This window comes from Monodelphis domestica, chromosome 8 (assembly GCF_027887165.1).
Source record: "Monodelphis domestica isolate mMonDom1 chromosome 8, mMonDom1.pri, whole genome shotgun sequence".
Lineage (NCBI taxonomy): Eukaryota > Metazoa > Chordata > Mammalia > Didelphimorphia > Didelphidae > Monodelphis > Monodelphis domestica.
Window position 1 is genome coordinate 181,497,740 of NC_077234.1, and position 123,673 is coordinate 181,621,412.

At 37.1% G+C, this 123,673-nt stretch overlaps 1 long non-coding RNA gene across 2 annotated transcripts; it reads left to right on the forward strand.

Annotated features, from left to right (window-relative positions):
* The first annotated feature begins 10,327 nt into the window (after window positions 1-10,327).
* Window positions 10,328-106,964, forward strand: LOC107649827 (uncharacterized). 2 transcript variants are annotated; one of them, XR_008914126.1, is made up of 4 exons: window positions 10,328-10,927; window positions 17,918-17,981; window positions 82,649-82,772; window positions 99,747-106,964. It is a non-coding gene; the product is annotated as an uncharacterized LOC107649827 (long non-coding RNA). The 2 variants fall into 2 exon arrangements; XR_008914125.1 differs by lacking the exon at window positions 99,747-106,964 and having other exon boundaries at window positions 10,661-10,927; window positions 82,649-85,446.
* Window positions 106,965-123,673: the final 16,709 nt, after the last annotated feature.

Consider the following 123,673-nt stretch of genomic DNA (forward strand, 5'->3'; position numbering starts at 1 on the left):
GGGTCTGACTCTCAATCCACTGAGCCACCAAGCTGCCCCCTATGATCTTTTATATATAGGCCATATAACCAATTACAGTTGTGGGTGATGGTATAATTATTAACTACAATCTAATTTCTGCCTTCTAATTTCCTCAACTCTTTTCACTGGACAAGGATTTCTTAAATCAGCATTTTATTGTTCCTGGGTTGTGTGTATCTAATCTGTTCTATTAATCAACTTTTCTATTTTTTTAACCACTACCAAAAAGTTTGTGTTATTTGATTGATTTACTCAATATATGTTTAGTTGAGGCAAAAAGGATTAAGTGACTTGCCCAGGGTCACATAACTAGTGTCCAAGGCCAGATTTAAACTCAGGTCTTTATGACTTCACACCCAGGAGTGCTTCAGGTGGTGCAGTGGATAGAGAACATTGGACTTGAAATCAGAAAGATGCATCTTCATGAGTTCAAATCTGGCTTCAGAGACTTGCTAGCTGTATGACTTTGTTAAAGTCATTTAACCCTATTTGCCTCAGTTTCCTCATCCATAAAATGAGAAAGGAAATGGCAAATGAGTTGAAAGAAAGGGTAAATCACTCCAGTATCTCTGCCAAGAAAATTCCAAATGGGGTCCCAAAAAGTCAAACAGGATTGAAGGATGAGCTAAATGACCAAATAATTTGATAATTACTGCTCTGTATAGAGTTTGAGATCCAATATTGCCACAGCAACTTCCTTACTTAAAATTTTTTTTCTTTTAGATTCTTAACTCTGTTCCTCTATAAGAATTATGTTATGCTGTCTAGTTCTATAAAGTAACCCTTCCCTTCAGAAGTTTGGTCAATGTGGCACTGTATCGGTATCTCTTCTTCCTTCCCTACCCTCCCACTTGGAGTTTAGATTAGGAAACTAAGCCACATCAAGGTGAACAAGTTGGCTAATTTTGTCTAGCTGGTAAATTTGGGACTAGAGCTGAAACCCAGACCAGAGGATGATAGACAGGATCATAGTTGTAGAGCTGGAAGGCAACTTAGAGGCCATCTAGATCAAGCCCCTCATTACTGAAAAAATGATTCCCCAAAGGACTGAAGTAATTTGCCCAAGATTACACAGGTGGTGGCACGTGAGATTTAGCCCAGGAGATGTTGGCACTCAAAGTCCTGTTGCCTTTCTAGTTAGTTAGTCACACTGCCTTTTAAACATCATGGAAAAGATAGGACAAGAACAGATGCAGATAACATGTACACCCAGTTCTAGCTTCCTACCAGGCGCAAAGGGTACAAAATGGGCCCAAAGTTTTACACTTTATCATTCATGATTATTTCTATCTCTTGTTTAGTCGAGAATTCCCTCCCCCACTTTTTGACAGTTGGGAAAAATGATTTCCTTCCTCTGTTATATTATCTGCTTACATAGAGGTCATATAACCATTTAGAATTATTGTGGTACATGGTATGATTGTTGATCAAAATCTTATTTCTAAACGTTTCATAGAATTCCTCTTTAAGATTTGAATTTCCTTCTTCCTACTTCTCTTTCCACACTTTTAGATAGGATGACGCTGATGCCTTAAATGTGCTCCTTATTCAGCTCGGCCATAGTTTCATTAGCTTTCCTGACAGGTGCCATCTTCTGTAGGAAACTTTTTCTGATCCTCTCAGTTATTGGTCAGGAGAGCCCCTCTGGCTTTCCTCTAACTATCTTGTATCTGTGTAAAGGAGAAGGGATTGGGTTCAGATTTAGGAACTGTAGGGGAATTGTGTGAACTCCAGGTGGCACATACTCCTGAGAGACATCTGTGTAGCTTGGCCCCAGATCAGGATTGCGAATACAGTCCATAAACCCAGGCTGCTTCAGCTGAATAACCAGCACAAAGAATTCAGGGCAAGGGTGAACCTGCAGACCTGTTATCCTGAACCAGCAGAACCTTCCAGCTGGCTGGTAGCATAAGGGGCCAGCAGTCCTCTACTTCAGCTCCAACCAGGAATAAGTTTACAGTTACATCATCCAGATTCAAAGTGGAGTTGAGAGCTTATAAATATCAGATGCAAATGCAATAATCAGATTTCACCCAATATTAGACTACTTGAGGCACACTGAAATTTTCTAGGTCTTCACCTGAACTGCCTTTGATATCTTGAAGAATACAGTGCAGAAGAATACAGCAAAGAAACCATTGACAAAACTACAGAAAAAAATAGAAAAGGACCCAGAAAGGTCTCAATGTTCTTCTTAGAAATGTGTGGCTATAATATAAAGTTCCAATTTCAGGAGTTAAGGTTAAGAAAATGAGTAAATAGCAATTACAAAAAACAAACACACAGCCATGATTAGAGAGCCAGGATTACCTAAGACAAACCAAGAAGTAGAGAATAACTCCATAATATCTGTAAGCAAAGCCTCAAATACAATTTGGTCACAAGGTTAATTAGAATTCCAAGAGGAAATAAAGCAAGAGCAAAAAGGGGAAAAATCATACTGTACATGAAGTGAAATCTCTTAAGGAAGGAATTGGAAAAGAAATGAGAGACTGAGACAAAAAACTTGCAAAGGAAATTAATACTTTTGTACAGTAGATATATAGACTTCTTGAAATAACATACTCCTTGAAAATTAGGATGGATTATATAGGAGTTAAAGTCTTCATGAGAAAACAAATGTTGAAAAGCATATTCAAAAATGAAAAAAGAAAAAATTAAATACCTTATATTAAAAACAAGTGACCCAGAAAGAATGTGAAGGAGGAAAACCAACAAACAAAACAAAATATATTAGCATGATAGAGCAGAGTGAAAGTTGAAAGAATCTGTTGGTCACATCCTGAAAGAAACACTGAAATTAAAATTCCTGGTAATGTCATCACTAAAATCCAGATAATACTGGACAAAGAAAGACTGCACACAGACAGAAAGGAGGGGTTCAAGTACCAAGGAACCACGCATAGCTACTTCTATAAAGGAGGAGAGAGCTTGGAACACAATATTCCAGGAAGCAAAGATATAGGATTACAATAAAAAATAACTTACCCAGCAGGAGGAAAAGTTGACATTTAGAGGGATCTCAAGCATACCTGATGAAAATATCAGAGCTAAGAAGAAATTTTGAAATAAAAACACAAGAATCAGGAGAAATATTAAAGAGGCAAATATATTTGATCCAATGACATTGATCTCCTGGCTATTTGATGAATGCTTTCCTATTTCAACTCCACCTGCTGACTTTCCTTGCTTTCTTTAAGTCTCAACTAAAATCCCATATTTTACAGAAAGACTTCTTCAACCCTTCTTAAGTCTAGTGTCCCTCTGCAAATTATTTCCTTTTTGTCTTTTATAGAGCTTGCTTTGTATATATTTCTTTGAATATTATCTTCCTCATCAGATTTTAAGTTTCTTAAGGTCAGAGACTTTAACACTCAACTCAATAGCTGGCACATAGGAGACACTTAATAAATGTTTATTGACTGATTGATTGGAAGAGACTTTTTTCTTTAGCAACCTGAAGTGGGTTTTAGCATCAAACATTTTCCTCCTTGGAGTTTGAAGCCAGAAGTTCCTAAAACTACTGCAGAGCTTAAAAAGACTCAAGAGGCTCCAAAAGTTTGAAGAGACAGAAGCTTTTTTGTCTACCATTCTCACCAACTCCTCTTTACCCTTCACACAAACAGAAGACAAAAAACTCTGCCATTGAGGAGTTAGTCCTATGCCAATATTCTTTGGGACTTGGATTAAAGAGGTGAAACAGATGAACTCAGTCACAAAATATAAGAGAATAGTAGAATGGATTATAAAGCAGAATTCCTTCTATTTTCTCTACTATTAAGAGTAATTTTGAGAATAACAGAAATCCTCTTTCCATGTAGACATATAAACATTTTGACCTGTAAAGATAGTATTAACTCTCCCCTTGCCTATTTTTAGCTAAACAAATCAAGAACTTAAAGTACCCCTATTTGACACTAAGTAAGAGTTTGCAAGTCACTTACTAGAGTGGGTGACAACTCCAGAGGCCACTGCCCTGCCCCTGGGCAGTGTTAGGCAAATTGAAAGACTATGAGTGGTTCTCATAAAGTGGGGAAGGGACAGGAAGTGATATAGAAAAAGGATTACTAAAAAGTCCTGAAGTTTCTGTCCAAGGGGACTTCTCCGTTGAACTTCTCTTTTGGAGTTTGTCTCTGGATACTCGATGTTGGTGAGCTGGACTGAGGGAGGAGACTCTTTCCCTGGATCCTGCATTGGCTTGCTAGGTGGCCTTCCTTTCCTGACTTTTGGAGAGATTGGTTCCAGAGAGGCCTTCTATTCCTGGAGGAAGCTGCATTGGTGGAACGCTTGCTGAAGACATCACTGGGACTCCTGACTTAAGAGATTACAACTTCACATGAAGATCAGGACTTGAGAGCCTTTACCTGGTGGTGAACTGAACTTCTTTGGACAGAAATTATAGGATATCTAGCTAGGTAATACTTTCTACTTCCTTCCTACAGTTCTCTCCTTTAGTTAAGAGCTGCTAACAGACTCATGACATGAGAATTAATTTTTTAAATTAGCGACCACAATATTACTTTAAAACTTTCATATTAGCATAAAAACTTAAATTTAAGTTCTTACAGACCTTAATGGGTTCCTTAGATTTTCTCTTTCTTATTTACCTTTTTGGGCTTCTCTTGTGTCTTATGTCTGGACTTCAGTTTTTTGTTTTTGTTTTTGTTTTTTTGTTTAAGTCTGGCTTATTCCTCAGGAATGCTTGGAAATCTTCTATCTTATTGAATGACCATTTCCCCCCTAAAAGAATAAACTCAGTTTTTCTGGACATGTGACTCTGGGTTATAAACTGAAATCTTTTGCCTTCCCAAATATCATATTCTATGCCTTTCAATCCTTTAATGTAGAAGCTGCTAGGTCCTGTGTGATCCTGATTGTAGCTCCATGGTATTTGAATTGTTAGTTTCTGGCTTTTTGAAGAATTTTCTCCTTAGCTTGGTGACTCCTGAATTTAACTATTATATTCCTCAAAGTTGTCATTTGAAGATTTCTTTCTGGAGGTGATCTGTGAATTCTTTCAATTTCAATTTGATTTTCTTACTTAAGGTTGTCTGTGAAGTTATCTTTGGTAATTTCTTGTAATATGATGTCCAAGGTTTTTTTCTTGATCATGGCTTTAAGGTAGTCTGATAATTCTCAAATTGTCTCTCCTAGATCTATTTTCTAGATCAACTGTTTTTCCAATAAGATATTTCATGTTTTCCTCTGTTTTTTAATTCCTTTGATTCTGCTTCATTGTTTCTTGATTTCTCAAGAAACCATTAGTTTCTAGATGGTCAATTTTTATTTTTAAGACCTGATTTTCCTCTGTCAGTTTTTGTTTCTCCTTTTTCAATTGGCCCATTTCTCCTTGCATCATTTTAATTTCTCCTTGCATCTGTTAGGGGGAAAATAGAGGGCTTATTATAAAAAGGTTGGGCTGGATTATTTAAGATAAGGTTGTCAAGAATCTAATTAAGTTCAAAGAGATTTATTTACAATTGATTTACAAAATATAGAAAGAATGAAGTTAGAAAATCAGAGAGAGAATAGGGTAAGATATCTAGCCTAAGCACTAAGTATTTTGCTCTGATCCCTGGCTCAAAACCAGACAGGGGAGTGGAAGTTCTTAACCAGAGAGGCCTTGGCCCTTGTAGCCGAGGTCCTGGGGATTCAGAGAGGCTTTCTCAAGGAGAGGTCTCTCCTGAGGCTTAGTCTATTCAGAAAATCCAGGAAAGGAGTCAGCTCTTTTCACTCACTACATGCCAGTCAAAAGGGAGAGATTTAAGAACAGTCACACCAAATTCAAGGTCTTAGGTCTAGTAAGCAGATTCTTCACCAGCCTCCAACTAAAACTCAGGACTCCAGCAGAAGATATTTTAATCCTTCAGAGAGGATTCTTGTGGTGACGGGGAGCAGCTCTGGTTGACCTAGAAAGCAGAATTCCAACAATATATTGTTTACAGAACACATACTGGAAACATAAAGAGTCACATAGGGTTGAGGGATGGAGGCACAATCTATTATAATTCAATTGAATTTTAAAAATCAGGTGTAATAGCCATGGTGTCAGATAATTCAAAAGCAAAAATGGATTTAGTTAAAAAAGGTAAATAAGGAAACAACCTTATGCTTAAAGGAGCTATAGACAATGAATTGATATCAATACTTTATGTAAATATGAAACATTATAACATCTAAAACTTTAAAGGAAACGTGTTGTAAAAAATGTACTCAGGGAAATAGAGATTAATATTATAACAATGAGTGATTTCAACATACCCCTTTCAGATATAGAACAATCTAGCAAAAATATAAAAAGATATGTTATCAATTTTAATAGAAATTTTAGAAAAATTAGAAATTCATAGGTTTCTGGAGATTATTGATTAGAAATAGAAAATAGTTTCTGCATTGCTCAGCTGTATGAGTACCTTTACAAAAACTAATCATGTATTAGGGCAAAAAACACTGCAAAAAATGCAGAAATGTATACATAAATGTGTATATCTTTGACCTCAATGTGGTAAAAGTTTTATGAAATAAAGGGGTAATCAAGAAAAGATTAAAAATTAATGGGAGACTGAATAATTTGGTCCAAAAGAATTGGTGGATCAAAGAGCAAACAAGAGAAATAACAGATAATTTCATCAAAAGAAATTAAAACAAAGATGAGATAATAAAATTTATGGGGCACAGATAAACTAGTCCCTAGGAGAAAAGTTATATTTTTTTAATGCTTTCAATAACAAAAGATAAAAAGAACAGATGACTGAATTGGTCATAAAAATAAAAAAATCTAGAAAATCAACAAATTTAAATCCCCAATTAAAGACCAAAATAAAAATTTTAAAAAGAAAAGAAGGAAATAAAACTGATAGCAAAACATTATTAAGTTAATAAATAAAACTTAGAACTGTTTTTAAATAATAAAAATGGATAAACCATTAGTTAATTTTATTGTAGAATATAAAATAAATCCATATAAAATCTGCATATCTGTATTTTATCATCAAAATCTAGAAGGAAGAGATATAAAGATAAATTTCTGTTAAAATAACTGCAATACATAAAAAAGTGGGAGTTTACTTACTGAGAAAAATCACAGAAACTGTATTACAGCTACAAAATAATCCTTACAGAAATAAAGATAGAGCTAAATAATTGGAGAAATATCAATTCATGCTAGATAGGTTGAGCCAATATAATGACATTTATCATACTGTCTGGCAGGTTTAGACCAAGAGGTGGGGGTAACTAGGTGGCTCAGTAGAATGGGAGCCAAACCTCAGGACAGGAGTTGCTGGGTTCAAGTCCCAGATACTTCCTAGCTGTATGACCTTGGACATTGGTTAATTCCCATTGTCTGCCTTTTACAACTCTTCTGCTCTGGTACCAATATGCAGTATTGATTCTAACACAGAAGCTAGGGGTTCTTAAAAGAAGTTTTAGGCCAAAAGGGACCACTCTAATATCATATATTAAGAAAAACTTAAATAGCTATGATTTCAATATAAAAGATGTCATAGATTAAGAGGATCAAGGAAGATAATGCCTCTCAAATCTATCAATAGAAAAAGAGATCATAACCAAACCAGAGTTAAAGAGGATAACAGAAGATAAAATAGGTCATTTTGATTATATAAAATTAAAGTTTTTATACAAATCAAACCAATGCTAAAATTATAAGACAGTTAACTGCGGAAAAATCTTTGCAAGTTTCTTTGAAAAAGATCTCATTTCCAAGATATATAAAGAATTTATGAAAATAGACAAGATTCCTCAATTGAAATATGGCCAAATGATAAAATAGGTTGTTTTTACAGTAAGAAAAAACCTATCAATAAATACTTTAAAAAATGCTTAAATCTCTATATTCACTAGTGTGGTCAAGATGACAAAAAAAAAAGAAAGAAAGAAAAGAAAAAATGCTTGAAAACAGCTACACTAATGCTCTCTTGGTAAAACTGTGAACTGGTCTAGGTATTCTGCAAAGCAATGTATCCAAATCATCAAATCATTTATTCCCCCTTGACCCAGCAAACAAATCAAAAAAGGGGGGAAAGGACTTCTTTGTATAAAAATATTTATAGCAGGTCTCTGTGTGCAAAGAACTGGAAATTTAAATAGAGTATCCCTAATTAGGGAGTGACTGAACAAATTATGATGTATGAATAGAGTGGAATATTACCATGGCATAAGAAATTGTTTAAGAACAATGTTGAAAGACTTAAAAACTCTCACTAATGCAACATAATATCAGATGACTCATCTCTTAAAAGAGAAGTGATGGACTCAGTATTCAGGTTAAGGAAAATTTTTGGACATGGCCAATATGATAATTCCTTTTTTCTGATCATTTATATTTGTTATTAAAGTTTTATTTTTTTATGTCTTCCTTTCTTGGTTTCTTGATTTTTTCCTCCTTCTATCCCTGCTTTCTTTTTTCTGAAAGGAGAAAGAAAGAAAATTAATGTTTATCCATTTTAATTTTTTTTAAAGGAATCAACATTAGTTGTGGGAAATTCTTCCAGAGAAAGGACATTTTAATTGTGGCAGAATTCTTCTTAGAGTACTTATATTTCCATCTTTTAATTTCTGCTGCAAAAATACTTCTACACAAATTGTTTGTTTGGAGGTCATGAGAAGTATCAGTTGCAATTCTAAGGGCCTGGGGCTCTTCCTAGGTAAGGACCTGATTGCAGATCAAGAGAGCAGTGATCATACCTCTCTCCATCACATCATTTTAGAAGCACTGAAAATCCTTGGACTACCTCTGAAAACAGTAGTGCAAAAAAGCTTGGTGCTTGAGCATAGAGGCCCTACCCACCAGCATGCCAGGAACAGATTTCAACATTAACAAAGTTTCAAATCAAGAAATAGGGTGGGGAATGAGCAAACAAACAAAAAGAACCTGATAATAAAAAGCTTCTATGGTGACAGGGAAGATCAAGACACAAAATCAGAAAAAGACAATGAACTCAAAAAATCTACCAACAAAGCCTCAAAGGGAAAAAAATAAATTGGATATAAAATCCACAAGAATTCTGGAAGAGCTAAAAAATTCTTTTAAAAATCAAAGTAGTAGAGGAAAAATTAGGTAAAGAAATGAAAACAAAAGAAGAAAATTATGAAAATATAACTAACAGCTTATTAAAAGAAGCACAATAATACTGGTGAAAATAACACAATTTTGTTGAGAAAAAAAAACACAGAAAGAGGAACAAAAGTGAACTGATGAAAACAGTTCCTTAAAAAGTAGAATTGGCCAAATGGGAAAAGAGGTTAAAAAGTTCTCTGAAGAAAATCATTTTTAAAAGCTCGAATTGTGCAAGTAGAAGTGAATAACTATGTGAAACATTAAGAAAAAACAAAACAACATCAAAAGAATGAAAAAAAAATAGAGGATAAAGTGAAATATTTCATTTGAAAAAATAACTGACCTAGAAAATGGATCGAGGAGAGATAACTTAAGAAATATTGAATCACCTGAAAGTCATGATGAAACAAAGAATCTACACAGCATACTTAAAGAAATTTTCAAGTAAAACAGTCCTGATATCCTGGACTTTGAAAGAATCCACTAATCATCACCCAAAAGAGATCCCAAAATGAAAACTCCTAGGAATATTATAGCTAAATTCTAGGGCTCCCAGGTCAAAAAGAAAATACTCAAATCAGGGAGAAAGCAAATATTTAAATACTGTAGAGCCACAGTCAAGGATCATATAAGACATACCAGCTACTACTTAAAGGAGCAGATAACTTGGAAAATAATATTTTGGAAGGCAAAAGAACTGAGATTACTACCAAAAGTAGCCTATTCAGCAAAACAGAGTTTTCCCTTTAAGAGAAAATGAGTATTTAATGAAATAGAAGACTTTCAAGCTTTCTTGATAAAAAAAAAAAGAATCAGAGCTGAATAGAAAACTTAAATTTTAAGCACAAGACTCAAAAGAAACAGAAAAATAAAACTGGGAAACATTTAAAGTCATGTAAAGTGAAGTGTGCAGAACCAAGAAAATATTGTACACATTATTAGCAATATTGTAAGGATGATCAACTGTGAAATATTTAGCTACTTTGATCAAGACAATTTCAAAAGATTGATGATGAAAGATACTATCTACCTCTAGATGAATTCTGAAAACAGATTGAATGTACTTAAAAAAAAACTTTTATTGTTTTATTTTGTATTTAATTTAAAAAATTCTCTTACCTTCTGTTTTAGAATCAATACTAAGTATTGGTTGCAAGACAGAAAAACTGTAAGGGCTATGCAATGGGGGTTAAGTGATATTAGGGGTAAAATAGTTATTGGGTTTTGCTAAGTGTAAGAGTTAAAGTTGGGGGACACTGAGGCAGTATAAATTAGTTTCTCTCTGCAAGGAGTATTATATTTTTAGAGGTTTATTAAAGGATTAAAGAAAATACAGAATAAGAGAACACGTGTCTAGGCCTCTGGCCTAGACAACCTCACCTACATTATGAAAAGAGTCTGCGTGTAAGCTGAAACAGGAAAGAAAAGAGAGGCCCAGAAGCCTTTCCAATCAGGTTAAATACCCCATCTTGATCTCGGCCCAGGTGAGAATTCCGTGATATTACAAAGCATTCTGGGGAAGTGGAGCAAGGACTTCTGGGGATTGAAGTCCTGGACTCAAGTCTCCATTTTTACATAAGTTAGTGACAGGAGTATGAATCCTGTCAGACTGTCAGACTGCCTTGGGTGGAACCTTGTGCTAAGGTCTTGCTTAGGAATTCTGAGACACCCAAGGAATTGGAAGTTCTGTTAAGCCCAACTGTCTCTCTCTGCTGGTGTTCCCTGCCCAGAGAGAAGGCTAAAGCTTTGGCTCCTGGGAATTCCTTGAACTGGCCTGACAGTTTTGGAAAGAAGAGAAAGTTGGAAGTTTTGGGAAGAGCTGTGAAAGTAAGATCAACAGTTAGAAGAAGAAATCTGGTTTTTGTTCCTCCTTGTTTACAGAGTGGAGCAGCTGGGCTCGGCTTCCAGGCCAGGAGCCAGTAGGCCCCAAAACCCTGACTGACTGGGAGTTGGAGAACTGAACAACTACAAGGAGGCAGTAACTTTATACTATATAAGAATTATAATTATTAGAAATAGGTTTATAGAGCTAGAAATCGGGTTACGGTAGTGATAAGGAGAGAGAGCAGGTCTAGGCCTTGAGTTGGGTGTGGCTTGAGTTAGTCCCCTTTTTTAGACTTAGGGACCCCTATCCTTATATTCCTTCAACCTTTTAAATCCTTTTAAACCTTAATAAATAGAAGTTTTGTTTTTACCTACTGCCTCCACAGTGGTGCCAGACCCTATCCCTTGAAAAGACCTTATTGTTATACAGGCCTCACTGCTCTTCTCAGCCTAAAACAAATTCACAACAAAGTTTGGCCAGCTGGCCCTTCTTAGCAACAAACAGATACAATTTCAAAATTTATCCACAACAGTGAGTTGCCCAGGGTCACACAGCCAGGAAGTGTCTGAGGCCAGATTTAATCGCTCTGTTAGACTTCTACAGTGTGAAATCCTTCATAGAGATTGTAGAAGTGGATGCAAAATAACATTGGCTTGGTTTCAGTCTCTGGTGGCAGACTGAACCCTATTCTCATTTTCTTTCATGTGCTTGAGACTTCTTTTTGGAATTCCAGAACTATAGGGGACCTCTGACATCATTTAGCTCAGCAAATTTGTTTTAATTTGAATTTCTCTAATTAGTAGTGATCTAGAGCCATTTATTGAATATAATTTTTATTGCATTATGTATTTTGTACTTGTTTTTATATATTTTTATATGTCTATCTTCCTATACATAGTCAATTTTTTTGTTGTTTTTCATCTTTTATTGCTGATAATTCAAAGAAAGAAGATGGCATAAAATCTAATCTGTTCTGGAAATATAAGTGACCTTTCCAATACATAACACTTCAAATATCAAAGTATGTGGTAAACATATAAATAAAGAGAAAGTAACATACTTCCTATTTACAGTACAGTATTTCAAACATGGAAAAAGCTCCTATGTGGTCAATTTTTATAGATATCTTGTGTAAATCTTAGCAATAAGTAAATTCCTTTCTATTCCCATTCAGAAATCACCAGATAGCTGTCATCTTTGATTTTTCTTAAATTGTGTCCAAGAATTTGTAAACAGGAAACAAGACAATACAGTACAAAATAATATATCAAATTATCAGGTAAGTTCCTTCTATGTCATTCATAGGGGATTTCTAGGTCTCTTTTATGTATTATGTAATATAATCTGAGAAGAAGAGAGTGCTACAGGGATACATATAGACCTGAAGAGAGATTCGCACATCCTCACAGCCCCTAAAACCATGTGTACCAATGTGCAAACTGGACTGAATCTGTCACTTTTACTGTGACTCATGTGGACAATTTAGTTTAGGGAAAGAAAAATTAGGCTCTCTAGTGTTTAAGTTCTTTCTCTAAGGAAAAGATTAAAGTGTTGTTTTTTTTTTAATTTTCTTTGGGCTGTGGTATCAAAATGTCTTGTTAAGGAGCTCTGTGTGTGTGTGTGTGTGTGTGTGAGAGAGAGAGAGAGACAGAGACAGAGACAGAGACAGAGACAGACGGAGAGAGAGAGACAGAGAGAGAGAGAGAGAGAGAGAGAGAGAGAGAGAGAGAGAGATTAAAGTTTATAGTATTAAAGGGCACAAGATAGAGATTTTATGGGAGACATTATAGGAGATTCAATCTATATTGAGGTTTTCCAGGTTCTCATAGGACTTCTAGGATCCTCATGTCAGCAGAACACCTTAATAATAAAATTATGCCACTAGAAATTACTGGATATGAGTTGTTGGAGGTGACTTGAGAAGAATTTTCATGATTCTGATCACTCTGTGTGATGTAGAGTGAAATGTTCAATAATAATAAAAAATAATAATGAGGACCACTGCTTTACTAATGGGGGACTATCTCTAGATTTGTCTCTATCATTTTCCCCAGACTTGGAGAAGGGCTTAAAAAGCAAGCAAGAATGTACTCTGGAAACTACTCTTTACCCTTTTTTACTGCAGGCTTTGCTGTGAACTGTGGAGTTGGACCAAAGTGGGTTCTAGCCAGTAACTGAGATTATAGTCAGTGTCATCTAAGGTTCACAGTACAGATGGTATATTCATATCATCACCATCATCACCCCTCAAAAAAGATTCTTCTTAGATTAATTTGACAACAGCAGGATCATTAAAAGCATCCCCTATCCAGCCAACTGCCATTGATCTTTTTGGCTACACTTAAAGAATCACTGGAATCGTGAAGTGAATTGAGCAATAATTCTTCCCTAGCCATCACAGCTCTGGAAGTGGAGTGCCTGACTATTTTTTAAAGCACTGATTTAAAATAAAGACAGATCTAAAAAAAAAAGACACCAACCCCTTAGCTGGTTAAAAAAGTCATTAGCTAATGTCAAAGAGCTAAAATCCAGTGTCCTGGGGTACAATGTAGTCATTTGGGAGCATGTGAGTTACTTTGCATTCTGAACTGTTTTACGTTCCAATGTTTGTGTGCTGTTGAGAATTTTGGAGCAACTTCTAAAATAAAAAAAAATACAATTATGTTCAAGACCTTTTCACCCCTTAGCTATACCTGAAACCTAATACAACAGACCATTAAGTTTTCAAGTGGCTTCCTCAGGTCAATATTCATGTTCCACATGGTCAGACCAATAGTACTTACAGTTATAAAATTCTCTTCTATCCCACATGGCTAAAGTCACTTACATTGCTGCTTTATGTATAACTAAAATCAATTTCTTCAGTTGTATTTATTTAAATCCCCCCCCCCCCAATAAAAATGCACCTATTTGTATACTCTGGAAAGTTTATTTCTATTCATACTAAAGCAATGTTTAGTTTCTATTTTTGTGAACCTGATGAATGCTTAGGAATTATCCAACAAGCCATTACTAATTATTTACTATATATTTATTTGTTATTTACTTTATTTATATTTTACATTAATTTTGTGTATATAATATGTAGTAATTTATATTGATTAATTAATTATTATTAATTAGTTATTGTTAGTTAATTTTAGGCTTAGGATTGTCCCACTAGCCAAGGAATCATCATTGCTTTGTTGGGCTTCTTACCCAGCTTGGAATTCCTCCCCCAGGTATCTTCCAGGTTGTAGAGGTGGAGGCAATATAATACGGTCTGGATGTTGGGCTCTTTGGTGGAAGAATGAACCCTCGTCTCAATTTCTTTTGTGTGTAATGGAGCATCCTTTAGGAATCCTGGAACAGTAGGGGACTTCTAAGCACCAACAAAATTTTGATTTATATCTCTTGTTTTTCCAATGTGTCTTCTTCATGGTGAATAAAGCAGGGAGCGGGAAAGGGATATTTTAGGTTGAAGAAATCACATGACCACAAAGCCTTAGAGGAAGGAAGGCATGGTGGGTGGAGATACTGCTTTTTGACCCTTGGACAAATGACAATCTTCGGGGGACTTGGTTTCTTTAGTTATCAGACAAGGGGCTTTCTAGTAGATAGCCTCTAACTACTTCTAATACTTCCATGATCCTATGCATCTTAGTGTGGGAGGGAAAAATAAGGAATATCAAGGAGGGAGAAGAGATTGAGGGGGCTGAGTGGAAGCTTATCTTGGAGGTGGCAGGATAATGGAAGCAACAGAGGAGGCAATGTGATGTTCTCCACCTCAGGGGCCAATTCCTTCTTCTGTGTGCTGACAACAGTTCCATTAACACTAATGGAAGTTACAGCTACACATATCAAGGGGAGAATATAAACTGTTATGTCCTCCAATATGTCAGCATAAAGGACAAGTTAAGGAAAAGGTGTTAGGCTCAGATTTATAAGGCACCATGCCAGGGGTTTGCCTGTAAAAAGGGGGACCCAATATCTCAGCTTGACTTTGAAAAATCTTATTTGGTCTCCAAGCTCCAACAGATGCTGCTTCTTGTTTCAGAAATAAACTATAGATCTTCCTACATACACCAGCGAGACCTTCTAAATACACTTAGTCCTTTCCCCCTGCAGCATCAGATCTATAAGATGAAAGTAAATGAAAAGAAATCTAACTTCATCATATCCTCTGTAGCTTGTGGTGAGAGAGGCTGACAGAAAAGGTTTTTCTCCCAAAGTCTATTTTATTATTGTTTCCCTCTCTTTCACTATTAAAGCTGAAAATAAAACCACTGTGCTTTCCAATCTTTCTTTTGAAGAAATGTTCCAATCCAGGAATCCACAGATTGGATCATTTATTCATGAATTGATTTTCTCCCCTTTTACTCAGTAACACAGGAGAAATGTCCACAGATTAAAAATTTTGTCATCTTGGAAAAGTTGTCTTGTCCACCCATGTAGGCCAACAGCAATTCATGAGCATCAAATAGAAAAGAAAGTCGCAGTCCCTCAAAATCATATCATCTAGGTTCCTTGATACTCTTTGGACATCAAAGATTAATTAACACCAACTTTACAAATAACTACAGAGAACCACAATAGCATGAAATAGAGAATATAGACTGTAGTCTGAACATATGAATTAAATTCTAGATCTACCAGTCACTAAGTGAAAGACCTTTCCCTTCTCTGAAACTCAGTTTTCTCATCTGTAAAATGTGGAAGCTAGACGAAATCACAGGTATCAGCAGGGCTGGGGGAAAACAAAACCAAAAAAAAAAAAACTCCCCAGTGTAAGTCAGATTAAAATGTTCTTGGGAGACATATAACAAAATAAATGAAAATACAGCAGAGCACAGATAATATTACACCTTAAAATGTAGTCAATATGTGTCTCTCGGGGATCCTTGGGTATGGATCAGTGGTCCCCATTTCTAGTTGAGCTAGACACTAAGAGTCTTTTCAACTCTAAAAGAAGGATTTACTGGTATTTTATTTACAGTCTAGTTTATTCAAATACCAAGTTCAACTTCTTTATATTTGATCCCTTGAACAAGTCATTTCCTTTCTCTAAGCTCTTCTCAGGCCCTTCTCTGGGTCCTTCCTCCTTTGAAAAATGAAAGGCATGAATTGGCAGGTCTCCCTCCGTGTTGTCTTTTAGTCCAGCGTTTTTTGATTTCTCAAACTCAGTGAATATGTCTTGATTGATTGATGATGCCTTTACGATTTCATTTCAGGCTCCAAATCTGTACATGAAACATTCCATTGAACAGCGAGGGAAGGTTTCTCTTTTGTCAGTGTCACAGACACCTTGGAGTTTGGCCGCAATATTTTCCTCAGGCGTGAAACTAATTGGCTATGTTTCACTCCCAGAATAAAGGCAGGGACATTCCCCGCTAGTCCATGCTGAGAGTAGGAGCTGGTGTGTTTGTGTGTGTGGAGGAGATTGGGAATGGGGATAGGAAGAGCTGAAGAACTCAATTCAAGGATGGGACCTATTCTTGTTTTTTTTTTTTAAACCCTTACTCTCCATCTTAGAATCAATACTGTGCATGGGTTCCAAGGCAGAAGAGCTGTAGGGGCTGGACAATGGGGGTGAAGTGACTTACCCAGGGTCACACAATTAGGAAGTGTCTGAGATCAAATTTGAACCAAGGATTCTCCCCTCACTAGACTTGGTTCTCTATCCCCTGAGTCACATAGCTGCCCAAGGGTCCTAACCTTTTTATCCAAGCCTCTCATCTGGGTTTCTGCTTCTGTCCTTTCCCACCTATTCTCTTTCCTACTCTATCTGGTATCCACATTGCTTCAGGGCTATGAGACAGCGGGCTGATGGACTGACAACAAAGCCGGGGATGTTCCCTTTAAAATTGATGCTGGAGGATGATGGACAGCCTGAGAGCCAGCCACAGTGCCTGCTGTGTTTGCTAGAGATGAATCTTAAATTGGCTTCTGCCTTAGCAATGTACCAAATGATCAGTGCCTGCCTTCAGACCAATTCCCCAACTTAGGGCACAAAAAATACTAGAACTGGCTGCAAAACCAGTCAGAGCATTATAATTTTTTTTCCAAAGTTAATATGTGATCATTTATTAAGATGTCAGAGAAACACAATATAAAGTTTAATAATAAAAATAAATTAATAACCAGAGCATCTAGGTAGCATAGAATATAGAACATCAGTTCTAATGTCAGGAAGATCTAGGTTCAAATCTGGCCTCATATATTTCCTAGCTGTGGAACCCTGGGAAAGTCACTTAACCCCAATTGCTTAGCTCTTACAGCCTTTCTGTCTTAGAGTTCATAATAAGAAAGTAAGGGTTGTTTTTTTTTTTAAAGAACCAAACTGAAACAAAGATCTCAGAGACTTTGGCAGATGAATAGGATCCATAAATAATCAATAAATGGGTACATTTGAGAATTCCGATCTTTGTCTTGGCAGATAGATTCCCAAATTTTTTATATTGTCTAAAGTGACTTTACATGGAGTTTCTCTTTCTAACTCCTGCTGTTGAATTTTGTTGGAAATATATAGAAATACTGATGATTTCTGTGGGTTTATTTTGTACCCTGAAACTTTGCTCAAGTTGTTAATTATTTCCACTAGTCTTTTAGTTGATTTTCCTGAGGTTCTTTAAGTAGACCATCATATCCTCTGCAAAGAGTGATAGTTTCGTCTCCTCATTTAATCCTTTCAATTTCTTTTTCTTCTCTAATTGCTAAAGTGTTTCTAGTACAGTGTTAAATAATAGAGGTGATAATTGGCATCTTTGTTTCACTCCTGATCTTATTGGGAAGGCTTCTAGTTTATCCCCATGGCAGTTGATGCTTGCCCCCTTTTAGTGCCACTGGTCCCAAATGTCTTTGTCCTTATTTTATTTGTATTTTGTAGTTAACTTATCTGTATTCAGTTGCTTGGGATGCCTGTACCCAACAGGTTCCCTAGCAAAAGGTTAGCTCTATTTTTTTGTTTGTTTGTTTGTTTTTTGGAGCAAGTGAATTTGTCTTTGTTTCCACAGGGAACAAATAGAGCAACCTGGTTCTATGGCATCTGCAGAGTGCTACACCAACAGACAAAACAAGGTATCAATTAATAAACATTTATTATAGTCTTGCCTGTGCCAGGTCCTATGCTAAGTGCTGGGGATAAAAAAAAAAAAGCAAAAGACATTTCCTGCCCTCAAGGAACTGAGAATCTAATGGGGGGAGACAACAGGCAAACAAATACAAAGCAAGCTACATATAGGATATACATGTATGTATACATATATATGAAATAATTCACAGAGGAAAGGCACTAGAATTAAGAGAGTTTGGGGAAGGTTTCCTATGTTTGTTTGTTTTTTATGTTAAGCTTCAAACAGTTATTTATTTTTTAATTTAGATTTAGGTCAGAATCTACTTATTTCCCTAAGTAGAATCTGAGAGTAATGTGGCATAAGGAAAGAGACTTGAGCTATAGTCCTGGATCTACCACCCAATGCAAATCATTTCAACTAACTAGACCTTAGTTCCTTCATTTTTAAAAATGGGGATTGAAGAAGGGCTGTAATAGCAAGTTCAAAATCAGGAAGTAGACTGGAAGAATGAATAAACAACAACAAAATACCACCATAGGAAACTATTATCATGACAGGAAGCTTGAGAAACAAATACAGAAGTGAATAACTCTCAAAAATATCTATAAACAAAACCTCAAAGAAAAACATACTTTGGGCACAGATTTACCTCAAATTCCTAGAAGAGAAGAAGCAAAAATTAAAAAAAAATTTTTTTAATCAATGAAATGAGAATGCTAGAGAGAAGAAAATGGAAAAGAAATAAGAGCTATGGAAAAAATAATTGGAAAGGAAATTAGCAATTTAGAACAAGAAATATAAAACTTTATCCAAGTAACAAACTCCTTGAAAATTAGAATGGACCAAATAGAAGCCAATGACTCCATGAGGCAATAAAAAATATTGAAACAAAGTCAAAGGACTGGAAAAAGCATAAAATGTAAGGGGTCTCATAGTAAAAAACCAAACAATCAAACAAACTCAAACAAACAAAAAACAAGCTAGAAAACAGGCTGAGGAGGAAAAAAAATTTAAGGATCACCAGACCATCTGAATGCCATAGTCAAAAATAGAGCCTAGAAAACACATGACAAGAAATCATAAAAGTAAACTGCTCAGATCTCTTAGAATCAGAGGAAAAAGTAAAAATAGAAAAAAAATCCACCTCCTTTAAGAAAACCCTCTAAGGAAACTCCTAGGAACATAAAAGACCAAATACAGAGCTTTAGGGTTCAAGAAAAATTACTGCAAAGAACCAGAAAGAAAGAATGTGAGTATTAAAGAGTCACAATATCACACACAATTTAGTAGTTACTACTTTAAAGGAATAGAGAACTTGGAATGCAAATTCCAGAAGGCAAAGAATATAGATTTAACACCAGGAATAATTTATAAGCATAAACCTTTAATGAAACAGAAATCTGCCAAATATTCATGATAAAAAGACCAGAGCCATATCAAAACTTTGAAGTTCAAACACAAGAGTTAAGGGAAATAAAAAGTTAAACAAGAACAATCATAAGGGATTAAACTAAATAGGGATGTTTACATTCAAATATGGAAAGATGATATATATGTCCCCTCTGAACCCGATCATAATCAGAGGTCACAGAAGGGACCTAATTAAGCAAGGTCTGGTAGTGGTTCTATTATGTCTTGATGGTCTTAAGAAAGAACAAAATGAGTAATTGTTTAAAAAAAGATTTTAAAATATTAAAAGAAAGGATGGAATAGGAGAAGAGGAAAATGCTGAAGTAGGATAAAAGGGAAAGGAAATTTAGGGAAAATTATCTCACATAATCAGGGTTTGCTAATAGACATCTATACAAACAATGTGGAGGGAATAGGGTGGTCATAGCTAATACTTGAATCTCACTCCCAAATGAACTAAGCAAAAGAGAGAACACACACATACATACACAGAATTAGGTTCAGAAATACATTTGCTCTCAATGGAGAAATAGGAGGGAAAGGGGAGAAAGGGAGATTAGAGGGAAGGCAGAGTTAGAGAGAGAGCAGTCCTAAGCACAAACAAAATCTAAGTATGTGCAAAAATATTGACAGTCTTCTTTCAGGTGGTATAGAAGGGGAACTGGAGGGCTACCCATAAATTGAGTAACAGCTGAACAAATTATGGTATATAAATGTGATGGAAAATATTATTTTATAAGAAATAATAAAAGGGATGGTTTCAACAAAACTTGGGAAAACATGTATGAACTGATGCAGAGTGAAGTGAATAGAACCAGGAGAATGATTTTTACAATGAACATACTAGGATGAAGACAAACAACTCTGAAAGTCTTGGGAACTCTGATAGGTATAATAACCAAACACAGTCCCAGAGGATTGGTGATGAAATGTGCTACACGTCCTCTGATTGGGAAATGAAGGACTCAAAGGAGAGAATGAGATCTTTATTTTTTGATATGGCCAATGCAGAAATTTGCTTTAGTTGACTATGCAAGTTTACAACAGAGATTTTATTTTTCTTCCTTTCTCAACTGGGACAATGGGGTTGGAGAAGGAGTAGAAAGCAGATTTTTGCTAATTTGGAAAACACAATTTAAAAAAAATGCAATAAAAATGGGGATTGAGAGCAATATAGAAGAAAGTATTTCAGTTTTGGAGCTGGAGTACCTGGGTTGGGAGCCTGACTTTTCCCTTACCTGCTATGTGACTGGATAAGACATTTTTCTGGGCCTCGGTTTTTTCATCAATAAAATGAGGGAAATTCATTAGATGACTTTGAAGGCACCTTTCTCCTAAAAATATATGATTTTATGACTAAATTATCTTTCAGCTTCCTTTCATCTCTAATCACCTATGAGAAGTTGATTACCACTTCCATTTCCTAACCTTTTCAGTAACTCATCAGAGCCTACAGTTTTGAATATACCAAACTTATTCAAGTAATCATTTCCCATTTTCCTTTCCTCACATTGGATAGCAGCAGCACCCTTCTGCCCCCTTCCATATATTTCTCTCTCTCTCTCTCTCTCTCTCTTTAATAAACCCTCACCTTCCATCTTGGAATCAATACTGTGTATTGGTTCCAAGACACAAGAGTGGTAAGGGCTGGGCAATGGGGGTTAAGTGACTTGCCCAGGGCCACATAGCTAGGAAGTGGCTGAGGCTACATTTGAACCTAGGACCTCCTTTCTCTAGGTCTGACTCTCAATCTACTGAGTTATCCAGCTGCCCCTTATATATTTCTTTTTAACATATAGCTGACCTTAAAAAAAAAAAAGATTGTGGTAGGTAAAGGATTAAAAACTTTTAATTTTTCGGTCCCCTGTTTTTCCTCTCTAAAGCATATCTCTTTTGAATCTTTATGCTCTACTTTTCCCCCCTCTGTCTGCTCCATTTTTCATTTGGACTCATGTTTCATCTTGCTGACATGTTTTTTAATAGTGCCATTTCCCTCTATCTGTGTGTCTGTTGGTTTGTATGTTTGGGCAACTACTTGGAACCTGAATCACTTTCCCAACGCACTTACATGCAGGGAACAATGCTTCCTTAAGGGGCAGGATCTAGACTCAGAAGCAAAATGGGGCCAGAGGAAGAGCAAGGCAATGGTATCCAAGAGGAGACTTTCTGAAGAAGGCTCTCCATGATCATTGTGGGAATTTGTTTTCCTTGATATTGCATGTTTGTTACAAGGATTTTTCTTTATTCACTTGTTATGGGGAGAAGGGTGGGGGGACAATGATAGGATTACCCACACACAAAGGAAAAGAAAACAAAAAGCCCAAGGGAGTCCACAGACAAGCAGAATAGCTTTGACAGTTACATGTTGAATTTGTTATATATATATATGCATATATAGTTTTAATATATGTAGTTTTTATATATGCATATATATAAGACCTTCATTTTATGTCTTAGAAGCAGTACTGTATATTGATTTCAAGGCAGAAGAATTAGACAGTGGGGTTAAGTGACTTGCCCAGGGTCACACAGCTAGCCACAGAGATATTAAGAGACAGACACAAAGAGAGACTAAATGCAAAGACAGATATAGTTCATAAAACCCTCCTTTAGGGGGGAGCCTTACACTTCTTCCAATTCTTTTTTTTTAATATTTCAGTCATAGATTTTTAGAGATGGAGTGCACCTTATGGGTAAGAATAATAGCTCATGTATAGAGTTGTTTGTCCTTTGTTTTTGAAGAGGACCAGTGACATTAAGGGGTGATGTCTTAACCTGTACATAAATTGGATTTAAGTGAGGCAGAGTTGCACAAAGTCATCAGCATCACTCTCTCTTCCAGAGTCATCCAAGGCCTTTGGCAAGACAAAAGCTTGAATGACCAGGGATGGCTCAGGATGCTTTGGATGACTTTGACATCTTCCATGTCTGACCAAACTCTCCAAAATGCCTGCTTTGACCACCTTCATAGCCTTTGGAACACCCTGTTCTCATCTACCCATTTCAGCAGGGAAAAGTCTTCACATAATGTGGGATAAGCCCCCCACCCCATTCATTGTTGGTATATATATGTATATATTAACAACATAAATATATATTACATATATAACAACATGAATAAAACACGTTTCCTCATGTTTTATTCTCCTCAAAACAACCCTGTGAGGAAGGTATTGTTTAAAAATATTACTATAAAGTTTTACTAAACCCATTTTGCATCTGAGGAAAGTGAGGCTCGTACAGAGTAGCTCTCTTTCCTGGAATCACACCCGAGATGCTACAGCTGGATTTTGGAAGCCTCTCCTGATTCCAAGTCCTGAGAGATCTTTTTACTTCACCATACAGTCTGAGGTCATAGAACCTTTGTATTTTATAAATGAGGAAACTGAAGCCCAGAGAAGCAAATTGCCCAAAGTTACCCAATCAGTTTTTTTTTTAATTTAAATTAATTTATTTAGTCAATTTAGAACATTATTCCTTGGTCACAAGAATCACCCAATCAGTTAGTAGCAGAACCAGTTCTAGAATCTGCTGATTCTCAGCCTAATTCCACAGCACCAAAGTGCATCCCACACAGCTCTCCATGTTCCAATTCATCAAAAAGCTTGTAGGATCTCTTAAGCTTCCATCTTATCCCTTCCCTCAAAAGCCCAAGATGCTCTATTTCTGACTCGTTGGCTTCCCTCGCCCTTTAACTTTCTGCCTCCTCCTTTTTCTTCCTAACTACTTATCATCACACTGTTTCCTCCTCTCTAATCATTTTTCGAGGCTGCTACTGGAACACAGCACTCAGGGTACTCACACCGCCTGCACGCACGGCAAATCTTTCTTGGATTCCTTGGCATATTGCAATTCGTTTCCACTCCAGCACCATGAGAATGTTTGATGAATCATAGAAGGAAAAGACTCGGAGTGGGTAATAAAGGTAATTCTTTCACAAGGAGACGTATTTTTACAGCTCTCCACAACATCCCAGCTTCCTGCGAGGGACTTTCAATCAGCTCTCATTGAGAAGTCTTTAGGGTACATTACAGTCAAGTGCCCTTTCCGAAAACTTGCCAGGCAAAGAGGACCAGTAAATTCCATTGCTATGGGACACTCGTACGCCTTTCTTGCCACCCAAGACAGGAAAAATGAGCCTCATTTCAAGGAATCAGGCCCCTTTCCCTTGCTCCCACTAACGTAGGAACGTAGGGGTTTTGATTTACTTAAGGAGCAAGATTGCTTTAGGAAGTTACCACCTAACACCTCGGAAAACAATTCAGTAACTGCTTATGGAGCCTTCAGGCAAACGAGGTAATCTTTCAATTTCTTGAACAGAGCATTTGAAATGGCTCCCTCTAGGCACCCAGCAAGCTGAACATTTCCATAATGCAGTTACAAGAAAAAGAAGAGAGAGAGAGAGAGAGAATCCTTAGTACCACCACTCCCACTTGTCAACAGAAGATTCAGGAACATCCGGTGCATCGTAAGCTATTGGCTGACCTTAACCCATCTTGACCCTTCCCCACTCACTCCAAGCCACTTTCCATCCTCATCTCTTCTCTTTTTGAGCAAATAATTCATGAATGGTGCAAGAGATACATCATACAAAGAATGTGGCACAGTGCCTGGCACATAGGAGGTGCTTAATAAATGTTTATTGACTGACTGACTGGAGAGAAAAGAGAATCCTAAGTTTTAAAATGACATCAAGTCCCAGGAAAAATGATGAATTTCAGTCTTATGCCTTTGAATTGTCCTAGCATCATAAAGTCACTCTATACTACTGTCATTCAAATTAAACATACATTTGGTCAAAAATCCAAATCCAATATCATTATTAATGATTTCTTTTTTAAACTCTTATTTTGTTTTAGTAATACCTTTTTTCAATTTTTTATTATATACTTAGTAACCACCACTACAAAAATTTAAATAAAGAATACATTAAAATTATGTGCAATACTACAAACACATATTGTTTACAATTTGTTTAAAATGTGTAAATTATACACATAACCGTCCTCTTCTTTTGATTTTCCTTTGGCTTTGTTTTGATACTTTTTTCTTGATTTTGTGACTTTTTTTAACACAATCATGGTATATATTATTTTTCTCTTTTCTTCTCTTTTAATTTCTTCATCTATTTTCCTTATTTTCTTTATATTTTCAACATTTTGTCATTTCTAATAACAATACAATCCATTACCTTCAAACATCACAGTCTCTTCAGCCATTTCTCCCAATCATTGCTTTTGGGTTATTTCCAATTATTTTGTCATTACAAACAAAGCTTCTATGAATATTTTCATACATACATACCTTTTTACCTTCTCATTAATGCCCTTTGAGCCTAATCCTAGTAATGGGATCCCTAGGTCAATGAGCATGAAGAGCTTCACAGCTCTTAATGTATATTTCCATCTTGTTTTCTAAAAAAACAATTCATAGCTGCTCTAGCAATATAATATTAGGTTTGTTTCTCTATCTTCCTATCAGCATTTAATTTGATCATCTTAGCCCTTCTGGTATTCAGTTAACATACATGACTAGGGCCAGTTCAACTAGATTTGTCCATTGGCAGCAGACCCAATCTGCTGCCAGCATCATACTCTTTCTAAGACCAAATATTTCCAGCTTGACATATCCAGTAGAACTTTTGTTCCAGTGCCACAACTCCTCAGGAATGCAAAGGAACCTCAATAGTGTAATGAGTATTAAAGTAAGACCTTACCCTCCCCAACTCTTTATATATACTCCCCTCTAGGTATTCATTTATTCCCTGCCTTTACTTATCCCCATGTCTTCCTTTCTCTTAACCTACTCTTGCTTCCCTTATTCCTTCAGTTCTCCAGTCCATCCCTATCCCATCCCATTTCCCTCTTGTTTTTCTTTATGGTAAGAAGATTGTTATTCTTCTATTTGTGTAGGTTGTTCTTTCTTTATCCAAGATCTGATGAGATTAGGGTTCCAGTACTACTAGTCTTCCATCCCTTCCTCACCTTTTTCTGTGGCTGTTCTTCTACTCATTCCTCCTCCATATGAGATAGTCATTCTATCCTACCTCTTCCTGGTCTAATCCACTACCATTTTGGCTCATTCTATTCCATTCACCTCAATCTCAAGTCTTCTATCCATACATGTCTCTTTAAAGAACCCAGGCAATGATGTCATTCCTAGGGTCCATTGATGACATTTTCCCATATAAGAAGCAAATACTTTGGCCTTTTGGATTGTTTTCATTACCTTTGTATGTTTCTTATAGATCAAATTTTCTTCTGAGTTCTGGGGTTTTTTTAGGAATAGTTCAAGCTCTTTGGTTCATTGAAGGTTCATTTTAAAACCTTTTATAATTATGTTCATTTTTGCTGGATGTTATTCTTGGTTATAAGCCCAATTCTTTTGCTCTATGAAATGCTGTATTCCATGTCCTATATTATTTTAAAGTCATAGTTTCTAAGTCTCATATAATTTTGATTGTCGTTCCACTGTATTTAAATTGTTTTTTTTTTCTTGTTGGTATTTTCTCCTTAACCTGAAAGTTGTAGAACTTAGCAAATATGTTTCTGTGCATTTTTATTTTTGGGTCTTGTAAAGGTGGTGATTGGTAGAATCTTTCCATTTCAATTTTGCCCTCTGATTAAGAATTTCTGGGCAGTTTTCCTTGGTGATTTTTTTGGAGTATGGTGTCCAAACTCTTTTTTTTTTTTTGGCTTATAACTTTCTGGGAGGCAGTCTTCCTCCTCCTGTAGCAACAACACTCTAGGAATGACCACAGTTGATTGGGCCCCAGTCCTCAGCAAACACACTCACCAGTACACATTCCTTCCTTACTCCTCCTCTCCTATTGCTACAGCCCTGAACAGAGCTGGTGTCTAGTTTGAGTTCCTAGGGCTTTCCAAGTCCCTCACTTGATAGCAACAAGGTTGGAGTTCCTATCCTCAGGACTTGGTGCCCTCAGACTCTATGGTCTTCACTCCACCCCTGATGTGGGCCAATGAAGGTCTCTAGAGCTGAGGCCTCAGCAGATATAGCTCTTCCAAGGTCCCTCCATCTATGGATTCCAATGGTGTCCTTCTCTTGGATGAAAGCTCCTGGACCGAGCAAACAAAGTGAAGCTGCCAATGCTGCATCTCAAGGGCTACCTTGTTGATTATACTCTGTCTGCTCTGTTCCTGCCTCTAAGACCTACAGCTTGGGACTAAAGCCAGGGAAGTCAGAAACCTTCCTCACTAGTTATCCTTTGCTGGTTCAGCTTCATTTCTGACTCCTGTCTGGTTTTGCTGCTTTTAGCATTGGTTCTGGGGAGTTTTTTGTTTGTTTCTTTGTTTCTTTGTGTGGGAGTTATTAGGGTGAAGAAGCTTCAGGCCCTACTCCATCATCTTCCCACAATGCATCTCTACTCCTTCCTTATTCATTAATAATTCATAAGACAGATGGGCAAGGACTAAGCAAATGTGGTTAAGTGACTTGTCCAGGGTCACCCCGCTAGGAAGTGTATGAGGCCAGATTTAAACCCAGAATCTCCCAACTCCAGACCTAGTGCTCAATATACTATGTCACCTAGCTGCCCCTATGTCAGTTATTTTTAATGCAATGTTAAATCTTTTCTGATTTCTTCAACTATTACTAACATTATTCTATGCTTTTTTTCATTTTTCAAATCTACATTTTATAGCAATGATGTGGATTAAATAGGTTTTTATGGACTTACCTGGGAATTTGCTGACCATTTAAAATGTTTCTATGGGAATATACATTATGAGTTTCCAACAGTAGTATTCAAGTTAAAATAACCCCAGTATAAAATGAAATAAAATAAAATAACACCAGTATTAACTCTAGAGTTAAGCACTGTGAAATTAGAATCTGTTACTCTAAAAACTATGATTCCCAGCAAAACTACGATCCCCAGTAAAAACTACGATTCCCAGGACCCCACTCATTTCCTGTCGTTACATGCTGACGTACACAGGATATAAATTGAGTGGAGTTCTGTGTCTAGTGCTCTTTCCTGTCAGCAGCTTTGGTGGAGCAGGCATTTTGAGGTCTATTTTGTCAGATAATAAACTTTAAAAATATAATACTTGAAGTATTGGATATTAATTTAACTCCTACAGCACTGAGCAAAAAAGACCTAGACTCAAATATCACTTTCTTCATCTGTAAAAGATTTGATATTCTTTATGGGAGGCAGCTAGGTGATAGGGTGGGCTGTAAGCGTGGTACACTGTACTGTGTAAGATTTAAATTAAATGTGCAATACTTGAAGTATTATTTTTTATTAAGTGTATTATCTGACAAAATAGAACCATGTGACTAAGTTTTTCTACCTGCTCAAAAATCCCTACTCTACCAAAGCCACAACAGGAAGAAAAGAGAGATGGAACTACACCCAATTTATATCCTGTCTATGTCAGCATGTAATGACAAGAAGAGAGTAGGGTGCTGGGAATCATAGTTTTGCTGGGAATTGTAGGTTTTAGGGTAACATTCTAATTACACAACTGGGAATCAAGAAAACTTTTTTTCACATCTGGCTTCAGAGACTTACTAGTTCTGTGAATCTGGCAAATCACTTAATCTCTGTCTACCTAAGGTTTCTCATCTATAAAAAGAGAAAATAATAGTATTCATCTTACAGGGTTATTGTGAAGATAAAACACAATTTTTTAAAGCACTATGCAAACCTTATAGCTCTATATAAGTGCTAACTATATTTTTAGCTCTCACCTTCCATCTTAGAATCAATACTTATGATCAATCAAAGACAGAAGAGTGATAAGAGCTAGACAATGAGGGTTAAGTGACTTGCCCAGAGTCACATGGCTAGGAAGTGTCCAAGGCTAGATTTGAACCCAGGTCCTCCTCAATCCAATCCTGGAGCTCTATACTTGTGCTATGTAGCTGCCCCTGACTATTGGTCCTTAAGTAAATCTGTTTATGAGGATGAATAAATGAATGAACAAATATTTGTTTAGTGCTTATTATGTGTTAAATACTGGGAATACAGATAGAAAAGGAAGATGGTACCTGCTCTCAAGGAGCTCACATTATAATTAGGGGAAACAATATACAAAAGGGTTCAGTTACAGGGAAGATGGGAAGCCCAGAAATCTTTACAGTTCAGTTTCAGGGTGGATGGCAAAACCTAAGAAGCTCTGGGGCATTGGAAGTTTATATGACAGTGCCCATCAGGCCAAAGAAGACATTGTCAATATATATATATATATATATATGTCGTAAGGCCTGTTAGTCCTCCATCTTACTGGAAAAACAATAGCTGATGATTCCCTGCTTGTCCAAGCAGTGAGAGCAACCATGTCCACAAGGGGCAAAGGGGACCTTGTTGTTTTGTCATCTGACTCTTTGTGACCCCATTGACTATAGCACATCTCCATTGTCTCCTGAAATCTGTACAAGTTCATGTTCATTTCTTAATATTGTCCCTGGAGGTTTCTTAGCAATATATACTTATATATATATATATATATATATATATATATATATATATATATACTTAGTGATTTGCCATTTCTTTCCCTAGTGGATCCCGTTTTATCATAATTCTCCACAATGATTGGACTGTCTTGGGTAACTCTGCAAGCCTAGTTCATAGTTTTATTGAGCTATGCAAGTTCCTCTCTTATTACAAGGCAGAGAGATTCAGGTGGCTTAAATGTATTTGTTCTACCAAATTTAGTTCAAGTTTTGCAGATATTCTAACACTATGACCTCAAGTCCACTGGCTTCACATTGGGTATTCTAATTTATGATGTGAAGCTAAAAAGTTCTGCCTTTCTGTCAGGCATGACACCAGCAATCCTTAAAGAATCTTCTCATAGTTCTCAAGTACTTATTTGATTTACAATTTCTCAGTTATAACCTCCAAACTCTCAAAACTGCCACATCAATCAAATGAGCTGATGGACCAAAATGTCCTGCAGCTATTGTTGCCTCAGTCAGTGAGTGCCTAGCCTTGAAACAGGTCCATTTAGTACATTTCTCTTAGAGACTTTTCTCTTTGGTACACAGAACAGTTCTCTCCCCAACATTTTATCTGAGAGGTTGTATTTCTTCTAAAATTGCTGTTACCATTTTTTATGCAGATGTTCATTTTTTGCCATTTTCAGCAACCAAAATGTTCAATAAAAAGAGACAGTACCTTACAAGTCCAAATCAAGTCCCCTAAGAATCATTCAACCTCATTTTTTCCAACATCATTCTCAAGCCACAGCTGTGACACATAATTGGCATGTCCAATTAAGGACTAAATATTCAGTACTAAAAATGGTATCTTTCCAAAAGACATGGGTACTCTTATGAAATGTTTCTTAGTTCGAGTAGTAAGGGTTATGGACTAAGGAAAACAACAAACTTTTAACATCTTTAGTATTCTCCATCTTGCAGGTGTCTCTTTCTCCATGATCATCCATGACATTCCTTATTGGATATAAGATCTTTGAACAGGAGAGTTTTGACTTTACTTCAATATATTCTAATCTTCTCATTCAATATATTCATGTCTTCAGTGAGAGACTTAGTGATGAATTTCAATCTACTTTCCAAAACAATTCACCAAGGATTTTATTTTAATTTCTTAAAATTAATTTATTTTTCATTAACCAAAATTTACTTTCTGTCCCTCCTGCCTCCTCTCCCTCCATCAAAAAAGAAAGCAAAACAAAGCCCTTGTAGCAAATATCACCAAGAATTTTAAAACATTCTATTCATCAAGATAGTTTACTGAAGGTCAAAGAAATGAAAAAATGAATATCATACAGAAGTTAAGAAAAAGATGTCTGATTGGGGATGAATAGGCTACCACATATAATCAATGAGGAAATCTGAAGGATAGTGAAGACTGTCATCAGATATTTTGTATGCTAGGAAAAGAACATTAACTGGCTACATGGAGAGTCAGGGATGACAAGTGAATAGCTCAGAGACCTCCACATCCACCAATTTGTCAGGAGAAATCAAGGAAGGCCTCCAGTACATTGGTTGGACCACCTATGATCAACTTATGGGAAATCATGGAGATAGGTGGGAGAAATATGGATGGTTTGCAATCTCTTTTCTTGAAGGGGATTTCCAAAACAACGAGATCACAGATTCATTTAGTATTCATTCAAATAGTTTATGGAAAATAGACAGATTTTGACCTGTCTCCTTATTTCAATTAATATTTACTTCACATCTTGGGAAAGTATTTATAGCACCTTTTTAGACACTTTCAATGTCCTTTTCTTTTTATTTGTTATAGCGCTAACCTTGACTTGAATGCCACTTTGACTCTTAATAGGACAATAGTCATTATTTTATTTAGAAAAATATGCACTTTCAGAAAACCCTGCTGTCCAGTCATAACTTGAAGAAAGAAAAAAAAAACTATTTTCCCATTGGATCCCAGTAATACTTGAGCATCCAAAATGGAGACTCCAGTACAGTGTACACATAGTACTGAGTAATGGCAGAGATGCAAGAGCTTAGCCAGCTTTTGGAAAGCTACACCTTACTGTAAGGTGAGGATTTTGGTAAAGTTACAATAGAGTTAACCCCAAAGCACCCCAAACTGGCACTTCTATTGTACCTACCTATAGATTTCTGATCAATTTTTTAAAAGTCTTATTAACTGATAATATTGGTTGTATTAGGTCCTTATGGAGCAAAGTAGTTGAGTGACTTACTCAAAGCTACCTAACAAGTTAGCAGTAGAGTTTTAATGAGAACTTGAGCCCTCCAAATCCAAATCTTATCATTTCAGTGTTCCTTTGAACTCATATTTGGGGCAATTAGGTAGCATAGTGGATAAAGAACCAGGCCTGGAGTCAGGAGGACTTGGGTTCGAACCTAGCCTAAGATATTTCCTAGTTATGTGACCATGGGCAAGCCACTTAATTCCAATTACCTAAATCTTACTGCTCTTTGCCTTGGAATGAATACTTGGTATCAATTAGAAAACAAAAAGTAAGGTTTTAAAAAATTAACTCATTTGCAGAGCATGTTAAGTTTCCAAAGTTGTTTACTCATAAGGATCCTACCAGTCAATTGATCAACAAACATTTATTTTTATTTAATTAATTATATTTTGTTAATTAATACATTTATAATTAATTAATTAATTTAGTATACTTTTCCATGATTACATGAATCATGTTCTTCCCCTCCCCTCCTCCCATCCACCTCCCATAGCCAACAAGCAATTCCACTGGGTTTTACATGTATCATTGATCAAGTCCTATTTCCATATTATTAATATTTGTACTGTATATAATTCAACAAACATTTATTAAGCACCTAATACTTGCCAGGCACTGGGCCAGGACAAAGGGACAAACCAAAAGAATAAAACAGTCCCTATTCTCAAGGAATTTACATTGTAATGGAGGAGATAGCAAATACATCTATAAGTACAAACAGAATAAGTAGGAAAATAGCAAATATAGTATTATAATGATGATTTTATAGATAGGGAAAGTGAAGCTCAGAGAAATTGAGTGACTTGCCCATGGTAATGAAATGAGTAAATGTCAAAACCAATATTTGAGTATAATATTTGAGGTAGTTAGTAAGTGAATCCAGTTTCCTTCTGATTTGAAATGCAACATTATTCCCATAGCATGTTCTTGGAATTCTGTCACATACCTTGAAGATAGAACATATCATAGTAACAGATCAGTAGCTAAGGGGATCAGGAAAGGCTTTCTGAAGGAAATAGCACCTGAGATGGAGTTTTTAAAATTTTTTAAATTTATTATTATTATATTATTATAATTATTATTATTTTGAGCTCAGTCTTGAAGAAGACTCAAGTGAAGAGAGAGTGCATTCCAGGTCTGATACACAGACTGTGCAAAAGTGAAGGGGGAAAGAAATGGAATCCTGAGTCCTGGTAATCACAAGTAGCCAGTTTGGATTATTAAAGGGATTTTCTTAACCACTCCTTCTGTCTCCTTAAGAAGCTAGAGAGCAGGATTTCTAAGTAGATCAGAACTGACAGGAGTCAGTGAACCAGAGCTGGAGATTCCATTATCAGGGAGACTAGGACTGAAGAGAGGAAATAAGCAGTCACTGAAGGAAGAAGGTCTTTTGCCCCTGGGATCTCTAGAGAGTAGGAGGTTTGTCTCTGAGGTAAGGATCTGCTGGCGGTTGGCTACTGACAGTTGGGCTGCTATAGAAAACTGATTGAAGGACTGGTGTCTATTAATTTAGGGAATTAGGTAGTTAGTGAATAATTTATAGATAGAGTAGATTGGATTAGGCCTGGCATGCCAGGCAAAAGAAACTGTCTTCAGAAGAGAGTTAGAGGTAGTTGTAGGAAATTCTAGGTACTATTAGGAATTTTAGGTATATTTATAGAGTATAAGTTTAATCATCTCTCTTTCCTCTTTTCTATCTTTCTAGCTGTACTTCTTTCTTAAATTGAACAAAGTTTCTGTTAAACTACTCTTCCACTTTGTTGAACTCCTCAATTTAACCTTTACAATACTTGGCAAGCAGCTAGGAGTTTGATTAACCTGTTAATCTTCTGTTCCTCACTTTTTACTATACTATCCCTACTTTTCAAGAATACATAGGCAAAAAGTAGAAGTGAAGGAAATGTTTATAGGCAATTCAGTATGGTGCTAGAAATTATGGCATATGTAGTGAAGGAGGAGGTTCCAGCCAATCTCAAACAGCTCCTGTTCCCTGAGAGCATTGATGAGCTGGCACAGCTCCCAGTTTCTAATTTTTTCAGGCTGGTATCATTTTGGGAAGTATTTTTTCTGATAGGATTACTTCAAATATACCAAATTTACCAAATAATTTACTTCTTTCTAAGAAGAAGAAACAATGGAAAGATAGATTAATTAAGACACAAGATGCATACCTTGAAAATTGTATTGCTCAAATGGCCCAAATTATTTTTCAACTTCTGAAACCACCTCTCACTCTAATCAACATGTCTCTCCTACTATTCCTACTTGCCTTCACCAACTCCATGGCAGCTCAAGCAGAAACCCAAGAGAAAGAAATAACAAGGAATAATCAAGATATAAGCCTATTCTCCTTGAGAGTAGTACCAACCTTTAATCCTCAAGAAGAATTAGTTACCATAAAACATCAAAAACCATTTACCCCTCAGGATATTGAGGGATATAAGCAGAGAACCCCTTCTTTTGAAGATGATCCCATAGCTGTTATCAAAAGACTGGAAAGCATATGTCAACAATTTGATCCAATCTGAATTGATTTTGAACATTGGTTAGAGGAGTTGTTAACAAAAAGGGAGAATGATAAGGTTATCTCGCTTACTAATGAGGCTTGGGGAAGGGGAGTAGTTCACTGGTCACTAAAGACCCCAAATGGGATTTTAACAATGAAGCTGACTACATTAGATTGTGTCAGGCTAGGGTGTCAGTACTCAAAGCCATGAGGGCATATTTTGACAGATCAGGTAGCTGGACAAAGTTTGACAAACTCAGACAAGAGATCAGTGAAAATCCTTCCCAGTTCATGGACAGACTTATAGAACCTGGAGGAAGATATATAGACCTAGATTTGACCAGAGAAAAAGATGTTAGACAATTGAGAAGGCAGTTTGTGAAAAAATGTTGCAGGGTGGTTAAAAGCTATTTAAAACCAGCTGTCCTGACTGGCCAAATATGGACCTTGATGAATTAAGGATAGTGGCAGTATATGTGTATAATAGTCTTGAAAGGAAAGATGAAGATGATAGTGATTTCGTGGAGGCATTAAGAAAGGAGATTAAAAATATTAAAAGGGAAACTTTGAAAAAAGAGATACAAATTATAGAGTAGCTATGGCCCCTTTGTAAGAATCTATAAATCAAAGACCTTCATGTTATTCATGTGGACAAAGGGGACACTTAATGTTAAATTGCAGAAACTGGACTCAAGTATTCAATAATTTTAGGAATAATGGAAACTTTAGGAACAACTATTCTAGAAAAAACAACTATTCTAGAAATAACAACAACAGAAACAATTACAGAAATAACAATTATAGAAATTATGATAATGATAGAATCAATAATCAAAATGAGGCAAATTATATTTTATAATATATCTAAAATGGGGCTCATCCATGTGATGGCCAAAATGTAAATCCTCCTCAATGAGAGGAATCTCAGAGAGGTAACATGGACCTTTATAAAAGTCTGAGTGGGGAGAAAGGACTCTGGAATCAAAGATTAAAATATTTGATTTTCCAGACAGCAATATAATTACACCAGTCATCCCAGTCCACTCTCCCCCCAAATAGGAATGAACCACATGTGACACTGAAAGTAGGAAATATGTTATACAATTGTCTTCTAGATACTTCTAAATACACATCAAAGTATGTGCTGATGAGTACACCTGATTCTAATTGTAATTCTATTGGCTCTATCAATGTTTGGGGTGGGGGTGGGGTGTCAGGAACACCTCTGAAAGTCCCAAAGCTTTTACCATGAATGGTGTCTGTGGGACCTTTATCTGTGGAACACTGGTTCCTCTTAATGTCTAACTCCCCTATGAATTTACTGGGGAGAGATCTTTTGTGTAAATTAAGAGCCATAATAATATGCATTTAATATGGCAATATTACGTTAGAACTACCTGAGGAATCTCTAAATTTGTTCCCTGAACTCATTCTAGATATTGAGGAAGTGCATAAAACTCCTGCCTTTGAAATACCAATAGATATACCCAAATCACTCTGGGATGCATCTTCTTCTGATGTAGTCCTACTTAAATCAGCTGTTCCAGATCAAATTAGAATAAAAGGTGACCCACCTCCTTCAATTCCTCAGTATCTATTATCAAAAGAGGCAATCAAGGGAATTATCCCAGTGCTAAATTCTTTAATTAAACAGAAAATAATACTCCAATGCAAATCAGAATATAATACCCCTATTTTGCTTATTAAAAACTGTAGACAAAAATGGAAAACCTATTTATTGATTTGTTCAAGATTTAATCATGTCATCAAAAGACATTGTTGTTCCAAGTCCATCCACCATTATTTCCTCTATTCCTAGCACCACTAAATATTTCACAGTAGTAGATTTGTGTTCTGCCTTTTTTTCAATACCTGTCCATGAAGATTCCCAAAACATATTTGTATTCACCTGGAAAGGTTATAATTATATGTGGTTTCATCTGCCTCAAGGTTATGTAGAAAGTCCAACTTTATTTTTCCAAATTTTGACACAAGATTTGGCAAATATCAAGTTTAAGGAGAGCCATTTAATACACTTTGTGGATGATTTGCTCTTGGCCTCACCAAATGCTGCAGCATGCCAAGAAGATAGCAAGCATCTCCTGTTGGAATTATATGAGAGGACACAAGATTTCAAAGGCGAAGGTTCAGTGGTATCTCCCAAAGGTAGAGTATTTAGGATTTGTTTTAACAGATGGTATCTGCTTCATTTCCCCTAAGCATGTTGAAGATATCCAAAAATTGAGTGCCCCATCTACTAAGAGACAGTTGAGAGCAATTTTGGGAACAACAGGATTTTGCAGGCAATAGATTCCTTGCTATGGGGAAATAACAATTCCCTTTTAGAATTGACAAAAGATGCAGTTACTGAACCACTTGGGTTGGAGACAGAACACCTAGAAGTGCTTACAAAATTAAAACAGGCTATCCTGTCTGCCCCTGCTCTAGGCATCCCAGATTACAACAAACCATTCACTCTACATGTACATGAACAGAGAGGAGTAGCTTTAGATGTTTTAACCCAAGCTTTAGGACCTGTTCAATGTTCAGTTGCATATTATTCAGTTCAACTAAACTCAAAAGCTTCAGGAGCACCACCATGACTTAGAGGTGTAGCTGTAACAATTTTGCTAGTAACAAAATCTTCGGATTTAGTATTGGGATGCCTACTAACAATAATGTGTCCTCATGAAGTCAAAGCATTGTTGTTAAAGCATACAACACAGGCATTCTCTGACCAAAGACTTACAAGATATGAAATAACTTCATTAGGCAACGAAAACATCAGTTTAAAACACTGCACAACACTCAGCCCTGCCACCTTGCTTCCAAATTTACCAATCACAGGAGAACCATTGCTTAATTGTGAATCATTAGAGTCCATGACAGAAGAACCTTATGATAATCTCCTGGACACTCCTTTGGAAAATTCAGGTCTAGTTTTTTTTGTTTTTGTTTTTTTTGTTTTTAATGGATGGTTCTTCCTTTATAAGGGATGGCATACATTACACTGGAGTAGCTGTAGTCACAGAATTTACCACTCTGTGGGCAGCTCCATTGCCATCAAATACAAATGCTCAAGGTGCAGAACTGACAGTTGGGCTGCTAAAGAAAACTGATTGAAAGCATGTGAGCAGTGGCTATCTATTAATTTAGGGAATTGGGTAGTTAGTGAATAATTTATAGATAGAGTAGGTTAGATTAGGTCTGGTGTGCCAGGCTGAAGAAACTGTCCTCAGAAGAGAGTTAGAGGTAGTTTTAGGAAATTTAGGTACTATTGGGAATTTTAGGTATATTTATAGGATATAAGTTTAATCATCTCTCCTCTTTTTTTATCTTTCTAACTGTACTTCTTTCTTAAATTAAACAAAGTTTCTGTTAAACTGCTTTCCTCACTTTGTTGAACCCCTTAATTTAAACCTTACAATACAGAATATTAAATGTGTAAGTGGTAGTTAATTACAAAGAACTTCAAACAACAAGCTGGAGGAACAGTAATGGCCATTCAATATTCTTACACAGAGGTAGTTGTGATCATTGTAGTCAGGTCTTTGACTTGGGAAGGTTATTTTTGCAGCTGTGTGAAATAGGAGTAGAAAAGAATATAGGCTAGATACAAGAAGACCAATTAAGAAGTTATTGGTGGTGTTTGGGGGCAGCTAGGTGGCTAAGTGACCTGGTGGATCTGGGCTCAAATATGGCTTCAGAAACTTCTTAGCTATGTGTCCGCGGGAAGAGTAATTAACCCTAACTGCCTAGCCCTAACTGCTCTTCTGCTTTGTAACTGATACTTATTAAGAGAAGGTATAGATTTATTAAAAAGAAGAAAAAGAGGTTTTTATAATAATCTAGAAATTGAGGATCTAAATTTGACAAGACTTGATGACAGATGAGATATTGAGGAATGAGTGAGGGAGAAGAAGTAGTCCAGGATGACTCCAAGGAAATCCTTAGGAAACAGAATATCTGTGGTTGCTTCACCTGAAATAGAGAACTTTAGAAGAAGGATGAATTTAGAGGAAATGGCAATAAATTCCATTTGTCATGTTGAGTTTGAGATGTCTTTGGGATGACACCAGCAGGCAGTCAATACAAGCCAGGAGATCAAGAGAAGGATAAGGGAAGAAGATGTAGATTTCAGAATCATCTCATAGAGATGATTGAATCTATAGGAGACAGTAAGATAACTGAGAGAGGACATAGAGGTAGGGGGAAAAAACAGAGTATAGCATGGGAAAGGGGGGGACATCCAGGGTTAATGGGTGGAATGTGGGTCAAGATATAGCAAAGGAGATGAAAGTGCAGTTGGATGGTAGGAGGAGAACCAGGAAACAACAGGGTCATAAAATCTCAGGTAGGAGGAACTATCTGGCAGGAAGGGATGGAAAAGAATAAGGCCAGGAAGGAAGAGGACTTAAAAAGGCCATTGGATTAACAACTAATCCATTGATAACCTTCAAAACAGAAGTTTCAATTTAATGGTATAATTGGAAGCCAAATTTCAAGGGAATGAGAATGAATGGAAGATAAAATGGAAGCAAGGAATTTGAATTACTTTTAAGGATAATAATGTGATGGAATGAGAGGGTCAAGTGAATATTTTTTTTTAAATATATTTTATTTGATCATTTCCAAGCATTATTCGTTAAAGACATAGATCATTTTCTTTTCCTCCCCCCCACCCCCCATAGCCGACGCGTAAGTCCACTGGGCATTAGATGTTTTCTTGATTTGAACCCATTGCTTTGTTGATAGTATTTGCATTAGAGTGTTCATTCAGAGTCTATCCTCTGTCATGTCCCCTCAACCTCTGTATTCAGGCAGTTGCTTTTTCTCGGTGTTTCCACTCCCATAGTTTATCCTTTGCTTATGAATGGTGTTTTTTTCTCCTGGATCCCTGCAAGTTGTTCAGGGACATTCCACCGCCACTAATGGAGAAGTCCATTACGTTCGATTATACCACAGTGTATTAGTCTCTGTGTACAATGTTCTCCTGGTTCTGCTCCTCTCGCTCTGCATCACTTCCTGGAGATTGTTCCAGTCTCCATGGAACTCCTCCACTTTATTATTCCTTTTAGCACAATAGTATTCCATCACCAACATATACCACAGTTTGTTCAGCCATTCCCCAATTGATGGGCATCCCCTCATTTTCCAGTTTTTAGCCACCACAAAGAGCGCAGCTATGAATATTTTTGTACAAGTCTTTGTGTCCATTATCTCTTTGGGGTACAGGCCCAGCATTGCTATGGCTGGGTCAAAGGGTAGATATTCTTTTGTCGCCCTTTGGGCATAGTTCCAAATTGCCCTCCAGAATGGTTGGATCAGTTCACAACTCCACCAGCAATGAATTAATGTCCCAACTTTGCCACATCCCCTCCAGCATTCATTACTTTCCTTTGCTGTTATGTTAGCCAATCTGCTAGGTGTGAGGTGATACCTCAGAGTTGTTTTGATTTGCATCTCTCTGATTATAAGAGATGTAGAACACTTCTTCATGTGCTTGTTAATAGTTTTGATTTCTTTATCTGAGAACTGCCTATCCATTTCCCTTGCCCATTTATCAATTGGAGAATGGCTTGATTTTTTGTACAATTGATTTAGCTCATTATAAATATGAGTAATTAAACCTTTGTCAGAGGTTTCTATGAAGATTTTTTCCCAATTTGTTGTTTCCCTTCTGATTTTAGTTATATTGGTTTTGTTTGTACAAAAGCTTTTTAGTTTGATGTAGTCAAAATTATTTATTTTACATTTTGTGATTCTTTCTATATCTTGCTTGGTTTTAAAGCCTTTCCCCTCCCAAAGGTCTGACATGTATACTATTCTGTGTTTACCCAATTTACTTATGGTCCTTCTTTATGTTTAAGTCACTCACCCATTTTGAATTTATCTTGGTGTAGGGTGTGAGATGTTGATCTATTCCTAGTCTCTCCCACACTGTCTTCCAATTTTCCCAGCAGTTTTTATCGAATAGTGGATTTTTGTCCCAAAAGCTGGGATCTTTGGGTTTATCGTATACTGTTCAAGTGAATATTTTTAAGGATGCATGAATCCTTAAATTCTGAGGATATCTGTAGACAGCAAAGAAGGAACCAGTAGAAAGACAGAGCTCGAAGATCAAAGAGGCTAATTTAAGGAAAATTAACTTATAAATTAATTCCCTTTAAAGCAGAGATTCCCACAATTTCTCAGTTCATGGTGCATTCTTAAATAACCACAATTACTAATAGGAATGCATTTAGCTATTGAGTAGTACACAATTTCTCAAATCTTGGAATCAGTTTGTATATCTTATCCTCAATCCTGTTCTCCACTGATTTTCTTGAAGTTCTTGCCTTTTGCACAGATACCTTGGAAAATAGCTTTGCAAAGGTATGACATTGCAAAGAAAAAAGTTAGAGAAGTTACTGGTGTAGACAAAAATGCAAGTAAGCAAAAGCATATCTCAAACATTCAAGCATGTAACTGAAAGGAATATAGTTTGATCAGATATTGAAACTGTAGTTCATGTGATGTCTGACAGATGTCAAGGCTGTTTCCATTAAAAATTTTGAATATTTTTGTGAATTTACTACAGAGTCCCAATGTGCACAGTTTGGGAACCAGGGCACCAAGTCATGAATAACTCACAAGATCTAGTATATGTATTCTTCCTGGGATGTTTACATCTTAAAAGAAGATTATAAATCCAAAGGAATTAATATCTAACATGGAAATTTCAGATATTCTAGCAGGTTGGTAGAGTTGATTAGTAGGAATGAAAGGTCTCTAGGTCCATTCAAATCAAATACCTTGGTGATGGCCTACTTCACCAGTTGCCAAGTTCAGCATGTTTCTTATCATTTTCTTTCTTTATTCAGAGCATGTTTCTGACCATGCTGAGATTAAGTTCACTCACAGAATTATAATTGAGACTAGGAATGGAACCAAGATTCCTGTTTTCCACACAATTGCTTCCTCTAAATGAGCTTTTGCACCAGCTGGAGTTTTCTCAAGTTTCTCATTCATAGAATTTGCCAAACATTGGTCAAGTCCAAATTCAGTCTTTTGGGTCAGATGTTGGCAGGCAGGCTAGCTTTCAGCTATAGAAATAATGGTTCCTACCAATTTCTAAAGGCAGGTGCCATCAATTGCTTGCCAAAAAAAGTAACTATTTCCTTTTCATTTTAAAGATCCAGATAGCCTGGATAAGGCCCATCTGATTGATCTTGGATATGATGAGTTATAGATTTATTGACTAATTGATTATAAAAAGCTCAGCAGTATAAGAGGACATTGCAATATTGCTAACTTTCCCTGGTGAAAGAAAAGACCAATGGTAATAGAGAATGCCATACTAGGAGTGTCCTATACTCTCAGAAGAGCCCCAAGGCATGCCAATCACCTATAATGCTATAATAAACCCAATTATGTAAGGGGTAAATTTAGGGGTTTTGACTAATATATTATCCTTATGGTCTCCAGGGATTAGTTCAAATCCCAATAAAAATACTCAAGTCAGTTTGGGAATTTTATTTTGGTTTAATTAATATAGAGGGAAGGAATTAAGAAGAGAGAGGGAAAAGGGTATAAAATTTCTCCGGCCCAGCCTGAGCCAAGGGGAGTTCAGAGACCTTCCAGCCATGAGGCCTCTTCCGAGATGAGGGGCCTCCTAGGAGAATAGCATTTTTAGGAAAGGTAAAGTAAAAAAGGTAATCAGCCTAAACTCCAAAAGAGCTCAGGGAAGATGCTTCACCTGACCCACAATATTAAGCTTCTCCCAGGTACTGTATCAAGGACACTCACCGCCAAACTGGGACAATAACTGCAGTCACACCAAGATGCCAAGACGCCCAGCACACTGCCACAAGCCACCTCTCCTCCAAAAGAGCCTGAGTCACCTCTCCATGAAATAAAAGCCAAAAGAGGAAGTGATGCAAAATATATAGACTGTTTTTTACATCACTTCCTGTGTCTCAAATGTACCAATCATAGCTTAAGCTTGACTTAGGACAGCCCAGGGGGTCTGTCAGTTATTTTTGATTTGTCATTTGCTAGCACATGTCTGTCATAGGCCATCCTTCTCAACATTTAATCCTTAAGTAGGGGTGTAGACATACCTGTTTTGTTAGACTAAACTAAGCAGGGTAGAGTAAATCTAAAATTCACAATTAGCCAAAGATGAATATCTTTTTCCAAGGCCCTTCTTACCCTTCTTACCCTTCACCCCAACAAGAATTTTTGTTTTCATTCATCAAAGCTGGAAGTACAGCAGCTACTCACCTTCTACCCCACTGCCGCGGGCCCTAAAGATATGACCTCTTTTTATTTATAAAGAATGGGGGGAAAGAGTTTTTATAAAATCATGACTTTCTTTTTTTTTAATTTAATTGATTAATTTAGAATATATTTCCAGGATTACAAAACTCATGTTCTTTTCCTCCCCTCCCCCCAACCCCCTTTCATAGCTGACACACAATTCCACTGGGCTTTATATGTGTCATTGGTCAAGAACTGTTTCCATATTATTGACATTTGCACTAGGGTGATCATTTAGGGTCTATAACCCAATCATATCCCCATTGACCTGTGTGATCAAGCAGTTGTTTTTCTTCTGTGTGAAAGCATGAATTTCTAAAGGTTTGATTTTTTTTAATAGAAGTATATAATTTCTCTGACAAAGATCTCATTTCTAATATATATAGAGAACTGATTCAAATTTATAAGAATAACCACTTTTCAATTGATAAGCAAGGAAAAGGAACAGTTTTCAAAAGAAAAAATCTAAGCTATGAATAATTACATGAAAAAGTGTTCTAAATCATAAATTTTTATAGAAAAACAAATTTAAACTATTCTGAGGTTCCACCTCACTCTTCAGATTAGTAAAATTGCCCCATCCAAAAGAAGAGTTAAAAGTATTGGAAGGGATGCAAGATAATAGGTATATTAATGCACTGTCAATGGAGCTCTGAATAGGTTCAAGTGATTAAAAAGCAATTTGGAACTACATACCAAAAGTCATTAAGTTGTGCATACCCTTTGGCTCACTGATACTCGTACTAGGTATAAACTCAAAAGAGATCAAGGGAAGAGGGAAAGGAATCATCTATACCAAAAAAAAAAAACCATTTATACCAGCTCTTTTTGTGGGAGCAAAGATTGGAAACTGAGAGTGCTGATCAAATGAAGAATGGTTGAACAAATTATGACATATGTATGTAACAGAGTACTGTAGGAGATGAAGGGTATGATTTCAGAGAAACATGGGAAGACATGTATGAAGTGAAGCAGAGTGAAGTAAGCAGAACCAGGAGAATAATCTATGCAACAACAAAAATATTGTGAAGACGATCAACTTTGAAAGCACTCTGTTCAACACAATAATGAACCATGATTCTAGAGGACTCAGCGAAACAACCTATCCACCTCCTTATAAAGACATGATGGGCTCAGAGTACAGAATGAGACACAACTTTTTTTGGTAGTGGGGGGACATGACCAATTCAGAAATTTGTTTCATGTATTTTTCTTGCCTATTTAATGGGAACTGGGAAGTAAGAGGAACCCCCCCCCCCCAATATATTGGCTAAGAAGAAAAAAAACTATGTAAAAAAATCCCAAGGGTCTGTCTCACTAGACTTCCACATTAACTATAGAAACTCTTATTCTATTTCAAGAGCCAAGTATAATGTTAAGAAAACAACAATTTGGAATTACAATGGTAACTATCATTCTATGAGATTTTCTCTGAGGGTGTGAAGGAAGATATGTGAAACTTAACTTTGATCTATGAGAAATCTGTGGAGAAATTAAAGAGAGAAAGGAATGAAGAAATTCAGATGTCTTAACTGCCATTTTTTGTTTAAAATAATTTTTTAAAAATAATATTTTATTTGATCATTTCCAAGCATTATTCATTAAAGACAAAGATCATTTTCTTTTCCTCCCCCCCCCCCCAGCTGACGCGTGATTCCACTGGGTGTCACATGTGTTCTTGATTCGAACCCAGTTCCATGTTGTCAATATTTGCATTAGAGTTTCGTTTAGAGTCTCTCCTCTGTCATGTCCCCTCAACCTCTGTATTCAGGCAGTTGCTTTTCCTCGGTGTTTCTACTCCCATAGTTTATCCTTTGCTTATGCATAGTGTTTTTTTCTCCTAGATCCCTGCAGATTGTTCAGGGACTTTACACCACCACTAATGGAGAAGTCCATTACATTCGATTATACCACAGTGTATCAGTCTCTGTGTACAATGTTCTCCTGGTTCTGCTCCTCTCGCTCTGCATCAATTCCTGGAGATTGTTCCAGTCTCCATGGAATTCCTCCACTTTATTATTCCTTTTAGCACAATAGTATTCCATCACCAACATATACCACAATTTGCTCAGCCATTCCCCAATTGATGGGCATCCCCTCATTTTCCAGTTTTTAGCCACCACAAAGAGCGCAGCTATGAATATTTTTGTACAATACTTTTTGTCCATTATCTCTTTGGGGTACAGACCCAGCAGTGCTATGGCTGGATCAAAGGGTAGACATTCTTTTGTCGCCCTTTGGGCATAGTTCCAAATTGCCCTCCAGAATGGTTGGATCAGTTCACAACTCCACCAGCAATGAATTATTGTCCCTACTTTGCCACATCCCCTCCAGCATTCATTACTTTCCTTTGCTATCATGCTAGCCAATCTGCTAGGTGTGAGGTGATACCTCAGAGTTGTTTTGATTTGCATTTCTCTGATTATAAGAGATTTAGAACACTTCTTCATGTGCTTATTAATAGTTTTGATTTCTTTAACTGAAAATTGCCTATCCATGTCCCTTGCCCATTTATCAATTGGAGAATGGCTTGATTTTTTGTACAATTGATTTAGCTCATTATAAATATGAGTAATTAAACCTTTGTCAGAGGTTTCTATGAAGATTTTTTCCCAATTTGTTGTTTCCCTATTGATTTTAGTTACATTGGTTTTGTTTGTACTAATGCTTTTTAATTTGATGTAGTCAAAATTATTTATTTTACATTTTGTGATTCTTTCTATGTCTTGCTTGTTTTTAAAGCCTTTCCGCCCCCAGAGGTCTGACATGTATACTATTCTGTGTTTACCCAATTTACTTATGGTTTCCTTCTTTATGTTTAAGTCATTCACCCATTTTGAATTTATCTTGGTGTAGGGTGTGAGGTGTTGATCTATTCCTAATCTCTCCCATACTGTCTTCCAATTTTCCCAGCAGTTTTTATCGAATAGTGAATTTTTGTCCCAAAAGCTGGGATCTTTGGGTTTATCGTATACTGTCTTGCTGAGGTCGCTTTCCCCCAGTCTATTCCACTGATCTTCCTTTCTGTTTCTTAGCCAGTACCAAATTGTTTTGAAGACTGCTGCTTTGTAATATAGTTTAAGGTCTGGGACTGCAAGGCCCCCATCATATGTGTTTTTTTTCATTATTTCCCTGGATATCCTTGATCTTTTGTTATTCTAAATGAACTTTGTTATGGTTTTTTCTAAATCGGTAAAGAAATATTTTGGGAGTTCAATGGGTATGGCACTAAATAGATAAATAAGTTTGGGTAGGATGGTCATTTTTATTATATTGGCTTGTCCTATCCATGAGCAGTTAATGTTTTTCCAATTGCTCAAGTCTAGTTTTAGTTGTGTGGAAGGTGTTTTGTAGTTGTGTTCATATAGTTCCTGTGTTTGACTCGGGAAGTAGATTCCTAGGTATTTTATTTTGTCAAAGGTGATTTTGAATGGGATTTCTCTTTCTAGTTCTTTCTGCTGAGCTGTGTTGGAGATATATATAAAAGCTGATGATTTATGTGGGTTTATTTTGTATCCTGCAACTTTGCTAAAGTTGTTGATTATTTCAATTAGCTTTTTGGTTGAATCTCTAGGATTCTTTAAGTAGACCATCATATCATCTGCAAAGAGTGATAACTTGGTCTCCTCCTTGCCTGTTTTGATGCCTTCAATTTCTTTTTCTTCTCTAATTGCTACTGCTAGTGTTTCTAGTACAATGTCAAATAGTAGAGTTGATAATGGGCATCCTTGTTTCACTCCTGATCTTATTGGGAATGCATCTAGTTTATCCCCATTGCAGATGATATTAGCTGATGGTTTTAGATATATACTGTTTATTATTTTTAGGAATGACCCTTCTATTCCTATGCTTTCTAGTGTTTTTAATAGGAATGGGTGTTGTGTTTTATCAAAGGCTTTTTCTGCGTCTATTGAGATAATCATGTGATTCTTGTTGGTTTGTTTGTTCATGTAGTCAATTATGTGGATGGTTTTCCTAATATTGAACCAGCCCTGCATCCCTGGTATAAATCCTACTTGATCATGGTGGATAACCCTTCTGATCGCTTGCTGAAGTCTTTTTGCTAGTATCGTATTTAAGATTTTTGCATCTATATTCATTAGGGAGATTGGTCTATAATTTTCTTTCTCTGTTTTTGACCTGCCTGGTTTGGAATCAGTACCATGTTTGTGTCATAAAAGGAGTTTGGTAGAACTCCCTCTTTGCTTATTATGTCAAATAGTTTGTATAGTATTGGGATTAACTGTTCTCTGAATGTTTGATAGAATTCACTGGTGAATCCATCAGGCCCTGGGGATTTTTTCTTAGGAAGTTCTTTGATGGCTTGGTGGATTTCATTTTCTGATATGGGATTATTTAAGAATTCTGTTTCCTCTTCTGTTAGTCTAGGCAGTTTGTATTTTTGTATATATTCATCCATATCACCTAAATTGGTGTATTTATTGCCATATAATTGGGCAAAGTAATTTCTAATGATTGCCTTAATTTCCTCTTCATCAGAGGTGATGTCCCCCTTTTCAAATTTGCTTTTCTTCCTTCCTTTTTTAATTAGATTGACTAGTACTTTGTCTATTTTGTTTGTTTTTTTAAAGTACCAGCTTCTTGTCTTATTTATTAAATCAATAGTTCTATCACTTTCAATTTGATTAATTTCTCCCTTAATTTTTAGGATTTCTAGTTTGTTTTTTTGCTGGGGGTTTTTAATTTGATCGCTTTTGAGTTTTTTTATTTGCATTTCCAATTGATTGATCTCTGCTCTCCCTAGTTTGTTGATATATGCACTCAGGGATATGAATTTACCTCTGATTACCACTTTGGCTGCATCCCAAAAGGTTTGAAAGGATGTCTCGCCATTGTCATTTTCCTCGATAAAATTATTAATTGTTTCTATGATTTCTTCTCTAACTAAATGATTTTGGAGTATCATATTATTTAATTTCCAATTAGTTTTTGATTTGGTTTTCCATGTACCTTTACTGATCATTATTTTTATTGCCTTGTAATCTGAGAAGGCTGCATTTATTATTTCTGCTTTTCTGCATTTGTGTGCTATGTTTCTGTGACCTAATGTATGGTCAATTTTTGTGAATGTGCCATGTGGTGCTGAGAAGAAGGTGTATTCCTTTTTATCCCTATTTATTTTTCTCCATATGTCTATTAATTCTAATTTTTCTAAGATTTCATTCACTTCTTTCACCTCTTTCTTATTTATTTTTTGGTTTGATTTATCTAAATTTGATAATGGTTGGTTTAAGTCTCCCGCTAATATAGTTTTACTGTCTATTTCTCCCTTCAATTCTCCTAGTTTCTCCATTAGAAATTTGGGTGCTATATTATTTGGTGCATACATGTTGATTAGTGATATTTCCTCATTATCTAAAGTCCCTTTTAACAAAACATAATTAACTTCCCTATCCCTTTTGATCAGGTCTATTTTTGCTTTGGCTTTATCAGATATCATGATTACCACTCCTGCCTTCTTTCTGTCAGATGAGGCCCAGAAGGTCTTACTCCATCCTTTAATTCTGACCTTGCAGGTGTCAACCCGCCTCATGTGTGTTTCTTGAAGACAACATATGGTAGGGTTTTGGATTCTAATCCATTCTGCTATTCGTCTACGTTTTATGGGTGAGTTCATCCAATTCACATTCAAAGTTATGACTGTCATTTGTGGACTCCCTGGCATTTTGATATTCTTCCCTGGTTCTAACCTTTTCTTCTTCGGCTCTACCTTTTAGTCCAGTGATTTACTTTAAATTGGTCCCCCTTGTCCCCTCCCTTGATATGTTTCCCTTTTTAGTCCCTCCCTTTTTGTTCCCTCCCCTTCCCCCCCTCTCTTTCCCTCCCCTTTTGTTTTCCCTCTCCCCCTTCCCCCCTTGGTTTTACCTTCTCCCTACCCTTGTTGGGTAAGATAGAATTCAAGATTCCAATGGATCTGGATGTTTTTCCCTCTCAGAGTTGATTTCCCTGAGATTAAGGTTTAAGTAAGAACTTTCTTCCTCTCCTTCTTATAGGAGTTTTCTTCCCCTCCCCTTCCCATGTGAATCTTTGTGTGAGAACGATTATTCTATTTGGTTTTTCTTTTCCCCCTATTTACACATTACATTTTCCCCACATGTTAGTATACATAGATTGATATAAATGTAGTCCTTATAGAAGAAAGTTTGAGTAAAAGAAGAAGATAACATTTTTCTCCTTTTCCCTTTCCTTCATATTTACCTTTTCAGGTATTCCATGCTCTTTGATTTTCGATATTGAACTTTCCACAGAGCTCTGGTCTTTTCATTGCAAAAAGTTGGAAACCTTCTATTTTGTTGAATGCCCATACTTTTCCTTGGAAGTTTATAGTCAGTTTTGCTGGATAGCTGATTCTTGGTTGAAGACCCATCTCTCTTGCCTTTCTGAAGATCATGTTCCATGCCTTACGATCATTTAGAGTAGAACTTGCAAGGTCTTGTGTGACCCTGATTGGCGTTCCTTTATATCTAAATTGTCTTTTTCTGGCTTCTTGTAGGATTTTTTCTTTTGTTTGAGAGTTTTGGAATTTGGCAATTACATTCCTGGGAGTTGTCTTTTGGGGGTTTAGTGTAGAGGTTATTCTGTGAGCTCTGTCAGTGGCTGTATTGCCCCCTTGTTCTAGAATCTCTGGGCAATTTTCTTTGATTATTTCTTGTATTAAGATGTTGAGTTTGGTGTTTATTTCTGGCTTTTCTGGAAGTTCAATTATTCTTAAATTATTTCTGCTCCCTCTATTTTCCAAATCTGTCACTTTGTCAGTGAGATATTTTATGTTCTCTTCTAATTTCTTGGTCTTTTGGCTTTGCTTTATTACTTCTTGCTTTAAAGCCTGGTTTTCTTTTACAGTTTGGTCAAACTGGTTTTGTAGATGCATGAATTTCTTTTGCATTATTTCCCACTTTTCCTCCCAGAATGCTTACATCTTTTTGATCATTTCAGATTCAGATTCTTCATGGGTTTGTGGAGAGTTTCCATTTCCTTTGGAAGGTTTCGGAGCATTTGCTTGTGTTTCCTCTTCTATCTCCTCTGTGTTTTGTATTTTTGCTCCATAAAATGTGTCCAAAGTCGCCCCCTTTGTGACAAGGAAATCACTTTAAAAGACTGATATATAATAATTTAAGGTCGCCAAGGAATTCAGCTATGTAATTCCTTAATGAAAACTCAAGTCAGCAGTCAGCCTTTTATGGAGTTTAATTACAAACAGGAGGAAGAAAGGTATTAGAGAGAGAGAGAGAGAGAGGGAGAGAGAGAAAGAGAGAGAGAGAGAGAGAGAGAGAGAGAGAGAGAGAGAGAGAGAGAGAGAGAGAGAGAGAGAGAGAGAGAGAGAGAGAGAGAGAGAGAAGGGAATAGGGCTTAAATACCCCCTCTGTTTAGGCTGGGCCCAAAGGCCCAAGCCCTTAGATAGCTGAGGCAAAGAAAAGAGATCAGTCCCTATCACTCATGTGACCAAAATGGAGAAACAGTCTCAGGGGCCTCCACCTCCAGCTTCCTTCAGAGCAAGCTTCTCAGAGCACAACCCCTCAGAGCAAAACCTCTCCAACCTCTCCCAGTCCTCAGACCTCGCTATCTTTAAGGAAACCATCTAAGTTCCCTCCCCTCAGTTCTCCCATCTACCAATCACTGTCCATGTCTTCCCTGTGCCAATGGTGGCTCTAGCTTAACCCAGGACCGCCCAGAGGTCTGCCCCTTTGCACATGTCTGTTGAAGGTCATATTCTCAAGTAATTAAATTTTTATCTATGCTGCAGCCCTTCCTAAATCCTGTTAGAACTGAGTAGGGTGGAGATTGTAAGTTCCAAGACCTGGTTCTGTCATTCCAAGTATCTCTATTGTATCAATTCTAAAATCAATCATGACTCAAAGAACTTCCTGTTCTATGCTTAAGCATAGGTCAAAGCCCTTTCCATTGTTTAGCAAAAGGTTTCTGTCCTTAAGTAGTCTTAGGTAGGGAGGAGAAGGACCCTCCCTACCTAATGTTGGAAATGGGGAAATTTCCAACATTCATAAGTCTAAGAAATTTTAAGGTTTACACCTTCTTCTTGTTTTTTTTTTTTTAATTTTGGGACTTTTGTCCTTCTGTGGAATTTGCCATCTCTATCTGAGTGAGGGGGACTAGCTTTTCTTATCTCTGTCTGGCGTTCAGAGGTTTTAGCCCTAGACAGATTGTCCGTTCTATGCAGTTGTTGTTCTGTCTTCCTGAGAAGCCAGGAGTTGCTGGTGTGTCCCTGTTACTGCCCTCCTCTCCTTGGCACCCTCCTGATGCTTCTCTGTTGCCTTACTTCCGTGCTCTAAGCCTAGCTTGGCCCTTGTTCCTGTGCCTTTGCCGGCCAGATGAGCCTGCTCTCTGAGGGGGGAGGGGCCACGGCTTCCTGGAACTCTGAGGGCTCCTAATGAGATTCGCTTTCCCTGGGTTGAATTTAGTATGCCTTGAGGCAGGGACTTTTTTCATGAGACTCAGATGGAAGGATCCAGCCAGGGGGTTACGAGCTCCCCCCTCTCTCTCTGTTTCCCTGCTGTCTGGGTGCCCCCTCGACTGGGTCAGGTTGTTTTCAGGATGTGGCCTTCAGAATAGCAGGCTGTGGGGTTCTGAGGTTGCCTCTGCTGCCTTGGACTCGGACTCAGAGCTCTCGGTTGGGGGGGATGGGTCCTAGGACCTTCCTTCTGCCTACCCCTTAGGTCCGAGTAGTCTCGGGTTCTGGCTTTTGGGGGGAGCTGTACCTTTTGATTCAGGTCCAGGTCCAGGAGGAGGATTCCTGGGGTCTATGCTGTTGATCGTTTTGAATTTCGATGCCCTAGGAGCATTCGGTTTGATATCGGTAAGGAAGGGTTTCAGGAGATCTGAACTTTAGCTTTCTCTAAGCCGCCATCTTGACCGGAAGTCCCTTAAAATAAATTTAAATAAAATAACTTTAGCAAATTTCCAGAATACAAAATAATTCCATATAAATTATCAGCATTTTTTTTTCTATTACTAACAAAGTCCAGTAGCAAGAGATAGAAAGATTCCATTTAAAATCACTCTAGACAATATAAAAGACTTGGGAATCTACTTGCCAAGACAAACACAGGAATTAGATAAACACAATTACAAAACACTTTTCACACAAATAAAATAATATCTAAATAATTGGAAATATGTAGATTCCTTATGGGTAGGCTGAGCTCATATAATAAAAATGATAATTCAACCTAAATTAATTTACTCATTCATTGTCATACCAATCAAACTATCAAAAATTATTTTATAGATCTAGAAAAAATAATAACAAAATTCATCTGAAAGAGCAAAAATCAAGGATATCCAAGGAATTAATGAAAAATAAATGTAAAGGATGATGGCCTAACAGTACTCGATCTCAAAGTGTACTACAAAGCAGTAACCATCAAAATAATCTGTTACAAAATAATACTGTTACAGATTGGTGGATGGATAGAATAGTTTAGGGGTAAAAGACCGTAGCAATCTAGTATTTGATAAAGCCAAATATCCCACCCCCAAAATGAACAATTTTGACTATGATAATTAAAAAGGGTTTGTACAAACAAAACCAATGTAACCAAGATTAGAAGGAAAACAACAAATTGGGGAAACATTTTATAACAAATTTTCCTGATAAAGGTCTCATTTCTCAAAAAATTTGATATAAGGAGGGATAGAGACTGAAGGCTTTGAGCTTAAAATTAGAGGTTAAATTAAGCCAATGAATGAAGAAGATACAAATACTTTAGTCTTCTCCAGGTGACACATTGAGCATAAAGCTATCAATGAGATAGCCAAGTCTGGGCATGTTAAGAAGCTTACTGGCACCCTAAAGCCAAACCTTACTGGGGAGAATACATTTAGAATAATTGACATCTATGAAATATTAGTCAGCTTTTGGTATGGTAGAAACAGATAGCAATTTTTCTAGAAGGTGTCCAAACAAAACTACATACAATATTAATGAAACAGGGCTTATCATTCAAAGCAATTATAGAAAGATTAACATTTCCTTGTCAAAAGGGTGGGAAAGAATTTAGATGTATTCTCAAAGCACACATAAACATTTAAAATGGTCATAAATACTTCCTGAACAAAGAGATCTTACTTCACAAAAAAAGTAGAATCTGTCAATCAGCATAAATCACCAGATTTGTCAAATATCACTGAAAATAGTTTTACTCTGTATAGTCTGTAATATGGCTAAGATCAAGAGTAAAACCAATTGGGCTCTTTAATGTGACATCCATATGAAATCAAACAATAATATGTCAACAAAAGAATGTAGAACAAATAGCTGTAAAATGCAGATTTCCTTATAGAAGCCAAGGACTTTTTGATAACAATTCAATATCGGGCCACTGGTCAGAAATTACAAAAAGATTAGTTTTAAATAATGGGCTTCTCGATCAATGAAGATTATTTAATGAGATGATGGAAACAAATATATTTATATGGAAACAAATATATATATATAAAAAATTTAGATTTTAAGTATTTAATAATGATTAGAAACTTATAAGAAGAGATTTCATGTGTAATAATGTGTAATAAGTTCATGCATAGAGAAGGTTGGCTCTAACATGTGGTATGGGGTATATGTAAGGATAATAGTTTAGGATGTAATAATAATACAATTTATCATGTATAATCAGATTATATGTAGATTTTGTGCTCAAAGGACTAACTCTCAACTAATGACCATCTACAACAGTACCAAAGCCAAATAATCTTCTTTCCAATCAGCAGTTTCAGAATCACTTTCTCAGACCTTATCCCATTTCAGATTTTTCTTAATGATTTTTCTTACTAAGTCCAGGGGATACTAATAATTCATATCTACTCTCTATCCAACCATGTTTCTAAAGGTCTTCGCAGTTTCTACTTAAAGGTGAAATATGTTTATGGACATGTTTTTTATTTGTCAAAGAGCTGAGAATTGATAGTTGACACTGCTCTCCTTCCTATCATCAAGTAGAAGTGAATCAAGAATTTGTCATCCAGAAGTTAGCCTGGAAAAAGGAACTTTGGACATTCTCACTCCACACACTCCTTCTGTCAGTCTTTGGATTGCTCCCTTCTCTATAAGCTCTCCATCTCTATAGGCAACCTTTAGAGAGTCCTTGGAAGTAGGGATGGATACCCAGGGATAGGAACAAGCCCGTTTGACTCCAATCTACCCCTACACTACCATGTGAATAAATCAGATAGATTCACAGTCTTTCATTCTTTTCCAGAATCCTTTCCATGTCAAGGTCAACAGCGAATCCTATGAACTTTGGGTTAAAAGCCTGTTTTGCTGCCCTTCTTTTGCATTTCATATTTCCATAGAAACACCCACTAGAATGGCAAGTCAGGGTTATACTAGAAAGTCATGGTCAAGTGGCTAGAATTAGATACAAAAAGATCTCTACCTTTTAAAAATGAATAGACAATTAATCCCTGTAATACAAATACAAATATACTTGAGAATTCAGCACATAGAGTATAATGGAATCAAAATTTCCCACAATCTCCTAAACATAGCAAATGATACATAGACATTTAATTAAGAACATTTAAAATAGAAGTCACTATTCCAGAAACTCATAATCTCTGAACTATGTTTATAATAAAGACATAGTAGGAGAAATTAAAGCCACATGGAAACAAGATAAAGAATGAATCATCTTTGTCATCTTGATTGCTGCTGGAATTATCCCCAAGATGCTTTCATTGAACCTACAAAAGATGGACTTAGATCTCAAACTCTTATTCCATTTTAATAGCTGCCATTTTACCCAAAACTGTGCAATAGTATGATGAATATTAGATATAAAATAATAATAGCATGATATTAATTCATCCTCAAACCTTTTATAGTCAGATTTGTAAGAATGAGCATAGCGAGATAAGTGATACTGCTAATAACTTTCATTTAATTTATTTAGCACTTAAATGTCTGAAAAGCTCTTTACTGGGGCAGGTAGGTAGCACAGTAGTTAAGAGTATCAGGCCTGTAGCCAGGATGACCTGGATTCAAATGTGGCTTCAGACACTTCCTAGCAGGTATGTAACCCTGGGCAAGTCATTACCTTGTTGCTCTTCTTAAAATTGATACTAAGACAGAAGGTAAAGACTAAGAAATAAATAAAAAAAAAAACTGGCAAAATTTTTTTAAATCACTGAAAAGAAAAGAAAAGCATAGCATATTACATGCATGATCTCATTTGAACCTCACAACAATCCTATGATGCAGATGATATTATCCTTATTTTAAAGATGAAGAAACTGAGTACTAGAGAAGTCATATAACTTGTTCAAAGACATGTGGCTAATAAATGTCTGCAGAGAAATTTCTTTAAAAAACTTTCTTTTTCAAGTCAACAGGGCCTTTATTAAATATGTTGTTGTTCGTCCTTCATTTTTTAAGAGAATCAATGACAATGATATCATAGGGTGATGTCTTCACTTGTGCATGATTTGGATTTCGTTGAGGCAGAGTTGCACAATTAGCCTCATTCTCTCTTCCAGTCATTGAGGTCCAGTAACATTGAAGTCCACAAATCAGAACAATTGGTAATATTTCATGATGTAATGGATGACCTTGGTATCTTTGATACCTGACCAAGCTCTAAGCTCTCCAAAGCATCTGCTTCAGCCACCTTCATGGAGACCGGAACATATTCTCATCTGTCCATGCTGTAAGGAGATGTCTCCACATGCTTGAGATAGATATCTCCCTTGAACACCAACACATTTAAAACCTGTCAGCTATCCTCAACCTGGTTTAGCCTGTTGGCCAAAAGGGTTCAGCCAGATTGTGGCTACTATTCATGCTACAGTTTCTTGGAGCCACATTTGAGACATGAGTGACAGGTGGACACCCTAGGTTCGTGAGCAACAGTTCTGTAAAGGGCTTGAGAAGCCCTCTCACTAGAGATCCTAGTTTTCCTTTCACATCTCATACAACCTGAACATTTTTTTAACCATTCAAAAACCTACCTGGCTATAGTGCTTCACCCCAACCATCCACACATACTTCTACTGAAGAGGTACCCACAAAGGTTGGGCCAAGCATTGTGTGTTGGTAGGAGGATTTTGGGATGATCTAACATGGGTTCACAAATGAGAAAAAGTAGTCCCAATTGAAGCACAGCCCCCTTTTCTCTTCCTCTCACCTGCTGAGATCCCTCAATGGCAATGGAACAAGATATCAATGCCTTGGCAATGAGGAGGCCACAAGGATTCTTGGGGGTTATGGAAGGATTTGGTTTCTTTACAATATTACAAAATGTAATATTGTAGGCCAACATGGAATGCTCCATTACTCCACAAGGAATCCCTTACCACCTTTTACATGGAGGACTCCATCTGAGGTGATCTGGGTGTGTGTCAAGCCTGGACTATATCTGAAAGAGCTAAATTAATATTTTCTCTCTAGGTACCCTTCTAAATGCTCCACCTCCTTAAGAAAGCACTAGCTTTGGAAGTTCCTGAAAAGAATACACTATTGTTTGCATCATTCAGGTTCTAAAAGTAAAAGCTACAGAGTGAGTTCAGGGTCCCTAGACTCCTCTGGCTTTTCTCCTTTTAAATACTTAGCAGTGTGCCTGGCACAGAGTAAGTACTTAATAAATGCTTCATCCCTTGTTTTATTTCACCTTATAGAAAATATATGAGACAAAGACAGCTAGCTGACTCAGTGGAAAGAGATTCAGTCCTGGAGATGGTAGGTCCTAGGTTCACATCTGGCCTCGGACACATCTTAGTTGTGTGACCTTGGGCAAATCACGTAACCCCAATTGCCTAGCTCTTATTGCTCCTTTGCCTTGGAACCAATACTATCAATTCTAAGACAAAAACTTGGGGGGGAGGAAAAGAAAAAAGAAAGAAAGAGAAAGAAAAGAAAGAAAGAAGAAAGAAAGAAAGAAAGAAAGAAAGAAAGAAAGAAAGAAAGAAAGAAAGAAAGAAAGAAAGAAAGAAAGAAAGAAAGAAAGAAAGAAAGAAAGAAAGAAAGAAAGAAAGAAAGAAAGAAAGAAAGAAAGAAAGAAAGAAAGAAAGAAAGGAAGGAAGGAAGAAAGGAAGAAAGAGAAAGAAAGGAAAGAAGAAAGAGAAAGAAAGAAAAGAAAGAAAGAAAGAAAGAAAGAAAGAAAGAAAGAAAGAAAGAAAGAAAGAAAGAAAGAAAGAAAGAAAGAAAGAAAGAAAGAAAGAAAGAAAGAAAGAAAGAAAGAAAGAAAGAAAGAAAGAAAGAAAGAAAGAGAAAGAAAGAAAGAAAGAAAGAAGGAAGGAAGGAAGGAAGGAAGGAAGGAAGGAAGGAAGGAAGGAAGGAAGAAAAAGAGGGAGGAAAATAGAGGAAGGAAGGGAGAAGGAAGGAGGAAGAAGAAAGGAGGAAGGGAGCAAGAAAGGTGGGAGGGAGGGAGGGAGGGAAGGAAGAAGGATGGAAGGAAATGTATGAGACACAACACTGTCCTCACAGGAATCTTTGAATAGATATAGAAAGACATAAAACATAAATAGATACATATAGACATAAAATAGCCAATTAAATTCACCTCAGAAAATAAACACACTTTGGAGGTTTGGTAAATGAATTATTTCAAATCTGCTCTTCCTGAAGTGCAAATAGCAAAAACAGAGAGAGTAGATAAGGTCCAGATCACCCTCATCCCTATCCTCATCCCTGTTTCTATTACAAGGCTACATTCTTCTAACCACAAGGCTAGGGAACAATGTTGATATGCCTCTTTTCAAAGAAGCATTCTATTAAGGAATTTTTATCCCTCTAGAAGGCCAATGCTCAAATTCTCAAAATTAGGATTCTTGGATTCTGCACAGGTACTCTCTCTGGATTATTCCTTTAAAGCTATATGCAGGTATATATGTCTATCTTTGCTATGTCCTTCTTTTCAAATTGTATTTATATTGATATCTTGTTCTTACACCACTCTCACATTTATGAATTTCTAAATATATCCTTCCTCTCTCCTATCCAAGAGGTCATCTCTTGTACCAAAGGTTTAAAATGAAAGAGAAAAACCCCACAATTCAGCCAAACTAATGAACACATTAAACATCTCATAAATGTAGTGCTATAGGGCTCCACAGAGTCCATCTAATACAACTTCCTTATTTTACAAAAGAGAAAACTAAGGCCCAGGGATATTTAATGAATGAATGAATGATCAAATTAAACATGTATTGAGCATCTTCTATGTGTCAGGCATTATAGTAAATACTGGAGATTCAAACAGAACAAAGCAGTCCTTACTTTCAAGGAGTCTGAATTCTAATATTGGCAGAATAACACATGTAGGAGGTTTCCCCTGGAAGTCAGCTAGAAAGGCCAAAATGTATATTCTTTCATGTTATTTCCATTGATTAAAAATTTTTGAACCATTTGATGGTACCAAGGACTTTGATGGTGCCAATTTTCTTTTCCAGGTCTTGATTAGCTAATACTGACAGGTGTTACATCAAGGGGATGGTGCTGAGATGGTAGAGAAGGTACACTGACCTCCCAGATCTCTACAAAATTAGCCTCCAAAAAACTTTGCTTTAATGCCACAAAAACAAATTCTAGAGAGACAGAACCCACAAAAGGAAGAAGTGAAACAATTTTGCAGTCCAAGATAACTTAAAAGGTTGGCATGAAAGGTCTATTGCACCAGGGTAAAAATGGAGCACAGACAAACAAACCAAGGCAGGTTCTACCTCAGAAAGCCCTCATAGGTTTTGGAAAGGCTGAGTCAGCAGCAAAGGCTTCTGGAGCTCTCAGCCACAAATAGTAAGGTACTTGAACAATTGGTCAGAAGGAGATTACAGGGGTCCCTTTGCTGGTTCTATGTGTGGGACTGTTGCATTACCCATACTTTAGGATTTAAATTAATGTCCAATAACTCCAATTATTATATTTTATAAAGTTTATTATCCACTACATGACTAAGTTTTTCTACTTGTTCAAAAAGTCCGCTCCACCAAATCTGCCACAGGGAGGAAAGAGCTTGAGAGATGGGGCTACACCCAATTTATATCCTGTTTATGTCAGCATATGACAGGAAGTGAGTAGGGTGCTGGGAATCATAGTTTTGCTGGGGACCATAGTTTTTAGGGTAACAGATTCTAATTATACAATCTCCCCTTGGTATCCTTTGGGAGACTAGACTCCTCAATGGATCATGTAAACATAACCTACAGATAATTATACTAATTTGGGGATAAAAGGAAAAGAGAACAAAATCAAGGATTATTATGCACTTTGACAAAAAGCCAATTAGTGGTACCCTTTGGCATAAGAGTATCCATGCAAAATAATTGTGTTACAACCCCTTCCCCCTCACAGTTCAATCAATTATACTCCATGGTTCATTCCGGATCTTCTGATGCTGTGGAGGTTTCTTCAGGCATCTTCATGGTGCCTTTATCAAACAATTCATCTTCTAGATTCAAAGATTTATTGAGTTCCTTTTCCTGAAATGTTTCTTAAAAGATTTTTTAGTTTTATGACAATTATACAATCCCCACTAATGAGGGTGTTGACAAACACACAGCTCAACTCGGGATACATTAATTTTCACTAAGAAAACAGCTTTATGAAAAACAGTAGTATAGCAGTTAATTCAAGACAGCCTTTTGAGTCTAAAATGTTACCAAGAATCTAGATCATTCTGATGGAGTTAGATTAAGCTGAAGTTAAAAAACATCCAGAAGTTACTAGGCTTCATGGGAAATGCTCCCTCTGGGTAGCCATCCAGGGGTACCACAACCCCTAGGAAAACCTTCCCAGTTCCTTTGGTGTACGACTGTAACAGCCATAAAAGGCATGTCTTTATATGTCTCATCTATTACATTTTTATAAATGCAGAGGTGGGGATTAGTGCTATAACACTTCATTTCAGCTATTAAATGGACCCTTACTTCTTGTTACCAACAACTCAAAGGTACTTTTATAATGATATCTTCTCCAGTCCAGTCATATGGGGAGGTACAAATAAAGACAATATGACAGCACATATAGCTAATTGTCAAAACACAGTTACTTAAAGTGACAGTGTAACAGAATATATTAGATTAGAACCAGTATGTGAACTTAACAAACAAAATAGAATCTTAAAACAAGCAATCAGAAAATACAATATATGTGACAGGATGCAGGCACTGAATACAAGAGTTCTTTTTTCCAATTCTGATAAAGAGACTTCCATAAAACAATGGAGTCTTGAAAAGGCTTAAAATCCTCCTCCAGTCTCTTTAGGTTCCTTCCCCTCCTCAGTATCATCATCCATCAAGGTTCCTTTTGGTCACACCTCTGGGATCTCCCATAGTGAGGAAGAATCCTGTACTGAACAGAGTGTGGAAGAATCTCATATTGAATGTATTGTAGAGACTGGACAGACCAGAATGGCAAAGGGGTGTAGGGACATGAATCTCTCCTTGCAAGGACAAATGCACCCAGGAGTGCTAGGAAGAAAAGACATCCTAAAACTGGGAGCTGTTTGAAACAGGTAATGTACCACTCTTTCAAAGAGTGGGCCATGCTTGCAATTCTACTTCCTGTTTGGAAGAGTAACCTTCCTTCCCCTCCCCCTAGGGGTAAAAACACCAGGGAGCAGCCTACTTCCCCTGCCATGTGGATAGGGTCAAAGTCCTTTAGGAAGCTAATTATCACCTAAGGGAAACACATCTGGGCTTCCAAGGCAAGCAGCATGAGCACTTAGCTGTTGGCAATGTAAGGGTAAAGCTTCCCGAGGCGAGAGAAGCTTTAAGGTAGGAAGATAGAGGAAGGATAGAGGTTCTGGATACCACGAGGGGGGTGGCGGAGCCAAATTAGAGATATGAGGTGGCAGGAATGAGTCAGAAATGCAGGCCTTATTATCAATGAGCCACAGCAAAACTCCGATCAGTGGACTACTCAGAAGGCTTGTACCCGTCCAGTGATCCAAATTTAATACCATACAGGTCGGAGAGATGATAGAGGAAAGAAAATGCCTGGCCGAAGGCCAGGTCCCAGGTGAGAGAGATAGAGAAGGAACGGAATTAAAGATGGAGCTTGGCCAGAGGCCAAGCTCCAGCAAGGACAGACATCAGTGGGAGCTGAGATCCAAGAGGAAAAGAGGGAAGAGAGAGGGCGGAGCTTGCTGTGGCTGCTTTTAATGTCTTTGATATGCAAATATACACGATTCATAGGGATGATTATCATTGGTTAACGACAAGGTATAGGTGTGGTTTCTCTTAGCCAGGTGAGCACAAAGAAACCTGTTTTCCCGCCTAACCTGGGGGAAGCTGGGGTCAAGGGTCAGAGGCTTTCCTAGCCATGCGCAAGACTGAGCATGCTCTCTTCTAAGCCACTCTGTACATACTGTTTCCCTTGCCCATAGCTAGGGGTGGACTGCTACATCTCCCCCTTTTTGTTTAACATAACAATAAGTAGTGCAATATCAAAATGTAACAACATTACAGCATTAACAAATACAAATACTCTGGTGCATAATCATATCCTGATACAGAGATGAAAAACCAAACCAGATTGTAGAACTTAGATATAACAATCAAGTGTGAACATCAACAGAAACTGATTCAGTGATACATCTAAAAAAACCCCAAACTGATCTTTCTATCTACCTGTCTGCATATCAAAATCAATGTCACAGTCTTAGTAGATACCAAATTATTAAGAAAATAATTTTCACTCCACTGATCCTGGTTTAATGAGGTAGAATTCTATGGCTCACATGACAGGTGCACTAATCAAACATGCCACCTTTCACAGTCTGGACTATCAGAAGTTGTCAGTCTTTTCAACAGTTAGCAAAGTTACTATCTCTGGAGATGAAGGATAAGTCCTTCCTTTCTCTCGTACTGATACTGCATCTTAGGGATCTATTCGTGCTCACTTCCATAGGAAACTGGTTGGTAGCTCGATGCCAGGACATCCAGCAACTGAGAGCGTCAGTGCGCCATATCTCTGCATTTCCCAACCTCAAACATCCATTTCACATGGAAAATGCATCAGCGTGACTGAGGCTGTCTGGTCCATAATAAAAGATTCATTATGATTCCCTTTACATGCAATCAGACATCACTCTCCAGAAGAGCCATCTGAAAATTAACAAATACTGTCATGTTCTCGTAGTCTCATATGCTCAAGTGTTTTGCAACAATAAAATATTTGCACCTTTGTAGTTCTGGATCAGAGGATCAACAGTACTTTCCTTGTACTTAAAATTCTGGCAATAATTGTGCAACAGAAAAATCAAAGTTGAATACTTGAAAATGAATCAAAAGTGTTCTCTCAAGTGAGAATACTGATATCTATAAGATTCTTCTCCCTTTTCTTTTTGTTTGTGTGTTGGGAGAGATTCCGTCAAAGAAAAACATCCTCTCTGAACAATTCTGGAGGACCATGTTGTAACATCCCAAATAATCTGAGAAAATTATCCTGGGAACCTGATCCCAAAATTAATACAAAATTCTAGACTCGTGGCTCACTGTTTATGTGGTATCTTTGAAACTGAGCCAATGAAGGGGAAAAGGGATTTATACTTTCCCAGTCTTTTTGGAGAGCAGCTCCAAGGATGCCCCAGCTTGTCAGCAGCAATCAGCAGTAGTAACAGCAACAGCAGGAGCAGGAGCACAGCTGGAACCACCCAGGTAGGGAGGCAGGATTGGCAGCAGCAGGCAGGATGGGCAATGCTGGGAAAAACTCCAAAGAGAGTTTCCCGGAGGAGGAGGGGCAGGAGAAACGTAGTTTCTTTTCAAACTAATCTACTCAGAGAGAATTAAAGATTCTAAACCCTACTTCTGTGGTTGCCATAAATGTAGGATTTAAATTAATATGCAATACTTCAAGTATTATTTTTATAAAGTTTATTATCTGACAAAACAGAACCATGTGACAAAGTTTTTCTACCTGCTCAAAAATTCCCACTCCACCAAAGCCATTACAGGAAGGAAAAAGAGCATGAGAGATGGGTCTATACCCAATTTATATCCTGTCTACATCAGCACATAAGGACAGGAAGTGAGTAGGGTGCTGGGAATTGTAGTTTTGCTGGGGATTGTAGTTTTTAGGGTAACATTCTAATTACATAATACACAGAATCAGGTTGCAGTCCTGGGTCACTGTTCCAGGGCAAAGACAAGCATTATCACATACAAGCATTTATAGCCCTCATGGAAGCAGGGGACTCTGGTCACAGTTCCAGAGTGAAAAAGAGTGTTTGTGATAAGAGACTAGAACACAGGCCTAAAGAGTATTAAACATACTACTCCTTAGACCATACAACCTTAGAAAAGCTGAAAATTTATCGAACCCCAGAGCTAACTCTGAAGGAAGCTGCACAGAAGAAACTGAAGCTTGAAAACAATGCCCCATTTACCACAGGAATGGAACCTATTGGTAATAGCTTTTTTTTGTTAAGTTAAAAGATTGGAAAATTAGTAAACAACAAAAAAAGGAACTCAACATAGAAAATTATTTTGGTGACAGGCTCAGAAGAAGACAACAAAGTTAAAGCTGCTGCTTTTAAAGCCTCAAAGAAAAATATAAATTGGTATCTGGCCCAAAAATATTCCTGGAAGAGCTCAAAAAGAATTTTAGAAATCAAATAAGAGAAGTAGAAGAAAATTTCAGAAAAGAAATGTGTGAGATAGGAAAATTGGGGGAAAAGAGTAGATAGCTTGGAAAAGGTAAAAAAAAATTATGCCTTAAAAAACAGAAGAGGCCAATTATAAGAGAAGAACTCCTTTAAAAGAGAATTGGCCAAATGGAAAAGGGGGTACAAAAGATCACTGAAGAAAAAAATCTTAAAATTTAGAATTGGATGAGTCATAACTATTGAGTCCATGAGACATCAATAAACAATAAAATAAGACCAAAACAATGAAAAAATAGAAGTAAATGTGAAATATCTTATTGGAAAAACTAACTTGGAAAATAGATCGAGGAGAGATATCTAAGAATTATTGATCTACTTGATCTACTTGATTTATTGATCTACTTGAAAGCTCTCTGAAAGCACAGTAATCAAAATGGTGGGAAAAAATTTATAAGTCTCTCTAATAAAGGTCTCATTTCTCAAAGACATAGAGAAAATAAAAATAATTCCCCAAGTTATAAATGGTCAAAGGATGTGAACACCTCTTTTCAAAGTAATTAAATCTATCTATAAGTCATATGAAAAAAGCTCTTGATCACTATTGATTAGAGAAATGCAAATTATAACAACTCTGAGGTATCACATTACATCTACCAGATTGGCTATTTTTTTTTCAGAAAAAGAAAAATAACAAAAGTTGGAAGGAATGTGGGTAAATTGAGACACTAATTTGCTGTTGGGGAGTTGTGAGATGATTCTACAATTCTGGAGAGCAATTTGAATTTGAATTTGTGTCCCCCAAAACTATAAAATTGTATATACCCTTTGATCCAGCAATAGCATTACAAGGTCTATATCACAAAGATGAAAAGGAAAAAGGAAAAGGACCTATATATGTATTATAAAAATATCTGTGTCAACTTTTTTATGGTGACAAAAAAAGAGGAAAGTGAGAAGATACCCAGTAGTTAGGGAATAACTAAGTTGTGGAATATGATTGTAATGGAATACTACCATAAGAAATGATAAGCAGGAATATTTAAGAAAAACCTGGAAAGACTTATATGTACTGATGCAGAGTGAAGTAAAGAGAACACAGTAATATCAATATTATATGATGTACAACCACAAAGAACTTATTCTCAGCAAAACAATGATCCAAGACTATCTCAAAGGACTCATAATGAAAAATGTCAGCTGCTTCCAGAGAAAGAACTGATGAACTCTGAATTCAGACCAAAGCATATTATATTTTCTTTTCCTTCTTCACTTTTTCTGTTTGAGCTTTCTTCCACAAAAAATATGAATAAGGAATAATTTTTACATGTAAAATCAAGGGGGAAGAGGTGGAGGAAGGAGAGAGAATTTGGGACTAAAACATTTTAAAAGCAAATGTTAAAATTATTTTTACAGGTAACTGGAGAAAAATAAAGTATCTTAAAAAGGTCTTATATCATAGATCCTCTGAAAATATAATTGGTCATTGCATTAATTAGAATTTTTACTTTTTGAAGTTGTTTGCCTTTTCTATGTTGTTATTGTATCCATCATTTTTCTGGTTCTGCCCTTTTGCCTAATTTCTTTTCTTTTCTTTTCTTTTCTTTTCTTTTCTTTTCTTTTCTTTTCTTTTCTTTTCTTTTCTTTTCTTTTCTTTTCCTTTCTTTTCTTTTTTAATGCTTCTCTTCTATCTTATCAATAGTATGAATTGTTTCCAAGGGAGAAGATTAATGAGGGTTAGGCAATGGGAATTAAATGATTTGCCCAGGATCACCCAGCTAGGAAGTATCTGAGGTCAAATTTGAACCCAAGTCCTTCTGACTCTAGGCCTGTCTCTCTATCCACTGTGCCATCTAGCTGCTCCTCTGCTATGTACTTCTGCAGGAATTCCATCAATGCCCTGGTTACTTGGATAAGGAAAAATTATTTTTAAAAATGTGAATTACTGACCTATGCTCATAAAAGGAAAGAGAAAGGAAGTTTAGGGCCAAGATCTTTAGATCACTTGGCAAGCACTTACAATGTGCCATCTGCTTCTCCTGAAATTCACCATTCACTGTCTTGAGGGTGTGGGAGGGAGAAGACGAACCTCTCCCTTATGAAGGTCCATTGTGCATACCACATGACCAGCTCATTTTTATAAATCATGAAGGGAAACATGGCTTATTTTGAGAGTCTGTACTTCTAAATTTTGATTCCCAAACATCTAACAGGTAGCTTAAATTATCAGTAATTTATCAAGTTGATTACTCATTAAATTGATCAGAGACTCCTAAAATTATGTATTCTTATATCACATTCATTTTTGACTATCGCCTTCTTCCCATTCAATGGTTCTTCCCTCATAATAAAGCTTAACTGTATTTTTATAGCAAAACCAAAAGACATTTTTAAATACATAAAAGTAAAGAATACAAACAAAACCAAGGGACATATTGATTATATCTGCACACAGTGTATACCACATTCTACCCCATAGTCCCCCACCTCTCTCATAAAAGCAAAAATGTGGCTTTTCTTCTCTCTTCTAGGGCTAAGCTTTGCCATTGCAATGGTATCCATTCAGTTTCATTTATTTGCTTTCCCCCTTTCTGTTCTTAGAGTTGTTGTGTGTGTGTCCCCCCCTCCCCCCCTTCTGCTTACTTCACTCTGCCTAAGTCCATATACATTTTCTCAAGTTTCTTAGAATTCCTCCAATGCTCCTTTTTGGCGGTGCAGTAAAATTTCATTACCTCCACACACGTAGCCCAACTTGCCTGTGAGCATCTACTTTGTTTCCAGCTCTTTGCTACTGTAAAAAGTTCAAGTTTTCTTCTTCCTGGTTATTACCATAAAGGGGCTACATGAGGAGAGGGAGCTGGTTTGATAGCTTGTTACCAATTTCATAAATGTATTTATGTTACAAGCCAATTCACTGAACAAACATGAGGGCCACTCAGCACCTCATTCCAAATTAAAATGAGTGGAAAACAAAGCTCTCTCTGAGGATGAAGAGCTTTAAATGGAGGCAGCTCACCACAATTCATTTCTTACTGCTGTCATTACTAACAAAGGCAGTTGGAGCTCTACAATAGCGGTTAGCTCCCATCCCATCCCATCCCATCCTGAAAAGCTGTCTCGGAGGCGTTATCTTTGAGATGACAGTGCCCCCATGTGCTCTCCACGTTTTCTTTCCCCTGTCACTGAAGTGGGTCCTGTTTGAGAAAGCTGCAGGGCACATTTGATGGTATAATAATAAGCAGTGGCTCTGAGGCCACTGTTCTCCACTCTTCCGTTCTTTGAGTGAGTGGGCTTTGCATCTCTTGGAGTGTCTCCCACTGATTTTGTTCTTTGTCCACAGATCTAGAAAGGATGAAGAGAATGGTACTATATTGGCACTGAGGCATTGAGGGAGGTACAGTAGAATGACTACTGGATTTGGAGTTAAAGGACCTACATTTAAATCTCTACTCTGCCCCTTACTAGCTATGTTTTCTTTGGGAATCAGGAAGGCTTGAGTTCAAATAGGAACCCGTTGCCTCAACTTCCTCCACTATAAATGGGGATAATAATAGCACCAACTTTGAAGGTTTGTTGAGAAGATCAAACGACATGATATTCATAAGGTGTTCATTTAACATAACACCTGGCACATAGTAGGTGCCATATAAATGTTCATTCCTTTCTCCTTCCCTAAGGTCCTTTCCAGATCTAAATCTATTATCCTATCATCCCCATGTGTCAAATTCCTACCCATCCCTCTTGTTCCATGGAGTTTTAATTCCCCCTAAAACCAAATGTGGTCCTCTTCCTCTTCTAACCCCCACAGACATTTGTATTTCTCCTATGCTATCTACCATGTTTTGTTCATATGCTTGGAGGCTCCTCTGCTAGGTTAGGAGTCTTAGAAGCTCTCCAAAGATAAGGATACATCTCTTCTTCTTTTTATTTCCCATAGCACCTAAACACATTCAACAAATATTTGTAAAATGAATGAATCATCATTTTCTTACTTTACTGAAATACCATGGAGCAAACCTCCACTCTGCCAAGCTGCCTTCTCCTTCTCTACATTTGAGAGTCTATCCGATGTCCCTTATTGTTCCTCCACCAGACTCCTCTTCTGCTTCCTTACCAGCTTGGGGAGGTCCCCTGAGCTTCACACAGGTCCTATGGACACCAGTAGGATGTAAGACATGGCAAATCTTAGGAAGCCGGAGAAGCTTCTGAGTGGGGGCCTGCCAACAATCAGTATATCTAGCAAAAAAAGGTCAGATTAGCCAAATTCTTCAGAGACGTTAGTCACCAGAAGGCTGGTCCCCAGGTCTCTTGGCGCAGGGCAACCTATCAAGACTTGTCAAGTCTTGGAGTCCAAGATCAAGGACATAGATAGATGGAGGAATGAAATCAAGGATGTTCAAAGTATGGAACTCATAGAAACAGGGGGTTTTAGCTGGAGGGGAGGAGAGTATGTGAATTTATGTTTAATATTTTGATAATGATTTTGATGTGATTGGTTTCCTTTGTTTGCATTTTGGTTTGTGCATTTAAAATCTTTATGCTAAGAAGTCCTTAAACTCCACCAGAAAGTCAAAGGAGTTCATGGCACAAATAAGTTAAAGAACTCCTCAAAAGAAGGGAATGTATTCCCCAAAATTTCAAGTATAATTTAAAAATTAAATTATTTATTTTGCACATCCCCTCCACCAAATGGAATTTACATTCCTTATAAACTGTGCCAGTTGCAAGCAAACCTAAAGCCTAAAGTTTTTTAGGAAGAAATTTATTGTCAGTTTGGCAAAGAAGAGAGCAAAAAAAAAGTGTGGGTCCCTCCCTTAGACTCTGAGAAGTTTATGTTATACCATTATAAGGGTACCAGAACCCAAACTGCTTCACTTAGACAATTTTCTTGAGATGTATATTATTAGTGGGTAAGTGTAAACATTCAATAAAATTGATGCCAAGCCCCAAATCAAGTTATTGGGGAATCTAAAACAAGACTTGGATGAGTAGAACCAAAACACAAATGTTTTAGATAGACCCCAGCATTCCTAGCAACATCTGAATCTCTGACTTCCCTGGAGCAATGCTGAGGTCAGCCTGAGCTCTATGATAAGCTTTGGGTTGGGACAATTTCTAGTCAACATGAAGTTAGGTTCTAACAACATTGATAAATAATAAGGAAAGTATTTTCCCCATAACTATTTGCAGAAAAAGCAAAATCTGAAGTGTAACTCCAAATGAAAGGGCAAGAAGCCAGCAGACTTTCTCACCTTCTCTTTCCTCAGGCTCCAGGCATTATTTGAACAAAGGAGCAAGGTGAGAATAAGACAATACAACCCACCTCAAGTCCTTTTGTTATTGTCTAGAAAAGCCTGGCAGGATTCTATTCTCCCTCCCTCTCCTCTTTCCACTCTCTACTCCAAAATGGGAAGGTGACTGAGTGTTCTCCAAAACTTGAATTAGCTAAGACAAAGAGAGTTCCCCTGTCCTGATGAGAATTTAAGTTTCCACCTAAGTTACACTAAAAAAAAAAAAAAAGAAGAAGAATTCCCTGGAATTGGGTGACTGACCTCCAAGCAGTCCAAACTATCAGAGAACTGACTAGATCGGTTGTCTGCCTCTAATGTTCTCCCCTTCTACCTTATTCCTCAGGTTTTATCTGGAAAAGCCATGATCCTTGGAGTTTGATGGTGGGTGGGTGCATCTTCCAGTTAAACATGGCTCAGACTTGATTGCTTTCCATTTTCCTAGTCGCTAATCTTTGATCACATGCATTTGACCAGGAGTAGGAAAACAAAATGAATCATTGTGTATTTACTTCTTACTCTGGAGCTTTCTCAGACACACATAAGAAGTAAGAAATCATCTAGCCTCACCACCTTGGTGAGGAAATTAGAGTTCTAGAGAGTGAGACTTCTCCAATGTCACTCAGATATGGTAGAACTAAGCTTCGAACCAAGTTGTCTGAATAATAGTAATAAATATTAATAGTGCTTCCCTCACCACTACCCTGTGAAGTGGACAGTATAGACATTTTCATCACTAGTTTAGAGATAAGGAAACTGAGGCACAAGGATTTAGTGACTTGCCCAAGGTCAGCATGAGAAGAACAGGACTTGAAATCGGATATTTCTTCAAGTCCTGAGTTTTCCCAGTGTATAATGCTCCCTTTCACTTTAGCTTACAATGTGTTAAAGCTCCACATGAGAAATTTATCCCCTCTGGCATTCACTCTACCAATACCTCCTACACTCCTCTACAGTCTGTGTAGAGAATTCCCTACTGTGGAGACTCCTTCCATTTATGAAAATCAGGAATTTATGGTTGCTTGGGGGATACTTGCTAAATGACAGAGCTAATATGTGTTACAGGTGACTCCTGAGTCTAGTCAATCCTCTGTCCAATAGGGCACTGTCTAGGGTGCACATTAAGATTAAGGGTTTTGGTTTTTGTACTCATATTAATGCTGATCTGTCAGATCCTTCTTGGCTTATTCTTAGATCATCATTTCTTGTCTTATGTATGGTGCCAACAACCCTATGGTCAAGTAGACATCTCTGCAGTGAAAGTAGAAACTGAGGATGACATCATGAAGATGGCCTTCGTATTAAAGCAGGTTAAAAATCTGCCAAAGCATCTCTCAGAAGTCCCTAAAAATGAGATTGTGTCAGGATGACAGCTTCATAGTGAGAACTCAAATTTTGGATGTTCTTTAAAAAAAATAAATGTTTGATTTTATAGGAGAGAACACATTTATGGAGAAAATTCCCATAAGGAGGTATAACTTGTACTTATCAGTACATACTATCAAAAATAATAAAGTAAATGATGATGAAGAAAAAGATATTTTTAACATTTATTAAGAAAATTTTATGTGTTTAAAATTCCCCCCTTCCCCATTCTCCTTCCTGAAATGGTAAGCAATTTGATATAGGTTATACATATATGATCATGCAAAATATATTTCCATATTAGTCACATTGTAAAAGAAAACACAGACAAAAAAGCCCATGAAACAGTAAAGTGAAAAATAGTATGTTTTAGCTTGTATTCATATTCTCAGTTCTTTCTCTGGAGGTAGATAACATTTTTTTATCATGAGCTATTTGGAATTGTCTTGAATCATTTTATTGCTGAAAATAACCATCATTCATAGTTGAGCAATAATTGCTATTATTGTGTACAATGTTCTGGTTCTACTCACTTAACTTTGCATCAGTTCATGTAAGTCTTTCCAGGTTTTTCTGAAATCATCCTGCTTGTCATTCCTTATAGTACAAAAGTACTCCATATACCATGGATGTTCTTTACAATTTCTATAGTACAGACATTTTTATTTTGAAGGGGATAACAAAGGAGTGTGATGATTGCTATAATTAAAGAAAGAGGAGGACATGTCAAATCTGAATTATATCAGGCAATGTTGGAGGCTGGACAAAGGTTCAATGGGATGTTGGGAACATTAAAGCCAAAATTATGACATAGTTAAATTGGCTAGACATAATCCTGGTAGACGTTGAGCCTGAGGAGTCTATGCCCAGCCTGTTGTTGAGATTCTTGGGGTTGTCGTTCATAGCTTCTGGCACATACGGTTCATCTGACCCAATGCAGTGTCATATATATAGCTTCTAAGGATTCCGGACAACTCTCTAAACTGACTTAATTGTAAAAGAATTGCTGATCTGCTCTGATAGAGGGAGTTCTCTACCTAATGAAATCACAAACATGGACAAACTAATAACCATCTCTGCCATTTCTATAGCCTTTTAAGTTTTGCTAAGCTCATTACATTCATCATCTCATTTGATCTGCACAATAATATGTCACTGTTATCATTATTGCATATCACACTGTAAAATTGAGAAAACTTTTGCCCAACAATCTCATGAAGGTTGAAGTACGAAAATAATTATCTCCATTTTAAAGGAACAAATTGTATTATATCTTAGGGAGTTCGAGACTCACATAATTGAGCTTAATGCTTCTTTACAGCTCTCCCCTTGGTTCCCCATTTATTTATTTATTGGTTTCTTTTCAGCTATAGGAGCAGGATGCAGTGCTGTACTCCAAAACAGTTTCTTTCATTTTCCTGCATCCTTTTATTCTAGTGCAACCCTAACTTGAGTCATGACTTTATCTTCAACCTTAGAAAAAGCTTGATGGAATTCTGTCCTTCTCAGTGGTTAGCATTTGGCTTTTCTTAACAAACTGCATAGTGTCCTTCCCATTCTGACCTTCCTGGACTTTCTTAGTGGAGAGGAGGTGATATTAAGAGGCATTCAAGTTAAACTCATAAATGTTATTCCTTCTCTGTGAATATTTGGCAGCATACCATGAAAGCTCCGTAATTTGTCAAAACCTTCAGTGCCAGACAGCTCTATTTCTTCCAAAGCAAAACTAAGCAAATCCAGCTACCATGGGCCAAATTTAATCTTCTGACAGGCATAAATTGCCCAAGGAGAATTCATTTGACCATAGGCACAAGCAATCTATCAATCAACAAATGTATATTGAGTGACCATTCTAAGGGTGACAGTGTGCTAACCACTTGATGGGGGCTGGGGAGTGGAACAGAAATGAATAAGACATGATCTCTATCTTCAATGAAGCAGCATAAGACACATTGGAAAAGTAAGTTGGACAAATCAGAATAATAAAAATTGTGAATTAAATAAATTCTGAGATTTTACTTCCCTCTTGCAAAGATGTGAAAAGATGGAAATAGTCAATGTTTGAGGGGCCATGTGAAGACACACTTTAGGAAGTGAATGTTTATTCAGTCCTTCTGGAAAACAATATGGAATTTGACCAAAAAAAGTTACTAAACTGTTCAACCTTTTATTCAATGATCCCCATTATTGGGCATTTATCCCAAAAATATCAAAGAAAAAAGCTATCATGTGTATTAAAATATTTGTAGCAGCACATTTGTGTTAGCAGAAACCTGGAATTAAAGTGGGAACCCATTAAATGGGGAATAATGTGGCAAATGGATGAAATGGAATATTACTGTGCCAGGCTGCTTATTGTCCTTCATCTTCAAAGAGGACCGAAACATCACCACTACATTAGGATCAATGTACAATGTGTCTGACCGTGGCTGCTCAGACCAATACAAGCTCAGAATATTCTATCACAGGGAAGGCACAAACAACCCTTATGAACTTCATATTGAGTGGAAACATCTCTAAATTTTCATGTCATGTTTCTTTTGAGGCACTGCAATTCTGCTTTGCCATAAGAAAAGTTTCAATAGATGTATAAGGCACAAAATAAATAAGGATGAGGAAGCTGGAGATATTTGGGTAGATTTGAACGGATGCAGACTAAATATAGCAGAACTACTATAACTATTATAATGGTTCTGACAGCTAAAAAAGAAAAAGTGAAAGATACCTGAAATCAGATCAAATGCAGTGATCAAAGATCAAATCTTTCTTCCAGAGGACAAATGATAAAACACACTTCCCTCCACTTAATACAGAGGGGGAGACTGCACAGTTACATAATGTTGTATGTGTCATCCAATGTGCTTACTGTGTTGATTTATTTTGCTTAACTGTTTTTCTTTGATACAAAGGAGGATGGAGTGTGGGGATTGCAAAATTACTGTGATATAAAAAACAAAAAAGCATCACTAAAATTTAAAAAAAAGAAAGTTGAAGGAAAAGATCTGTACTTGTGAAAGGTTCAGTGCAATTCAGTCACATCAAAGCAATACATTGTTTAATTGTATATATTTGAATGGTGTCACCCTCTTTTGTGACGGTCCCTATCCCTGCCCCATTCAAATGTTATCACCCCTGCAATCACTATTATTGAATCCTCCTTACATAGATGATCCTCGGACCCTAACTTCTACAATTTAAGCTTCCAGGAATCCCAGGACCCTTGGTTCTCTCTTGACTCTTTTTCTTTCTCTCCCCACCACTGGATCTAGAGATTATATATCCCCATTGCAAAAGGAAAGAGAGAGCTGTTCCCGGAATCTTAAACTGAAACCCTGAATTTATTGTTCCCATGGGGAGGGGGAAATATTAAAATAGCGTCTAGCTTCTTCTAGTATATCCTTTGTTTTCTTCCTCCTCCTTATTTATTTATTACTTAATAACCACTACCACCACAAATCATTTATGTACTACAACACAAACTCCACATTGTATACAATTTGTTTACAAATATATAAATTATTTATGTGTGTTTATATAAACCTTCTATTTTGAGTTCCCTTTGGATTTGTTTTACTTTGATACTTTTTTCTCTTGATTTTGTGGCTATTTTTAAAATGTAATCATAGTATTTATTATTCTTATTCTCTTTTCGTCTCTTCATATATTTCCCTTATTTTCTTTATATTTACAAAATTTGTCATTTCCAATTACATAATACAATCCATTACAGTCAAGTATGGCAGTCTATTTAGCCATTTCTCCCAATTATTGTATTTGGGTTATTTCTAAAATTTTTGTCATTACAAACAAAGCTTCCATAAATATTTTCAAGTACACACAGCTTTTTACCTGCTCAATAATACCTTAGGGCCTAATCCTAGTAATGGGTTCCCTAAGTCAATAAGCATGAGCAGCTTTACAGTTCTTGTTATATATTTCCAACTTGTTTTCTAAAAAAAAATTCACAGAGGCTCTAGCAATGTAATATTAGTCCTGTTTCTCCATGTTCCTATCAGCATTTATTTGGTCATCTTAGTCCTTCTAGTTCTCTGTTAACATGCATTACCAGAACTGTATTTAGCTAGATTGGTCTTTAGGCAGCAGACACAATTTGTTACCAGGGCCATAGTTTTTTCCAAAACCAAGTCTTTCAGTTTTGCCATACTCAATGTCCCAGTATCATAATCTCTCAGCAATGCATAATTACCTCCATAGTATGATGAGTTTTAAAGTAAGACTTTTGCAGAATATATATTCTCTCTAAACCTTTGTTGTCCCACCAGAAACTATGTTTGGATTATGTGTATACTAGGGCTTTGATCCACTTCTAACTTCATGTAGGTGTATGTAGGCTCCTCAAATATCTGTCATATTTAAATTATCAAAGGTTCCATTCATCTCCTTAGCTTCTTTCTTATTTATCTTTAGTTAGATTTTTCTAGTTCTGAGAGGGGAAAATTAAAGTCCCTCATTATTATTATTTTGTTATCTATTTCCACATGCCTTGAGCTTCCAAAGTCCTTTATTTTCTAGGTAGCCATGATACCTGAGCTCTTGTTCTCAGGGCCCGCTACTCACACTCTCCAGGGTGACCACTCCTTCAATCTCGTGTTGTGGGCCAGTGGAGGTCTTAAGAATAGAGGCTGCAGCAGACACAGCTGTTCCCAGAGCCCTTGCTTGCTGATTCTGGTGGTAGCTCTCCAAGGTGCAGTCAAACTAGGTGGTGTTGCTAATCCTAACTTCTGGGGTTATTTTGTTGATTCTACTGTTTGCTTTGGTGAGGCTGCTAACCCTGCCTCCAAGGGTTACCTTGTTGATTTGACTCTGCTCTCTAAGGGGGTCAGAAACTTTCCTCCCTAACTGTTCAGCTTCACTCCCTGCTCCCAGTTGTTTTTGCCACTTTTAGCTTTGATTCTTTGGAGTTATGTGTGTGTGTGTAATTGAGAGGGTGAGAAAGTCTCACACCCTACTCTAATATCTTCCCACAATTCATCTCACATACTTAATTTTCAAAGAAGACCAGTGATAAGTGATGTCTTGACTTGCGAGTGAATTGGATTTTAGTGAGGTGAAATGAAAAACCATCATCACTTCCAGAATCACTGGCAAGAATGACAAGGCAAATGTCAGGACAACTGGCAATGGCCCTGGAGGCAGTGGATGACCTTGGTGTCTTTGATATCTTATTGAGGTCTAATTGTTCTACAATACTTGCTTCAGCTGTTTTCATGGCTGTTGGAATACATTATTTTTATCTGCCCATTCTGCTGAAAGAAGTCTTGACATACTTGGGGTAGACATCACCCTAGATTGCTAATAAATTTTAAGCTTCAACCTGGGTTAACCCCTCCTCCAAAGTGGTTTTTATAGGTGTGGCCTCTATGCATGCTACAGCTTTTAGGAGTATTGGTCTAGGTGATCAAATTTTTCTTGTTTGGGAAAAGGAACTCTTTGGCACACTTGCCTCAAAGCCAAATTAGATAATGAAGATAGTAGAAAAAGGATATACAGGTATTCAACCCCCATTAATCACGTAGCCCTCTCCAAAGTCCTGACTCAGTTACATAAAAGGCTTGTCCACTTGGAAGGATGCTGAATTCAGGCCAAAGGTCAGAGTTCAGTGGTCCAATCCCCCTTTGTTACTACCTTTTTATAATAGAGGAATATGTCCATCAAGGTGGCATCAGTTGTTCTACATCATGTCATAGTAGTATTGGTCAATCTGCAAGATTCCCACCTTATCAAACTGCTTGCTCCCATGTCAATCCCTTAAAAGGTATAAGTTATAACTCTAAGACAGTGGTAAGAGGTTCCTCTCTTTAACTGGATGACCATTTGGGTACATACATAAATCAGTAATCTTATTTTTGTCAAACAAAATAGAATGCAAGAACTAAGAGAGAGAAGGAGTGCACACCACACCATTCATCTCCAAGATAGTAATTCATTGACCACTTCTTGGTCAAGCCTGGGTGCCAATAAATCTGCTCCTCGCCTCAATACATAGCTAATCTTTCCTGAGACAGCCTTCAAATTTCAAGACTTATTGTACAGATCAATTTATATATTTCACTTACTTCAAGGACCTCTGATTTCCTCCATGTGAACACTCTCTCCAACACAGATTTTCAATGTCCTTCCTCTCCCACTCCAAAGGAGATGGTTTAATAACTGAAAAAAACTGAGCTAAAAAAAAAAGTCAACACCTGGAGGTCAACTGACCAGCCTTCTTTCCATGATAAACGTTTCCAAGCATATTGAAGCTGTCTTTTGTAAAACAATCTTCTGCTGGGTCTATACTGGAAGCTTTTCTAACTTGTCTGAAAGGAACCCAGAGTTATCTCCTTGCCTGATGAAGCATCACAGGCAGTCTAAAACTACAGGGATGTTCATCTATTGAGGAGATGGAGAAACAAGTTGTGGTATAAAGATGTGATGGAATACTATTGCGTTGAATAGACACTTGCAAGCCAGATTGGGAACCTAATCACCACATGCAGCATCATTCCCATGGCAGAAAATGTAGTCCAAGGGGAACAGAATTCATTGACAAAAGCACTTTGAGAATGCAGCCTCTTCACAAGTTAGGGGAGCTCCCTTCAGATGCTATGCCAAGAAAACGTATCGACACAGACAAAATACTTGATGGGTTGAGTTACTATAAACTCAGGGAGTCCGAGAAGGCTTGATATAGGAGCTGGAGGCTTTAGTGTGGTGTTAATTTGTTGTGGTTCAGGTGTTTAAATCATGTCTTACTCTTTGTGACCCCATTTAGGGTTTTCTTGTCAGAGATACTGTCGTTGTTGGCCATTTCCTTCTCCTGCTCATTTTACAGATGAGAAAACTTAGGCAAACAGGGTTAAGTGACTTGTCCAGGGTCACACAGCAAGGAAATATCTGAGACTGGATTTGAACTCATGAAGATAAGATTTCCTGCTTTCAAGCACAAAGCTTTATTCACTGAGCCACCTAGCTGCGCCATTTTTTTATGGCATATAAATCACTTTCTATCAATAAGAAACTCTAATGACTTCCTATTGCCTGTAAGATAAAATATAAATTCATTTTTGGGAGGTTTTTAAAATCTTTTATGAAGGGTCATATACTAAGAGGAGGATTTTGTTACCATAATGTTAAATTTAATGTAAACATTTTTTAAAACTACATAATAGCAATGCAATTTCTCACAAAATATTCTTTTCCTATTCTTCTTTGTGTGGCTCACTTTTTGGAGCTCCATCCAAAGAGCAAGGAGACAAAGCAAGAGGCAGGGCAGACTACTTGCTCTCACTGGTCCCCCTTTCCTCGTTGTTCTCTAAACTCTAAGGGGAATTTTAGACTTCACCTAAAGGCAAAGGACCCTCAGTCCCCTTATCTTAAAAAAAGAGCTGGTGAGTAAAAAGCAGAAGCTAATCTAAGCAAGCAAAATAGAACAAGAGGCTTTGTCCTCAATGGTCAGTAGAGAATGGCAGAGGTCAAAAGCAGAAGAGCATTCCAGGCAAGTGACAAACTTCCCAGAGCTAGTCAATGTCTATCAGAGCTATGGGAAAGAGGCTGATAGTTAGACAGCTTTGGAGACTTCTCCTTTGATTTTGTTTGCTTGCTTGCTTGTTTTGGTGGGGGAGAGGGGAAGAACTATGATCCACTTTCCTGTATACCATTTATTTCTTTATTTGAGCCATTCCTTTAATGAAGAACTAAATGAAGAACAAGGAAGTCAGGCTGTTCCTGCCTCCACCCCCCTGAGAGATTGCAGACTATGGTCATCATTTCCCCAAACTGCTATCTTTGCAATTGGTATTGGATTTAAGTGTATCTGAGAGCGTGTTTGAAAAGATATTATGACCCAAATGCCCACTGGAATCTGAACTAATTTTGCTTCTTGAACTCTAGCAGTGAAATTGGGAAGGTAGAAGGACAAAAGCTAGAAAGGAAGCTTTGGAAATCTTTGTTTCACTAGTTCCTAACACAGTGCCTGCACATGGCAGGCACTTGATTGAGTCAGTCGTTGGTGGGTTGGCATTAAATCAACCTGGTAGAGACGAGGGAGGGAAGAAAAGGATGAACTTTGAAAGAAATGAAGTCATCTTGTTATGGAAGGGGATATCAAACCTCTTGAAATGGACCCTGAACTCGGTGGAGAGGTTCCCATGTAAAGGAAATATCTCTACAAACAAATAAGAAGTGACACCTTTCCAGTATTCCACAAAACAACTTGAAAGTGACGGCTATGTCATCTTGCCCTGGCAACTCCAATGAATCCTAAAATGCTGTGACATTCTCAGGATTTAGGATTAGCTAGCTGAATCTGAAGGTGGAGTTAGTGATGGACACTCGCCCGTTAATTGTTTGGTATTTTAAAAGATAACTTGTTCTAGTCTTAGTCTAAACTTAATAATCACCCAATAACAGGACGATGAGGTGGCTCGATGGATAGGGAGTCAGGCCTAGAGATGGGGAGGTCTTGGGTTCAAACCTAGCCTGAGACATTTCATACCTGTGTGACTATGGGCAAGTCACTTAACCCCTATTGCCTAGCCCTCACCACTCTTCTGCTTTGGAACCAATATTGATTCTAAGATAGATAGTAAATAAGGGTTTAAACAAAGAAACAACAAATAAAGTCATAGACATAGAAGTGCTGAAGGAGGTTATACATGAAACTGTGAATCCTTATTATATACTTATTACTTTTCTTTTAATGTATGTAATAAATTCAACATAATTTTCAAAACAGTTTTCCTTATTTGAGATTCTTTTTTGGCCATCTGTTCTCATCTGAACATTTAAAAATTCCTTTGATGACCCTTTTCCCCTTCTTTTTTTGTTTTTACCCACACAATCGTTACTTCATTCCCCTCCATGAAAAAAGAAAAGACTCATGTAAAAAGAACCGAATTGAACATAACAAATTCCCCCATCATCAATTTCCCAAAATTCATGTCTTATTCTGCATCTTGAATCTTCTTCTGTATCTACTTGCATCTCCTCTATCTCCATTTCCTCTGATCCAAGAGGTGGCAACACAAGTTCTTCTAGTACTGTGAGTTAGACATTGCATTGATAGGAGTTCTTAAGCCTTTCAAAGGTGCTTGTTTTAATGATGGCATCATATAAATTGTTTTCTCATTCTGGTTGCTTCATTCTGTCCTAGTTCATACAAGTCTTCCTAGGTTTCTCAAAAATGATTCCTTTCACAGTAATATTCCATATTAAACCAACATACCATCATTTATTCAGTCATGCCCTAATGGATGGACACCTACGTAGTTTCCAGTTCTTTGCCACTACAAACAGAGCTTCTATAACTATTTACGTATATTTCTATATATGACCTTTTCTGCTGTCTGATTGCTTTGACCTAGGAATGGCATTGCTGTTTCAAAGGCTGTAAACAGTCGAATGACTTTTGGTGCACATTTCAGATTCTTTCCAGAAGTGCTAGATCAATTCTCAATTCCACCAAAAGTGATTTAAATGTGCCTCTTTTCACACAACCCCTCTAATTATTGCTATATTCCTTTTGCGGTCATCTTTGCCAATCTGATTTAATCTATTAATTGTTGCTACTCTTTAAGGGCTGCTAGATGATGCAAAGGACAAAGTATTATCTCTTGGCTCAGGAAGACATTAGTTCAAATCTGGCCACAGACACTTGCTGTGTGAGTCTGGGAAAACTATTTAACCTTTCTAAGTTTCAGTTCCCTCATCTGGAAAATGAGAATAAGATTAGCACTTATCTCCCAGGATTAGTATGAGGATAAAATGAGATATTTGTAAATTGTTTGGTAAACCTTAAAGTGCTCTATAAATATTAGCTATTATGATGAATATTCCCCTTCCTTCTGCTGTACTTAGCTTAGAATGTCACCAGATTTAGCTTGTAGTAGTCAGTCAACAAGAGTTATTGACTGTTTACATGTATTGAGTCCCCCTAGCTAGTACTAGCCAGTAAGGCAGTTATGGAGGGGGAGAAAAAGAAATCACAATCTAATCTCTTGAGGAATGTGTAGTCTAATTAGGAAGATACAAATGGCCTTGTAGAGACTGTTGAATGCTCCCCTTAGTCTGGTTGGCAGTATTAGGATGGATTGGTATTAGAATCATAATTTTCTGTAATTGTTTCATCCACATAGGGGCGCAAATAAGTTGGAGCAGTGTTGGAGCGCCCTTGGAAAGGTAATATAGAATTGGAGTAGGAGGGGACTTAGTGTTCCATCTCCATCTTCCAATCGTGAAATCCATGAGAGCCTGAGAATGTTGATGGAGCTAATGTCAGTACAATACTGTCTTAGCACGCAAGGTCTTTTTTAGTATGGTCTAGACCTGTGATTTCACTGATCTAGGGGACTCCTGCTGAGTAAACTCTATCTACCAATACAGATGGAAAAACCTTTCTATACTTTATAGTCAGTCTTGCAGAGTTGTCTAGGATGCTGAGAAGTTAAATTACTTTCTCAGCATCACATAGCCAGTATGTAGAAGACACAGCATTTAAACGTGGGTCTTCTAACTCAAAGATCAGCTCTCTATTACTATACCATGCTGATGTTGGCACACAAGATTCTTGTGTGAATTCTGAATTCCTAGCCTTTCTAGATGATTGGTCCAGATTGAGTCTCTGTTCCAACATACTTCTGGGTCCTTGAAAAGTAAGGCATAGGATAACTAGGTGGCACAGTGGATAGAGCATATGGCCTGGAGTCAGGAGGACCTGGGTTCAAATTTGACCGCAGATACTTCCTTGCAGTGCGAAGCCAAGCAAGTCATTTAACCCAATTGCCTAGCCCTTTAAGCTTTTCTCTCTTAGAACTGATTCTAAGATGGAAGATAAAGGTTTAAAAAATGATATTTGACATGCACATAATACTTCAAAGTTTCAAAATGCTTTTCATACATTTGATTCTCACATGAATCCTATGAGGTAGGAACTCTAAGCATTATCATCCTAATTTTTCAGGTAACGCAATCTCAAAGAGGTCAAGTGACTTTGTCCCTCATTTTCTAGTTAGTAAGTGTCAGAGGCAGAGTTTGAACAAGTATTTGTGTCTCTAAATCCAAAATTCTTTCCATTTCACTCCAATGCTTCCCTAACATTATCCTTTCCAATATTCATATTTTTATCTAACAATGAGAACCGCCGCTGGGACCCTCTCTTAGTTCTGACCAGGTTCAGTCCAAAGCAGGAATTAATGAAGAGTGTTCAGGTCCCATGCCTCATAGTCTTTGTCTCATTAAAGCTCCATCCCAGTCCCCTGGGGAAGATTTACTTAAAGTTTAGGAGGTGGAGGGGTATTCCCAGAGGACATCTCCTCTGGCATGAGAACTTGCTAAAGCGTATTCAAGTCCTTTGAAGTCCACCTTCCACCCAACTCTCACCTGTGGCTCCAAGAACCTATAGCACAGAGGCCACACTCTGGCAAAACTGACTGGGTAGACCAGCTAAATCATATTGAAGGAAACCAAGAGGCCCCAAATCTAACAATGAGTTAGGGGGATGTCTATCCAAGCATGTGAAGACTTCCCTTAGCCAAAGGGCAGATGACCACAACTTGTTCCACAGCCATGAAGATGCCCAAAGTCTCTGTGGAGTGCTTAGGGCTTAGTTAGACATGGAAGACACTAAGATCATATGCTGCATCCTAAGCAGGACTACTTGTCCTGACTTTTGTCTTCCCACTGGACTTTAATGACTCTGCAAGAGAGTGATACTTCACATCTATCAGATTGACTAATATGGCCAAAAAGGAAAATTATAAATGTTGGAGGGGATGTAGGGAATTTGGGACACTAATACACTGTTGATGAAGTTTTGACCTGAGCCAATCATTCTGGAGAGCAAATATGGAAGCATTCCCAAAGGGCCATAAAACCATGGGTACCCTTTGACCCAGCAATACCACTATTGGGTCTGTATTGCAAAGATAATAGAGATAGGGGGAAAGGACCTACTTTTACAAAAATATGTTTTGCAGCTCTTTTTGTAGTGGCAAATGAGGAAACTGAAGGGTTGTTCATCAATTGCTGAATAAGTTATGGTATATGATGGTAATTGAATACTATTGTGCCATAAGAAACGATGAACAAGATGAGTTCAGGAAAACCTGCAAAGATATATAAACTGATGCAAAGTGAAGTGAGAAGAACCAGAAGAATAGTGTCTACAGAAACAGAAACATTGTACAATGATCAACTATGAAGGACTAAACTATTATCAGTGTAGCAAAATTCCAAGATAAGTCCAAGAGATTCATGATGAAAAAATGCTCTCCACAGTCAAAGAAGAAACTGTTGGAGGCTGATTGCAGATCAAAGCATTCCATCTTTTATTTTATTTCCTTCATGAGTTTCTTATTGTATGTATAATATGAAACTTCTTTCATGGCATGAGGAATATGGAAATGTGTATTGTATGAAAACAATGATCTAATGTATATCAAACTATTTACCATCTTTGAGTGGGGTGGAGAGGAGGGAGGAAGAATTTGAATCACAAAATATCAGAAAACAGTTGTCAAAAATCATCAAAAAAATTTTTTTTAAGAGATGGAATGAGGCTGACTTTGTCCAATCCTACCTAACTCAAATCCAAGTCAAAATATCCTTCAGTGTCATCAGTCCTCTTTGAACAACATCAGGTGTTGGATCATGTCTAGGGACTCTCCCAAAAGAGAGTAACAGAAAGATGCCCAAGGCATAAGATGAACCAGGTATGGGACAGTTATTTATTTCCTACACACAAAAGAAATCTAAGCACAGGGTATTCACAAGTATTGGCTTGACAGAAATAAACAAGTGGCAGTAATTATTTCTTTAATCCTCTCTTAGGAGGTTGCTGCTTAAATGTCATCTAAACCTAAGGTCTTTTGTAAGACTCCTGAGAAAGTATTTTACATTGAATCCTGGTGAATTAATTTGCACAAAGTCACACAACTGGTTGATGGCAGAGTCAGGACTAGAACCCAGATCACCTTATTCTCTTATTCAGTCTACTATAGTAGACTGCTTCAAACACATCTAGAAAGTGTCTAGTGCTTGAGTCAAATCTGGATCATCCAACTCTAAGTCCAGAATTCTTTCCATTTTTACCTTTGATCTCTGCATGGAATCAGTCAATAAATCAATAATCTTTTATTAAACATCTATTATATGCTAAGCACTGAATATACAAACACAAAAGAGAAAGAGTCCTTGCCCTTAATTAGTTTACAGTCAACTTGGGGAAATTAATTAACAAATTAATAAAACATCACTACAATAAACAAGTCAACTACCTGTCCTAACAAGAGAAAAAAATACTAACCTATATTATTTAAAAATGCAATGGAAAGTGAATGAATATTATGTGAGACACTATAAGTGAAAAGATTTTATAAACTCTAAAGCATTAAAAAATATAAGATGTAATTGTTTTTATTATCATTATCTTCCCAAGGAAGAAAAGTATTTATTTTGTTTTTCCTTGACCAGATCAAAACCTTGAATAACTTTATAAAGTAAGCATGATTTTATATTCCCCATAAGACATTTAAAATTTTTTTCCACAGACACTGATACACTGTGGTACATTGGAACATAATGGACTTCTCTACTAGCAGCAATGCAAGGATCCAGGACAATTCTGAGGGACTTATGAGAAAGAACACTATTCACATCCAGAGAAAGAACTGAGTGAGCAGAAATGCAGAAGAAAAACTTATGATTGATGGGAATGTGATTGGGGATATTGACTTTAAATGATCACTCTGTTGCAAATATTAATCAGATGGAAATAGGTTTTGAACAATGATACATGTAAAGCCTAGTGGAATTGTTCATTTGCTCCTGGAGGTGGGGAGGAAAGAGGGGAAGGAAAGAACATGAATCATGTTACTAACCATGGGAAAATATTCAAAATTAATTAATTTAATTAATTAAATTTTTCAGTTGCATGTAGAAATAATTTTTGACAATTGTTTTTTTTTTATGTCAAAGGTTGATATCTGTGGGTCTATCTTAGATAAATATCTGAGCACCCTCCTCAGAGGTCGAATTCTCATGGTCTGTCTGAGAATGGGACCAAATGCTCTCGCCTCCACCTTCTTTTAGTTTCCCATAACAAGATTGCTGACTGTTCCATGAACCCTGGATGATTCCTGGAACCATTATCTTACCCCAACTATTATCCTACCAGTTGTACTATCTACATTCTTGTTACACTTTCCCAGGGACCTTTCTCACAGACTATTGTTTGTAATTCCTGTGGTTTTTACCTTTAAAAGATCTACCAGTTTGCAATAAATTCAAACCCCTTGCCACCAGCATTGGGTCCCTTCTGACCCCACACTGTGATTGTGCCTGTGATTCTTATCTTTTCCCTTGCCCTTATCTTCAGGTGAAGTCCACCTTACTTCTACCTTTGCATTTCCTCTTACTATTTTCCCCACTTCTTACCTGTGGAACTCTGGTCCCAGTTCTGCCCCTCCTTTGGGGCTTTCACAATGTTAAAATTCAGATTTTCTCCCTCTTTATCTTGCCCTGCCTGCGTGAGGAGGTGAACAGGTTGTACCCACACTTTCAGGTAATACATATTCTATATTGCTCATGTCATGATAGAAAATACATACAATAAAAATTTCATGAAGGAAATGTAGGGGAAGATGGCTTGATCTGCACTCAGATTCTAACACTTCCATAAGACATTTTATTGGCTTAGCCCAGAAGATGATTAAAAGCAAACAAATACAGTAATAGCAGCAGTCACTTAAGATAACACTTCTTGGTACATAGGAAGTCAATAGAACACGAAGTGTCCCCTGTCGAAAGAGATATGAAAGTGTTTTGCCAATGAAAAATCTCACTTAGCAAGTATATGCATTTCTTATCCATCTAAACAAAGGTCTTGAGTTTTAGAATTAAATGGGCTGAAGAGGGAAAAATTATACTCGATTGTACATTAAATGTTCCCATCCAATATCAATAAAGAAACTTTAGAAACAATATGTTTTAGTTTATATGGAACTATATCTCAAGGTTGGCTCTGCCTTCTTTGAGGATTTTTTAAATGTCTCTGAAATAATCTGTCATCGAAAGAAACACTGTAGAAGACCAATTATGTTATTAGCCTGACAGAACAAATGAAATAATGATTCAGGGAACACGATAGCTATATTTATTTATTCTAAATTGCATATCCTACATGGTGGCTCAAAAACTTAGTGCAATTAAAAAAAAAAGATTAGGTATTTCAGGCTAATGGAAATGTCATTTTCATTCATTATTTTCATGATTGTACGCTTGCTAAAGCCTCTTCATTGGGATGGCATAGATTCTGATCATAATAACTATGGCTGAGCATTCACTTTGACCTTTGCAGCTGCAAAAATAAAAAATCCCCAAGCTGCTTAGAAAGGTTCTCTCTAAGGTTCAATCAGGTCAACAACCTTTTCCCTAAACTGAATCAAAATATATGCTGAACACTTGGTCTTTCCACTGCAGAAATGTTTGATCAAATAAATAGGAGGTCAAAAGACATAAAAGTAGGAGGTTTTTAATTTTTAATTTTATTGTTTTGGTTACAATACTCACATTATTTCCCTCCCTCCTCTCCACTCACCCTTCCGCAGCCAAAAGGCAAATTCATTGGGTATTACTTGTGTCCTTGATCAGAACCTATTTCCATGATGTTGTTTACACTAGGATGTTCATTTAGAGTCTACATCCCCAACCATATCCTTTTGGCCCATGTATTCAAGCAGTTGTTTATCTTCGGTGTTTTTACTCCCACAGTTTTTCCTCTGAATGTGGATAGTGTTTTTTCTCGTAGATTCCTCCAAGTTGTTCAGGATCACTACATTGACATTAATGGAGAAGTCCATTACATTCGATTGTACCACAGGGTATCAGTCTCTGTGTACAATGTTTTCCTGGTTCTGCTCCTTTCGCTCTGCATCACTTCCTGGAGGTTGTTCCAGTCCCCATGGAATTCCTCCACTTTATTATTCCTTTGAGCACAATAGTATTCCATCACCAACAGATACCACAATTTGTTCAGCCATTCCCCAATTGAAAGGCATTCCCTCATTTTCCAATTTTTTGCCACCACAAAGAGTGCAGCTATGAATATTCTTGTACAAGTCTTTTTCCTTATTATCTCTTTGGGGCACAAACCCAGCAGTGCTATGGCTGGATCAAAGGGCAGACGGTCTTTTAGCGGCCTTTGGGAATGGTTCCAAATTGCCCTCCAGAATGGTTGGATCAATTCACAACTCCACCAGTAATGCATTAATGTTCCAACTTTGCCACATCCCCTCCAAATTCATTACTTTCCTTTGCTGTCATGTTAGCCAATCTGCTGAGTATGAAGTGATACCTCAGAGTTGTTTTGATTTGCATTTTCTGATTATTAGAGATTTAGAACACTTTTTCATGTGTTTATTAGTAGTTTTGATTTCTTTGACTGAAAATTGCCTATTCATATCCCTTGCCCATTTATCAAATGGAGAATGGCTTGATTTTTTGTACAACTGGTTTAACTCTTTATATATTTGAGTAATTAGACCTTTGTCAGAGGTTTTTGTAATGAAGATTGTTTCCCAATTTGTTGCTTCCCTTCTAATTTTGGATGCATTAATTTTGTTTGTACAGAAACTTTTTAATTTGATGTAATCAAAGTTATTGATTTTACATTTTGTGATTTTTTTCTAGCTCTTGCTTGGTTTTAAAGTCTTTCCTTTCCCAGAGATCTGACAAGTATACTATTCTGTGTTCACCTAATCTGCTTATAGTTTCCTTCTTTATATTCAGGTCATTCACCCATTCTGAGTTTATCTTGGTCTAGGGTGTGAGATGTTGATCCAAACCTAATCTCTTCCACACTGTCTTCCAATTTTCCCAGCAGTTTTTATCAAATAGTGGGTTTTGGTACCAAAAAATGGGATCTTTGGGTTTATCATAGGCTCTCTCGCTGAGGTCACTTACCCCTAGTCTATTCCACTGATCCTCCTTTCTGTCTCTTAGCCAGTATCAAATTGTTTTGATGACAACTACTTTATAGTACAGTTTGATTTCTGGGACTGCAAGTCCTGACCAGTACTTTGTCTATTTTATTTGCTTTTTTCAAAGTACCACCTTCTAGTCTTATTTATTACATCAATAGTTCTTTGACTTTCAGTTTTATTAATTTCTCCTTTGATTTTTTGGATCTCTAACTTAGTCTTCATCTGAGGCTTTTTAATTTGTTCACTTTCTAGTTTTTAATTTGCATGTCTAATTCATTGACCTCTGCTCTCCCTATGATCTCAAGGATATAAAGTTCCCCCTGAGCACTGCTTTGGCTGCATCCCATAGATTTTGAAAGGATGACTCATCATTGTCATTTTCTTCAATGAAATTATTACTTATTTTTAAAATTTGTTCTTCTACTAACCAGTTTTGGAGAATTGTATTAATTTCCAATTAATTTTTGATTTACCTTTCCATGTACCCTTACTAATTATTATTTTCATTGCATTGTGATCTGAGAAGGTTGCATTTATTATTTCCGCTCTTTTGCACTTGTTTGCAATGTTTTTATGCCCTAATACATGGTCAATCTTTGGGAATGTACCATGTGCTGCTGAAAAGAAGGTGCATTCCTTTTTGTCCATATTTATTTTTCTCCACATATCTACTAACTCTAATTATTCTAATATTTCATTTACTTCTCTTACCTCTTTCTCATTTATTTTTTGGTTTGATTTATCTAGTTCAGATAGAGGAAAGTTCAGGTCTCCCACTCATATAGTTTTTCTATCTGTTTCATCCTTGAGCTTCCCTTGTTTCTCCTTTAGAAATTTGGGTGCTGTGCCATTTGGTGCATACATGTTGAGTACTGATATTTCCTCATTGTCTATACTGCCTTTTATCAGGATGTAATTATCTTCCCTATCTCTTTTAACTAGATCTATTTTTACTTTGGCTTTGTCAGATATAATGACTGTGGCTCCTGCTTTCTTTTTATCAGTTGATGCCCAATAGATTTGGCTCCATCCTCTTACTCTCGCCCTATGCATATCTACCTTCCTCATGTGTGTTTCTTGTATACAGCATATGGTAAGGTTTTGGATTCTAATATACTCTGCTATTCATTTGCATTTTATGGGTGAGTTCATCGCATTCACATTCAGAGTTATATTTACCAGCTGTATATTTCCCAGCATTTTGATTTCTATTCCTAGTCCTGCCTTTTCTTCTTTCATTATTTCCTTCTACACCAATGTTTGTTTTTAATTAGTCCCCCTAGTTCTCTCCCTTATTTTACTTCCCTTTCTACCCTCTCCCTTCTTATTCCCCCCTTATTTTCTTTGTAGTTTTTTTAAAACTACCCCCCACTCTCTCCCTCTCTTATACTTCTTCCCTCCCCACCAGTCCATTTGTTACCCTTCTACTCCCCTATAGGGCGCGAATCTTTTCTGTGACCCAATGGATTGGATTGTTCTTCTCTCTTTGGGTTAATTTAAATGCATGTAAGAGTCTTTACCCTTCCAGTGTATATATGTTCTCCCCTCTCCTGCCATGAGCTTCTTTGTGACATGTAAATTTACCCCCTTTTGTTTCTTTTCCCACTTCTTTTAGTATTAACCTCTTTTTTTAGCTCTAGTTGTATATATATATATATACATATATACATATGTATTTATGCATACATATATCTATATACATATTTATGTCTTGTCATTTCATTCTATTCAGTTTGTCACTATTCCCTCTAAGTGTAATTCTTCTAGCTGCCCAGGTGATAACAATAGTTTTAAGAGTTACCTATGACCTCTTTTCTTATAGGGGTACATATCATTTTAACTTATTTAGTCTCTTAAAAATAAGTTTGGGTTTTTTTTTTTGTTTTGTTTTGTATTTTTTTACCTCTTTTTAAATTACCTTTTGATGATTCTCTTGAGTTCTGTGCTTGGGCATCAAATTTTCTGTTCAGGTCTGGTCTTTTCTTTATTAATTCTTGGAATTCTTCCATTTTGTTGAATGACCATACTTTCCCTTCTAAGAATATAGTCAGTTTTTCTGGGTAGTTGATTCTTGGTTGTAGACCTAGTTCCTTTGCTTTCCAGAATATCATATTCCATGCCTTTCGGTTCTTCAGTGTAAATGCAGCCAGGTCCTGTGTTATCCTCACTGTGGTTCCATCATATCTGAATGACTTTTTCTTGGAAGCTCATAATATTTTTTCTTTGGTCTGATAGTTCTTGAATTTGGCTATAAAATTCCTGGGTATTGTCAGTTGGGGATTAAGTACAGGAGGTGATCTGTGGATTCTTTCAATCTCCACTTTTCTCTCTTGTTCTAGAATATCAGGGCAGTTTTCTTGAATAATTTCCTGTAGTATTTTGTCCAGGGTTTTTCTTTTGTCATGGTCTTCTGGTAGAGCAATGATTCTTAAATTGTCTCTCCTTGAACGATTTTCTAAATCTTCTGTTTTGTGAATGAGATGTTTCATATTTTCTTCAATTTTTTCATTCTTTTGGTTTTGTTTTATAGTGTCCTCCTGCCTTGTGAGACCACTTATTTCTAGTTGTTGTAGTCTGGTTCTTAAAGACTGGATTTCATCCCTGACTTTTTGGTCATCCTTCTCCTTCTGGTCTGATTTTCTTTGGAGGTCATCTTTCATCCTATTTGCCTCATCTTTCATCTTCTTTGCCTCATTTTCAAACTAGTTGATTTTGGCTTTCAAGACCCTATTTTCTGTTTCCAGATGGCTTATCATAGTTTTTAAGTTCTTTTCCCAATTGTCTTCAGCCTCTCTTAATTTTGTTTGGAATTGCATTTTGATTTCTTCCAAAGCCTGTATCCAATTCGCTGGGATTTCTGATTTTTCCTTTGCTGATCCCTCCCCCTCTGTTTCATTCCCTCTTTGCTTGTTACCTGTACAGAAGCTGTCTATTGTAATTTCTTTCTTCTTTTTCTGTTGCTTGCTCATATTTACCCCTTCTTTGCTCCCTGTATTTGTCTGTGCTCTTTCTCCTCTCATTTTTTTTTCATTTTGGGCTTTTCTGTCAGTCTCCCCTCTTAGAGCTTTGACAGAAAGTCTCTCCCTGCAGTCTGTGGGAGAGGGATGTTGTAGTTTGACCTTCCCTGTCCTCTGGAGGATTTTGATTGGGTTAAATTAAAGTCCAGAAGTCTGTGAGGGAGGGTTGTTGGAGTTTGGGCTTCCCTGAGCTCTGAAGACTTTTGATGGGATTAAATTCAGCTGGGTGGGGCTGGATGTGCCCTCAGGCCAAAACCTCCTAGAAGGCTAGAGCAATATGGAGGGTCTTCATAGCTCTGTCCAGACTGTCAGCTCTGTGCTCCCTCTCCAGCTCCTTCCCCGACACCTGTGTTCAACACTCTGAGTCTGGCACAGTCCTGCCTGCAAGGTACACCCTCCAGACCAGTGCCTTTGCCTGCCCAGAGGTTCCTGCTACCGCTGGAGGCTTAGAGCTCTAGGTGGGGGAGGGGGGGTTCCTGGGACCTTCCTTCTGCCTTTCCCTTAAGCCCAAGTGTTCTCAGATTTCGGTTTGGGGGTGGGCATACCTTTTGGATTGAGTCCAGCAAGGAGGGTTCCTTGGCTCTGTCTTGTTGTTAGGTTTGATTTTCAGTCTCCTAGAAGCAGTCAGTTTGTGATGGGTAAGGAAGGATTTTTAGAGGTCTGAACTTCTGCTGCTTCTAAGCTGCCATCTTGACTCTGCACCCAAAAGTAGGGTTTTTAATCAAGATAAAGGGAGTATTAGCATTGCCAAATGAAGCAGTAAATTCAACCTAAATATAATATGCTACAATATGTGTCAATATGAAGTCAAGCATGTACGCTTTATAAGAATTGATGGCCTCAAATCCAATAAAGAAGAGTTCTGATAGAGGGAATCATTTTTGAGAGAGTCATAGAGATCAATTGTTAGAATATGATTTGCCTTTCTTCCACTAAAAATCTTCCATGATTGCCTTTTGGTGGCAGGGAGGTAACTATGGTCTCTTGAAGCCTAGGCTTTTAGCCTTTGGGGCAATGAATAGAATATGGACTTTGATATCAGGAAGACTCCTCTTTTGAGTTCAAATTTGGCCTCAGACATTTGCTAATTGTATGGGAAAATCACTTAACCCTGTTTGTCTCAGTTTCCTCATCTGGAAAATGAGTTGGAGAAGGAAATAGGAAACCAGGATTTTGCTGTGAAAACTCCAAATGGGGACACAAAGAGTTAGACAAAATGCTGAACAAAATGCTCAAATAGCATGTCAGGTTCTACCCAACTAGTTACCTATTTGCTAAGCTTCTGATGTAGAATGTCTCCTTAATTACCTCAGTGGGTTCTCTGAAGATAGACATACTTCCTCTTAATTGTCCCATACACTGAGCTTGGTAGTGTTATAAGTAAATGAGCAGGAGCAGGAAATCCTGCAAAGGAAGAAGCAAGAAGATTTCAGAATTCTGGAGAAGTGACAGGACTGTTGCTTCTTCTAACAGTCAGGGAAGCAGGAGGTTGAGGTTTTTGTCTAGTCTTCTAGGTTGGACCTAGTGAGCTAGATATTCTCTCTCCTGTGGCTTTCCTTGTGATCCATCTACCAACCTCATGTTCCTGTGGATTCTGCTGATGCTGAGAGATATTTCTACAGAGCTGCTGAAGACACCAAAAGCCATCTGTCAGGGAGATCTTCCCTTTGAGCCCTGTTCCTTCTTACCTTCCAGCCCTCCTACCTCTATCACCATCCAAGGGGGAATTTGGGTTAGAGAAGTATATTGTATTATAGGAACTAGGATCTTTAGGTAGAGAAATAACTGACAGTGTAGACACCATCTCTCTAAAGTTACCAACAAGATTTGGTGGGAGGTTTATTTATAATTTTATATAGATCATCCCAATTCTTTTCCCTTCTTTTCCTTATCTTAAATAAACCTTGTTAATAGTATCCTGTAAGCTCTATCTTGTTGGCCTTCCCAAACCCTGTGTCATTCTGATACTGGTCCTAAACAAATCATTCCTTAACCCACTAAAACCCATTATCTTTAGGTATCTTTCTATATACAATTATTAGTTATATATATACATATATACACATATATATTATTCCAGTTTATTTATTTCAGTAGAGAATACAGAAGCCAAACCTGACATTATTTAAAATCATGTTACAATATCTTCATTTTATTTATTTCAAGGATAATTATTCAATGTGTAAAATATAACTAGGTTTTAATTTGTTTTCTTGTAAAACCAGATTAGATTTCACTGCTTCATACTTAACTTATGTCTAAATAGTTATCTTTATTAGTTTTCTGTGACTAAAACAGTAAGAGAAACTATGTCTGTTTTCAGAGAACCAGCCAAATTAAAATAGGAAATATTCTATATCAGAAGCTTAGCAAATGGGTAATTTCCCTATTTCTTTTGAAGGTACCATCCAAGTCCATAATCTCCAAATTATCTTAAAATCTTCACTCTTCCTCACCTCCCAAATATAATTAATTGAAAAGTCTTGTCAGTACTACCAATGCAGTATTTCTCACATCCATTCACTTCTCTCTACTCAATGATCTCCACCTGAATTCAGATCCTTATCAGCTCTGATCTAGAATATTATAATAGCTTCCTAATTAGTCTCCTGATTCAGGTCTTTCCTAATCAATCCTCTGCATAATTATTAAGTGGATATATGGATTACTACCCTTCTCAAGAAGCTTCAGTAGTTCCCTATTGCCACTGGGATAAAATCCAAACTACTCTGCTTGGAAAGTATAACTATTCATAATCTGGCTCCATTCTTTTCTTCCTAACTGATTGCATGCTACTACCCTCTCCTATAGCAATGGTAGGTGGATTCAGTTATTTTTCAATCATGTGCCACTCTCTGTGACCCTATTTGAATAATTATGGTGGGAAGGACATTTGTGAGGGCTAGTGAGTTACAGCACTAAAAAAGACATTTACCCAACTCTTCAGCATTGCCCTTAGAGTCCTAAGGACTCTAGCTCTGGAGTATTATAAGAGAGAAGTTACAAAAGGAGAGAAAAAAAATCAGATCCAGCAATGCAAAGGAACAGCCCTAGTGGGGGAAGGGCAAGGAAGACTCAAGATTCCAGGAAGGAATAGAGGAGCTGAGAGAATTCAAAACTGCCAGCTTACTTCTGGTCAGCTCTTTGCTAGAGTGGACAGTCAGAGGAGGACCTCTGAGAGGGAGGATCCCTCTGGACATTGATTGCCTTCCAGTGAATCCTTAAATCTCTCTGGTTCAAGCTGAAGACAAAAGTAGACTGGGACTTTATAGGAAGCCATCTACTGAGAAGATCTCTCTTCCCCCAAATTGTCCTGAACTTCACCTTATAGCCAGATTAGTTTAGGAGGAAGGACAAACCAGCAACTAACCAAAAAGAGGGTCAGGCTAATAGCCTGAACCTCTCAGGATTGGGGGGGAGTCAGTTGCAAATCTATAGGGTTTCCTGTTTCCCATTTTCCTCACCCAACACCCTCACTCTCCCTGCCTTCTGTGTCCTCAAAAATAAAGTGTTTCCATTTAGATCTCGTCTGCCTACTTTCTGGCACCAAAGAAGGGGACTGAAGATTTGGGGAGAACCGTACCTTTCCCCAAACAGGAGAACTAGCTTAAGGCCAGGGCTGAGGATTAAACTCAGGTCTCAAAGTGTGAGAGAGGCAGTTGGGATATTGGGGAGGATCCAGAGGCAGGAAATTTACCTGCCTCTCAACAACGACTAATATCAGGAAGGGAGGCTGTGGGTCATTTCTCTAAAACCTTGTCCAGTCCTTAACCCCCACCTCCTAAACCCAATCTCTGAGGGGACATATTCTGTCCCTCTGGAAGGCAAATTGTGCTATCTTCCCCAAAGGGAAGAGAGAGGAAGATCGATCTCTTCCCTCTCCATTTCTTTAGCTCTTTCTCCCCCTCTCTCCAGTTCCCCTGTGTGTGTGTGTGTGTGTGTGTGTGTGTGTGTGTGTGTGTGTGTGTGTGTGAGAGAGAGAGAGAGAGAGAGAGAGAGAGAGAGAGAGAGAGAGAGAGAGAGAGAGAGAGAGAGAGAGAGAGAGGGAGAGAGAGAGAGAGAGCTCTTTCTGGTCATACATTACAGTATCTATTAAATAGGGATAATAGCTGCACAACCTTGATACATTTCCCTAAAATATATATACCATGCTTTGTCTCCATGCCTTTGCATAGGAAAATCCTCTAAGCTAGAATGCTCTTCTGCCTTAGGCCTACTTCTTAGAATTCCTATTTCTTTTTGATGCATAGCCCAAGTTTCCATTTCCATTTCCTAGCTCCCTTAGCAGTTAATCACCCTGTCTCATCCCAAAATTTCTTTGTATTTACTTATCTGTGTACAATCTGTGTACAGTAGTTTCTTTTTGGTAGAACGCATACTAAGGGCAGAAATTATTTCACTTTTCTTTCTTTATCTTTAGCGCCTATCACAATGCCTGACACATAGTGAGGGCTTAATAGATTTTTTTTTAATTAAATTGAATTCCCATCTGTTAAAGATTTGCTGGCTTGATATATAAAGAAAAAACTCAGTTCCATAATTAGAGAAGGCATCTCTCACTCTAGCCAGTCATCTGGTCTCTCAACACTCTTCTTCATAAGAGGAATGAATTAGACAGAATGTCTTACGATGGCCTTAAAAAAAAAAACTCAATCTACATTTTTTAAAAGTACCAACTATGTAGAAGGCACTGGAAATATAAAAGGGGGAAAATTCCTGACCCACAAACTCTTGCATTTGAATAATAGCTCTCTTTTGTTGTTGCTGTTCAGTAGCTTTTCAGTTGTGTCTGACTCTTTGGGATCCCCTTTGAAGGTTTTGTTGGTAAAGATATTAGAGTGACTTGCCATTTCCTCCTACAGTTCATTTTACTGACCAGGGAACTGAGGCAAATAGGGTTTAGTGACTTTCCCAGGATCACACAATAAGTGTTTGAGATTAGATGAATTTAGGAAGATGGGTCTTTCTGACCTCATGCCTGGCCCTCTATCCACTGTGCCACCTAGCTGCCCCTCATATTTCATTTTTCTATACTGCTTAAGATTTGTGGTTTTTTCACTTCCAACCTCTGAAGTTGTCAGCACAAGTATTTCCAAAAGAGCCCATAATCACAGAGTTATGAGTACCATAGGCTGGATTTACCCCCAGGGCTCTTGAACACTAAATCTAGAAGTCTACTCACTCTACCACACTGCCTTTCATTCTATGATTAAACAGTTACTCAAAACATATGTCCTTTGCAATGGTGTTAAGGAAAAAATGCTCAAGGATTTCTTCCATTAGCTGTGTGATCTTGGGCAAATTATCTCTCACTCCCTAAAGGAAGCCATCTAAATTTTGCACTGCCCAGACTATAACTCAAAATCAAGATTTTTGTCCTATATACCTCTTCCCTTTTCAGCCAAATTCCTAGGAAATGTTTACATTCGTTACTTCTATCTTATCATTCACACTCATTTCTTTGCCTCTTACAATCTGTCTCCCAAAATCACTAAACAGAAATGACTCTTTCCAAATTTGCCAATGACCTATTTGCCCAAACTGTTAGCCTTTTATTTTATTGGCATGACCCACCCATGAGTAATCAATATTCTTAATGGTTTAGGTTTATCTTTATTGTTGTAAGTAGTGTTTTGTAGTTTCATTTCTATAATTTTGGAGTGTGGCTTGGTAGCTGAACTCCCAGATATTTTATACATATTACAGTTACTTTGAAAGTAATTTCTTTTTCTATCTCTTCTCACTTTGTTAGAGTGGCAATAAACAGAAAGACGGATTTTCAAGAGTTTATTTTATATCCTGCTGCTTTATAGAAGTTATTTCAATTGGGAGTGTGCTTCAAACATTTTCTATTGGTGATCAAAAACTGTTTGGAGGCTACTTACTGTTCCAAGTTTGAACAAACCACTGCCTAAGAGAAGTACTCTTTAATTCTGTATGTGCCTAGAGAGAGTGAGGGTAGGGCCCCAAGTACAGGGGGAGACTCCGGTATAGTAAGGGCTTGATTTGTCTGGCTTGAAGGGAGGCAGAAGAGAAATCTCTGTCCTAACCCTTTTCCAAAGAAGACTTTAATGCCTGCCAGGAGGGAAGGCTGGAAGTCATGGCCAAAGGCTATTTTGTTCTTCTCAGAGAGAGGGTGCTGGGTTAGAAGTATTTTTCCTATACTACATTAATTTCTCTGTAAGGGTTGTGGATTAGAGAACATTCACGTGTATTTCTGTGGTCTGGTTTGGGTCACGGGCTCTGCTTTTTACATTTTTTTGTCCTTAAGAATCCCAATGAATGGCTTCCTTTATGATAAAACTTGGTTAATAGGAAAGTGACACAAGGATTCTCTCCCTGCCTGTGTTCATCAGATGAGGATGAGGAGGAGTAGATAGCTTGAGGGACCACTTCCTGATTAGCTACTTACTAATTAGAGATGTCAGAGTATTCAAGGGAAAGACGCCTAAAACTTTATCTATAGATCTGCTGATGGAGTTTTGGGGTCTTTGGTCATTCCCCAGGGCTGCTGACCTATCTATCACTTTAAGGATTATAATGCTGGCCTAATCAGTGAACTCATATTCTTACCCAAACCAAATCATTTTCCTGGAACATTTTATTTAATCACACCTTGGATGGGAGGAGAAGGTGGGGGCACTGGTGAGAAGCAAGAGAGCTCCAGCCCTTTCTGAGTCAGTCCCTTTTGGGGCTCTGGGAATACCAGTCTTCTTCGGGACTCTTCCAAAAGCAGTTCCTTTCCAGACTCTTTAGTCAAAATAATTTTAACCATAACAGGTACTGGGCTAGACATTGTCTATCTGCTCCATTAAATATTGTTCATGATGGGGAATATGATCAGATTCCGTCTAACTTCTGATTGTTTTGCCATTCCTAGAGGAGAGAGAGACCCAAAGCTCTGTATCCAAGGCTTGATCCCTTTCCTACTTGATACTAGTTCCACAAATAGCAAATTAGCAAATAGTAAAGAAATCAATTTATCCAAATCATAGCAAAACGGAAATCAAAGTAGGTATACATTGGAGAATATACACCAGACAATACAGAATGTGGGATGTTTCCCATTGGGAATAAGTAACTTACATCAACCAAGAGAGTCCTAGGGACATGATAAAGACTTTCTGTTCCTCTTCTGTCTCCCCAGAATCTTTTCCTTTAGCAACCTGTGGTGGCATTGGCCTATTCCATCTTCTCTCTTGAAGATGGAGACCAGGAGTGCCTGAAGTGACTAGGTGCTTGAAGACATGAATTATGAATTGTCCCAAAGGAGATGGGCCTTGAAGAGCCCTGAAGAAGATTGGTATTCCAAGAGCCCCAAAGGGGACCCTGAGAAGGCTGGAGCTCGTTTGCTTCTCACCAAAGCCCCCCCTTCTCCTCCTACCAATAAGAAGAGAGTCCCATAGGAATAGGCTAAAAGATAGGAATTAGACTCACAAGAGTGATCGTAAATAGCTTATTTATATAATTGGGGTGTATGAGGTGTTCACGAAATACTGGCTTGCTGAGCTCTTTTCAAGGACTACTTCCCTCCTTTGGTGTGCACCTGCCACCTAGATCTCACTTATGGCTCCATGAAGCTGTAAAATGGGTGGCAAGCACACCCTGTAAACCATCTCAAGTGGACTAAAAGAGGTTGAGGGTCACTGATAGTCATGAAAGCCATGGATGAGTTAGGGGGATGTCTACTCCCAGCATGTGAAAACTTCCCCCAGGGGGAGGAGCAGATGAGAACAGTGTGTTCAAATAGCCAGGAAGGTGGTTGAAGCAGGCACTATGGAGCTCTTAGATCCTGGTTGGACATCAAAGAAGCCAAGGTCATCCTACTGCAGCCAAAGGCATCACCAGTCTCGACTTTTGTCTTGCCCCTGGATTTCGGTTATTGGAAGAAAGGGTGAGGTTGATCACTTTGCACAACTTTGCCTCATTTAAATCCATTTAAGTGCAAGTCAAAAGACATCACTAGTGATGTCATTTTGAACCTCTTCCATTGTGAAGGACAATCAACCAACCAACCAATTCACATAGTGCATTGGAGTCATTTCACGAAGGTGGAGATATTGGGACATACCCAGATGAGCTATCTCAGATTTAAAGTGCTCTTTGGATCAGAACCTACTAAAACAGTTCATTCGTATGTCCACACCAATGTAGTTACTTATTATACTAGCCAGTCAGAAGGCACATTCATTCAAAGCCAAAAGGCCTAGCAAATAAAGTGGCAAAAAGATCTCCTTCCCTTTAATACAGGTTGTATATTCTCAGAAGTTACTACCCATCTAGCAGGGAAGGGTACTGTATAAAATTTAACAGTTATATAAAAGTGAAACTTATTCATGTAAAATAAAGGCTGTCTCCAAAGTCTTTAAGAAGTTTTCAGCTTATTGAAGCTCAACCTTAAAACTGTACTAACTCTTTTAGGGCCACCTCTAATAACAAAACCAATTAAATTAATATGTAAGATACAATTTTAAAATAGGTCTTCATATACAAACATTCCTCACTAACTTCTTTGTCCTTCAAATAAGAAAAAAATGAGAGATTTTTTAAAAACCACCTATCTCACTCCAGTTTTATCAGGTGAAATATTTTTGTACAAGTCAAAGGTCTCAACTTCTGTAACTTTTTCAGGTAGAGCTGGAATGTTGCTCTGGCTCTAGATGGATCTCTGGAAAGGATCGATGGGCTTGTTCCAGGGCATGGAGAATGGTTGCAGGTGGGATGGCATTGGATGATACCACCTGAAATCTAATAGAGTGTAACTGAAACGAAGCAAAATTAGTGAAAGCATTTAGAAGATAGAGACCAAAAATTCAAGAGGAAGAATATTATCATGGAAAGAATCAGGACAAGGGTCAAGATGGAAAATAAACAGGAGTTCCATGGGGATCCCAAGTTAGCAAGTATTTGTTCCTCTGGCACTGTCCTGACATAGTGGGTGCTCACAAGATGATGTGGATCCCAGTTAGAGCCTGCAGGAAACTTTGATAGTCTCCATTAGATTTGTCCCACCGTTCCTAATGAACAGACAAATTAGTGAATCTCTGACCTCCCTTTTTGAGGAGAGAGGAAGAGACGAAATATCAGAGCAGTTGAGGTGGATTTTGGTCCAAGATGTCACTATCCTGATTTTAAGTCCCTTGTAGTATAAACAGAATAAATGAATGTGCAGATGTAGTAAAACCAAAGATGATACAATAACAATTAACAGCATTAACATTAGATTTCTTTGCATTTTAGTTGCATATCTCCAGTTTCAGTAAAACTTAATTTCAGATCTCACATGCCCAAGTAGTTATCTGGGTTCCAAAAAAACTTCTTTTCTCTGACAGTCAGGGATAGGTTACCTCTTTAGTAGATTTGCTTCTTTAGTTCCAGGTTGCTTGTAGAGATTCTTTAGATGTTCCTGCTAAAATCTTTTCCAAAGCAGATCCCTATACATATTAGTACAGCTTTTAAACGCATAAGTCACAGAACTCTTGTAGACAGATTTCTCTACCCCATATTCAGTGATTATACAAATTAATTAGCATAAAAGAGGTAAATTGTACTCCAATTGAAACAAAAACTTGGGGTGGGGTACAGATACTTAGGTAAGTAGTGAACATATTTGGTTGCTATGCACATTCAAATTTCAGAGACTTTAATTACCAATTCATTTGATTGTTTGGGATATGGAATGACATTAGACTAAAACAAGTCTCATCTTACAATTTGCATTATGCATCTATTTTTTAAAGTCATAAACTTTACTGTTTCTTTTCCATCATTTGGCACATATATACGGCACATTAGAAAGCAGAACTCATAAATTATTTTTTAGAAAAATATACACAAATCCCTCCCATCTACAAGCACATAAGGGTTTCCAATAGCATGCACGAAACATTTTTTAAATAGTAAAAAGGTATCTGAAAACACACTCCAGACAATACCAAAAGTCTTGGGCCCTAGACAAGTTATTGACAGTATTGGCTATTTGCTTTGATTATAGATATTTGTTATGAAAGGAAAAAAGCAGGGAAAGGATTATCTTTAACTTCAGGTAAGAGTCAGAGTTATTAATCAATCATGAAGTAACCATTTCACTTCCCTACCAGATTCAGGAATAATCAGGTGGTGTTCACATTAATTGGAAGGGATCTCATCTCAAATATGCTAAAATTGACCCCTCAACTTTTCCAGATAAGGACCTCCACCTCTATCACTTCAGGATTACACTCCATCTGAGTGTCTTGTGGTTTTTCTCTTCAATGGTGGATCACCAACATATTGAATAATCATCCCTCATACCACTATACCTGAATTCAAAACTCAAAATAATATTAGTTGCAGTCCCCAAAGCTTTTACTTTTAAAATGACAAATCTTAGCAATTGCCGTTTGGAGCTGAAAATTTTCCAGGATTCCCATACACAATGCAGAGATTTGATTTCACAACTTTTACTTGATTCTCTTCTCTCCTCCTTAAGTTATAACTCATCCTGGCATAAAGACCAATTATTAGAAATCATTGCAGGATTATAAACAGACTTGCACATTCTCAGTAATGAATTTCATTGTTTATAAATTTTATGACCTGAACAAGCCTTTTTTTCTTTCTTTTTCCTTTTTTTCTTTCTTTTTCTTTTCTTTTCTTTTTTTTTGCAGGACTGGTGACTGCTTACACAGACCAAGAAGTTACAGCTAAAGGAAAATGTGCAAGGTTTTTTCATCAGACTGGGTGATGGGACAAGAAGGGCTTGTAAGAAGGCATCAATCTTGTTTTTAATTCCAGCCATGATTCTTCATTGCTTGGAGTTTTTGGATTGTAATAATGACTTTTGTTGGGCAGCTGGTGGCTCAGTGGATAGAGTGCCAGCTCTGGAATCAGGAAGACTCGCCATCTTGAATTCAAATCTGGCCTCAGACATTTAGTAGCTGTATGACTCTAGGCAAGTCACTCAACCTTATTTGTCTCAATATCTTCATCTGTAAAATGAGTTAGAGAAGGAAATGGCAAACTGCTTCAGTATCATTGCAAAGAAAACTCTAAATGGGGTCCCAAAGAGTTGGACACAACTGAACAATAGTAACAAATAATGACTTTTGTAATATAAATTTTCTTTTTTATTATGAACATAATAGTGACAAAGCATGAATGTTTCAATATACAATGAAGATCAGAAAAAAGGATGGCATAAGCAACTGTGAATTTGTCATATGCAGTTTTTTTTAAAGTATATGTGAAATTTTACTGGTTAATTAACAAAACTGTCCTGCCTTGGGTGTCCCCTCCTTTTCCTCTCTTGTCCCTTTTCACTACTTCATTGACTCTCTTTTTTTCTTTTCCTTTATTTTTTAAAAAATTAATATTACTATCCAATTCAAATCAAACATTTATTAAGGTCTTACTGTATGCCAGGAGTTGCTATCCAATGCAATGGAGAGAGTGCCTGGCTTGGAATCAAGATGACTCATCTTCCTGAATTAAAATCTGGCCTCAAACGCTTACTAGCCATATGATTCTGGTTAAGTCACTTCACCCTGTTGCCTCAGTTTCCTCATCTGTAAAATGAGCTAGAGAAGGAAAAAAAGCCGTATATTTGCCCAAAAAACCCCACAAGGCTTCATGGAGAATTGTATGCAACTGAAAAAAAAAAAGACTGAACATGGACAATACACTAGCACTCAACTAAGTCCTGGGGATACAAGGAAAAACAAAAAGACAGTTTCTGTCCTCAAAGGAACTTACCTTCATTGGAGATGGCAAATCAATAACTAAAAAGATATGATATATAGGGAAGTTAGAGGCGATAGGGCTAGAGAAGAATCTTGAAGAGAGCCAGCAAACTAAAAAAGGCAAAGAAGTACTATAGGTGGGGGGCTGGGGAAAAGGGAGCTCGTTCAAAGGCACAAAGATGGGAGATTTAATATCCTATTTAAGTGGGCCAGTAGAGTACAAAGTGAAGTGTTGTAAGACTGGAAAGGTAAGGAAGCATTCAGATTATTCGGGACTTCAAATGTCAAACATAGGCATTTATATTTGATTCTTGAAATAAAGGAGCCACTGGAGCTCATCGAAGAAGGGAGAGATCTTTGCTTTATACAAGTCATGGAAGCTGAGTGGAAGATGATTTGGAGGGAGTAGAGGCTTGAGGCGCAGTTAGAAGGCTCTTGCAATAGTCCGAGGAGGGGTGATGAGACCCTGATGTATGGCTGTGGCTGGGTACGTGCAGAGAAGGGGACGATCTGGAGGGACATTGTTAAAGTCAGATCTATGGGGTGAAGGAGAGTAAGTAGGTGAGAAGACAGAAGTTGTAGATCTAAGTCAGCCAGGAGGGTGGCTGTGCCCTCGGCAGTAATTAAGCAAGTTGGGAAGAGAGGATAATTTGGGGGAAATGATGAGCTGTTACACTTGAGTTTAAGATAACTTATGGGATGGCCAATTGTAGATGTCCAAAAAGCAGTGTGTGATGTGATGTGAGACTGGAGCTCAGAGAGAGACAAAGATCGAATGGAGACCTCGGAGAGACTAAATGATCCTATGGGAATTGACGAAATGACCAAATCATCTAAAGTAGGGGTGGGACTTTTTAACCTGAGAGCCATGAAAGCGTGTCAAGAGATCCATGACCTTGAATGGGAAAGAATGTCATCACTATGTTCAAGGTTTCATTTGTGATTCAATGTATTTTATTTTATATGTTTAAAAATGTTATTAATAGAAGAGGACATGGTGGCGGCACAATGCCAAAGGAATTCACGGCACACAAAAAAAACTTAAGAACCCTTGCTACAGAGGAAGAGAGGAGAGGGTCCAGAACAGAGCCTTTGGAGGCACCCATTCTACAGATGATCCAACCAGCAAAGGAGACTGAGAGAGAACAACTGGACACATAAGAGAGGTTGACAATCAAGAGAGAGAGTTGCCACAAAAACCTACTGCAGAGTTGTTCATGAGAACAAACCTCAAAAATATGAAATTGTTGTTTATTACTATTATTATTACTCAGAAATGTCTTAGGTCGTTTGGCAGAGGAGAACTAGACAGAAAGGAGGTGTGGCTTCCTAGATAGGATTTTGGAAAAAAGAAAAAACAACTCCATTCCCAGAAACAAGTCTAGATTAGTCAATATTTGCCCCCTAGTGGCTGATTTGGAAATTGGCTCTCCCTTTGGCTATAGATAGGTTCTGGAAGTACAGACTCTGGAAGTAGTGTGGAGAGGGCAGAAATTGATGGAATTTTTAGGGCAAGAGGTATTGGAGAAAGCCTACCTTCCTAATGGCAAAAATTCCCTTGGATCAGGAACTGCTTTTTTCAGGAGGGACCCATAAACAACATGCTATGACACATTGACATAATTTACATCAATCCAATTTTTTCTTCTCCCGAATCCTTTGTAATGGCACGAGAATTCAAGGGACTCCTGGTCAACATTGACAAGATTCAAAGGGTGGCCAGCTAGGGAAAGGGTAAATCTGTGGCTCGATGTGATCTGAGGTGCTCTAAAAGATGCTTATATCCCAAATCTCCCTATCCCTTCATCACACTCTTCCTTGGTGTCTGAAAATCTCAGTATCGGAGACAATCCTTTAAACTGAATGGTTGAGTTTCCAGAAGGCTCCCATTGCAAAGGTATTGCTTGGAAAGAGTATTACATTATGCCATTATTACTTGTTTATGTATTAGCATGAATCAGCTTCCTTGATTAGATACTCAATTACCTGAGGAAACAGAGCAGAGAGTTGAGGAAATGGGAAATCAGTAAATATTGATGATGAATGTAAAATGAAGTCTCCGAAGACAGGTCATGGAAGGACCCTTAAGAGGGATGGTGGTCAGCATGATACTACTCTATACCTTTGAGATAGGCAAAAAAAAAAATGGAAATGAAGTTTGGGTGAGCAGGTTTCAGAAGAGACAGGAGATTTAATTTTTTGCCTACTTAATTTTGCTAAGGACTCTATCTTTCAGCATGATACTTTTTAAAAATTCATTTTTATTATCATGCAAAAGACACTTCCATATTGGTCATTGTTGTAAGAGCAAAGTCATACATAATCAAAACCCCAATATAAGACCAAAGATACACTGATGTGAAAGACGACTCCAATAGTTCATTCCCTGGAGGTGGAGAACATTCCCCATCCTAAGTCTTTGAGGATTGTCCCAGATCATTACATTGTTGAGAGTAGCCAAGTTTTCACAGATAATCATTGTCCAATATTGCTGTTATTGTGTCTCTTATTTTGCTCTGCTATGGTCCCTGCAGATCTTTCCAGCTTTCCCCTCTCAATTTCCAATTCTTCAGCATGATACTTTTGAAGAACTTCAACTTCTAACAAAAAAAAATTGAAGACTATAAATGATCACATGAAATTATCACATGCTCTAAGCCACCAATAAATAGTAGATAAATACAAATAAAAATGTTGTTTCATAATACTCTATGCCAATAAATATGAAAAAAAGGGAAGTCAATGCTAGAAGTGCCTTTAGAAGATAGGTACATTGGTATATTGTTAGAACTGTGCAGTAGTCCAGAAATTCTAGATTTCAATAGGAAATTATGCAAGAAAAGCGACTCTATGCCAATACACTGTTCTTTAGACCAGCAGCCCAGCTACTTGGTACAGATTGCAAGGACGTTGGAACAAAGGCTCAATGTAAAATATTCATAGCAAAAAATTTTGTGGTAACAAACATCCTCAAGCAAAACAGACATCCATCATGTAGGAAATGACTAAAATAATTATAGCATATGAATTTAATGGAACATTATTGTAAAAAAGAAATAAGTATGAGCAATTCAAAGAAATATCATAAAGCTTATATAAATTGAAATAGATACAAATAAGCAATAATCAAAAAGCACTTCAGTGCCTTCTATTTGAACTAGACTCAGGATTACAAAGAAAAAAATGAAATAATCTCTACCCTCAAGGAGCTTACAAATATAAATGGAGATAATGTATGCATACATAAGTATATATACAACATATACAAAATAAATACAAGATTATTTGGAAATAAGGCACTAGCCTTAGCAGTTGCAGGGAATCAAGAAAGGTTTGTAGAAGGGAGTTATTGCTCTAAAAAAAATCCCAAAGAATTCTAAGAGGCAGAGGTTGAAAGCAGAGTAAATTGAAGAGAGGGGGGAAAATCAGTGCAAAGGCAAGGAAATGGGAGATGGAATATCATGTGTGAGGAAGAAGAGAAGAACAATATGACTGGATCATAGAGTGCATGGAAAGGAATAATACACAATATTGACAAAGTTTCCAAATCCCATGTGGGGAGAGGTTTCAGAGGCCATCTATCTAACCCAAACCTAAAAGAAGATCTCCTCTGGACATCCCTGAGGATGGCCATCCAGCTGGTGGAACCTTTGAGTTTCAGATAATGGTGGTAGAGGAGTCTAAGGTGACCCATTCTAATTTGAGCCAATTCTAATTGTTAGGAAATGATTTCCCTTTCAGAATCTTCTCTTTGCTTCTAATTTTACCCTCCAGGGGCAAGTAAAACAAGTTGAATCCCTGTTGAACATGACAGACCTTTTACCCTTTCCTCAAATGTATATTCTATTGGTATACTTTATCTCTAATTTATTCTTTTTGTTCTCATTGTTTTTTCTTATTTTAAGACCATTAATCTAAATAACAAAACTGTTCCCAACTCCTTTATCTTATTTGATTCCCTCTATGATCTTGGATGACTTTAGGATCCTGATGAGACTTTGTATCACCCCCACATACGCTATAAAAAGTGTAAATAGCTCCTCCTTATAGAAGTCTTTCCAAATGTTCACCTGCAACTACATTTTTATGGTTTTCTTGATTCCTGTGTTTGTACTGCAGTTTCTACTCAGCTTTGGATTTGTTTGTTTGTTTTTAAATCAGGAATGCTTAGAAGTCCCCCACTTCACTGAAGATCTACTTTTTTTTTATTCAAAAACATTTTATTTTCCCAATTGCATGTGATAATAATTTTCAACATATGTTTTCTGAAGTTAGAAGATCCAAATTGTCTCCCTCTTTCCCTTCCCTTCTCCTTCTCAGAGATGGTAAGCAATTTGATCTGGGTTACACATGTATTATTATATAAAACTTACCTCTATATTGGTCACTGTTGTAATAGAATATTCATATAAAAACAAAACCCCCAAATAAATAAACTAATAACATTAAACTGAAATAATAATAAACTAAATAAATGAATATGAAAGAGGGTGTTTTTTGATCTGCAGAAGATTCACTTTTTAATCTCAGTTTTGCTGGGTAAGGTATTTTTGGTTGTAGTCCTACATACTTTATATCACATTCAGTGGAGTATGCTCCTTTATATTGGTAGCTCCTAAAATTTTATGTGATTCATTTCAAGGACTCCCCATGGATTGATGGAGTCAGATGGAGACATACTACTCCATAATTCACTTTATTCACTTTTCTTTTTTTTTTAAGTTTTCTTTCACAAAAGGACTAATATGGAAAGATGTTTTACACTATTACACATGTAAAATCTATATCAGATTGTGTGCCATCTCAGAGGGGGAGAAAGGAGGGAAAGAGGATGAAAATTTTGCTCAAACTTGTAAAAAATGAAGGTTAAAAATTGTTTTTCATTAATCAAGGGGGGAAAAACAGTTTTAAAAGATCATGTATGATCTGACTGTGGTTGCCAATATTTTTTCTTTGACCTGGAAACTCTAAATTTTAACTGTATTGTTTCTGGGATTTTTCATTTGGGAATTTCTTTCGGGAAGTGAACAGGGAATTCTATTTTCACTTTCCCCTCTTTATTCTAATGTCTGAACAGTTTTCTTTCATGATTTCCTGAAATACAATAGCTGAGCTCTTTTTTTAGACATAGTTTTCATATAGTCCAGTGAATTCTATATTATCTCTCCTTTATCTGTTTTCCAGATTCATTTTTTTGTTTTGTTTTGTTTGTATGAGACACCTTAAAATTTTCCTCTATAAACCCATTCACATGATCTGGACTGAGTTCCGTCCTGGGGAAATCTGCCTCTAACAAGAGAAGTTAAGCTCCTTTTCTTTGACTTATTATACTCCTTGACCTTATCACTCCAGGGCAGAACTATTTATAACGGTTTTGGCTGGAGTCTATGGTGGCCCCAAATGGGAAGTAGAATGGTAACCATTGTACAAAGTAGCTCAGGTATGAGGCAGGTATTTATTTGCAATATGCAAAAGACTCTCACTAGCTCACTTTAATAGAAAGATTAAGGACAGAATTTAGTAACAATTACTGTGATACTCAGAATTCTTTGGAAGAAACTTAACCAAAGAAGAGACAGTATTAACTACTATTAAACTCTTTCAGGAGGTGGAAACAAAGATCAAAAGATGAAACAGTGTGTGGAATTGTTAATTAAGCACTGTTACATCTGATCTCACCTCTGTGCTATCCATATAACTCTAACAAGCCAAGCCAGGTGATGGGTTTCTTCTCTTTTGGGTGTTCATCTTTGATTCAGAAACTTCTTTGCCATGAATCAGCTCCATCCAAGGGACCCAGGACCTCAAGACCTCTCAAATTCACAAGGGTAGCCACCTGCCCATCACCAAATTCCTCCCTGAGACTTAGTAAAGATAAATGAAATAGAAAAGGCACCGAGGGTTCTGAAAGTATTTAGGCAAGACTTATGCTTTAGCTACCATCTTTCAACAGTTTTTTAGCATATTGCAATATATCTCCTCTGGTCACCAGAGAGTCATAATACTCTTGGAATATTCAAAGCCTGAACTACTGTCCACTCCTCACCCTTTTGAACTGTCACTTTCTCGTGTATTTTCTCCATTTTTCAAGGTCCTAAATATTGATAAAATATTTCAATATAGAAATTACTATAATTATATTATGACTCTGCCCCCATCATTAGTATTTCCATAGTTAGTCTGTGGACAAGTAAGTTGACCTTTGTTTCCCTTAATCCACTTGAGAAGCAAATGGCAAATCACTATATCTTTTTTTTGGTTTTATTTTATTTTATTTTTTTACAGTTTTTAAATTAATTTATTTAGTCAATTTAGAACATTATTCCTTGGTTACAAGAATCACATTATTTTCCTCCCTCCCCTCCACCCACCCTTTCCACAGCCAATGCACAATTTCATTAGGTATTACATGTGTCCTTCATCAGAACCTATTTCCATGTTGTTGGTGTTTGCATTAGGATATTCATTTAGAGTCTACATTCCCACCCATATCCCCTCAACCCATGTATTCAAACACTTGTTTTTCTTCTGTGTTTCTGCTCCCACAGTTTTTCCTCTGAATGTGGATAATATTTTTTTCTTGTAGATTCCACCAAGTTGTTCAGGATCACTGCATTGCCACTAATGGAGAAGTCCATTACATTGGATTGTACCACAGTGTAGCAGTCTCTGTGTACAATGTTCTCCTGGTTCTGCTCCTCTCACTCTGCATCATTTCCTGGAGGTCATTCCAGTTCCCATGGAATTCCTCTAATTTATTATTCCTTTGAGCACAATATTATTCCATCACCAATATATACCACAATTTGTTCTGCCATTCCCCAATTGAAGGGCATCCCCTCAGTTTCCAATTTTTTTTGCCACCACAAAGAGCTCAGTTATGAATAGTTTTGTACATGTCTTTTTCCTTATTATCTCTTTGGGGTACAAACCCAGCAGTGCTATGGCTGGATCAAAGTTCAGTCTCGTAGTGCTCTTTGGGCATAGTTCTAAATTGTCCTCCAGAATGTTTGGATCAATTCACAAGTCCACCCGCAATGCATTAATGTCCCAACTTTGCCACATCTCCTCCAGCATTCATTACTTTCCTTTGCTGTCATGTTAGCCAATCTGCTAGGTGTGGGGTGATACCTCAGAGTTGTTTTGATTTGCATTTCTCTGATTATAAGATATTTAGAACACTTTTTCATGTGCTTATTAGCAGTTTTGATTTCTTTTACTGAAAATTGCCTATTCATGTCCCTTGCCCATTTATCAATTGGGGAATGGCTTGATTTTTTTGTACAATTGGTTTAGCTCTTTATAAATTTGAGTAATTAGACCTTTGTCAGAGGTTTTTGTAATGAAGATTGTGTCCCAATTTGTTGCTTCCCTTCTAATTTTGGTTGCATTGGTTTTGTTTGTACAAAAGCCTTTTAATTTGATGTAATCAGAATAATTGATTTTAGATTATGTAATTTTTTCTAGCTCTTGCTTGGTTTTAAAGTCTTTCCTTTCCCAAAGATTTGACAAGTATACTATTCTGTGTTCATCTAATTTACTTATATTTTCCTTCTTTATATTCAAGTCATTCACCCATTCTGAATTTATCTTGGTGTAGGGTGTGAGATGTTGATCCAAACCTAATCTATCCCTTACTGTCTTCCAGTTTTCCCAGCGGTTTTTTATCAAATAGTGGGTTTTGGTACCAAAAACTGGGATCTTTGGGTTTATCATAGGCTCTCTTGCTGAGGTCACTTACCCCTCTCTAGTCTATTCCACTGATCCTCCTTTCTGTCTCTTATCCAGTACCAAATTGTTTTGATAACCTGCTTTATAGTATAGTTTGAGATCTGGGACAGCAAGACCTCCTTCCTTCACATTTTTTTTTCATGATTTCCCTGGATATCCTTGATATTTTGTTCTTCTAAATGAACTTTGTTATGTTTTTTTCTAAGACAGTAAAAAAGTTTTTTGGTAGTTCAATGGATATGGCACTAAATAAGTAAATTAATTTGGGTAGGATTGTCATTTTATTATGTTAGCTTGTCCTACCCATGAGCAGTCGATGTTTTTCCAATTGTTTAGATCTAGTTTTAATTGTGTGGAGAGTGTTTTGTAGTTGTGTTCATATAGTTCCTGTTTATCTCGGCAAATAGATTCCTAAGTATTTTATATTGTCTAGGGTGATTTTAAATGGAATTTCTCTTTCTAATTTTTGCTGCTGAGATGTGTTGGATATATATAGAAATGCTAATGACTTATGTGGGTTTATTTTGTATCCTTCAACTTTGCTAAAGTTGTTGATTATTTTGACTAACTTTTTGGTTGATTCTCTGGGGTTCTTTAAGTAGACCATCATATCATCTGCAAAGAGTGATAGCTTGGTCTCCTCATTGCCAATTTTAATACCTTCAATTTCTTTTTCTTCTCTAATTGCTATAGCTAGTGTTTCTAGTACACAGTTAAATAATAGAGGTGATAATGGGCATCCTTGTTTCACTCTTGATCAGACTGGGAAGGCTTCTAATTTGTCCCCATTGCAGATGATATTTGCTGATTGTTTTAGATATATACTGTTTATTATTTTTAGGAAAGGGCTTTCTATTCCTATGCTTTCTAGTGTTTTCAATAGGAATGAGTGTTGTATTTTGTCAAAGGCTTTTTCTGCATCTATTGAGATAATCCTGTGATTTTTGTCGGTTTGCTTGTTAGTATGACCAATTATGTGGATGGTTTTCCTAATGTTGAATCATCCTTGCATACCTGGTATGAATCCTGCCTGGTCATAGTGAACAACCATTTGATGACTTGCTGGAGTCTTTTCTGCTAGTATCCTATTTAAGATTTTTGCATTTATATTCATTAAGGAGATTGGTCTATAGTTTTCTTTCTCTGTTTTTGACCTGCCTGGCTTTAGAATCAGTACCATATTTGTGTTGTAAAAGGAATTTGGTAGAACTCCTATTCTGTCAAATAGTTTGTATAATATTGAGATTAGTTGTTCTTTGAATGTTTGATAGAATTCATTTGTGAATCCATCTGAACCTGGGGGTTTTTCTTAGGGAGTTCTTTGATGGTTTTTTCAATTTCTTTTTCTGATATGGAGTTGTTTAGGTAGTCTATTTCTTCCTCTGTTAGTCTAGACAATTTATATTTTTGTAAATATTCATTCATATCACCTAGATTGCCATATTTATTGCCGGCATAATAATTGGGCATTATTGGGCATGATAATTTTTAATAATTGCCTTAATTTCCTCTTCATTAGTGGTGAGGTCTATCTTTTCACCTTGGATACTATCAATTTAGTTTTCTTCTTTACTTTTTAAAAATTAGATTGACCAGTACTTTATTTTATTTGTTTTATTCAAAGTACCAACTTCTAGTCTTATTTATTAAATCAATATTTCTTTGACTCAATTTTATTAATTTCTCCTTTGAGTTTTAGGATCTCTAATTTAGACTTCATATAAGGATTTTTAATTTGTTTGCTTTCTAGTTTTCTAATTTGTATGCTTAATTCACTGACCTCTGCCCTCTCTAATTTCTTCACATATGAACTCAAGGATATGAATTTCCCCCTGAGTATTGCTTTGGCTGCATCCCATAAATTTTGAAAGGATGTCTCATCATTATCATTTTCTTCAATAAAATTATTGTTTCTATGATTTGTTCTTTAACTCACCAATTTTGGAGAATTCTATTGTTTAATTTCCAATTAATTTTTGATTTGCCTCTCCATGTACCCTTACTAATCATTATTTTCATTGCATTGTGATCTGAGAAGGTTGCATTTATTATTTCTTCTCTTTTGCACTTCTTGGCAATGTTTTTATGCCCCAATACATGGTCAATCTTTGGGAATGTACCATGTGCTACTGAAAAGAAGGTGCATTCCTTTTTGTCCCTATTTATTTTTCTCCACATGTCTACTTACTCTAATTTTTCTAAGATTTCATTCACTTCTCTTACCTCTTTCTCATTTGATTTGGTTTGATTTATCTAGTTCTGATAGAGGAAGGTTCAGGTCTCCCACTAAGATAGTTTTTCTATCTATTTCATCCTTGAACTCCACTAGTTTCTCCTTTAGAAATTTCGATGCTATGCCATTTGGTGCATACATGTTGAGTATGGTTATTTCCTCATTATCTATACTGCCTTTTATCAGGATGTAATTACCTTCCCTATCTCTTTTAACTATATCTATTTTTACTTTGGCTTTGTCAGATATAATGACTGTGACTCCTGCCTTCTTTTTATCAGTTGATGCCCAACAGATTTGGCTCCATCCTCTTACTTTTACCCTATGCGTATCTACCTTCCTCATGTGTGTTTCTTGTAGACAGTATATAGAAGGGTTTTGGATTCTAATATACTCTGCTATTCACTTGAATTTTATGGGTGAGTTTATTCCATTGAGATTCAGAGTTATAATTACCAGCTGTGTATTTCCCAGCATTTTGATTTCTACTCCTAGTCCAGTCCTGTTTTTTTCTTTCACTATTTCCTTCTACACCAATGTTTAGTTTTTAATCAGTCCCCCTAATTTCCACCCTTATTTTACTTCCCTTTCTACCCCCCTTCCTTCTAATTCCCCCCTTATTTCCTTTACAGTCTTTTAAACTACCCCCCCACCCTCTCCCTCCCTTGTACTGCTTCCCTCCTCACCAGTCCTTTGTTACCCTTCTACTTCCCTGTAGGGCACAAATCAACTCTCTGACCCAATGGATTGGATTGTTCTTCCCTCTTTGAGTCAATTTCAATGCATGTAAGAGTTGAGTATTTCCTATCTCCAACCTCTTTACCCTTCCAGTTTATTTATGTTCTCCCCGCTCCCATCATGAGCTTCTTTGTGACATATAAATTTACCCCCTTTTGTTTCTTCTCCCATTTCTTTTAGTATTAAGCTCTTTTTTAGATCTAGTTGTACATCTAGAGCTAAAAAGAGAGGCTAATATATATATATAATATATATGTATTTATGCATGCATATATCTATATACGTATTTATGTCTTGTCATTTCATCCTATTCAGTTTTTCACTATTCCCTCTAAGTGTAATTCTTCTAGCTGCCCAGTTGATAATAACAATTTTTAAGAGTTACCAGTCACCTCTTTTCTTATAGGGATACATATAATTTTAATTTACTGGGTCTCTTAAAAAAAAAAGGTGGTTTTTTGTTTTGTTTTTCTTTTTTACCTCTTTAAATTACCTTTTCATGATTCTCTTGAGTTCTGTGCTTGGATGTCAAATTTTCTGTTCAGGTCTGGTCTTTACAAATTCTTGGAATTCTTCTGTTTTGTTAAATGACCATACTTTACCCTGTAAGAATATAGTCAGTTTTTCTGGGTGGTTGATTCTTGGTTGTAGACCTAGTTCCCTTGCTTTCCAGAATATCATATTCCACGCCTTTTGGTCCTTCAGTGTAGATGAATCCAGATCCTGTGTTATCCTCACTGTGGTTCCATGGTATCTGAATGACTTCTTCTTAGCAACTCATAATATTTTTTCCTTGGTCTGATAGTTCTTGAATTTGGCTATAACATTCCTGGTTGTTGTCAGTTGGGGATTAAGTACAGGACGTGATTTGTGAATTCTTTCAATCTCCATTTCCCCCCTCTTGTTCTAGAATATTGGGGCACTTTTCTTAGATAATTTCCGGTAGTATGATGTCTATGCTTTTTCTTTTGTCATGGTCTTCTGGTAGACCAATGATTCTTAAGTTGTCTCTCCTGGAATTATTTTCTAAATCTTCTGTTTTGTGAATGAGGTGCTTCATATTTTCCTCAATTTTTTCATTCTTTTGATTTTGTTCTATAGTGTCCTGCTGCCTTGTGAAGTCGCTTGCTTCTAGTTGTTGTATTCTGGATTTTTAAAGACTGGCTTTCTTCCCTGGCTTTTTGGTCATCCTTCTCCTTCTGGTCTGATTTTCTTTGGAGGTCATCTTTCATCTTCTTTGCCTCATGTTTCATCTCCTTTGCCTCATTTTCAAGCTAATTAATTTTGGCATTCAAGACACTGTTTTCTGTTTCAAGATGACTTATCTTGCTTTTTAAGTTCTTTTCCCAGTTATCTTCAGCCTCACTTAATTGTGTTTTGAATTGTATTTTAAGTTCTTCCAGAGACTATATCGAATTCACTGGATTTTCTGGGGGTTTTTTGCTTGTTGTTCCCTCATCCTTCTCTATTCCATTTGCTCTTTGTTCATTGCCTGTATAGAAGCTGTTGATTGCAATTTCTTTTTTCTTTTTCTGTTGTTTGCTCATATTTACCCCCCTTCTTTCCTCTCTGCAGTTGTCTGAGCTCTTGCTCCTCTCATTTTTTTGTGTGGTTTTTGGTCTTTTATTTCCTTCTTCACCCTTGGGATTTTGTCAGTAAATCTCTCAATGCAGTCTGTGGGGGAAGGATGTTGGAGCTTGACCTTCTCTGCCCTCTGTAGGATTTGATGGGATTAAGTCTGGCTGGGTTGTGGGAAGGAGGGGGGCAATATGGAGTGTCTCCACTATGCAACTATGCCTCCCACTCTGTGCTCTGTGTTTCTCCTCTATCTGGTTCCCCACTGTCTGTGTTGGACATTCTGAGCCTGGCACAGCTTTGCCCACAAGGTACTCCCTCCAGACCAGCGCCTTTGCCCACCCAGAGGTTCCAGCTGCTGCTAGAGGCTTAGAGCTATAAGTGGGGAAGGGGTCCTGGATCCTTCCTTCTTCCTTCCCCTTAAACCCAAGTATTCTTGAATCTGGCTTTGAGGGGCGTACCTTTTAAGTTGAGTCTAGCAGGAGGGTTCCTTGGCTCTGTCTTTTTGTTAGGTTTGATTTTCAGACCCCTAGGAGCATTTAGTTTGTAATCAGTAAAGAATGTTTTCAGAGGTCTGGATATTTGCTGCCTCTACAACACCATCTTGACTCTACCTCATGCACTACTGTATCTTTTGCAAAAACAAACAAATAAACAATGCATGGATAGTAGATTCAGAGTCAGAAAGAGTTAGACACAACTGAATAATAGCAACAAGCATTATTATATCCTCTGCTATGTTCCAGGCACTGTGGCAAGTGCTTTATAGCTATTATTTCATTTTAGTCCCCAAACAATCCTGGCCTGGAAGATAGGTGTGATTTTTTTCAACTGCATTTTACTGTGGAAAAAACTGTGGTAAACATATTCAATAACCTGCCCAAAATCATATAGTCAGTTAGCATCTGACACTGAATTTGAACTGTCTTTCTGATTCCAGGCCAAGTACTCAATCCCCAGAGCCACAAAGCTGACTTTTTTTATGAATGGGACAACTCCCCAAATACAAATTCCTGAGTCTTGTCTAAAGGAAGTTGGGTAGGGGAGAGATTTTTCTCTCTCTTCAGAATAATGAAAAATGGAAAGAGTCAATGCTATCCTAAGCTCATCAATTCAATAGTATTCAAGATTTAGTCTCTTGAATTAAAAATCCCATTGGCTTGTCTTCTCAGCTTGCAGTTCCTGTTTCCTATGACCAATTCAATGTTCCTTTCTCCAGTCATGCACCCTGCTACTTGTTTCTTGACTCCCCAATGTCTGAATTGCAGGAAGAGACAACAAATGCATAAAGTGCTTTTTTTTTATTCTGCCCTTTACCACAAAGATATCTCTTAAAAAAGAAAACAACCTTTACTTTCCATTTTTGATTCAGATACCTGGGCAAAAGAGCAGTAAGGGTTACAACTACAAAGTGTCTGAGGTCAGATGGGAACCTAGGTCCTCATGGCTCTAGGACTGGTGTTCTATCCTTTGAGATATCTAGCTGTCCCACTAACTTTTCTTAAATACTTTCGAATTGTTTCCCAGAACTATCCACAGTTACAATAGTGAATTATTCTTCTGCCTTCACTCAAACACCTCTTATTATTATCAATTCACCCAGAGTAGACCTATCCCATCTTTTATCTTCTTCTTGTTCCATCAAAGATATAAAAAAACCATCCTTTATGTTTTCCTTAGAATTCATCAACAGTCTCAGCATATGCTGAGTTTTAGCATTCCTGATGTTATTCTATTTCTTTATATTCTTCATTACCTATTCTTGCTTCCATATTCTATGCACATATTTATTTTTAGTTTCTAATTTGATTTTTAAAAAGTTTTAGTTACATGTAAAAACAATTTTTGACAATTGCTTTTTGTCATCTTAAAATTCAGATTTTCCCCCTCCCTCCATTCCTCCCTGGGGCTCTGAATAGACTGTTATAGGATATATCCATACTTTCATGCAGTGTGTATTTCCATATTGCTCATGATAGAAGACTTATGTCACACATACAATAGAAATTTCATGAAGGATGGATAGTGGAAGATGGCATGCTTTGATCTGTACTTAGATTCCAATACTTCCTTCTTGGGCTGTGTAAAATAAGAGGAGAGAGATTCTGCATTTAGGAGAGAGAACAGTCTCTTGGAGGGACCAGCTGAAGAGAGAATGGAGGAGGGGCAAAGAAAAGCTCAGAGTTCTAATTGTAACCTTAAAATTTCTTAGACTTATGAATGTCAGAAATTTCCCCATTGGGAAATTTCATACTTGAAAAAATTTCCTACTGATAGTAAGAACTCTATTGGAATGTGAAACTCCTTGGCATGGGAGGATCCTTCTCCTCCCTACTTAAGACTACTTTAGGACAGAAATCTTTTGCTAAACAATGGAAAGGGCTTTGACCTATGCTTAAGCATAGAACAGGAAGTTCTTTGAGTCATGATTGATTTTAGAATTGATACAATAGAGATACTTGGAATGACAGAACCAGGTCTTGGAACTTACAATCTCCACCCTACTCAGAGTAACAGGATTTAGGAAGGGCTGCAGCAAAGAACACGATTTAATTATTTGAGAATATGACCTTCAACAGACATGTGCAAAGGGGTGCAGACCTCTGGGCGGTCCTGGGTTAAGCTAGAGCCACCATTGGCACAGGGGAGACATCGACAGTGATTGGTAGATGTGAGAACTGAGGGGAGGGGACTTAGATGGTTTCCTTAAAGATAGTGGGGTCTGAGGACAGAAGGAGGAGGTTTTGCTCTGAGAGGGATGCTCTGAAGGAGTCTGAGAGGAGAGAGATAAGGAGGCTGTGGAAGGAGAACTCAGGAGGAGTCAGGAGGAGAATTCTCTGGAAACATTTCTTGAAAGTAGGCTCTCTTGAAGGTGAAGCCTGAGGTTGGCATGAGAAGCCTTACCTAGAGAGATCTTGGGTGAGTGATAAAACCAACTGACTGATTTATTCATTCTTATTTCTTTCTTACTTTCTCTCTTTTTCTATTGATTAATCAGTGTATTATAAATTAAATTTCTCTATAAAACCCAGTTGGCTTGGGCATATTCATAAATTGGGAATATATTCCCTGGCGACCATCTTATATTTATATAAACCCAAGACACAGTAGAAAACATATTTCAGCGGTCATAATTGTTATATATTTCCCTTGCTCCCAAACATTTTAATTATCACATTTTATGGCTCCCACTCTCTTATCTACAACTATTTAATGCTCAAAACTATTTTAAATATAACATAAGAAAGAATCAGAAGCTTGAAATCCAATGGACAACTCACTTCCAGCCTGGGAGGTAGAGGAGAAAGGTAGATTTCCTGAAGCTGAGAAGAAGCCTATTTCTTGGGAGACTTACTATCCCTTCTGAAACCCTGAACACCTCCACCAAGATTCTCAGTTACCGCTGTCTAAAAATCCTCAAGAGGGATTGTGGATTTGGACTTTTGAACAGAGCCTGTCTGTCTGTCTGTCTGTCTGTCTGTCTGTCTGTCTGTCTCTGTCTCTGTCTCTCTGTCTGTCTGTCTCTGTCTGTCTGTCTGTCTCTCTTATTCTCTCTCTCTCCCTCTCTCTCTTTTTCTCTCTCCCTTACTTGTTCCTGGACTCATACTTTCAAGGTCTAGCTAGTTTGAGAGTAGGGGCAAGAAAGCAGTTGGCAAAAAGGGAGAGGTCAGGGTTGAGAAGCCTGTGACCTCCAGATTCTGGGGGGGTCAACCTGCAAGAGGGGAAAAATCTGTGGGGCTTCCCTTTTACCCACTTTCCTACCTCATATTCCTGCCATCCCCTTCCTACTTTAACCTCCATAAATTATTTGATTTGGGGTTTGGGCCTGTCTCTAAATAACATAGCTAAGAGGATCAAAGATTTGGGAGAGTCATACCTCTCACCAATAAATGGTTGACTTCCAGAGCCCAGTGATTCAAGATTGTCTGACCAAGGAAACTGACATCTTTCCTTGGCAGTTGACCATTTCTAAGCCCCTGAAAAGACTGACAGTTAAGGTCCCTTTGGGAAGCAGAGGCATAAGAGATCATCTTGCCTCTCAAAGATAGACTTGACCTCAGGAGCCCTGGGCTTCCCTGAGGGAGGCATCTTGCCATCTCACTGAGATAATCCCACTCTAGTCTCCTGTCCTCCATCTCCCAGAAAATATCTCTGTGGAGACATATGCTTTTTTTCAAAGGGAAAGGACCTGACTTATCTCCCCCCCCCCCCCAAGTAAGGGAGGAGAGGAATAATCCCTTCATTCTCTCACCCTTTTCCCCTCTTTCTTGTTACTTGTTCCTGGACTCTTCTCCTACTTTACAGCTGTGGAGAGCATTTTCATCATGAGTCCCTTGTGGTTATCTTAGAGACTTGCTTTACTGATAATGGGTTAGTCTTTCACAGTTGATCATCATATAATATTTCTGTTACTGTATACATTGTTGTGGTTCTTCTTACTTCACTTTGCATCAATTCTTATAATATGTCTTTACAGGTTTTTCTGAACTCATTCTGTTTATCATATCCTTATATATTCCATTACAACCGTATTCCACAATTTGTTCATTCATATCCTAAATGATGGGCAATCCCTCAGTTTCCAATTCTTTCTATGCATATTTTTTAAAATATAAGTTTTAGTTGATTTCCTTGTGTATTAGGGGATTATTTAAGTGAGAGATGATGATTTTAAGATCAGATCTGCCAATCTCCTCCTTCCTCCCTTCCCCTCCCTATTTGATTCTTAGTTCAGAGTGAGTCTTTTGGTATATCAGATAAATCACTCTCTTCTTTAAGATTAAGTAAGGGGTTTATTTAAGGGAAGGGGAAAGGAAAAGAAGTTGAGGGGAGAGAGGGTTTATGGTTTTCCTAATACTAAACAATTCCTAAGTTGGAGGATGGTGGAATATGGTTTAGATATGGGAAAATGATCAACAGGTCTTGAAGATTTAGTCACTGTAATATAGCAGAGAGAAAACCAGAGAGCAAGACTTTTGTCCTTCCTCCTTTCTGCCCCAAGGCAAAGAGACCCAGTTTTTCAGTTTGATTCCTCCTTTTTCAACGGTCCTTCCTGGTCCCCATTCTAAATAGAATGTCCATCTTGATTGACAGTTCTGGAGTCCTTGCTTTTCCAGCCTTTGCTGCAGAATTTTTCCCCATCTCTTCTTCACACATTACACTTGGATATCCATAACACTTTATTTAAATAGATCCCCATTTTCTTCCTTTTGAGAAATATTTATTTTCATAAGTTCAGGATTTTGTTCTTTGCAGCAAACAATTTTGATCATATGTAGCATCAAAAATTTTGAACCACCCCATATATATTTCTAAATCATATAAATGAACCACCCTACTAATATATTATGTACATTATAAAACTCATCTCCAAAATAGAATTTCTAAAAGAATGAGGTGAATATATTTAAAAGGAGGGTGAAATTACAGAAGGTAGAGTATTAGTGTGGCAACAAGATATTATATTTCAGTGTTCACTTTACACTTATGAAGACCTTTATCTAACTGATTGGCAACTTTAAATAGCTAAACCCTGGAAATAGCCAGCAATTGAGGCAGATACAGAGTTGGAGATAAAGTTTTGTAGTGAATACTTATGGTCAGAAACCTACAGTTATAAAAAACAACTCAATTCTTCACCTCTTAAAGAATGCCTAGAAAAGAAGTTATTTGTACAAAGTCTGATACCCCATGTGGGCAGCTAGGTGGTGCAATAGATAGAGAACTGGACTAGGAATTAAGGAGGCTCATTTTTATGGGTTCAAATCCATCCTCAGATATTTCCTAGCAAGTCACAACCCTGTTTGCCTCAGTTCATCTATAAAATGAGCCGAAGAAGGAGATGGCAAACTACTCCAATATCTTTGCCAGGAAAAATCTCAAAATGGGGTCACAAAAAGTCAGACACATCTAAAATGCCTCAACAACAAATGTTATCCCAGACAGGAGTGCTAGAGTCAGTTTGAGGTATAGTTAAAGGAACAGAGATAGACACCAAGAAGTCATGGATACATAGGAGTCACTTAAATCCAGAAATAGCTTCAAGGAACAGGACTCTTGTAGCAACAAAAACAATGCAAGTTTGTCACCTATAAAAACTCACACATCTTTACATTTAAAAACCCATTTTGGGCGAGAGCAGTGTGACTGAATTTGATACATTAAAAAAAATCTTAATTTAGCATTTTGCAACAATTCAGAAGTATATTTCTATATTCAATTTATTCTGATAATTGCTTTTAATAATTATTATGACTTTAAAAATATATCTACAAACATATGTTGATACAAATGGAGAATTGGAAGCATTTATAAAGTCAAGATACTCATCTTTCAATCCAATCAGCTAGTTTTACAAAACTAGTAAATTTCCATCTTCCACAAAGTCAATCAGTGGTTCTAACAAGCTAATTAGAAGTGCTACATTTTTTTATCTGGAAAAAAATTTTTCCACACCCACTGAAACTCTTCATTTGGAAGATCTTTAAACAGGTTAGAAAATTCTGTTTCTGAGGTTTTGAAATGTGCAGATACAAGAGATACTTGCACTGATTTTGGAAAGCAAAGCTTAATTTTTAAATGTCTTCCTAATTGTGATGGCATAATCTACACTGAGTAAAACTTGGAGTTACTAATAGTATGTATAAAGCCATATTTCAGATAATTTTGATAATTTCTCCCTTTTTGGCTGACTTATATCTGATTAGATTATCATTTTTACTTTGCAATATAACTGAAGAAGAGCTAGTCTCTGCCATTTTATTGTCACTTACTTATACTCAGATTATTTGTCGTATCTTCATTTGAGGTTTCTTTGAAGGGATCTTTTTATATATCTTGTCCATTTTGTGGGTTTCCCTAGTTAAAACTAGATAATATAATTAGTAAATCCATTCAACTGAGCATACATAAATTGAAGTACATTGCAATATTCTTAAAGCCAATGTGATGACTAAAATTCTGGGATTGGGTTCTGGATTTAAAAAAAATCAATTTATTGATTGGGCTAACAAATAACCAATAAATTGGTCAATAACTTCTTTTGATGATCAAAGACAAATTCATTCATGTTCTTGAATTATTAATTATCATTTCAGAAGCACATTATTCATCCCTTCTCAAGACAACTCTAATTGCTGGATATCTCATAAAGAAGTAGGTTAATATTTTCCAATCTCTTTCTGATCCCTCATGGAGGAGATGGGGAAAATCACATGTCTATCATTGGATTCCAATATCTTTATTGATTTGGATAAAAAAATCAGATTATACCTCGTTATAATTTATTTTCACTCATCCATTCCAATGAGGGACTCCAGGATGTTGACATGCTTCCTCCCAAACATACTTTGCATAAACTAGTTTATGTTTATTGGATGAGAGAGCTTATATTCTCAAACTTAATTATCCCAATTTTAGAAATTGCTCTGGGCCAGGAAATGTTAGAGCATTTCTCAGTTTGTCAGGACAAAGAAATGAGGAAGAAAGCTTGAAAAATATGTTACCAAGATTTATTAGAAATCAAATAATACAGTCAGAACATTATTTAGAAATAAAAATGACACACCATTAAGAATTAATCTTCTCACAAAGAAATGAGGGATAGTTCTAAAATCACCTTCTCAGCTTCATAAAATTCCCTTTGTACTCTTCTTTTTACTACTTCCCCTATACTGTAAAAGATATATAACTTTTTAAGGGAAGATTTGGGGAAGGAATAATGTAACAGAGTAAGCATGCAGAGGTTAAAGGAATGCAGTAAACATAGGAGAAGCATGAGACCTCCCTAGAATTTGAGAGGAGTTGGAATCCTGACAGAGCAACTGTCAGAGGAAGTTGGGAGAGATCTCTGGAGAAAGCAGCATCTCCAGTTTCCAGCTCTTGACTTCCTATTGCCTTATCAACTTGTAGAGATAGAGAGGATAGAGAGAATAGCCCCAGCCTGACTGAGGAATAAAGCGACATTGTGAAAGGTCAGATTGTGGGAATAAAGATAATTTTATTAATGTTAGGGAAGACCTACAGCCCATGCTCCTAATCCCATCCTCATTTACAAACTTATAATAAACCTTTAAGCTTGAAGAGTACAGTCAGATTGATTTCCTACTGGCCTGACACAGAGAGCAGTCATTTTTGCTCTCTGCCCGGGGAAGATTTTCTTGCCTGACTGGGTCTAGCTTTTTATAGTTTGGCAAGCCAGCTAGGAGTCAAACCTAGAATCTTCTGATTGGTTGACTCAGTTGTTAGGTGGAAGTCAGCAACCAAGCTCAGAGGAAAAAATATGGCCGCTCTACTACTACACTGGCTTCACAGGCCTCAATCTTCTTGTGACCAAAAACTGTTGTTTTTGTTCTCAAAAATATATTAAATATTTACAAAGCTTAATTTCTTTCCTTTTTTGTATTAAAAAAAATCCATAGGAAATTAGTTTGGAATAAAGAACCTTACTTTGTTTCCCAAATCTTTTTTGATTTACATAAACCAAAATTTATTTTTTTTAAATTCTAAATGAAGATGACACCCTCCTAACCTACATTTCTCTTTTTATTATACATGCATACATACATATACACATATACACACATATGTATGTATGATGTTTTGGTAGTGTTATGGCCCTCCAGAACCTTGATAAACTCCTTAAGTAGATGAGGGATATGACTACCTAACTCAAAGACATAAATGTTAGCTTCTTAAAGTCAATGACAGGTTCCTGTTTTATCTCCAGTGTCTTGCACTTAGTAAATGTTTAATAAATGTGAATTGAATTGTACTTATTTTTTAGTATCATTCATCTTTGGCTATTCCTTTTGGGACCAGAAACATGAAGTAATCAAATGACTAGCTGGAATTAGAAATGCTGTTGGTGATTATGGAGTTTAGTTTCCTCTCAATGTGAAGCCAACAGAATCTCATCAGATGGGGATTCAATTTAATTCAATAATCATTAATTAAACATCTACTATGTCTCTGCCATTATAAAAAGGATGTAAAGACAAAAGAGCAATATTTCTTGATCTTGAGGAGCTTATAATTTACTAAGTAAAAGCAACATGCACAGATAAGTAAATTTAAAATGAATTTAAAATAATTTTTTGATGGGAGAAAGTGGTAACAATTGCTGATTAGACATTGGCATTGAGGGACACCTAAGTGGCTCAGTGAATAAAGTGTAAGGTCTGAAGACAGGAGGTAGGTCTTAGCCTCAGACACTTCTTATCTGTGTGACTCTGTAAGTAACTCAACCCCAGCTTCCTGACTCTTTCTTTTCTTTTCTTTTTTTTTTAAACCCTTACCTTCCTTCTTGGAGTCAATACTGTGTATTGGCTCCAAGGCAGAAGGCGTGGTAAGGGCTAGGCAATGGGGGTCAAGTGACTTGCCCAGGGTCACACAACTTGGAAGTGTCTGAGGCCACATTTGAACCTAGGACCTCCTGTCTCTAGGCCTGGCTCTCAATCCACTGAGCTACCCAGCTTACCCCTTTCCTAACTCTTTCTGCTCTTCTGCCTGGGAACCAATACTTAGCATTGATTCTGAGACAAAAGATAAGGGGGGAGGGAGAGAGGAAGAAAGAAAGGAAGGAAGGAAGGAAGGAAGGAAGGAAGGAAGGAAGGAAGGAAGGAGGAAGGAAGGAAGGAAGGAAGGAAGGAAGGAAGGAAGGAAGGAAGGAAGGAAGGAAGGAAGAAGGAAGGAAGGAAGGAAGAAGGAAGGAAGAAGAAGAAAGAAAGAAAGAAAGAAAGAAAGAAAGAAAGAAAGAAAGAAAGAAGAAAGAAAGAAAGAAAGAAAGAAAGAAAGAAGAAAGAAAGAAAGAAAGAAAGAAAAGAAAGAAAGAAAGAAAGAAAGAAAGAAGAAGAAGAAGAAGGAAGGAAGGAAGGAAGGAAGAAGGAAGGAAGGAAGGAAGGAAGGAAGGAAGGAAGGAAGGAAGGAAGGAAGGAAGGAAGGAAGGAAGGAAGGAAGGAAGGAAGGAAGGAAGGAAGGAAGGAAGGAAGGAAGGGAGGAAAAAGAAATATTGAATTGAACCTTGAAAGTTGCTACAGATTTCAAAAGATTGATGTGAGGAATAAAAGCCTTCCTTATATGAGAGACTGTATAAAGTCAGAGAGCCAAAAGAAGGAATGCTGCATATGAGGAACAACAAATAAGTCATTTGATTGGAAAATAAGGTGCATGAAGGGGAGTAATAGGAAATCACTCAAAAAATAGATTGGCCAAATAGAAGAGTATGTATTTTATCCTAGATGGACTAAGGAGTCACTAAAATTTCTTAAGAAGTTATAATACAGTTGATCTTGTAAGAATAGAGGAGTTTAGGTGCTCTACTTGACAATGACACTAGGGATATATACCATGATATGCTATGGTCAGAGCTTGAAGTGGAAGACCAGAGAAGTTCAAGTATATTATAGTTCTTGTTTATAAGATGTTCCCATAATACCTTCTCACTGGTGGCTTCCTGACTGTGACCTCAATAATGGGAAACCAACCAGATCACCTATGCAAAATCCTGTCCTCCCTAGAAACCGCTTTAAGGGACTTTCTAGTTCCACAGGTGCCCTTGTGATTAGGTCATTCGAAGTTG